The sequence below is a fragment of the Anolis carolinensis genome, chromosome 1, assembly GCF_035594765.1.
Source record: "Anolis carolinensis isolate JA03-04 chromosome 1, rAnoCar3.1.pri, whole genome shotgun sequence".
NCBI lineage: Eukaryota > Metazoa > Chordata > Lepidosauria > Squamata > Dactyloidae > Anolis > Anolis carolinensis.
In genome coordinates this window covers 6,978,202-7,122,380 of record NC_085841.1, presented here as the reverse complement: position 1 = coordinate 7,122,380, position 144,179 = coordinate 6,978,202, and the positions used below count along the sequence as shown (strand labels likewise).

Here is a 144,179-nt window from a genome sequence, read left to right as displayed (position 1 = left end):
CGATTCCGTCAGCATTGCCTCCAAAAAATCCTGGAAATCTCTTGGAAAGACAGTCGGATAAATGTCAGCATGATGGAAGAAGCAAAGACCACCAGCACTGAAGTGATGCTCCTATGCCATCAACTCCAATGGACTGGCCACCTTGTCTGATGACCGTCTCCCAAAGCAGTTACTATATTCCCAACTCAAGCATGAAAAACGGAATGTTGGTGGACAGGAAAAGAGATTTAAAGATGGGCTTAAATTTAACCTTAAAAACTGTGGCGTAGACACTGAGAACTGGGAAGCCCTGGACCTTGAGCTGGAGGCCAGCTGTGACCACCAGTGCTGTGGAATTTGAAAAGGCAAGAATGAAGAGCGAAAGGGAGAAATGTGCTAAGAGGAAGGCATGTCAAGACAACCCTGACCAGGACTGCCTTCCATCTGGAAACCGATTTCCTCACTGTGGAAGAACATGCGTGTCAAGAATAGGGCTCTACAGTCACCTACGTATCCACCACCAAGACACTGCACTTGGAAGGCCATCATACTCAGACAATGAGGGATCGCCTAAGTAAAGTAAGTAATCCATAGAATGTATTCGAACAATGTACTCTTTTCATCCCCATACAAGCATACATTTCAAATGAGTAATAGACTGGAGAAGAAGTGACATGATAGTCCTTTAAAAAATATCTGCAGGGATGTGATGCCAAAGATGAAGCAAACTTGTTTTCTGTTGGATTCAATTCACAAGAAAAGAGTATCAATGAGAAAGAGTGATGAGTAGAATTACTGCCTTTGAGAGCGGTACGTCTATTTCAGAGCTAAATCAAAACTCTGTTTAGAGACCTTCATAGGGAGAGACCCTATGAAGGTCTCTAAATACAGGTTGGATTTATATCTTCCAGGACTTCTTTGGAAAATGGAGTGGAATTGGAGGTCCGTAGTGGTCTCTTGGGGCATTCATTCACTCCAGTGACTAAACTGATATTCTGGGAGCTGAAGTCCAAAAAGTACCATTCCAACTTTGGGGTAGTTTGATGAAAGCACCATGGAAGAGATAACCCTGTCCCTCAAAGAAATTCCCCACTACACAATCCTTGGGATAAAAAGCAAACCAGAAAATCACTTTTCTAATTGTGCACCTGGCCCTAGTACTTTGAGTCTCTCTATCAGGAAAAAGGTAAGATAAAAAAAAACCCAACAATAAATAATACAATCCTTATACAAGGAAGCTCCCCATTTCGCTTTTACCTTCTGTGGCTACGATGCACAGCAGTAGTACTGCAAAAGCAAGGAAAATGGCTCTCATGGTGAAGCTCTGCTACAGGATCCAATGAAGGAGAAGACACTCACCAGATCGGATGAAGAGCAAGGTCCAGAGTCCTGGTATTTATGGAGGGTTCAATGAATGGAGGGAGTGGGCTTGGAGTTGAGTGACGCCTGGGTCTTTTGTTCCTGAATATCACCGTGCCATCTTAATGTCAGTGGAGGGACACAAGAATAAAGCTCCCTGACAATCTCATCTCACTTTCCATGAAGAGGGCATTTTGTGCCAGGTGACAGAAGATACCATTGTCTATATCGGGTTCTGCTGTTTCAATGAAATATGGTAGATCAGCCAGGGCAATCTAGCACATCAAGCACACCTGCGATAAATAGGATGAGAGGGAAAGGATTGAAATCAAGGTGAAAAATCTGGAGACAAAGGAGAGAAATGCTGAATGTGTTGAATTTCCCCCCGGCCTGGTGCCCACAAAAATCACACAATCAGCCCTGGAAAACAATTTTGCCCAAGTCTATTTCAGTTCTCAAAAAGCTGAACTGTCTAATATTTTAATATTCCTGAAAATTTAATACATTGCATTGCATACATTGTCATGTATCCCCTTTTAAACTCAGTGTACGACTTGTCAATACATTTCTGGCTCTAGGTTTTGGTTTGGACTCATAAAGTGCCATGCAAGAAGTGGACTACTAAATAGACCATTTTGGTTTGATTCAGAAAGCCTGTCAAGTTCACTTTCAGAAGCATTATGCACAAAATTTCTGCTGTAGTCGTTGATTGTGATGACCCATGGGCCTTGTAGTCCTGCTCATGACATTGTGATGCCTGATGAAGAAGAAAACTTGGGTTTTTTACCTTCCCAGTCAGAACTGGATTCTTCCCAGACAGATTCTTCCCAGCCAGATCTGGGAACCTTGCACCTGCAAGAGGATTATGTTCCAGAAGTATGTCAAACAAATACTGAGGCTACATCTCCAGTGTTTTCTCGCCATGAGTTTTGTAAACAACAGAGAGGTTTGGAAGCAGCCTCGCGCAGGAGTGCGAGAATAATTGCTAAGAATTTGCCAATTAAGCCTGCTTTCCATGAGAATCTTTAAGGAGTCAAACATCTGGTCTCAGAGATTAGCTTTCGTTTCTGGTTCCCAGAGAACTGCTCTCGGCGGGAAAGTTAGACTCTATATAGGTGTTTTACCCGCGGAGTAACTTTGCGGAGTCAATTCGTCAGCCTCCGGAGCGAGTTGTGTCTGGACAGCGCGCTCCGTTTCAAGCCTCGTTCCTGCTCAAGCCTTGTCCTTGTTTCCTGTCTTCGCTCCTGCTTCCCAGCCTTTGTTTACCTACGGACCTTGCCTTGTTTCCCAGGACTAAACCTTGCCTTGTTTCCCAGGACTAAACCTTGCCTTGTTTCACGGATTTTACCAAGTTATTCCACGGACCTTGTTCTTGTTCCTCGTTACCTTGTTCCACGATTCAAGCCTTGTTTTCAAGTATCAAGTTATCTCCTAGCCTTGCTCAAGTTCATGGACTAAAGGACCTTGTCATCTCCCCTCACTTTGCCTGGCAAAGTGAGTGTTTCGGTTATTGGATTACAACTTTGGACCTTAATATTTCATATTGGACATTGTTTCTTTGGACTAATTTTGACCTTTCCTGAAAGGTCTGCTTCTGGACTAACTTTTACATTTGCTTTTACTAACTTTATATATTTCCTTAATAAAGATATTAGATAGAATCTGGCCTCTGCGTATGGTTATTGGTGCTCTGTAGCCTGGGTCGTGACATTGATCAGGGAGATACCAATCACAAAAATCTTTATGACGGGTAATCTGGGAATTTGATCATTCTTTTCCTGGTGTTCTTTTTTCTTGCGACTGCCGGAAGATATATTTTTCTTAAGCTGGCAAACTGGAAGGTCAGGATGTTCAACTCTTTTTACTTCTAAGGCAAGTCTGGCAACATTATAATTGTAACTTTTTTAAAGCCTATTTGTCACGCTTACTTCAAACGACCCGCATGAACACAGACCAAAGGCAGCTGCTATCAAACGGAATCTTTATTGAAGAACACACGACTTGGGAAAGTCGAGAATGACATAATGTTTACATACAATCATCTTTATTACCTTCGCTACAACGTCACACCACACGTAAATATCATCACCCAAGCCCCACCCCATGTATCATTATCATCACTACAACACAAACTACTCATTAAAATTGTTTTGATTCTCTCTCCAGAATTTCCCATGCTTTGCTGCCAGGTGTCCGTAGGAGCTATAGAGGAGTGCGAATTGTTATGGCTCCGATTCAAGAGCTTGCAGACTCAGCTCTTGGAATCGGTCCCATGACATGGTGCTCCCCCTTCCACCGATCTCTTCTTCTGTACCTCGGTCGCCTTGACTCTGAAACAGAATAGACATGAACACTATGTATCCATTTTATCCAAAGTACCCATATACTTTTTTAATAAGCTACGATGGAATACAGGGTGTATTTTCCCTAGACTTTTTGGCAATCGTAATTGGAAAGTTACTTCGTTTATAATTTCCTGTATTCTGAAGGGTCCAATGAACTTAGGGCTCAGCTTTTTCGAGGGCAGACCCAGTTTTATGTTTCTTGTACTTAGCCATACTAAGTCCCCCTTTTCCAATTTATCGCCCTCCATTCTTTTCCGATCTGCAAAGGTTTTGTATTTTTTGTGCGCTTCCTTTAAAGACGCAGTCACTTGGTCCCAACATTCTTGCATCTGAGCTTTCCACTTCCCCGCCCCTGTTTCTCCATTCTCCGGCCACTTTGGCAATTGGGGCAAAGGCTGAATTTCTTGCCCATAAATTACTTCAAATGGAGATTTATTAGTTGCGGAGTGGATTGTAGAATTAAACGCTAGTTCAGCAAATGCTAGCCACCTAGACCAATCGTTTTGCCTTTTGTTCGAATATATGCGAAGGAACTGCCCAAGTGTTTGTTGGGTACGTTCCACTGCACTGTTAGTCATAGGGTGGAAAGCAGAACTCATGCTCCTTTCTGCTCCTAACATTTCTAAAAACTTCCCCCAGAATTTTGCTGTGAATTGGACACCCCTGTCGCTGACCACCCGGCTAGGACATCCGTGTAGCTTGTAAATGTGGTTGATGTATAAATTGGCTAGTTTCTCTGCTGATGGTAGCTTTGCAAGTGCTATAAAGTGAGCCTGTTTGGAAAACAAGTCTAATACAGTCCATATATAACGATGACCCTTGCTGACAGGTAATTCCCCCACAAAGTCCATGGCCACACATTCCCAGGGTCTGGTAGGTTCTGCCACTGGTTGCAATAGTCCCGTTGGTTTCCCTCCCCGCGATTTATTCATGGCACAATCGTCACATTGGGTAACATAAGTCTTTATGTCCTTTCTCATCCCTGGCCACCAACAATGTTTTGCTACAGTTTTGGTAGTTTTTGTAATCCCCATATGTCCCGCGCTCTGGTTATTATGAAAACGATGTAAAATTTTGGCCCTTAGTATTGCAGGAATGTACAACTTCCTTTTCACAAACCATAATCCCCCCTTTTGTTCCCCTTTTTCTGTGTTAGATAAAATCCATTGGTCCCCTTCATACGATTGTGCAAGTTCTTTTTCCCAAATACTGCCTTCGTTAATTTTGACCGCAGCCAAGTTCTCTTTTTCCGTTTGTGCCCTCGTCTTGACTGCTAACCCCCATTGTCTCTCAGAAAATAAAGTTCCCTCCTTGGCTGTGGTTATGTTCTCATGTTGGGGCATGCGAGAGAGGGCATCGGCCAGAATGTTTTGTTTCCCTTGGAAAAATTTCAATTGAAAATTAAATCTACTGAAGTACTGTGCCCATCTAATTTGTTTTGGAGATAATTTTCGTGGGGATTTTAAGTACTGGAGATTTTTATGATCAGACCAGACTTCGAATGGAATTTCGCTCCCTTCTAGGAAGTGCCTCCAGCATTCTAATGCCTTCAGTATTGCTAACGCTTCCTTTTCCCATATGGGCCAGCACTTTTCAGTTTCACTAAATTTCCGTGATAAATACCCACATGGTTTCAAATTCCCATTTTGGTCCTTTTGTAATAATACTGCCCCATAGGCACAGTCTGAAGCATCACAATGTATTATGAAAGGACTCTGCATGTCTGGGTGCTTTAAGATGGGTTCTTCCGTAAAGCGTCCTTTTAGAGTTTCGAAAGCTTTTTGGCATTCTGGCGTCCAAATCAGTTTAGCGCCAGGGGCTTTTACTTTTGCCATTTCCCCTTTCCCTTTCGTCTTCAAAAGTTCGGTAAGGGGCGCCGCGAGTTGAGCAAAGTCTTTTATGAACAACCTATAGAAATTTGCGAATCCCAGGAATGATTGTAATTGTCTCCTTGTTTGAGGGACTCCCCATTCCCTTACGTCCGATACTTTGGACGGGTCCATGGCTAATCCATCTGAAGATATCCGATACCCCAAAAAATCAATTTGTGTTTTGTTGAATTCACATTTGGAAAATTTTGCATATAGCTTAGCTTCCCTTAGCTTTTGTAAGACTTCCCGGACCAGTTCGATGTGTTGTTTTCTATCCTCACTCACAATAAGGATATCGTCTAAAAACACAAATACCCCCCGGTATAACAGTGGGCGTAGGATTTCGTTTATGAGCTGCATGAAGCAGGAGCCGCCATTTTTTAATCCGAAAGGCAAAACTAAATATTCAAAAAGTCCGAAAGCGCAGGAAAATGCAGTTTTCCAAGTGTCCTCGGGCTTGATTCTTAATTTATGATTAAATCAATCTTCGTAAATATGCTCCCTTTCTTCAACACGGTAATTAAGTCCTTCACTAAGGGCATAGGGTATTTGTTATCTTTTGTAATTGCATTCAAATTTCGATAGTCAATGCATAGTCTGAACGAATTGTCTTTCTTCCTCCTAAATAACACGGGGGCCCCCAAAGGGGAGTTGGAGGGCTTAATGAATCCCCGTGCCAGATTTTTATCAATATATTTCCTCAATTCCTCTTTTTCCTGAACAGACATGGGGTAAACTTTGGGTTTTGGTAAGTTTGCCCCTGGGGATATTTCGATTCCCACTTCTAGATTCCTTTTGGGAGGTAATTTGCTTGCTTCTTTCTGATTAAACACATCCACAAAGTCCCTGTATTCCGGGGGCAATAGTTCTTGGCTTATTTCTTCCGACTCATCTCCCTCGCTCTCTTCCTCTGCTATCTTGCTTATCTCCCATTCCGTTTGTTGTTCTTTAAAAGACATGCTCTTTCCCTTCCAATCTACTTCGGGGTTTGCCTGCTCTAACCACGGGATCCCCAGTATTACATTATACGTGGCGATAGGGGATATTACAAAGGATATTCTTCCCTCCCATTTGCCTATTTTACATGGGATCCCCTGTATTTCTTTCGTGGATACTTCCCCAGCAGCAACCGATCCATCCAATTGCGAGAACGCAATCGGAACTTTAAGTGCAGTCTGCTGGCATTTTAGCGCCTCTGCTAATTCTGGAGTTATAATGTTCCTAGAGCAACCGCAATCCACGAATGCTCTACAGGTGGCTCGATTCTCTAGTCCCGATAAGCAGATTGGCACTACCAACATGCGTTTGTCTTGACTCACCAGCTGCTCCGGAGGCTCTGGGGCTTGCACCTCCTCCTCTGCTCGTCTCCCGGCTGCGGGCGTGGGTTTCGTGGCTTTTGGCGGTTCTCCCTTCCGGGCCCAACATTCTGCCGCCTGATGGCCCGTCTTCCCACACACAAAGCATCCTTGCCTGGTTCTGTTATCGTCGCCTTTGGAGGGGATCCCGGGCCGCCCCCCGGGTCGCTCTTGTTTCCTCGTTTCTCCACGACCCCTCGCTGTCGGTCGCTGCTGGGCGCCGCCGCTCCGGTAGCGCTTTACTTGGGACAGGGTAGATTCGACGTGCCCTGCCAGCTGAATCCAACCCTGTAACGTCTCTGGATCATCTCTGTGCGCCGCCCAGCTAAATATCTCTGGGCGCAGTCCTTCTTTAAATATTTCCACTTTGGTCACTTCGGACCACTCTGGTACCTTTTCCGCAAGATGGAGGAATTCCTCTGCATACTCGGGTACCGTCTTGTCCCTTTGCTTTACGACTTTTAATTGGTCGCGAGCTCTTAATTGCTCCAGCGGGTCTCTAAAACGGTTCTCCAGTGCGGCTAGAAATCGGGGCACTGATCTCAAGCACGGGTCGTGCCTGGCGTGTAATCGTACATACCAGCTGGCCGCCCCCCTTTTGAGGGTATTTCCGATGGCCCGAACCTTGCTTCCTTCGGAGGGGAATGTATGCGCGTTATCCTCCATGTATCCCCTGATGCCAATGAGGAAAAAGTTCAGCTCGGATGATTCCCCTCCGTATTCCAGTTTAAGCTCCTCTCTCCTAGGCATCCATTCTGCGGTATGTTGCCTTTGAACGGGTGGCATGGGGAGGGGTTGCATCAGGTTCCCCTGAACTGACCCTTTGGCCACGCCGCGCCCCAGTCCGGCGGTTGCCCCCCGCGGTCCTCGGAATTCCGACGCTGCCGTCGGCCCTTCCATCCACCTAAACGTAGGCCCTGCTGTAGCCCCTTCGTTCCGTCTTCCGTCGTCGGATGGCGCATCCTCTCCATCTCCGTGGATTTCCGGTTCCTCTCCGCCCTCCTCCACCAACCCACTGGACCCGATCCCTGGTCCTAGCGGTATTTCGACTCCGACACCAATTCGGGGGGTTGGGATTCCTGTTGGGGTTGGCGGTCTCAGGGTTCCCAAGGCTCGCTGGCGATCCACCTCGCGCGCCATCCTTTCTCGGAACTCCAGCTCCTGCCAATACTCCTCATCTCCATCGCCGCCTGCTGCTGTTGGGCTCTGCGTTGACGCGCGCTGGCCCCTTTGGCTCCAAGCTTCGTCCTTGCACGGTCCTCTTTCGGTACCGTATTGGGTGGGCTCCCTCTGGAGATTCTCTTCCAACAACGGCACCAATCTTCCTACGGTTTCCGACAGCCGTGACAAGTTGGTCTCTAAGATGGACAACCGTAGTGCCACGGTCTCCGGCATACTCCCTCCGGACCCCCGACTGGTCTCCGCAGCCGCCGAGACTCCTCTCCCTCCTCTGGGGATCCTCTGGGTCACTCCATTCGGTCTGGGGTAGCCGGTGGAGGAAGCGATGGCTTGTAGCGTTTCCTCTCCCAGCGGCCGAACATCTGGCAAGGGGCCCTCTGCCCCCCTCGGGCTCCGGTCGCCCCCTCCACTCATTTTCACTTCACTGCGGCTCCGCAGGAGGGTGAGAATGGGATTCTCGACTTTATTTATTTAGGATTTATCCATTTGATTTGCTATCCAGATAGGACAGAGGTACTCCTGGTCAGTTAAAAGGCTAAACAGAGTATAGGGTTACACCCTGTGCTGGATGGGGTTACACTCCCTCTGAAGACACAGGTTTGCAGCTTGGGAGTTTTTCTGGACTCATGGCTGAGCCTGGAACCCCAGGTTTTGGTGGTGCCCAGGGAAGCTTTCGTACAATTAAAACTTGTGTGCCAATTGCTCCAGTACTTTGAGAAGCCAGACTTCGTCATGGTGATCAAAAGCTCTTGTTACATTTCGAATAGCTCTATGTGGGTTTGTCTTTGGAGACTGCTCAGAAGCTTCAAGTGGTTGAATGGACAGCAGCCAGATTTCTTGCCAGAGCAACGTACAGGGAGCACACAACCCCCTGTTATGTCAGCTCCACTGGCTGCCAGACTGCTACCAAGCATAATTCAAAGTGCTGGTTTTAGCCTATACAGCCCTAAATAGTTCCAGCCCAGTTTACCTGTCCAAACGTACCTCCCTCTATGAACCATCACGGAAGTTAAGATCTTCTGGGGAGGCCCTGCTCTCAGTCTCACCTCCTTCGCAAGTGCGGTTGGTGGGGATGAGAGACAGGGCCTTCTCAGTGGTGGCCCCTCAGCTCTGGAACTCTCTCCCCAGTGAGGATAGATCAGCACCCTCCTTCTTGGCCTTTCGGAAAGAAAACTAAGACATGGCTGTGGGACCAAGCCTTTGGCTACTAAAGTAATGCAGTGCGAGAAATAAATAGGGGATATGTGCAATTGACAAATGAAATGGCTTTGGTTTAGGATTTTGGATTATGTGATTTTAATGTTTATACTAGTATGTTTTAATTCTATGTCTTAATGTTTAAATGTTGCTTATGTTTCATGTTTAAATGGTCTTAATTGGTTTTAGTTTATAGCTATATGTTATTGTTTAGATATTATGATTTGGTTTTCACATGTATGTTCAGCATTGAATTTTGCCATTATTATATTGGAAACCGCTTTGAGTCCACCCAGGGGTGAGAAAAGCGGTATATAAATGTAGTAAATAAATAAATAAAGACTTGTTCCCCCCACTGTCCATTCCCCATTTTCCTTTAAAAAAAACTTCTCTCTTTGGTGAACTCTCTCTCAGGAGTTCGGACACAGCCTGAAAAATGTGGAACTGAGAACAGGAGGGAGGGGGGGAAATGAGGCTTTAGCTCTCTTATATGTCTCTCTCTGCTAACCTTTTGATAGGCAAAACAAAAGCCTGACAGCACAGCAGGAGTTTCAGAGAGGCAAGAGTTCAAAAGGACTTTTATGACCAACACAGGAAGAGGGAGGAATGTTGAAAGAGGGAGCTTGCTAAGGTTTTGGAGACTCTAGAAGAATGCTAGCTATTTTCTCCTGAATGTTTTGAATATATTTCAATGTTTTCTATACCTCCTCAGTCCCAAAGCAGTAATAGCAGAAGAAAGAAATCAATATTGTCCATCTCAGCTCTTCCCTCCATAGTGATGTCATCGTTATGTTTACAAATGGGTAAGGAGGAATTACTATCACATGTTAAAGGGCAATGTCGGTTGCAGTTTCTTAAGTGTGTAGAAACACTGATCTTATTGCATGTGATGAAGTCTCCTGTTAACAGCATCCCTTTCTAAGTGCTCACAGACTGTCTAAATAATCATCTGCTCTAGATATTTTTGTTGTAGATGTCAGGCAAACCAGTGGTATTTTTTTGGGTCTTCCCCTCCTCCTATGCCCTCGCCAGTCTGCTTGGACTTTTTCTGTTCTTCAGGAACTTTAAAAGATTATTGCTGATAGTTCTGTGATTACTTCTGTCAGTTTTTAAAATAGACTTGGATGTAGTTCATCTGAGTTTGGAAATCTGAATTCATTTGAACTAGCCAGGTATTGCTTTGCTATCTCTTTACTTATTCTGAGCTTCATTTCCTATAATCAAGTATCTGCTTCATTTCCCATAGGGTGAGCAATGTTTTTCTTTTTAGAAGACCAAGGCAAATAAGATGTTAAGTAATTTGCCTTTTCTCTGTCCTCTGTTAGCATTTCACCATCTTCTGCATTTAGTTATCCTATCATTTTCTTATTCTTCATTTTGCTATTAACATAACCAAAAAAGCTCATTCAGTTGTAAGTTCTTTAGATATCTATTTTTTTTCTTTAAATATTTCCAATCCTGATTGGAACTGTTTGAAATTGTGCCTTTACTATCTCATTTTCAAGAAACTTCCATCTATCATGAACCCCCTTCTTGTTTAGTACTTTTGAACTTTTTCAGATTTGGTTATTCAAGGGTCTGATCAATATATTCTCTTTAATTATCTCTAGGCCCTCCAGGGTGACTGTATCACCAACCTCTGCTCAAAGCTAACCAATACCATAGAGTTTCACTGAAGAGTCTAGAGCTTCACAAAGAGAACTCTACTCTAGGAATCTACAGAACCTCTAGGATGCTTCTATGGTCAGCTTCTATAGGAAGTTGATCAAATATTCACCTTGGAGGACTGAAAATGTCTCTCCATGTTTTTGTTCACAGTTTCCCCATATTTGTGGGTATTGTTGGGACCCTAAACTTCATAAAAGTGAAGAGCACACAGTACTATACCAGAGGCATGCAGTTGTTACAGAAGTCAACATTAAAGGAAAGCTGGAATCTCAAGCAGACCATCACATAGAAAAGATTTTGGCCTCTCACTCCAAGAATATTCCAGCCAGTATGACTAGTGGCCATGCTGGATAAAAATGTATAGGAACTAATGAGCAAAATCGATCATAATCACTGATGAAGCAAATATGGAAGGAGATGCCTTCAAACCAGACATTCAAGTCTTTAGGGGTTTCAGGGTCAAAATGAAAACTATAACCAGAAATGAATTGGGAGGTGGTACAGCAGGTAGAATGGATTATATAGGTCTATCTCAATTATGGAACAAATGCCAATTTCAGACCACTTTGAAAGGCACTTCTAAATGTTTTAAGGTCATTTTTAGGATCTGAGAGGGACTTCTGCATGATTTTATTCCATGTTAGATTCTGAGAACAAAGCAAAGCAGTCTGGCAGGGGCCTTCAACATGTTTAGCCCTTCTCCTCATTGTCTCGAACTAAAATGTTCCAGGTTCTTGATGATAGTCATCAACTTGATTTCACTCTTGTCTCTCTCATTATTTCCTGTTTGTTTTTATTGATCTCAATAGCTGTTAACTTTGAAACAGCAGAACCCAATCTTGGGAGTTATACTTGCTGTCACCTGGCACAATAGGGGCTCCTCATGGAAAGTGAAAAAGATACTGCTCTGACACTTTCTTTTTGTGTTCTTCAGTTGAGGTCAAGATGACACAGTGGAACTCAAAGATAAAAGACCAGAAATCACTTACCATGAAGCCCATCCCCTTCCATTCAGTGAATCCTCCATAAATACCAGTCCTCTCAACCACTCTCTTCATCCAACCTGGTGAGTGACTTCTCCTTCACTGGATCCTACAACTCAAGCTTCATCATGAAGGCCATTTTCCTTGCCTTGGCAGTACTCCTGGTGTGCATTGTGGCCACAGAAGGTAAATGGGGGGAATGGGGAACTAAGTGGTTTCCTTGTAGAAGGATAGCAAGGATGGACTTCCCTGGCTTCTCTTTTATCCAAAGATAGTTTAGTGGGTTACTTCCTTGAGGGTCAGGGTCATCTCTCCCTTTGTCATAATATTTTAAAGCTTGAAATGTTACTTTTTGTATATCAGCTCATAGAATTGCACTCAGCCTAGTCAGTGGGGTAAATTAGAGCCCCAAAAGTAGCATTTCCACATCCTGTAGAACCCTTTATGGTATCATGGTTGCTGTATAACTACAGAAATTGTGAATAGGGAAGGCTTTCTTAATTGGTTTCTGTAGTAAACACTTTAAAATAATGGGGGAGCTGTGTTTTAACTAAAACCTCCAGAATTTCTTATTACTTTCTTTGTTATCTAGACCTGATGATATTTTTAGGCAGAAAAATATTTTAATATTTTCTCTATTTTAAAATTAATGTATTGGGTTAGTGATAGAGAAAGTGACTGCTTATTTCTCTAAATCCCTGAATAAATATGAAATGTGAGGGCACCAAATTACAGATATGAAGAGGTAACCAACACATATATGAGTGCTCATGAAAGGTAGATGAAAATTTCTCCATATTGTCCTCAGAGGTTGTCAAGAGAGAATTCTCCTCGAACATGGCCATACAGCCTGAAAAACTCACAGCAACCTGGTGATTCCGGCCATGAAAGCCTTTGACAACACAGTCTTGCTAACTTTTATTGATTCCTTTAGAGTTGACATATAAAACTGTAAAATTCAGTTGTATGCTCCACCTCCCAATCAATATGGAAGCCACAAGCTGCTGCTCTTAGCTGAATCTGTCTCTGATGAATCCATGATAGCTCTCAGTTCTTCTTGAAAACCTTTTCCTAGTCTCTGCATGGCCTAATCTTGTACTTTCTCCTTTGCAGCCTATCCGTATCCAAGCAAAGGCAAATGCGGCACTCACTGTCATCCTGGATATTGTCAAAAACATTGTGCCCATGGTGTCAATGCTGCTGCAAACTGTGCCTGTGCGGCCCAAGGATATGGATATCAGTGCTGCCTCCCACCACCGCCGCCACCACCTCCACCGCCACCACCTCCTCCTCCACCTCCGCCTCCACCACCACCACCTCCTCCACCACCACCTCCTCCTCCACCACCGCCTCCTAAAAAACATCACTGGGCACCACCACCACAGCCTCACAAGAAAGGCTGAGCACCTTGGGAACCAATGCAGAGGAATGTGACAGCCATTTCTTCAGCAGTTGCAAAATAAATATTTTTCTCCTTCTATTGAAAAAATAAAAAGTTTTAAAAACTCAATATCTTTGTAGTGTATTCCATTCTTTTGAACTGAGACAACTCAACATTTTGTAAAGCAGTAGTTTTAGAAATTATTACCAGAACCTCCTCTTATCTCTATTGTAAGAGCTGTGTCCAACCGGAACTTTTCAGATGCATTTCACTAACACTGTAGTGATTAACACATAGTATGAATGATAGGTTTTAATAATAATAATACCAACAACAACAACAACTTTGTTTTATACCCCGCCACCATCTCACCAACGGGACTCGGAGCGGCTTACATACAGGACAGTAAGTCCAGCAGATATAAAAGCAAGCATACCATTAAAACAAAACTACAATAGAGTCTCACTTATCCAAGCCTCGCTTATCCAAGGTTCTGGATTATCCAAGCCATTTTTGTAGTCAATGTTTTCAATATATCATGATATTGTGGTGCTAAATTCGTAAATACAGTAATTAAAACATAACATTCCTGCGTATTGTTAGCGAGTATAGCGGAATCCAGCAGCGTCCAGTTAACACCATGTGCAAAAGACTCACACCAGGCAGAGGAATTGAAAGAACAAAAGAAACTTTACTTGTTGAGTTGAAGTTAGATAAACAGTTCAGCAATCGTACAATGTCCTTGCAGTTGCACAGGATCAATAACTAATCAATCAGCATTCAATATACCCAGCATGGCATATTCAAACTGCTACTTGACCGTAGCTAGAGAGCCTGTCCTTTCTGTGCTCTCCCTGCAAGCCCAGATTCCCAACTGACAAACCCAGCCATCTGCCAGCAAACTGATACATTGTTTGAGGCGTGGCTTGCAAGCAACTTTGCAAGGATTTCTTCACACACACACACATAGCAATTTGGCGCAATACGTATTGAACTAATTTTTCAGTAAAATTTGTTGTTTTGGTGTCTAATTTGTAAAATCATAACCTAATTTAATGTTTAATAGGCTTTTCCTTAATCCCTCCTTATTATCCAAGATATTTGCTAATCCAAGCTTCTGCTGGCCCGTTTAGCTTGGATAAGTGAGACTCTACTGTACCATTAAAATAAAATAAAATAAAATAAAATAAAATAAAACATCATAAAATATGATAATCCGTATACACACAATTAAGCATAACAGAAAACAGCAGCATTGAGTCTCCATCAGACAGCATTCAACAAAAAAAAACCAATGAACATAGATACAAAATGGACGTGACTAGGCTATAAAAGGCTGGGCATGGGATAGTGCTAGGCAATGTTCTATAGGGCCGGGGAGATGGATAAGGTGCAGAGAATAGAGTATTATCTGGTGACCTAGGGACTGGGGATTTGTGACAAGAGACTAATTGTTCTCAAATGCCTGCTGGAACAAGCAGGTTTTAAGACCCCTGTGAAAGGAGGACAATGTGGGGGTTTGCCTGATCTCCCTGGGGCCACCACTGAGAAGGCCCTCTCCCTCATCCCCATCAATCATGCCTTTGACGATGGTGGAAGCAAGAGCAGGGCCTCCCCGGCAGATCTGAGAGCCCGCATCTGTTCATGGGGAAGATGTGATCATGAAGATAGACGGGGCCCAAAGCGTTTAGAGCTTTGTAAGTCATAACCTGCACCTTGAATTGGGACCAGGCTGCACCAGTTGCCGTTTCCAGGCCATCTTCAAAGGCGGTCCCATGTAGAGTGCATTACAATAATCTAATCCGGATGTAACCAAGGCATGGACCACCATGGCCAAGATCTCTTTTTTCGATAGAGTTACGAGTTGGGTCGATACAGGGAATGCCGTGGATGTAGCCTACCTGGATTTCAGTAAGGCCTTCGACAAAGTCCCCCACGACCTTCTGGCAAACAAACCAGTAAAATGTGGGCTAGACAAAACTACGGATAGGTGGATCTGTAATTGGCTAAGCGAACGAACCCAAAGGGTGCTCACCAATGCGTCGTCTTCATCATGGAAAGAAGTGACAAGTGGAGTGCCGCAGGGCTCCGTCCTGGGCCCGGTTCTGTTCAACATCTTTATTAACGACTTAGACGAAGGGTTAGAAGGCACGATCATCAAATTTGCAGACGACACAAAACTGGGAGGGATAGCTAACACTCCAGAAGACAGGAGCAGAATTCAAAACGATCTTGACAGACTAGAGAGATGGGCCAAAACTAACAAAATGAAGTTCAACAGGGACAAATGCAAGATACTTCACTTCGGCAGAAAAAATGGAAATCAAAGATACAGAATGGGGGACGCCTGGCTTGACAGCAGTGTGTGCGAAAAAGAGCTTGGAGTCCTCGTGGACAACAAGTTAAACATGAGCCAACAATGTGATGCGGCTGCTAAAAAAGCCAATGGGATTCTGGCCTGCATCAATAGGGGAATAGTGTCTAGATCCAGGGAAGTCCTGCTCCCCTCTATTCTGCCTTGGTCAGACCACACCTGGAATACTGTGTCCAATTTTGGGCACCGCAGTTGAAGGGAGATGTTGACAAGCTGGAAAGCGTCCAGAGGAGGGCGACTAAAATGATGAAGGGTCTGGAGAACAAGCCCTATGAGGAGCGGCTTAAAGAGCTGGGCATGTTTAGCCTGCAGAAGAGAAGGCTGAGAGGAGACATGATAGCCATGTACAAATATGTGAAGGGAAGTCATAGGGAAGAGGGAGCAAGCTTGTTTTCTGCTGCCCTGCAGACTAGGACACGGAACAATGGCTTCAAACTACAGGAAAGGAGATTCCACCTGAACATCAGGAAGAACTTCCTCACTGTGAGAAGGGCTGTTCGACAGTGGAACTCTCTCCCCGGGGCCGTGGTGGAGACTCCTTCCTTGGAGGCTTTTAAGCAGAGGCTGGATGGCCATCTGTCGGGGGTGCTTTGAATGCGATTTCCTGCTTCTTAGCAGGGGGTTGGACTAGATGGCCCATGTGGTCTCTTCCAACTCTACTATTCTATGATTCTATGATTCTACAAGCATCTCGAGGTATGGTCAACAGCTGGCGCACAAGCTTTATCTGTGTGAAGACCCTCCCAGCCACCACCAACATCTGAGCATCAAGCATCAGTGCTAAATCCAGAAGGACCCCCAGACTGTGGACCTGCGTCTACAGGGTGGGCACAACCCCTTGAGCACAGGTGGCCAACCTATACCCTGATCGGCCTCACAACTGACCAGGAGAACCTCTGTCTTGTCTGGATTAAATTTCAGCTTGTTAACCCTCATCCAGTCCATCTGTTAGCAACTGTTAGAACAGTTAGCAAGTACAGGTTCCTCACAAGATGTTTTCCCAGTGTCAGCGATTTATCCTAAAATGGATGCTCAGTGTTATCATTTAATCTTAACAATATATGTGCTGTAATAGTTAAGTTGATGCCAGTGATTTGTCAGGGATGGTGTAGCTGTGAATTACCTGCATTGGTACCGTGCTTTCCCGAAAATAAGACAGTGTCTTATATTAATTTTTGCTCCCAAAGATGCTCTAGGTCTTATTTTCAGGGGATGGCTTATTTTTTCATGAAGAAGAATTCACATTTATTGTTGAACAAAAAAAAAGAGCATTTAGTCATCACAAACCAGCATAACCAGCCAAACTGTGAATCCTATCAAGAATTTCTTGTTACTACCATTATTTCCATGTACAACAATCTATGGTATGTACATTTACCGATCCTGCATGCTCTGGTGTTCTGTTTGGCGGGCATGCTTCCAAAAAAAATCCTTTGCTAGGTCTTACTTTCGGGGGAGGCCTTATATTTAGCAATTCAGCAAAACCTCTACTAGGTCTTATTTTCTGGGGATGTCTTATTTTAGGGAAAATAGGGTAGTACTCATTATGTAGTTGAAAACTGGAGCCCATAATGATCAACTCCATAGTGATGAATTAGGGAGCCCACATTGACTTCATTCACAGCTTCATGCTGTATTTCATTGAACCCTGAGAATGTTGTACATTCACTGTGCATACTTTAGACCTTAAGATGGCTACATCTTAGTTAGCATAATCCTTCACAATATCCCATGAAGACACACGGAGCACGCAATGGTCTTATGAGTAAGCCACTGGGTCTTTTGCTGTTTTCTCTGATATGATATGATTCTCTTCCTGGGAACATCTCTCATGTTACCAAATCGCCCCCCTTCCTTGGGGTCTCCATTGAAATTCCCAACACCCTGAGTACCCTTTTGTTCACCAGCTATACACACACACACCTATGTATATGTATATGTACATGTATATGTATATGTGTATATATACATACACACACATACATATCGAGCACCCGGTGGCACAGAGGATTAAACCGTAGAGCTGCTGAACTTGCTGACTGAAAGGGCGGTGGTTCATATCCGGGGAGCAGGGTGAGCTCCTGTTGTTAGCCCCAACTTCTGCCAACCTAGCAGTTCGAAAACATGCAAATGTGAGTAGATCAATGGGTACTGCTCCAGCAGGAAAGTAATGGTGCTCCATGCAGTCATGGTGGACACATGACCTTGGAGGTGTCTACAGACAATGCTGGCTCTTTGGCTTAGAAATGGAGATGAGCACCAATCCCCAGAGTCGGAACAACTAAACTTAATGTCAAGAGAAAACCTTAGAATCATAGAATCATAGAATAGTAGAGTTGGAAGAGACCTCATGGGCCATCCAGTCCAACCCCCTGCCAAGAAGCAGGAAATCGCATTCCATATATATATATTTAGAGAGAGAGAGAGAGAGAGAGGGGGGGGGGAGAGGGAGAGGGAGCATAGGGAAAGATTAACACCCTTTTGGTGTTTGTTTTGCTGTCTGTGCTCCTGTTCAGAAGATTTCATTTAACTTTCTTTACCTTCGATAATTGGATTTTGAAAAATTTGGCTTGTTTGGAAACAAGGGTTGGTGATAAAGCTTCAGTTTCCCCATGATGAGGCTTTCAGGAGTTAATTTCCCTTCCTGGAGGTAGATTTCTCTCACTTCCTTTTGTCTGAGCCCTGTTCTTAACTATGAGTCATTTCTAAGTTGGATGTTTCTAACTCGGGAACTGCCTGTACCTCAAAGGCGGTCATGGAGTCTTAATGTGCATCTATACTCCAGCATGAATGCAACTTGACACTATTTAACTGTCATGGGACAATGTTATGGAACCATGGAGGCTGAAGTTTAATGAGGTCTTCTCTGCCAAAGAGTGTTAGTGTCTTACCAAACTACAGCTCTCAATATTCCCTAGCATTGACCCATGACAGTTAAGGAGATATCAAACTCCTACACCTACAGTGTAGATGCACCCATAGACTCATAGAACCTTAGAGTTGGAAGGAACTACAAAGGCCATCTACTCTAACCTCCTTTCATACAGAATAACACAACCGAAGTAACCCCAAAGGATGTCCTCTTGTGTCAAAAAGCTCTTACTGTTAGGATGTTTGTCCTGATGTTTAAATGGAACCTCTTTACTTGTAATGTGGATCCATTGGTTTGCATTTTATACCCTGGAGCACATCATGTTTTGAAATCACTTTTAAAGACAGTTATAAACAAGACATTAGATAATTTTCAAAACTTGTAGATTTTTTTAAACTTCTGTACAAATTTTCATTCCTAGATTGATTCCAATGGACATTTGCATTGTTCCTCTGAAAAAACTGAGACCATAAACATTTGTTTGCTTCTGATGAAAAAATTGTTCCAGGTTCCAGTTTCACCATCTTCTTCAAAGGCCGCAGTATTGATATCAATCTTACTCCTCTCTTTGGAGGCGAGCCTGACGTTTTTGATCCCAGCAGCTGTTAAGGCAGGCTTTGTCCATTATATCTTTTTAAAATCTCACAGCCAAGCCAAGAGATTGGCATATGCTATCATCTGGCACAAAACAGATTCCACACGTAAAATAGAAGAAGAAACCAGTTCCAGAGCAAGACAATAAGTGCCAATTCAGCATTTTATAATGGACTTGACAGGGTTATTTTATGGGACATTTCACTACACCATTACATACTGTATTTACTCAAATATAAGCCAAGTTTTTCAACCCTTTTTAGGGCCGAAAAGCTCCCCTCGGCTTATATTCGAGAGAGTGTCCTGGTCGGCTTATATTTGGGTCGGCTTATATTTGGTATATACGGTCATCAGAGTTGGACAGTCTTATCTTAAATTACAGTTTTATGTAAATGTTCAAAAACATTTAACCTACTGATGCCTCAATTAATGTAATTTTATTGGTATCTATTTTTTTTTTAATTTACCAGTAGCTGCTGCATTTGTCACCCTCATCTTATATTTGAGTCAATAAGTTTTCCCAGTTTTTTTTGTGGTAAAATTAGGTGCCTGTTGTGGCTCAGCCAGGTTTCATTGAGAGTTGGAGTCAGAAACAGATGAGGAGGTGGAATTCGAAGACATTCCTGCTCAGAATTCAGGCCCCATGGCCTTGCAGGTGCCGGATACGCTAATTGCCAAACATTCCGAATTCTCTCCAGCGTTAACTACACCAGATGGTACAGACTTGGGGGAGAATGGAAGTTTTAATCGGAGAGATTTTGTTACCCAAGATAGAAGTAGAAAACAAGGATTGAGAAGAAGTCAAAGACTCGCTCTCAAACTAGATAATGATTAGTTTTCCCATGAGAACTTTTTGTGGGCCCTGTACTCCCTAATTCTTACAGACTTGGGATTCTGTTAAAAGTACTCTGCACTGTATTCTCATTGTGGTGTCAACATTGCTTTTCCTCAGAAAAGGTTCCAGTTTCCAACTCCTTGCCTTGTCTTCCGAATCTGTGCTGAGTTTCCAGTTCCAGGAGAGCCACACAGAGCCACAACTCCCAGGTAGACCTTGCCTTGTTACCGCGATTTCCTTGTTCCTGAATTGAGATTGACTTTGCTTTGTTTACCTTGCTTCTTTGACTTTGCTACGGGACTTTTCAAGCGGATTTGCAGTGCTTATTTTCCACTATTGTTTCATGGACAAATTGTGATACTAAGGGAAGCTATCGAGCTTCACTTGTGGATTACAAATTGGACATTGATGAACTCTTTCTGAATTGCAATAGAATATATATTATGGACTATTTCTTACTTTGACTTTCCACCTTAAATGCGCATAGACCTATATATTTACTCTGCTTCAATAAACAGCTTGTGTGTTATATTGGCTCCTGCCTGGTTTTCGAGTGCTCGCGCTGCCTTGGGGTGCAACAGTGCCTCAGCTTATATTCGGGTCAACTTATACTCGAGTATACGGTATACTATAATAGGATTAGAGCACTCACAGATTTTGTTGTTCACAGTGTGTGTCCTGGATGAAATTCTAGTGAATACCAAGAGTCCACTTTACTCAGCATGGAGTCTGCCCTGTTTTCATGCAGGAAACATATACATTTTAAGGAAGACATTTAAAATGAACTACTCACACCACAAAATTGTGAATTATGAGATGTGACTCCATCAGATCATACAGTGAGCCCACATTACCTTTTCCATTTGTTCTATAATAACCTTCCATGAATTTCCCTGGATTGTTACCCCACCACACCTCAGACTTCAGGATGTAATCCCATAATTGAAATCCCTTCACAGTGCATCTGGAAGACTCAGAAGACACACAATGGGTTTGTGCTAGAACCTCTGGGTCTTTTCCTATCTCACTCTGATATGTTCTGAGTTATTCCTGGGAATGCTTCCTCATCCCTTTCACTAAACCAGACTTCTCCATGGGGTTCCTGTTGAAAATTGCCAACACCCTAAAGCACCCTTTGTTTCTCTGGACTGTCACCTATTGTATTGACTGGAGCAAATATATCAGGACCACTATGTTGTAACCCACTTCAAGTCACAAGGAAAGAAATAGAGGGCAAAAAATAAAATTATTATTATTATTTCAGCTCATTATTGCTGCACTGCATATCTTTCCAATTGCACCCTTCTCTGAAGTGGATTAATAAATGAACACAATCTTCAAAATAATCAAATTATTTATTAAACTTTCCCGTCATGGCGGGGACCAACTACTGATAACATTAGATGGACCCCTGGAGCAATCACAGAATGGATTCTAGCCAGACACATTTTTGAGCCAGTGTGGCAGTCTTGAATCCCTGTCAAAATACTATAAATAAAATGTATGTTTGCAGTGGCTGTATGTCAGTTCTTTCAAGTGCTGTCTCCACTGACATCCTCTCTGACCACTGAGAATAAAACCTCTGATTTTGCCTTCAACCCAGCAAAGTTTTATCTGGTCCTTGGAAACTTAGCACTCCAGGCCTCAAACCCATGGTTTTAGCAGAACTGAAATCACATAACACCTTTACTCAGCTTTACACTTATTTGTGCAAAAATGGGGGAAATCATACTCGGCTTAGGTTGCTGCAAGAATAACTGAACAAAAGTAGCAAAAGTACATGCTTATCTCTCTCCATGCTTCCATCTTCCTTCTTGCCTACACATCCCTTTAAATGGCTTAATAACTTTTCTGATGCTCTGTTCTGCTTTCCATTACTACATGTTGCTATACCCCCTTTACTTGAACACTGTGGAACCCTCCCGTGGAGCACACTTTGAAAACCACTGATCTTGGCATTCCTTGAGAGATCACTACTCTAAAATCTCTATGTCCTCCAGGGTGATTCTTCCAGTAGAAGCTGATCATAAAGTCACCTCTGAGTATCTAGAGATTCATAGAGAGGCAAGAAAGAGTGTGGCTTTGTTGTAGCTGCTATTGTTTCTCCTGAATTCCCAACTACAGCAAAAGCAGTAGTATAAAGTACCAGAGGCATGATTTCTGTGGAAGTTTTGGAAGTCAACATTCAAAGGTGGAATTTCCAGTAGGTCCTCACATGGACATATTGTTTTTGGGCTCACATGGACATATTGTTTTTGGGCCGGGCTGTGGCGCAGGCAGATGAGCAGCCTGCTGCAATAAATCACTCTGACCATGAGGTCATGAGTTCGAGGCCAGTCCGTGGCGGGGTGAGCACCCATCAATTAAAAAAATAAAAAATAGCCCCTTCTTGTTGCTGACCTAGCAACCCGAAATATAGTTGCATCTATCAAGTAGGAAATAAGGTACCACTTATAAAAAAGTGGGGAGGCAAATTTAACTAATTTACAACGTTGGAATGAGGAAGTGCTGTCAGAGTGGATGATGAAGCAGCTGCTCTCCCCTGTGGCCAGAATCGAACCTCAGGAGAAGGTTAAATTGCCTCTGTGTCTGTCTGTCTCTGTCTTGGTTCTATGTGCATATGGGCATTGAATGTTTGCCCTATATGTATATAATGTGAGTCCCCTTCGGGGTGAGAAGGGCAGAATATAAATACTGTAAATAAATAAATAAATAAATAAATAATTGCAAGAATACCTTAGCCGGCATATCTAGTGGCCATGTTAGATGAAAGGTTCTGAGAGATGAAGTACAAAAAACATATCTAGCCTCTGGTAACATGTAAGTCTCCACGACTGATGGAGCAAATACAGAAGGAGATGCCTTCAAACTAAACTCTTTAGGGATTTAAGACTCAAAACTACGTAAAACTACATCTGGTAAGTAGCAGAGCTGTTAAAATAGGGGATTCAGGCAGTGCAAGCAATCCAATATATGAAGTTTTCTGTTCATTTTCAAAGGCACATCAAAATATTTGACATAGCAGTTCTTCAAGATATGAGTTGGGCTTCAGCATAATTCTATTCCAGGGCAGGTTCTGAGAACTTTTTAAAAATAAAGCAAAGGATTCTGGGAGCAGGGAGAGAGGCCTTCAATGATTCCATTGTCTCCAATTAAAATGTTGTTCCAGATTCATCATGATAGCTATCAACTTGATATCAATCTTTTATTTCTCATTCTTCTCTCTGCACTTGACGTGCTTGATTGCAGTGCCATTAAGATCAACTCTATCTCTTTGAAAAAGCAGAATCTGATATTGACAATGGCACAATCTGTCACCTGGCACCAAGTGGACTCCTCATGGAAAGTGAGAAGAGAATATCATGAAAATTTCTTCTTGTGTTTCTCATTGAGGTCAGGAAGACACCGTGATAACCAAAGACAAAAGACCAGACGTCACTCAACTCCAAGCCTTTCCGCCTTCATTCATTGAACCCTCCATAAATAGCAGGACTCTGGACCTTACTCTTCATCCAGACTGGTGATTGTCTTCTCCTTCACTGGATCTTCCAACTCGAGCTTTATCATGAGGACCGTTTTCCTTGCATTAGCAGTAGTCCTGCTGTACATCGTGGCCACAGAAGGTAAATGGGAGAATGGGAGACTCAATGGTTTCCTTGTAGAAGGTTAACAAGGTTGGGCAAGAGATTTTCTGGTTTCCTTTTTATCCCAAAGGTTGTATATTGAGGAACTTTCCTGAAGGATAGGGTCATCTCTCTTTTAATATATCAAAAAAACTTGACATGGTAATTTTTGGACTTCAGCTCCAAGAGGCACTGGAGTAACATTTCCAGGCTCTGCACAATTCATTAAGACAGGGTGGTTCCTTTAGAAATACTAAGGTCAGAAATTGTGGAAAGAAAAGGCATGCTACTCTCTTAATTTCTTTTCAGAGAAGAGGTAAGGGATCTTGAAGGTCCCATCTATACTGTAATGCATTTTGAAACTGCATTATAGTTTCAATGCAGTTATGAGTCTACAGTGATCATATAGTCAGTTTCAAACTGCATTGTGAAGTAGTGTTGATAAGACCTCAAATAAAGGTGAGATACTACCCTGTTTCCCCGAAAATAAGACATCCCCGAAAAATAAGACCTAGTAGAAGTTTTGCTGAATTGCTAAATATAAGGCCTCCCCCAAAAGTAAGACCTAGCAAAGTTTTTGTTTGGAAGCATGCCTAATGCCTGCCAAACAGAATACCAGAGCATTCAGGATTGGTAAATGTACATACCAGTTGTACATGGAAATAATGGTGGTAACAAGAAATTCTTGATAGGATTCAGTTTGTCTGGTTATGCTGGTTTGTGATGACAGCTACTGTACAGTATATAATAAATGTTCTTTTTTTTTTTGGTTCAACAATAAATGTGAAATCTTCTTCATGGAAAAATAAGACATCCCCTGAAAATAAGACCTAGCACATCTTTGGGAGCAAAAATTAATATAAGACGCTGTCTTATTTTCAGGGAAACACGGTATACTCACTGAATAATATCTTACTACTGGTTATTGGCTAGGCCTGAAGGGAATTATAAGGTGCAAATGCCACAAATGCTACCACTGCTCATCACCACTTTTAAATGATGTTACTGTTATAAGAATAGAGAATGGGGTTCATCTTTCTAAAAATTCACTAAATAAATGTGACCCAAAATTGAGGCTAAGAAGAGTTACACATGGCCTACATGAGTGCTCAGGAAGGAAGACCAAAACACATCAAACATTACCAACCTCTCTACAAATTAATTATAGAATTGCAGAATCACAGAATCGTTGAATTGGAAGGAAGGAACCACAAGCGACAATTAGTCAGACCCAGTGCCTTGCAGTAATGTGCAACTAACTTAGGTTAGGAGAGTCTACCAAACTTCAAGATAGTCCATTCTACTGTCATATAATTCTTAGGTCAAGAAGTTTCTTCCTGATTTTAGATTGAATTGCTTGTCTTGTAATTTAAATGCATTGATTCATGCTCTAGACCAGCACCACGTGAGCTTGCTCTATCTTCTACATGACATCCCTACAGATATTTTTTAAATGGCTATCGTGTGACTTCTCAGACTTCTCTTCTCCAGTCTCTTTAAAACGAGTCTCCAGTCTATTACTCTTTAGAAGAGTCTAAAAGCATGCTATGTAGAAGGAGGAGAGAAGTATATTATGGAATCCAGCCCAGAGCTTCTATTCATTGGAATCCCATAGCAGTGCAAAAAAATTGGATAGCTCTATTCGTTGGTCCCAGATGTATGTTGGGACCTTTGAAAGATGTACATACATTTAATGCGCATTTTGACAAGTCTACCAGTCTTGTTCTAATGACTATTAATCTGAAGGAGATTTGGAAACTGTGGTTGTATCAACAGAATAGCTAGGTATTTTTATCAACAATTTTGCTCATTTTCAAATTTTGACCCTTTTGACTAAACTTAGACATAACTTTTTCTGAAAAAAAATCAGTCCTTCTAACTCTTATTTATTCTTTTAAGATGGCATATAAAATTATGAAATTCAATCCCACATAAGTTTATCACACTCTTTCGCTCCCCACATCAAATTTATAATGGTATAAATTCCATATCTCTGAATGGCGGAGCTAGGAAGGGGAGGAATGGAATGAGAATCCACCTAAACATTCTGGCTTGCAGGTTGGGTAACAATATTTATCCTGTTTTGATAACACTGTCTAATACATAGGGAAGACTTGGTGGGTCAATTCAAAGATTAATGCATAGAAGCTGACATATTTTCCTGCAAAGGTAAGAGAAGGAAACTGTCACTCTGAAAGTCTTCATGGACAAACAGGGGTGTATAAATACATTCTAAATAAATAAATGTACATTAATACTCAAAGAAATAATTTATCATTATGTTTTTCCTATAAGGCATGGAGTTGGATTAGATGGCACATATGGTCTCTTGCAGCGTTATAACTCTATGATTCTAATCCTGTGCTATCTCTTTTGCAACCTATAGAAGCAAATGCAACAATCAGGGCCGGGCTGTGGCACAGCTGGCTAGTAACCAGCTGCAATAAATCACTACTGACCGAGAGGTCATGAGTTCGAAGCCCGGGTCGGGTTAAGCCCCCGACCATTAAATAGCCCGGCTTGCTGTTGACCTATGCAACCCCGAAAGACAGTTGCATCTGTCAATTAGGGAAATTTAGGTACGCTTTATGCCGGAGGCTAATTTAACTAATTTACAACACCATAAAACTGCCAGCAAAACACGAGGAAAGGAATGAGGAAGTACAGCCGCTAGTGGACAGTGAAGCAACAGCTCCCCCTGTGGCCGGAATCGTGAAGCTGGAAAAAAAATGTTAAATGTCTCTGTGTCTGTCTATATATGTTGTTTGTCCGTTGGCATTGAATGTTTGCCATATATGTGTTCATTGTAATCCGCCCTGAGTCCCCTTTGGGGTGAGAAGGGTGGAATATAAATACTGTAAATAAATAAAATAAATAATCACTAATGTGGTTTTTGCCAAAGCTTGTACCTACTATGTGGAGTACAGTCAGATGCCATGTTCCCTTCTAATGTCCTGAGATCTCTGTTTGGTAATGAGAGAATACCTTTTGACAATCTTTGAGAGTGTAATGTGCTCTACAAATATAAAATTATGTTAACAATTGAAGGCATCTATAATGGCATCCAGCATTCTGGAGAGCTCCTAAAAACCTGGAATGGCTTCCCCTCCCAACTGATATGCAAGTCCCCAGCCAGCAATTTCATGCTGTATTTACAGTACCATGCAATGCACTTTGAATCTGTATTATATGGTCAGTGTAGGCCCATATAATGCAGTCCAATGCTGTTAAACTGCATTATAGGGGTCCACACTGATCATATAATGGAGTTTCAAAATGCAGTGTATATGTCAGAGTAGATACTGCCTCAGCTGAGTCACTTCATTGATGAATCCATGACAGCTCTCAGCTCTTCTTGAAAGCCTTTTCCTAGTCTCTGCATGGCCTAACCTTGGACTTTTTTTGCAGCTTATCCAAGCAAAGGCAAATGCGGCGCTCACTGTCATCATGGATATTGTCAAAAACATTGTGCTCATGGTGTCAATGCTGCTGCAAACTGCGCCTGTGCTGCCCAAGGATATGGATATCAGTGCTGCCTACCACCACCGCCACCTCCTCCACCGCCACCTCCTCCTCCACCACCTCCTCCACCACCACCACCACCTCCTCCACCACCACCACCACCACCACCACCAAAGCACCACAAACATCACTGGGTACCACCACCACGGCCTCACAAGAAAGGCTGAGCACCTGGAGAACCAATGGAAAGAAATATGGCAGCCATCTCATCGGCAATTGATTAAGAAATCTTTCTCTCCTCCCATTAAAAAATAAAAAATTGATTAAAACTCCACATATTTCTCATGCATTTATTTTGACAAACTGAGACATGTTGGTATTCTATAAAGCAGTACGTTTTGTTCTCATTACCAGACCACCTTCTTATCTATACTAAGAGAGACTTATCATAACCTGAGCTCTTCAATTACATGGGACTTGAGCTCCAGAGTCCAACACATACTAGGTATAGTGGGTTTTAAAGCTGTTGAAGAATATAGGTCCTCCCAAGATAGCTTTCTAGTGTGAGAGAAGAGAGGTTCATCCCAAGTTGGCAGCTCAGTGTTGACCTTTAAATTTATCAGTATATATGCTATAAAAGTTAAGCAGAGGGTGTCAGGATTTGGAAATTACCTGGCATTTTCTAAGCGATAGCAGACTCCTGTTCGAACCCCTGGCCTTTGTCCTGTGAGGTTCCTCAGTAGTCTGTTCTATCCCTCACACTTTTTAACATCTACATGAAGCCACTGGGTGAGATCATCCAGAGTTTTGGAGTGCAGTGTCACCTATATACAGATGACACCCAACTCTACTACTCTTTTTCACCCAATTCCAAGGAAGTTGTCCTGATCCGGAACCAATGCTTGACAGCAGTATCAGACTACATCAGGGTAAACAAACTGAAACTCAATCCTGACAAGACAGAGGTCCTCCTGGTCAGTTGGAAGGTCCATCAGGATGTAGGGTTACAGTCTGTGTTAGTCAGGGTTACACTCCCCCTGAAGATACACTCCCCCTGAAGAGGCCCAGGTGTCAACGATGGCCGGTAGGGCCTTTGCACAGTTAAAGCTTCTGCACCAGTTGCGCCCATATCTTGAGATGTCTGATCTGGCCACAGTGGTCCATGCCCTTGTCACATCCAGGCTGGATTACTGCAATGTACTCTACATAGGGCTACCCTTGAAGACCATCCAGAAGCTCCAGCTGGTTCAAAGATCTGCAGCCAGGCTGCTCACTGGACCGCCGTACAGGGAATGATCAACCCCCCTGTTGCAGCAGCTCCAGTGACAATCAGTTTGCTCCCAGGCACAATTCAAGGTGTTGGTTTTAACCTTTAAAGACCTGAACAGTTCAGGCCCAAACCTATCTATTCGACCGCATCTCCTGATAGGAGCCTGCTTGAGCACTATGATCTTCTGGAGAGGCCCTACTCTCTGTCCCACCCCATATCTCAGGTACAGCTGGTGGGAACGAGAGAAAGGGCCTTCTCCACAGTGACCCATGGACTCTAGAATGCCTTCCCTAAGGACATGGGAATAAGAATGGCTCCCTCCCTGTTGTTCTTCAGAGAGCAAATAAAAACTTTTCTCTGGAAGGAAGCCTTTGGGGAAGACAATGACTAACTGTGTTAAATGGCAATGGATTTCGATTATGGCAATGAGATGAAGTTGGTTTTAAATATTGTTGGTGTTATTATTATTTTACCATGCACCGTCCTTATCATTTTTATATATGCGATTGCTATGTATTTTGTGACAGGGTGTAGGGTTTCTTCAAAAACTATTGATCATCAATCAGTTCCACATCACCCTGATTAATTTGTGATCTTCTGACCCTGACCAATTCTCCTCCGTCAGACTGCTCGCTCGTTTGGAGAAGCAGTACAGACTAAACGACATCTGCTGAAGTCAGCGGTTCAAAGATTTATTCAATATGTACATAGATATTTACAAACAGCAAAGTCCATCGCTAGAAGCAGACATGCTTCTCTTCAACAGTCAACAGATAAGAAACACATTCCACAGTCTGAAGGAAGAACCGTCCTCTCAGGCCAGAAAGTATGTCGTATAGGCTGCAGCAGGCTGTCAATCAAACTGGCCTGCTGTTAACTGTTTCGTTGCTGAAACACACACTTGCAAAACAGCAAAAATGCTTGATTCACATTTCATACACACACAACAATAATCCAACATTTTGAGTTGATATTGTCTTATGTTTGAATGGCATTGAATTGTTGCTGATTGTTAGCTGCTCTGAGTCCCTCTATGAGAGAGAGAGGGTGGGACATAAAACAAAGTAAATAAATAAGTTTGATACACCTGCCCTAAATCATCCCCAAGGCATTTTGTTTACACATTGGACAATCTATAGTTGTACATGGAGAACCCAAAGGCTTAGAGACTAGTGGTTTCTTCAACTCAAATTACTTAGCAACTGATATACTCAGGCATAGCTAGCCAGCATGATGTACTGTTTTCAGTGTTGGACTACAACTCTGGAGACCAGGGTTCAATTCCACACTTAGCCATGGAAATTCACTGGATGACCTTAAGCAAGTTGAACACTCTCAGCCCTCCGAAACTGAAAGGTCTCCTTAAGTGGGAAATGACTTGAAGACATGCAACATCAACAACCATTTTATTTCTTACAACAAGCAGCTACCTCTGATATTGGAAGTAATGTATACCCATCTCCATGAATCTATCCAATGCCTTTTTGAATCCATCCCATCTAAAAACCATCACTACTTCTAGTAATAAAATCCAGTGTAATTATACATTTTAGTCTGATTCAAAATGGCAGTATTCTGTTTAAGGTAGTGCAAGTAGAGTGGTAGGAGCCAGCATGTTGAAGTGGTTTGAGAATTGGACTACCGTATGGGTGCATCTAACCTGTAGAATTATTGTGCTTTGACATCACTCTGGTTGCCATTAATTGCCTCAATGCTATGGATTCATAAGAGTTGTAGTTTTGCAAACTCTTTGGCCTTCTCTGCTAAAGAGTGCTGGTGTTTCCTCAAACTTCAAACCCCAGATTCAACAGCATGGAGCCATGACAGTTAGAGATGGTGTCAAACTGCATTAATTCTATAGTGTAGATGCACCCTATGAGTAGAGAAGAGGATCCAATTCCCCATTTGACCATGGAAGCCCAATGAGTGACTATGGAAAACAAAAACAAAACCCCTCTGAACAAAACCATGTGATGGGCCCTAGGGTTGTCATATCAGAAACAACTTGAAGTAAAGTACAAGTAAACATGCAGCACACTGCACATGACAGCACCTGCCCATGGACATTCATCTGCATTGCACAGAGATGTGCATCCAAACAAGCAAGATTGAATCCAACCCACGTGCCACCATCCCATAAAAAGCACAGCAATGATCCCCCTTGACAGTTACCTTCAACCTTCAGGGATCACAGCAGCAAGCAGGTCAACCGAAAGATCAAGGAAAAGATCCTTCGTGAGGAGAGTCTGATCTAGATCTTTTGTAGTGAGACAACACATAGTCCAATTTAGAACACTGGATGAAGCATTTGGTCTGTTATTTGTGAAGAATCTGCTGAACCAATGGGAGGAGATGAAAAGTTTGGGCTGAACCTCCGTTATTGAATAATTAAGGGAAGGAGTTTTAAGGGAAGGTGGTGCATTCATGTATTGTCCTGGAACCCCTTGGTGGCATTCTGACCCAGAAGCATTCCCCTCATTCTTCCTTCCCACCCTCCCCATCCAAGAAGCAAGTGAAAAATATTCCATGGGTATCTCTACCACTCCCATCTCACATAGAATCCCCTGGATGTTCAAAGCCAGAACAGAGGTCTTTCTACATCTGTTTTCATGGTTCCAAAGAGGCAAGTTGGGTGAGCTTAATAGCCCATGAGATCAGAAATGTCGAACACTCCTCAGAGAAGAATAGGAGAGAAAAGATCAAGACGGAGATTAAGTCTTTGAAGGTACTCATAGAGGCAGAAAGACCTGGGCCAAATCCAACAAGAAAACTGTCTTTCAGGCAGGGCCGGTCCAAAGCTATACGTGGACTACGTGGCCGCAGAGGGCGCCATTGAGGCGCCCCTGGGAGCGCACGTGCGCACGCACACCCCGCCTCCTCCTTCCAGAGTTGTTGCGATCTTGGAGGGAGTGTGGGAAGGAGAGGAGAGGGAGAGGAAGCCCCAAAGCGGAAACAGTCAGTGGCTGCAACAGGTGAGCATCCCGGGAGAGGAGGAGGCGCGGGGTGTGTGTGTGTGCGAGCGCAGATGCATCCTCCGAGGGATGCATGCACACTCACTCCCCTGCCTCCTCCTCCTCCCAGTCCCAGTCCCAGTCCCAGGATCGCGCGATCCTGGCAGGAGAAGCGCAGGGGGAGTGCGCGCGCATGCATCCCTTTGCGCGCGCACCCCCCTCCCCCCCCCCCCCCGCACCTCCTCCTCTCCCTTGATGCTCACCTGTTGCAGCCACTGACTGTTTCTGTGTTGGGGCTTCCTCCCCCTCTCCTCTCCTTCCCACACGTTCGTGTGCAGTGGGCACTCAAGCAGATTGGTAAACCCTCAGCTGGAAAGGAGGGGGGGGGGGGGAGAGAGGAAGGACTGCCCCTGAGTTATTCCTGGCTAACCACTCTGAACAAAGGATTCCCCCAGGCCAGGAGGTGAGGCTGGGAAGGCAATTTAATGCTTACAAAGGTGATTAATTACATCAACCACACTGGTCTACAACAGACAAGAGTTTCCCCCCCACCCAGGAACTTCCACATAAACATTCCTTGCTTAGTTTCTTCATATACCTCACAACTTCTGAGGATGCCTGTCATACATGTGGGCGAAATGTCAGGAGGGAATGCTTTAGGAACATGCAACAACCCCATTATTATTATTATTATTATTATTATTATTAACTATATATATATATATATATATATATATATATATATATATAATGCAGTTTGACTCTAGCCTTTGAAAGACGGGGTTGGACTAGATGGCCTTTGGGGGTCCCCTTCTAACTCTGATTATGGCCCCATCAACACTGGCATATGTTATATGGTCAGTGTGGCCACTGCAGGCTCATATTATTCAGCTGGTGCAGAATCATAAAAATGCAGTTCGGCTTCTAGCCTTTGAAAGGCAGAAGGTTAGACTAGATGGTGCTTGGCGGGGACAACAATGATGAATCTTTGCAAAGACAGATTGAGATTTGGGTCTTGACTTCAGTTCTGAGCTTGTTCTGTGCTTCTTCTTCCCCAACATCTAAACCCCTTAAAAGCCCAGCTTAAATCCGCAGGATCTGGGGTTTGCAAGTAAAGGCAGGTGAAACTTAAAGCCGGCTTCTCTTTGTGGCTTTTCTTGCAGCAAAAGAAAAAACAAGGAGCCAATGAATAGGATTCCCATCACACCAAGACATGGGTAGATACATGTTGTTAGTGCCTTCCTTTATTGCAATCCGTGGTTGGACTAGATGACCTTTGGGTCCCCCCAATTATAATGGAATAGAAACTGTCTCGGAGTCTTCTTCTTTGGAGGTCTTTAAGCAGGCACTGGTTGGCCATCTGTCTGGAGGGATTGAATGGTGTGTCTCTCTATTGCAGAAGGGAGGTTGGACTAAATGGACTAGATGACCTTAAGGGTTCCCTTCCAACTCTTGTAGTTCTATGATTGTTTCATTCATTCCTGTCCCAGCCCGGCAGGAAAGGGCTGGGATAGATGACCCTTGGGGTTCCCATTAGATTCTAATGGAATTATTAAGCAGAGTCTGGTTGGCCGTCTGTCTGGAGGGATTTAATGGTGTGTCTCTCTATTGCAGAAGGGAGGTTGGACTGAATGGACTAGATGACCTTCAGGGTTTCCTTCCAACTCTTGTAATTCTATGATTGATTGATTCATGCCTGTCCCGGCCCGGCAGAAAAGGGCTGGGATAGATGACTCTTGGGGTTCCCATTCAAGTCTAATGGAATTATTAAGCAGAGGCTGGATGGTCATCTGTCTGGAGGGATTGAATGGTGCCTTCCTCTTTTGCACCACAGGGTCTGTCTGAATAGCCTTTGGGGTTCCCTTCCGTTCCAAGTCTAATTAAATTATAGACTGTATGGTGGATTTTCTTTCTCTGGAGGTCTTTAAGGGGAGGCTGGATGGTCATCTGTTGAGATGGATTGAATGGTGCCGCTTCCTTATCCTTGCCTCTTCTCCTCCCCACGCACGTGGGCACCCACAGCCTGGTGGTAATCTCCCGTCTGGGAAGGAGGGTGGGTGGGGGAGGGAGGCCTGCTCGTGCACGTGATTAGCATTGAAAAACCTTACAGCTTCAAAACCTGGCTGATTCTTGCCTGTGGGAATCCTTTTGTTGGGAGGTGTTCCTCCTTCAACAGAAAGGAGAAAACAATGAAAAAGAACAAAATCTGGCTACCAGTATTTAAAAACTCTAGAATCAGGACAGTAAATAAAAACAACACTAAAAAACAGGGGAGTTCCAGACAGGAAACAATCAGGGCCAGCTAACACCTCCCAACAGAGGATTACCCCAGGCATGAAGCAGCCAGGCTTTGAAGGTACAAGATAATGATAAATACACACAATGTCTATACTAGACAATGTCGAAGAGATAAGCAAACACTATAAAGGTTCAAAACATAAAAAGAGATGTGTATATTAGAGCATCTTGCAAAGGCCACAGAAATAGTCAGACCTCTCTGAGTATAGAGCTATCTTCTTTCTATGTCAAAAAGATAAGCAAATAAGAAAATAAAATACCTAGGTATTTCAATAACAGCGAAGAACTCACAATTACTAGAAAATAACTATGACCCTAATTGGAAAGAAATACAGAAAGACTTAGAGACCTCCCAGACCTCCAAATTTACCACGATGCGTGCAGCCTTCCTTGGGTGAAAGATTGGTCCACATTGGGAATGCCAAAATCTTAGCACTAGAAGGAATAGACTTAAGGGCAGGGTGGCATGCATACCTGTGGTATGACCAAAAATTAAAGGAAAAAAAAATTGGTAATCACTTTGTGCGATCCTCACTGCTAAAAATTTGGGACAACTACAAAAAGAAATTATATTTGAAAACCCCAAGATGGATTTCCCCCTTAGAAGCATGCCAGAGGAGAGAAACAGGAGGAGAAATTTGGCCGAGATATAAGGACATACTAACTAAAGAAAATGGGACTTATATTATGAAAAGCCAGGAAGAGATTAATCACAAATTCCACAATGTGGGATGGTACCAATACATACAACTAAAAGAGTATTATAATAAAGATAAAAAATTGGGATTCGAAGAGAAAGAAAGATTCTGGGATAAGGTGATGAAAGCAGAAAGAAAACATATATCCATAATATATAAGAAATTAATTGAATGGGAGATGGAAACGGTACCAATAAAGGACAGTATGATAAAATGGGCCAAAAATTTGGGTGAAAAAATCTATTTAGAGGAATGGGAAAGGGCCTGGAACTCCAGACTAAAAATCACATATGCAATAGAATTGAAAGAGAATTGGATTAAAATGTTTTATCGCTGGTATTTCACCCCTCAAAAAATATCAAATTATTATTAAAAAATCTCAAATAAATGTTGGAAATGTGATGACCAAGTAGGAACTTTTTATCACTGCTGGTGAACTTGCAAAAAAGCCAAAAATTATTGGAGGGTGATCCACCAGGCAATACAAAAAATGTTGCAGATTAAAATAAAACTAGATCCAAAATATTTTCTCCTGGGGCTGCTTAATATTCAAAACGATAAAAATAAAGAGATTCTTTTTAATTATCTCACTACGGCGGCAAGAATAATATATGCTAAATATTGGAAAAAGAAGGAAATTCCCAAGTTAAGTTGCTGGCTAACAAAGGTTTTGGAAATAATGAATATGGACAAATTGACATACTTACTAAAACATAACTATGGAATTCCAAGAAAGCAAACAAATTGGGATCCGGTAAAGAACTATTTGACAGAAATACGAATGAAGGTGCTAATTTAATCTATATAGAAGGTTTGTAGATACAAAGCGAAGGCAAAGAAGACGCTGTCACCTAGTAGAGAGAAGAAGTAAAAATGACTAAAAAGAAGAAAAACAAACTCTATAAAGTAATTGTGTATGAGATGGAAGTCTCTATTTTTATTATTATTATTATTATTATTATTATTATTTCTTTTTCTTTTTTCTTGTAGTCTATTCCCTTCCCTTCACCTCTTTCCTTGGAAATCATTGTTCTCACACTTTCACTGTAAGCTTTTTAGTTGAAAACCTAATAATTTTTTTTTTTTTTAAAAAGATAAGCGAATACTATAAAGTTTCAAAACATGAGTTGCACTATGTAATTTAGAGCATCATATACATACAATATTACCTATTTGAAGGTACAAGGCCATTCAGTGCTAATCAAGGTGGCCAATGGCAACATTCACACTTACCTCCAACAGATAAGAGTTCTTTCTTCCACCCTGGACATTATATAGATATTTAATGTACAGAGACACACAGCATTTGCCAAAAACCAGTTTATTCATCCCTTTGACATAGAACTCTGCTTCTTTTTTCTTTCTCTCTCTTTTTGGGGACATCTGCACTGTAGGATTAATGTGGTTTGACCCCATTTTAACTGCCATGGCTCAATGCTATGGAATCAAGGGAGCTGCAGTTTGATGAGATCCCAGCACTCTTTGGCATAAAATAATAATAATGTGTTGTCAAAGGCTTTCATGGCCAGAATCACTGGGTTGCTGTGAGTTTTCCGAGCTATATGGCCATGTTCCAGAAGCATTCTCTACTGACATTTCGCCCACATCTATGGCAGACATCCTCAGAGGTTGAGGTCTGTTGGAGACTGGGGAAGAACCTACAGTTCGAAAAACCTACAACAATCCAAACAATCCAATGCTTTCTCAGAATGTGAATTCCCCCATTGGGGGGGGGCACCAAAATTCTGTTCGCTTACACTTGAAAATTACCTTGGGCCGGCTCTGCTTTCAGGGGAGAGGGGAAACAATAGGGTCAGTGATACAAGGGAGACCAGACTGATGGTGAATGCACTCACTAGTAAGTGGGAGGAATAACAAAGAAGCAGCTAGAAGGAAGAGCAACCCATCTGAAATGTGATGCTGAAGGAAAGCTTTTAATATGGGACAAGGCAACACTAGAATCATAGAATCATAGAATCATAGCATAATAGAGTTGGAAGAGACCTCATGGGCCATCCAGTCCAACCCCCTGCCAAGAAGCAGGAAATCACATTCAAAGCACCCCCGAGAGATGGCCATCCAGCCTCTGCTTAAAAGCCTCCAAAGAAGGTGCCTCCATCACAGTCCAGGGCAGAGAGTTCCACTGCTGAACAGCTCTCCTTACAGTGAGGAAGTTCTTCCTGATGTTCAGGTGGAATCTCCTTTCCTGTAGTTTGAAGCCATTGTTCCGCGTCCTAATCTGCAGGGCAGCAGAAAACAAGCTTGCTCCCTCCTCCCTATGACTTCCTTTCACGTATTTGTACATGGCTATCATGTACAAATACTAGAAAAAAACAATGATGCTTGGTAAAAGAAGAAGGTGAGAGCCAGCTTGGTGTGGCTGAAAATTGAACTAAGATTCTGGAGACCAGGGTTCAAGTCCCTTCTTCACCATGAAATTCACTGGGGGAAATTGTGCAGGTCACACTTTCTCAGGGGAAGGCAATGGCAAACCTTCTGTGAATAAATCTTTGCCAAGAAAATCCCACAATTGGTTTGCCTTAGGATTGCCATAACAACTTGAAGGTACACAATAAAAATGACAAAAACACGAAAAGCAGTAGGAAAGGGATATGTCACTACAGGTAGATAGACTCCATCAAGGAAGTGATGGTATCAAGTCTGAAAGTCGTCTTCTTCTTCTTCTCATTCTCCTCCTTCTCCTTCTCCTCCTCCTCCGGTCCTTCCGTAATTGGTAGTGAACAGTAAATCCCTATCTATACTCGCAACACTTCATACTTCTTGGAAATCTATGGCTTCTTCACAATGAATATTTAAAATGATGTGGTGAGGTGCAGTGAAATCTTTGTTAGAGATCCGTGAAGAAATTTCCACAATACATTTTTGTTCAAGCCAACCTTTAATAAAATCCAAAAATCTAACAAGACAATCATTTTCAAAACAGAATTTTGAGTACCTCCTGTCTGAGCTATAACTACATAGATTAACAAATCGATAAAAAAACTCTACTTAAAAGAAACTATGCTTTCACAGTTATTAGTTGACCATCATTGTTTCCTTTACTTGCTCCAATATCTTAAATAAGTAGTAATCATTTGAAATCATGCATAGGTAGAACATAAGTGGTTTGATATCAGTGAAGTGGTGAATCTGTTCCAGGTCTTAGTCCAAACTTTAAAGGAACTACCCAAGATATTGACCCTTAAACCTCTAAAAATGTTTGCAATCTTTAAAGTGCCTTTAAAGTTCAAACTAAAATCCAGAGCACATTTATCAGTTCAACTACATAGATTCTGCTATACATTCCTATGCTATGAAAAGAATCTGAAAAAAATGTAAGCTCTTGCCAATTCAACACTGATGTTGCCATAGATGACTTGTTGGGGTCCCAAAATGCTCTTGTTAAGGGCAGCTCAGTTATCTTTTATTTTGGATGAGACAACTCCCACCATGAGTTGTTCTTCTTGCAGCAACCTGATGAGAGCAGGCAAGGAGTAAAGTGCTTCCAAACCTGAAAAAACAGGATGAGAAATGCTGGATTTGGGTAGTTTTTTTGGCAACTATAAGCATATATATATGCCCTATCTCTTATCTCAAACAAAAATCTAACTTTACATCTTTTTCACAACCAACTTTAAAAACAAAGTGTTTACTGGGGAAGGCAACTTGGCACATCAGTTGCTCTCTGTAGAGGGCATGTCCATCTCTCCTTGTGACACCTGAGGTTGGCACTGTGGGCACCACCAGGTGAGTCTTTTCAATCCATCTGGAGGCCCCAAAGCTTCCTTCTTCACCTCATGCCCTGCTGGGCATTTGTCTCTCATATAAATGTGCACTTGTACACTTTTTTTCTGCAGCTTGCTTTGAAGCCACTCCAAACTAAACTGAACAGCAGAGTCCAGCAGGCTTTCAAGATCGCAAGACGGCAACTGAGATCCAAGGGAGAGTGGGTGGATTCGAGCGAGATACAAAGCCTCGTTCTTAATTCTGTTACCTGGAGTAAGGGATAAAAGAAAAGGAATCAAGAGAAGTGAGATTAATCAAGTACCGTCCTGTTATCATAGAAATTAGCAAGTGCTGGAGGTCCAGAGTTTAATTTTCACTCATTGGCCTCAATCTTACATCTCAGCATACCATAAATAACTACTTGCAAACTATTTTATACTGAGCCACATATCCTCACGCCAACCTAACGATAAAGTTGCCCTTTATTATCATTCCAGGTGTGAAATGAGCATAGCTAGATCATATAGGAAAAGTCTCTGGCTGTATCCCCACAACCAGTGCAAAATAATGACAATAGTCCTGACTATTGCGTCTAGTTTCGGGGTCGTAGCCAGATGCTTTCCCTATAAGTTAGCATAGGATTTAAAAGCATATATGTTACTTGCTTGTTGTCTAGTAACAATGAAGCTAAGGAAAACATCATAATGGTTGTCCGAAATTTTTAAAAGGCCTGTGGAAAATCCACCATTTTGATCACATGATGGACATGTAGTTATCTACAATGAACTCTCAACCAATTCATGCAAACTATTGCTTTCTTCATCTTACATTCTTTAGTAACTGATACAAATACATAAAGCTTACATGTTGCGGACTACAACTTTGGTAACTAGGGTTTGGCTCCCCATGAATCATGAAAACCCACTGAGAGATTCTCACACTGTCTCAGCCCAGAACCCCCATGATAAGTTTACCTTAGGTTGGCATAAGTCAGAAAAAACTTGAAGGCACATAACATCAACAAGTTACCTCTGACACTGGAGATAATACTTAGTCATCTCTATGAATCTATCTAATGCCTTGCTGAATCCAAACTAAAAGCCATCATTATTTCTTTTGGCATTGAGGTCCACGGTTTCATTATACATTTGCCAGAAATCCATTTATTTCTTATACATTAAACTTCAGCTCTAGAAGCATGAAGTTGTAGGGCTATGCCTGGCTGTAATAGCCTTAGGGATGTCTCTGGCTCTTTGGAGGAATAATAGGATGAGATAAAAATTAGAAAACATTCCCCTTCCAATTTTTTACTCTGCACATCTTCACAATACACATCTCAAAGGGGAAACAAACTGAAGCAACACTAAACTTACCTAGCCCTGAGAAATAGGTTTGGTTCAGAAGTGTGTAGCACACAGGAGTGGGTTTGCAAAGAGCCTCCAAAGCTTTTCCGCGATCAAACTCTGGGCTCAGGATGTCAGTTGATGGCTCATTGGAAGGAGAGGAACACGGCTGAATGCGGCAGTTATAAAAGACAAGGAAACCTCCGCCCTCAAAATTCAGAATCAGCCTAAACATAAAATAAAAGCTTTCTTGATTTGAAAAGAACATAAGTAGTTTTGTTGGTTAAGAAGGAAAATAAACCAAAGTCTCCATAGGAGAGCATGGGACATGCAGGGGGATTTTTGTTCCTACAAATGATGTGACCCAGAATTCCCAATGCTGCCAATGGTAAAGAATTGTGACGATTACATGTTGAGTCACCCTTATCTATAATGCTTAGGTTCTGAAGTGTTTTTGATTTTTGAAAAAAGGAATTTGGGAAAGCCTGCCTTTCCATAGGTTAAAGGTTTTTCCCTGGCATTAAATGTAGTCGTGTCTGACTCTGGGGGTTGGTGCTCATTTCCATTTCTGAGCCAAAGAGCCAGCGTTGTCTGTAGACACCTCCAAAGTCATGTGGCCACTGGCATGACTGCATGGAGCGCTGTTACCTTCCCGCTGAAGCGGTACCTATTGATCTACTCACATTTGCATGTTTTTGAACTGCTAGGTTAGCAGAAGCTGGGGCTGACAGTGGGAGCTCACCCCTCTCCCTGGATTAGAACCATCAATCTTTTGATCAGCAAGTTCAGCAGCTCAGCAGTTTAACCTGCTGCACCAGCGGGGACTTCAATATATGCATATAATAAAATATCTTGGAGATGGAACCCAAGTCTAATAATGAAATGCATTTATTCAATCTGCTTTGAGTCTCCTTGTAGAGAGAAAAGTAGGGTATGAATAAATATAGCAATAAACAAAATAAACATAATAATGATATCTGCACACATTATTCGCCGATACATCACAGTCCTAAACACTTGGGAACTGTCTGATGTATGAGCCAATACAACAGCCAGCATAGTGATCTTGTTTGCTGAGTACTAATCTTGCTGTGTATCTAGTAATAACAACAACAACAACAACAACAACAATAACAACAAGGGAAGTGTTCAACTTGTGATTTTGTGATACGAAATCCAGCATATCTATCTTGTTTGCTGTGTCATACAACGTCGTTGTGTCAATAATAATAATAATAATAATAATAATAATAATAATAATAATAATCTATGTTTCATATATGACTTATACACTTTGCATGAACGTTGGGAGGTATGCAGCACTGCCTCAGGCATAAAATGAAAACCACTGAAGAAGCACAATCAAAGTGCCCCTGACAGATGGCCATCCATTTTTGCTAGTCTCTTCTGCCTAAGGTGGCCCAAGGCCCATCTTCCTTCTTCTGCTTTCTTTTAAAACAAATGCAAAACCCACAATTCAAACCTGGGAACCGGGTCTCTCCAGTCGCCTCGCTTGTTTGCCTTATTGGCTCTTGCGAACTCGTTGGCTCGGATGCTTCCGTACAGGCCAAACTGGAAACGCAGCCATTTCCGAGGGCCGTCAGCATTGTCTTCGGCAAGCGATGGCCAATCCACATCATGTTCCTCTTGCAGATGGTCTTTCAGATCATGGGTATCGGCCACTTTTCCTTCCTGCCTCATGAGAAAAGAACTGCTCCCGCTATCTGTCAACCCTTGACCCGCTGGCGATTCTGAATGTTCAATCCTGGAGCCCGTCGTCCCTTTCTGGGGGGGGCCAAACGCCAGAAACAACTTCTTTCCATGGACCTAGAAAACACATTATTTTTCCTGCAATTACGGTAAGTCCTCCGTGTGAGGATTTGTAAAAGAGGCACCATGAGGTGGTGAGTTAACTGGAAAGAGCACGTGTCGATAGCTGATTGGCTGAGCCAGTCAGGAGCCAGAATTTCGATTGGCTGCTGTCTCTAGCTTGGTTTTAACTGCCACTTTCATCTCAGAGAGGGAGGAGAGCAGCTGACTGGAAACTGGTCAGGAAGGAAATGGCTGTCATACTCTCCGAAGCCTAATTATTTATAAGGCAAATGAGGCATATATTAAAGGGACTGTTTATTCACTATATTCTCTGTGTGAATTCATATATATATATATATATATGGAGCCCCGGTGGCAAAGTGCGTTAAAGCACTGAGCAGCAGACCAAAAGGTCCCAGGTTCAAGCCCCGGGAGCGGCGTGAGCTGCTGCTGTTAGCTCCAGCTCCTGCAAACCTAGCAGTTTGAAAACATGCCAATGTGAGTAGATCAATAGGTACCGCTCTGGCGGGAAGGTAACGGCGCTCCATGCAGTCATGCCGGCCACATGACCTTGGAGGTGTCTGCAGACAACGCCGGCTCTTTGGCTTAGAAATGGAGATGAGCACCACACCCCAGAGTCAGACATGACTGGACTTAACGTCAGGGGAAACATTTACCTTATATATACATATATATACATACATACATACATACATATATATATATATATATATATATATATATATATCTCATTGCCCTGTTTGAACTTTTGAACTGAAGTAAAGCTACTATTACATGTTATACAAGCCTGAGTGACAACTTATTATACTGCAGGGTTTATCTTGATTCAGAAACTGTGGTGAAGCTTCTATTTATTTATTTCTACAAACCTCAACACTTCATTTCCGCGGGCGGGATATGTTCTCAGCTATACAAAACCATGGATAATACTGAATACTATTACGTTACTTGGTTTCTGGACCCAGCATGTCATAGAACTTCATTCTAAGTTTTAAAGATTCCAAGAGATACATCCTAGGAATGTGGGCCAGGCTTTAGCACAGCTGGCTAATTACCAGCAGCAATAGATCTCTACCAACCAAAAGGTTGGCAGTTTGAAGCCCGGGTTGGAGCGAGCACTCAACCTTCAGCCTGGTTCACTGTCCACCTAACCATTTGAAAACAACTGTGAGCTGTGAGTAGAGAAGTTAGGTACTGCTTAAGTGGGGAGGTATTTTACGGCACCATAAAAGGAATACCAGAAATACTGGGGCTCAAAGAACAAGAGGAAAGTTTGTGATCAAGGGCTCGTCATAGTCATAGTGGTTAGAGCGACAGCACCCCCTTGTGGCCAGAATCGAGCACAAACCCCAGGATGCCGAAGCTGGAAAAATGCCAACATAAAACCTCTATCATTTCTCTGTCCTTTATGTTTAAAATGGCATTGAATGTTTGCTATGTGTATGTTCTGTGATCCGCCCTGAGTCCCCCCTTAGGGTGAGAAAGCAGGAATATAAATGCTGTAAATAATAAATAAATACATTTGCATGGTCCTTCCATGTAACTCTATGGCAACTTCCAGGAAAAACATACCACTACACCAGGGGTTCTGAAACTATGCTTTTTCTGCATGGCCGAAAGAAGTTGAACTGGATGGCCCCTGGGATGATGATGATGATGATGATGATTATTATTATTATTATTATTATTATTATTATTATTACAAAGGCTAGGTGGCTATCTGTTGGGGATGCTTTGATTGTGTTTTTGCTGAATGGCAGAAAAGAGTTGGCTAGGATGGCCCCTGAGTTTGCTCCTATTATTATTTTTATTATTATTACTATTATTATTGAGCCCCTGGTAGCACAGTGGGTTTAAAGCCTTGTGACTTGAAGGTTGGGTTGCTGTCCTGAAGGCTGCCAGGTTCGAATCCAACCTGGGGAGAGTGCGGATGAGCTCCCTCTATCAGCCCTAGCTCCATGCGGGGACATGAGAGAAGCCTCCCACAAGGATGGTAAAAAAAACATCAAAACATCCAGGCATCCCCTGGGAAACGTCCTAACAGATGGCCAATTTTCTCACACCAGAAGCGACTGGCAGTTTCTCAAGTTGCTCCTGACACGAAAAAATATTATTATTATTATTATTATTATTATCATCATCATCACTACTACTACTACTACAGATGCTGTATTGTCATCTGCATGGCCTAAGGGGGTTGACTGGATGCACCAGGATTATGGCAACCCTACTCTGGACAGGTTCATACTAGAAGAGTTAACCAGACTCACCTGAGCATCGGACAGCACCAGAGTTTTGACATCATTGGGTGTCATCTGCTTTGTGCTCCCTCCCACCTTAATCACTGTCTGCCCCACAAAGGGAGAGCAAAGCAGTTGGAACTTCTTGACGGATGGGCCTTCGGGCATTGCAGAAAAAATCAAAACAGCCAAGGGGCCCGCTGATGTCCGGAGACTCTGGCAGTCAAACTAAAAACTGTAAAGTATATCAAAGAGAGAAACAAGTCTTAGAAGAAAGTAAGATTTACAATTCAACATTTAAATAAATGACCACAGATGGTTTACATAACTTTAGACAGTGAATGACATTGAGCTAGTTTAAAGTTTTCCCATCAGAATGAAGACTGCAGTCAAGAAATCGGAAATGTCAGGAAAGAATGCTACTGGATCATGACCATACAGCCTGAAAAACTCACAGCAACCCAACTGTATAGAAATGCTTTTATGTCAAGCTGCTTTGAGTCCTCTTTGGGAAGATAAGACAGGTTATAAATAAATATTAATATTAATATTAATAATAATAATAATAAACCTTTGCAGCATATTGTCTAGGTCTTCACAAATGCCCTTCCAATTGCTTTCCCTGGATAAAGAGGCAACAAAACTTTTCCAAAAACTCTTCCCGGGTCAGCTCTTCAAGGCAGACCACATCAATCGAGCGCCGAGCAGCAGCATCTTTGCAGAACAATCGATCTGCTGGAATCACTGGAGTTGTAGTTTTCCAAAGTTTTTAGCCTTCTCTGCCAAAGAGTGGTGGTGCCTCACCAAATTGCTTTAGTAGGATGCTTTAATATTAGCTAGCAGAGCAGGTGCTTATCCCAATTCCCAAGGCTTAATTAATTTGTTACAGAAACTTGTCAGAACTTAGTGGGTTGGAGAGACCGGAGCAAACTTCTCAAGCCTCCTCTATTTGATGTTTGTCTGTTTCATAACGTGTCGGTTTATTTCAAACCGCTGAGCTGCTGAACTTGCTGACCGAAAGTTCAGCAGTTCGAATCCAGGGAGCCGGGTGAGCTTCTGCTGTTAGCCCCAGCTTCTGCCAACCTAGCAGTTCAAAAACATGCAAATGGGAGTAGATCAATAGGTACGCTCCGGCGGGAAGGTAACAGCGCTCCTTGCAGTCATGCCAGCCACATGACCTTGGAGGTGTCTACGGACAACGCCGGCTCTTCGGCATAGAAATGGAGATGAGCACCATCCCCCATCAGACACAACTAGACTTAATGTCAGGGAAAAACCTTTACTTTTATGTCTTCTGTGGTTTGCAGTTTCTTTATCTCTATGTACTTAAAGCAGTGAGAGGGGCTGCAAACCATGTGACTGGTTCAGTGACGGTTTAGAACAATGGTTCCCAATCTGTGGTCCATGGACCACCAGTGGTCTGCAAGAATTAAAATATGGTCCGCGGCCTCACTGTTACTACACTGTTGTAACGAGAGCACCTGGTCTCACGAAACTTATAGTGCCAAGGCAACGTGTATGTTGGGAGGAGAGAGGCTGATGGCCCACAAAAGGTGCGACAACAAGCCTCCTGACTGCTGCTTCTCTCCTCCTCCCTCCTCCAAGTGGAACCATTCCATGTGGTGCCTGGAAGCGGGGTCGCCTTGGTGTCTTCGTTTTTAGGCCTGTTCCTGGGGTTATTTGGGGTGCTGATTCAGAAAATTGCATTGGATAGAGCACATCAGTTCTAGATGATTAAATATGGTTTGCTGTGGGCAAGCAGATGGTGACTACTGGGTGGCATATGTTCTGTATCAGAAACTAGAGCTGATGTGGTCTATCCAATGCAGTTTTCTGAATCAGCACCCCAAATAACCAAACGAAATCTAAAATTGACCAAAAACTGATTCATAACCCCTTTGGTACTAATGTTGGAGAGTGGTCCAGTGGTCAAAATGGTCCCTGGTCACTGTGGTCCCCGCTCAACGTGGTCCTTGGTCAGAAAAAGGTTGGGAACCACTGGTTTAGAACGCTCCGTTTTAAAAAGATAACAGCTAGTAATGTCAGTTGAGCCTTTAGTACAGAAGTCTGTTAAGAGTGCAGAAGCCAGTGTTAGGAGTTAGAACATAGTGTTGAGGCTTGTGTTTCTTTGGAAGTAGACTGTTATTGAAGAGAGCTGTACAATGCAATACAGTTTTTGAAGAGACTCTTAAAGATTATAAGTTAAAGATATAAACTGAAACGTTCTGAAGTTTAACCTGACAAGAAATGCACCTGTATGTTTTCTGTTGGTCATGGGAATTTTGTGTGCCAAGTTTGGTTCAATTCCATCGTTTGTGGAGTTCATAATGTTCTTTGATTGTAGGTAAACTATAAATCTCAACAACTACAACTCCCAAATAACAAAATCACACACATACACACCCCGCAACACCACCAGTTTTCCAAGTTGGGTGCATAGGCTATTTGTGCCAAATTTGGTCCAGTGAATAAAAATAGAAATATCTGCATATCAGATATTACATTAAGATTCATAACAGTAGCAGAATGACAGTTATGAAGTAGCAATGAAAATAATGTTATGGTTGGGGGTCACCACAACATGAGGAACTGTATTAAGTGTCAATGTGGGATTTGTGTATTGGTAGTGTTTAAATGAAATTTGTGTCTGGCATGTATTGCATACAGGTTGCATCATCCAGAGTATGCTATAGTCTGTAAAGAGTTAATGACTGAGAAGCTGTGTTGACCTTGATGTGTCTGGGGAGTATCCAGACTCAAGTGTGTTTGTACATTACTGATTGCGTCAGTTGAGATCTTGCTCTGTTCTAGTTTGTGTCTGCCTAGAGTGAAAGCCAAGCCTGTGTTCGTCTGCAATTCTGTTTGTCTTGTAAAGTAAAGCTTTGTATATATTTTTAAACATAGTTTCTGACGTCTCTTCGTTCTGCGCTCCATTTGACAACATACAACTGCTGCTACACTGCGAATTACTCTGACATTAAGGGGTCGTGGCATGAGGAAGGTTGAGAACCACGGCTCTAGACCGAAACTAGTACATAGAGTAGCAATGGATTCACACTGCATAATAAAGGATTCCATGTCAACATTAGGAAGAAGACCTTAACAGTATTTTGACAGCGGAATATGCTACTGCCTGGAAATGTGATTGAGTCTCCTTTCCAAGATTTTTAAGCAGGGGCTGGATGGCCATCTGTCAGGAGTGTTTTGATTGTGTATTCCTGCATGGCAGAAGGGGATGGACCTGATGGTCTTGGGGGCCTCTTCCACTTCTATGACTCTATGCTATGAAAGATTAAATTGCATCCAGATTGCAGTCCTGGGCAAAACAGTTAGACACCATGCTTAATTGTAGATGTAGAAGTTCAAGCATCAAACACACCCACTTTTTTAAGGATTCCACTTTATTGTGCCATTTTACAATTCCACTTGATCTGAGATAGGTAAAGACATAATTTATTTCGGCTGAAACCTGCCCACGGACATCACAATATCTTTAAATGTGTAGGAGTGACCACAGCTGCCTCATACAGAGGCCAGTCATTTCTAGGAATGGAGATGTAAACAATCAGCAAAAGATTCCACTTCATAATTCCCATTATTTTTAAGGAGGAAGGGGGAGAAAAATGTCATGAGAACAGTATGGTGAAAAACAATTTGATGTAGAGCCTCCTGGCCTTGGAAATAATAAGCTGCTCAAGGAATCTCAGCCAACCTCATCCACCGTTTGGGCTCTCAAGGAAAAATTCTTTTATCAGAGCAAAGGCTGAAACTCCCAGAAAACATCCTCTCCACAGCCAAAGAAAAGAGTAAAATGTCTAGTTGGGCTTTCCACTTTAGTTTTTAAAAGGTTTTTGACTGCTTTTGGCAGACAATCCCCACAATCCATTGTCAGCATTGCTGCTTATCTTCCCAGCTAGAGATACCGGCAAAAATAGTCCAAAAACAATTAACTTTCCTGCTCAATAATGTGCAATACATCTGAGTGCATATCTTCACTGTAGAATTAATGATGTTTGATGCCACTTTGTCATGATTCAATGCTGTGGATTTCTGAGATTTATAGTTTTGGCAAAGAAGGCTAAGGACCTTGTAAAACTACATCCTCCAAAGCATTGAACCATGCCAATTAAAATGATGTCAAACTGCAGGAGTTCTATGATGCAGATGCACTCTAAGGCTCCTTCCATACAGCCAAATCAAATCCCATACTATCTGCTTTGAACAGTGTGGACTCAGATAACCCAATCCAAAGCAGATATTGTGGGTTATTTCGCCTTGATATTCTAGGTTATACCCTGTTTCCCCGAAAATAAGACATCCCCGAAAAATAAGACCTAGTAGAGGTTTTGCTGAATTGCTAAATACAAGGCCTCCCCCAAAAGTAAGACCTAGCATAGTTTTTGTTTGGAAGCATGCCCAGCATCTGCCAAACAGAACACCAGAGCATACAGGATTGGTAAATGTACGTACCAGTTGTACATGGAAATAATGGTAGTAACAAGAAATTCTTGATAGGATTCACAGTTTGTCTGGTTATGCTGGTTTGTGATGACAACTACTGTACAGTATATAATAAATGTTCATTTTTTAATTCAACAATAAATGTGAATTCTTCTCCATGTAAAAATAAGACATCCCTTGAAAATAAGACCTAGCACATCTTTGGGAGCAAAAATTAATATAAGACACTGTCTTATTTTCGGGGAAACACGGTATGTCTGTGCAAAATGGCCCTAAGCCCTCGCCCATTGCCTGGTCTTTCTCCTGTCTTTTCTTGTTCTTTTCTTTCAAAAAAGACAGGAATTTAACCCAAGATGTGGAATGCATAATCCTATCATTTAGACAGGAATTGCCCAATAACATAGGATGAGGTGGGTTTGCCAACTAACCAGAGCTAAAAATGAGCCTGTGCAGTTCTTGTGCCTTTCGTGCCTCATGCTATCTAAACACCAAGAGCCTTTTTTTTTCACCCATAAATGTAGACAGACAATGAAGACAATGGCAACCCAACTGCTGAGTTGTGTGCACCCATCTCCTTTTAACTCCCATGTAAAAAGCATGGGAAAGGTGGCTGAGTTTGGGCTTTAAAAATGGCTTTGCTTGCCGTGTGGAAAATGTTTCAGCTTATCCAGTTTACCATATTTGCAATTTTCCATATTCTCTTTCAAACTCCGCTTGAATTGAGGAAGAACAAAAGAATTCAATAGATGTAGAAATTAAATCCTCCCTTCAGTCTGATGCCAGGTAAGGGATTCTGTTAGGGCAACTTCAAAAATAAGGAAAATTTTATTCATCATTAGGAACAGAAAGGCGGGGGGAAATAATCAAAGTAACAGAAATGCAGTGAATTTAACATTTTGGCACACGCTGCCGGGAGCTGCCAGATCTCTAGATCCATAGGATCCTCAAGGCATTTGTGGAACCCGCAAGTTGCAATCACAATTATGCCTGGAGCTGGAAACCAGTGTCCAAAGGTTTGCAGACCTTTTCTCTTTTTAAAAGTCCTCAGTTTTCCATTTATTATGAGGCTTTATTGTAGCTTATTAAGAAAACCCGGTCCTTGATTTGCAAAAGGGGAAGCCAAGGGTGAACACTAAGGAAAGCAAGTCTGTTGAGTTTTCCAGAAATGTTTCCATCAGAAGAAGCAACAAAAGAATCCAGGTGGGCAGCCAGTCTGGATGCATCGTCCATTGAAAGTGGATTTGTTGCCAATATCCATCTTTTGCCTCCAGCATTGGCAAATGGGCAGGCAAACATCACACATACACTCTAAGAAGGCAGGTTGAGACATTGTTGGATCATACGCAACTACAATTAGCTCTCCGCTTATATGGGTTCAACTTTTTCCAGATTTGATTTTTCAAGGATGTGATTAAAATCTTCTCTTGAGGGATCTCTAGGTCCTCTAGAGAAAGCACCAATAAGGATTTTTAGGTCCTTCAATCTGATTCTAGTTTCTGGCAGAAGTTGTGCTGGAGGACCTTGAGATTCCTAATGATGTGTGTTCTCGGGTTTTAAAAAGTGTTTTATATTTGCAGTTTTTCCAATTTCGTGAGAGTCCTGCACCACTAACCCCAGTGAATGTAGAAGGCTGACTGTCCCGTTTTCTCTATTTTACTTTCACCACAAGGAGATGTCATTCAGAGGGCATGGGTTTGCAACTCTCAACATCTCCAACACACTGGCTATTCTGGCCAAAGCAGTTGGGAGTTAAGAGTCCGACCACATCTGGAGATGCACAGTTCACAAAGCCCAATTTCATGGTGCTTGTGCCCACTCACCCTATACAATTTTAGCCTTACAATTCCATTCATCTAACCCAGTGGTGTCAGCTTTGTGGCCTTCCAGATGCTTTGGACTTCAGCTTCCAGGATTCTTGGCCATTGGACAAGCAGGCTAGGGCTTCTGGGAGTTAGTCTGAAACATCTGGAGGGCCACAAGTTTGACAACTCTGATTTAACCCTTTGTTTATATCCCATCTTCCTTACAAAAGTGGGGAAAACCTACCCTGGCAACTGCACATAGTAGCTTCTTATGGGATGCTGGGATTTATAGTTTAGTGAGATCCTAGAGCTCTCTGTCTTGAGAATTGTAATGCCTCCATCCATAAATTTCAGGCCCCAAGATTCATTGTGGTAAGTGGCATCCTACTGCTATTATGTATGGTATGAAGTTATGGGCTGCTCAAATGGTTTGTGTTTTTGCAACCTGTGGTGACTCAAGGCTCCCTGGCTAAAAAGCCTTACTTTGTGCCCATCATACTTTGCAAAGCGAGAGGAGGAGTTTTAGATCAGCGAATGATGCCTTCATGCACATTTCACTTCATATCAGGGTTCTCCAGCTTGCTCTTACACATCAGAACCTCCTTATCTTATATTCTGCATTAGGACGGGCAAATCCTCAGACTAAACCCACATATCCTTGTTTCTCTCTGCAGGGCATCTCAAAATGGTAGGACCAAGAGTGACATTGCATCACTTTTGGTCATCCTTTTGAGAAGGATTGCAAAAGGAAAAGGAGTTGTCTGGAAGATGTAGTAGGGTGTTTTTGGGAATGGAGTGAGAAATGTTCATGTCCTTTCATGCATTTCTGTGTGATTTTTATGACAAAAATCACACTGAATGTTTTTAAAAAGGAGCTGATCTTGGAGTGAGCCGCTTCCAAGTTAGACCAGTCCAAGGAGATTGTTGTCCAAAACGTGCCAACTGATGCAGAAATCTTGAACAAACAATGAATGTCAGGAAAAGGAGCAGAATGAATTAGTAGTATCTCTCCATTGTACTGAAGGTAGTTCTGATTTCACAGTTAGCCAAAACATGTCCATTGCTTTCAGTTGTTCTGAGGTTTGGTGGCCAACCAAAGATGGACACTTTGGCCTGCAAAAGAAAGCCATCTCTGAAGGTCATGGGTTGGAATGGTTCTTCTACTAAGACCAGGATACCTTTCAAGATGATGGGCAGAGACATTTTTTTTACAAGGAGAAAAGCAACATGGTGTGGTTCTGTCCTTGTAGCTTGTCTCTACGTCATGAGCCCCATGGAGGGCAGAATGCGGTTATGCTGTGATGATGTTACCGTGGTTTTCATCTAGAACCAGGCCGTTCCATGAGTCTTGCTTGGCACTGGCCTGGCTGACGACCGGCTGGTAAGCTTGTGGGGAAAGCTTGAGGGACGACATGGCGGAGTGAAGAGCAGAGCTGTGTCCGGACATTGTAGAGAGTGAGAATGCCTGGGAAGGAGAAAGAAGGACATAACTGGTCAATAGAAGAAGGGAGGATATAGGATACCCTTCAACATTTCACAGGCTCAGTATGTTTAATGTGCAAAAGAGAAGGTTGAGAGGAGACATAATTGCCATTTATAAATAAGTGAAAGGATGTCATAAAGAAGAAAAAGAAGGCTTGTTTTCTGTTGCCTCGGAGACTAGGGATTCCTCTTCTTCAGAAGAGGAAGGGGAACAGGAAAGTGTTCATGAGTCAGAGGGGCAGTTGGAATCTGAGGAGGAGAGTTTGCAAGTTCCCACAATTCAGGAGAGACGAAAGGAAACAGAGCAGAGACCTCGTTCAGCTAGAATAGCTGCCAGAAATGCAGCTAATTGGGAACTGCCCTAGCAGCTGTGAGGGAACTCGGGGCTATAAAGCAGAAGCAGGTGCAGTCAGCTTTTTCTGGTAACAAACTGACTCTTAATGCCTAAGCCTTCGCTCACCTTGTGCCTGCTTTGAGTCTGCATCTGGGAAACTGCTCCTAAAGATTTATTGCTGTTTCTTTGTCTGAAGTAAGACTGCTACTTGATTTGGGAATTTATCAGAGACTTAAGAACTGTGTTGCCCTAAGACTTCCTTGCTTTCTTTCGCATTATACCACTGTGTGTGCTGTTATTTATATTTTGCTGAAGTAAAGCCATTTTCATTTACTTACCACATTGTTTTAAGGCTGTTCTTGAAAGACAAAACAGGACAACTAGGGACTTCATCACACTAGAGCATTTATCCACTTTAAATCTGGTTTATGTGTCCTGCAGAATTCTGCAGTTTGTAAGTTAGGGAGCAATTTAAACTGCTTAGCCAGTGTTCCTAGGCCTCACTAAACTGCAAACCCCAAAACTCTGCAGGAGGCAACAACCAGATTTAAGTGGATACATGCTGTAGTGTGATGAAGTCCTAGGACTCAATGGAGCCATGGGTTCAAATTACAGGACAGGAGATTCCACTTGAACATTAGGAAGAACTTCCTGACTGTCAGAGCTATTCAGCAGTGAAACTCTCTGCCTCAGAGTGTGGTGGAAGCTCCTTCCTTGGAGGCTTTTAATTGTGCTTTTCCTGCTTCTTGGCAGAAAGGAGTTGAACTAGATGGCCTGTGTGATCTCTTCCATGTCTATGATTCTAAGTCCCCTCAGGGAGATTTATTTGTTTGTTTATTTACAGTATTTATATTCTGCCCTTCTTTCTCACCCCGAAGGAGACTCAGGGCGGATCACAATGCACATATACATGGCAAACATTCAATGCCATTATTAGACATACAACACACAAACAGACAGTAGAGGTGATTTAATATTTTTCCAAATTCCTGATTTAGGAGTTTATGCTCGATTCTGTCCACAGGGGAGCTGTCGCTTCATCCACTATGACGCCGAGTCCTTTGATCGTAGTATTTCCTCCTCGCTCTTCACTCACCGGCAGTTTTATGGTGTCGTAAATTAAATTGAATTAACTTCCCCACATTAAGTGGTCCCTAATTTCTCTACTTGCAGCTGCTTAGGTGGACAGCAAGCTACGTATTAAACAATTGGGAGCTCAATCCGTCCACGGGCTTCCATCTCATGACCTTTCAGTCAGTGATATATTGCTGCTGGCTATTAACCAGCTGCACCACAGCCCGGCCCAAGATAAGACAGGTTACAAATAAAGTATTATTATTATTACTATTATTATTAGAGAATTTATGTTTTGATCTGGAGAACTTATAGTGTTTGCTGTTTAAGGTGCCTGACCTGAAATCCCACCAATACTTTTATGAAACAATAAACAATAAACAGGATCCACCTGGGGAATAGGGCTGAGGTGCCCATAATGAGATGAAATCCCCGGTTCCGTCTTGATGGGTCGCATTTCTTCGGTGGCAGTCGTGGTTGTGGTACTGGTGCAGGCTGCTGAGCTGTTGGCTGGAGTAAGGTTTTCGGCATTACTGGATGATCCTAAGTATGAATTAGGACAAGAAAGGGAAAGAGGTACTCTTGTTAAACCTTAAGAGTGTTATGGAGTCTCCTTCTCTGGAGGTTTTAAGCAGAAGCTGGATGGCCATCTGTCAGGAGGGCTTTGATTGTGTGTTCCTGCACAGCACAGGGTTGGACTGGATGGCCTTTGGGGTCTCTTCCAACTCAAGGGTTTTATGATTCTGTGATTCAACTCTATGATTCCATAAACCAGATTCTATCTGAGAAATGACGTGGTTGGAGCTGCTCCACATTCACGGAGCAAAGAATCCACTCTCCATGCTATTGTTGCCTTATAAGTAGCTATACTTTTATATACAATATTTTAAATAATTTTGTACATGAAACCAAGTTGATGTACACTGAAGCATCGGAAAGCCGAGGTATCACCATCTCAGCCACCCGTGAGTCCGGATTATTTTGGATTACAGAATTCTTGTCTTTTGTGCAAAGTCTTGAGGTCAATATGGGGTTGGAGAAGTGATATGTAGATGCCTTAGAAAAAAAAATAATAGAAGAAATACACCATAATTTAAAAAACAAAATACATTCCACTCACCTGCACTTGTCTTAGACTTGTTGACATTCTTGGGTTTACGTTTCCTGGTTTGGATCCCTTCTTTTCTCATCGCTAAAGGCCTAGGGACCTACAAAGGGAGATTCCAAACTGGTTAAGGGCAATGGTGGGGAAAGTGAAGTCACCCCAACCAACAAATGCCTCTATACCAGCCTAAAACTGACCAGAAAAGACTGGAAATATAAACTGGAATTAGACATCTGGTTACCTCTGGGAATACAAGGTCTTTAGAGTGTATCGACAATGCAGTTGGGCACCACTTTAAGTGTCATTACGCAATATTGTGGAATCCTAGGATTTATAGTTTGGCAAGACACTAGGACTCTTCGACAGAAAAGGCTAAAGACCTTGTTATATCATGACTCCCATTATTCAAAACAGCCATGGGCAAACCAGCTGTTAGGAATTGTGGGAACTGAAGTCCAAAACACCTGGAGGGCCAAAGTTTGCCTGTCTATAGCATGGTGCTATGGCAGTTCAAGTGGTTTCAAACTACATTCATTCTACCATGCAGATGCAACCCAAGTGTACTGTTCCCTAAAGGTGCCAGGAAGGCATGTTCCGAAATGGTTTGTAAAGACACCATGATGCAATGGGTTAACTGGAAAAGTACGTGTAAGAAGCTGATTGGCTGAGCCTGCAAACAGCTGAGAATCTGTTGTCGAAGGCTTTCATGGCCGGGATCACAGGGTTGTTGTATGTCTTTCGGGCTGTGTGGCCATGTTCCAGAAGCATTCTCTCCTGACGTTTCGCCCACATCTATGGCAGGCATCCTCAGAGGTTGTGAGGTATGGAGAAAACTAAGCAAAGAGGTTAATATATATCTGTGGAAAGTCTAGGGTGAGAGAGGTCAGTGTGAATGTGTAGTTAATCACTTAAATTAGCATTGAAAAGCTTATCTGCTGTCTTCTTCCTGCCTCTGGGGCATCCTTTGTTTAGAGTCGTTAACTGCCCTTGGTTGATTCATGTCTGGAAACCCTCTGTTTTCAGAGTATTGCTTTTTATTTACTGTTCTGATTTTTGAGTTTTGTAATACTGGTAGCCAGATTTTGTTCATTTTCATGGTTTCTTCCTTTCTGTTGAAGTTGTCCACATGCTTGTGGATTTCAATGGCTTCTCTGTGTAGTCTGACATGATAGTTGTTAGAATGGTCCAGCATTTTTGTGTTCTCAAATAGTATTCTGTGTCCAGGCTGGTTCATCAAATGCTCTGCTATGGCTGATTTCTCTGGTTGAATTAGTCTGCAGTGCCTTTCATGTTCTTTGACTCTTGTTTGGGCGCTGCGTTTGGTGGTCCCTATGTAGACTTGTCCACAGCTGCATGGTATCCGGTAGACTCCTGCAGAAGAGAGAGGATCCCTCTTGTCCTTCGCTGACCGTAGCATTTGTTGGATTTTCTTCGTGGGTTTGTAGATAGTTTGTAGGTTGTGCTTCTTCATCAGCTTCCCTATGCGGTCAGTAGTTCCCTTGATGTATGGTAAGTACACCTTTCCTCTGGGTGGATCTTTGTCTTGACTCTCATGGCTTGTTCTTGGCCTTGCAGCTCTTCTGATGTCTGTGGTGGAGTATCCATTGGCCTGTAGAGCCCAGTTTAGGTGGTTGAGTTCACCTTGGAGGAGGTGAGGTTCGCAGATTCTTTGTGCACGGTCTGTCAGGGCTTTGATTGTGCTCCTTTTTTGACTTGGGTGATGGTTGGAGTTTTTATGAAGGTATCTATCTGTGTGTGTAGGTTTTCTGTAAACTGTGTGGCCCAATTGTTGATTGGGTTTGCGGATGACCAGAACATCTAGAAATGGCAGTTTTCCTTCCTTTTCTTTTTCCATGGTGAATTGGATGTTTGGGTGGATGCTGTTAAGATGGTCCAGGAACTTGCTGAGTTCTTCCTCTCCATGGCTCCAAATCGTGAAGGTGTCATCTACGTATCTGAACCAAACAGTTGGCTTTTTTGGTGCTGTTTCTAGGGCCTGTTTTTCAAAGTATTCCATATAGAAATTTGCTACTACTGGGCTGAGAGGGCTCCCCATGGCCACTCCATCCTTCTGTTCATAGAATCCAGTGTCCCACTGAAAGTAGCTAGTGGTGAGGCAATGGTGAAACAGGGCTGTGATGTCTTCTGGGAAGTTTTGTTTGATTAGTGTGAGGGTGTCAGCTACTGGGACTTTGGTAAAAACAGGCCCTAGAAACAGCACCAAAAAAGCCAACTGTTTGGTTCAGATACGTAGATGACACCTTCACGATTTGGAGCCATGGAGAGGAAGAACTCAGCAAGTTCCTGGACCATCTTAACAGCATCCACCCAAACATCCAATTCACCATGGAAAAAGAAAAGGAAGGAAAACTGCCATTTCTAGATGTTCTGGTCATCCGCAAACCCAATCAACAATTGGGCCACACAGTTTACAGAAAACCTACACACACAGATAGATACCTTCATAAAAACTCCAACCATCACCCAAGTCAAAAAAGGAGCACAATCAAAGCCCTGACAGACCGTGCACAAAGAATCTGCGAACCTCACCTCCTCCAAGGTGAACTCAACCACCTAAACTGGGCTCTACAGGCCAATGGATACTCCACCACAGACATCAGAAGAGCTGCAAGGCCAAGAACAAGCCATGAGAGTCAAGACAAAGATCCACCCAGAGGAAAGGTGTACTTACCATACATCAAGGGAACTACTGACCGCATAGGGAAGCTGATGAAGAAGCACAACCTACAAACTATCTACAAACCCACGAAGAAAATCCAACAAATGCTACGGTCAGCGAAGGACAAGAGGGATCCTCTCTCTTCTGCAGGAGTCTACCGGATACCATGCAGCTGTGGACAAGTCTACATAGGGACCACCAAACGCAGCGCCCAAACAAGAGTCAAAGAACATGAAAGGCACTGCAGACTAATTCAACCAGAGAAATCAGCCATAGCAGAGCATTTGATGAACCAGCCTGGACACAGAATACTATTTGAGAACACAAAAATGCTGGACCATTCTAACAACTATCATGTCAGACTACACAGAGAAGCCATTGAAATCCACAAGCATGTGGACAACTTCAACAGAAAGGAAGAAACCATGAAAATGAACAAAATCTGGCTACCAGTATTACAAAACTCAAAAATCAGAACAGTAAATAAAAAGCAATACTCTGAAAACAGAGGGTTTCCAGACATGAATCAACCAAGGGCAGTTAACGACTCTAAACAAAGGATGCCCTAGAGGCAGGAAGAAGACAGCAGATAAGCTTTTCAATGCTAATTTAAGTGATTAACTACACATTCACACTGACCTCTCTCACCCTAGACTTTCCACAGATATATATTAACCTCTTTGCTTAGTTTTCTCCATACCTCACAACCTCTGAGGATGCCTGCCATAGATGTGGGCGAAACGTCAGGAGAGAATGCTTCTGGAACATGGCCACACAGCCCGAAAGACATACAACAACCCAGCTGAGAATCTGATTGGTTATTTTCTCTGCCATGCTACTGGGCAACTGGTTTGACCAGGTTTACCTCAGAGTGAGTGTGTGTATGCTGACTGGAAACAGCCAGGAGAGAAGATGGCTGCCGGCTCTCAGAGGCCGTTATTTCGAAGGCACTGAGGCAATTTTATGGACTTTAAAAGGACTATTTATCTCTTCTGTTCTCCGTAAGCAATCAATCGGAGAGACTACTGTAAATATTATTGCTCTGTTTGATCATTTTGAAGTCAACAAAGTTCCTGTTAATTGTTCTACAAAGCTGAGGGGCACATCATTACCCTGAAGGGTGGATGTAAGAGCTTTTATTTAACATCATCTACAATCCTTAACATAAAACACTCTCCATTCAGGTCTTCAGTCCATTCCCCTCATCTGCTGCACCAACTAAATAGCTAATTGCAGAAGGTTCCCTCTGACTACACATTCGATGTTCCAGGGAAGTCTGCAAGGGACATATATTATATAATGTTTCACTTTAGCTGCTCTTACCCCATGGAGCTTCATGTATAAACCGCAGGCATTACAGACCGGCTCGCCTTCCGCGTTCCTGCGCCACAAGGTGGTCGTAGTTGTCTGGCAGTTGGCGCACATGAGCCCAATCCGACGGGAGGCCGACTGTGGGAACAAGAGTCCAAAAGCAAGAACAACTGCCAGTTAATTCAACAGTAAGATAAAGGTAAAGGTTTCCCCTTGACATTAAGTCTACATGAGTCCGACTCTGAAGCATGGTGCTCATCTCATTTCTAAGACGAAGAGCCGGCATTGTCCATAGATGCCTCCAAAGTCATGTGGCTGGCATGACTGCACGGAGCACCACTACCTTCCCACCAAAGCAGTACCTATTAATCTACTCACACTTGCATGTTTTCGAACTGCTAGGTTGGCAGAAACTGGGGCTAAGAATGGGAACTCACCCTGTCCCACAGATTGGAACTGTTGATTAGTGGAGATAAAGGGCAGCCTTGTCTTGTATCTTTGTTTTTTACCTTAATGCTTCTGACCTCATGCCCATAAATCGTAATTTTTGCTTCCTGTTGATCATAGATTGCTTGGATTGCATCCAAAAAATGGTAACCCATGTCCACATTTCTCTCATTAACATTTGAAAAAAATCCCAATTAAAGTTGTCAAAAGCCTTTTCTGCATCTAAGGCTATCAATACCAATTTGTTTTGTTTTATTGATTTCATAATACAGTAGAGTCTCACTTATCCAAGCCTCGCTTAGCCAAGCTTCTGGATTATCCAAGCCATTTTTGTAGTCAATGTTTGCAATATATCGTGATATTTTGGTGCTAAATTCGTAAACACAGTAATTACAACATAACATTACTGCGTATTGAACTACTTTTTCTGACAAATTTGTTGTATAACATGATGTTTTGGTGCTTAATTTGTAAAATCCTTACCTAATTTGATGTTTAATAGGCTTTTCCTTAATCCCTCCTTATTATCCAAGATATTCGCTTATCCAAGCTTCTGCCGGCCCCGTTTAGCTTGGATAAGTGAGACTCTACTGTACTCAGAAATATCTAAGATGTTTCTTACACTATCTTTTACATTTCTATTTGGAAGGAAACCTGTTTGTTCTGCAGCTTAGTGGTTTAACCCACTTCACCACCACAGCCCCTAATCCAATCGTAACCTTGAGCAATCATCGTCAACCTCTCTTGGAAATTATCCATAAGAAACACAGATTTGGAAGATACCACAATGGCCATCCAGCTGAACCCACTGCTGCCATACAGAAAGACATGATCAAAGCACTCCCGACAGATGACCATCAGCCTGTTTAAAAATCTCCTGATAAGCACTCTGAGACAACATCATCCATTGCCAAGCAGCTCTTACTGTCAGGAAAATCTTCCCAATGTTTAAGTGGAATCTCTCTTCTTGTAATTCGAGTAATATAGAGCCACCAGATATCTGCACATGCCTTTTTTATTCACTATAGAAGTTGATATTCTCTTCCACCTTCCAGAATAACCAGAATGGTTGGCTGTGCCTGTTCGGCTTGCGGCAGAAAAGGTCATCATATTCCTTGTTGTGTCAAGTATTGGGTATGGTGTTGGATGGACAACGAAGAGATATTAAACGTCACCAAAGATCTATCTCTAAACACTGCTAGGACTACTTCTTGTAGTTCTTGGAAGAATATGGTTTTGGGTCTGCGTCTACCTATGGCAGTGATGGCCAACCTATGACACGCGTGTCAGCACTGACACGCCTAGCCATTTTTGCTGACAAGCTGCCGCATGCAGATTGATTGGATGACTAATGTCTTTTGTGGCCAAATTTGATGTGATTTGGTCCAGTGGTTTTGTTGTTTACTCCATGGGAATTATGCACATTTTACACACACACACACACACACACATATATATAATCTCATTCTATTATTATTCTATTATTATTGTAGTATATTATCATATTATTACTATTATATTATTATTATATTATTCATTTTTCATGACTACATTGAAACTAGAATAGAGAGAAATCAGCATGGAAACTGCAAGAGGTAGCATAGATTGTTGTACATGGAAATAGTGATAATAAATATTTTTTGATTTATTAAATAGTTATATATTACAATTATACATTTTTGTTATTTAAACTATACATATTGTGAAATTATGGGTTTTTTCCCCGAAGTGACACACTACCCAAGTCATGCTAGGTTTTATGGTGAATTTTGACACACCAAGTGCAAAAGGTTGCCCATCATTGACCTATGGGATGCAGCCAGATGCCCATCTAATACATTATATTCTCTGCCCACTATTCAGAGTTAGATGTCCCAGCAAAACCATGGGTTTGGGAGGATCAAGTGAGTGGTGAGCTGTAATGAAGCTTCATCTATAAAACTGGGCAATGTGGGAGTTTTAGTTTGGTGAGGTAATAGTGCTATTGCAGGAAATGAGATTGCAGCCAGAGAATTATCGTCATCATTATCATTATTTAATGTTATTATTATAATCAAATGCATTTAATATTTTGCAAGGCTCTAGACCTTGCAAAACTACACCTCCCAGGATTCCACAGCTTTGAGCCAAAGTGGTGTCAAGCTATATGCATCCCACAGATCTGTCCCTAAGTGATTTTCATGTGGCTGCAAACACTGAATTTATACAATCTGATGAGAAATCAGAGTATTAACACTGGATTTAGTAGCCCAGGGGTCCTCAAACTTTTCATGTGGAGGGCCGATTCATGGTCCCTCAGATGGTTGAGGGGCCGAATTGTCATTTGGAAAAAAACAAAAACAAACTAATTCCTATGCACATGTCTTATTGTAGTGCAAAAAAAAACCCAACAACAATCATTTACTTATTTATTTATTTGCTATATTTATACCCCACCCTCTCTTACCCCGAGGGGGACTCAGAGTGGCTTACAAGTTGTATGTACATACAATATAATATATTAATAGCATAGCACAATATTAGCATTATATATTACTATATTTTACTATACCATTATACCGTAATATTATTAGTAATATTACATTTAATATATAATATATAATTAATATTATTATATTATACAATATTATTATTTTGTATTATTATTATTATTATTATTATTATTATTATTAGCCGCCCTGAGTCCCCTATTGGGTGAGAAGGGCAGGTTGAAATATTGTAATAAATAAATAAATATTATATTGTACTACATTATAATATTTATTATAAATATTATATGTATACACAATATATTATATTATTACCATATCATTCATTTACAATATTTCATTTACAATATTGGTAAATGAAAAAAAACAATATAATATTTTAAAATAATTTTAACCAACATACTGTAAACTTATCAGGATTTCAGTGGGAAGTGTGGGCCTGCTTCTGGCCAATGAGATCATCAAGTAGGATTGTTGTTGTTGTGCCTTCAAGTCATTTCAGACTTTGGGCGGGCCTAAGTCTAAAACTGAGGGTGGGGGCCAGGTCAATGGCCTTGGAGGGCCGCATCCGGCCCCCGGGCCTTAGTTTGGGGACCCCTGTAGTAGCCTAAAGATCTTAGCTGCAGATAATTGGGGGCCAGTTCCTCCCAGATCCACCCCATGGGCTACACCAGGCATGGGCAAACTTGGGCCCTCCAGGTGTTTTGGATTTCAACTCCCACAATTCCTAACCGCCGGTAGGCGGTTAGGAATTGTGGGAGTTGAAGTCCAAAACACCTGGAGGGCCCAAGTTTGCCCATGCCTGGGCTACACTGTCATTCTTAAATTGAACACAAGGTGTCACTTCTAGATGCAGAGATAGCTAGCTGATCTTGAGCATCTGGAGACGAGTGTGATTGTTTGAATGTCTCCTGATAATTTGGGGTTGAATTTTTAAAATATGGGTGATCTGGAGGCTCCAAAATCTATGAGTGGGCTGCAAAATAGGTTCCTAGGGCCCACACATAACTACAGGCTGCACCGTGGCTATCCACGGCATAGATTTATTTCTTCTGCCCATCGTAGGTCGGGATTCTGCCTGAACACATGCGATGACAGCAGTCCATAGCTGTAGACACAGCTGTAGACATGGGCCATGTTCTTGGGCCAGCCTAAGCCAAGCCTTACCAGCCTCCTCTGGGGCTTGATCAGCGGCCGGTTGATACCGTTCATCTTGTGGTAGAGTCCGCAGGCGTTGCACAGGTAGTGGCCAGTGCCGTCTCTCCGCCACAGTGGGGTGGACATGGCTCCACAGTTGACGCATTCCCGGCCTTCGCTGTAATCGTCAAAATACTCTGTAGGCACTGGAGTGGGGAGAAAAGTAAACGGAGACGGGATCACTCAACTCGAACAAATTATCTTCTCTTTCTCCCTGCTCGTTGCTGACCTAGCAATCCGAAAGATAGTTGCATCTATCAAGAAGGAAATTAAGGTACCACTTATAAAGTGGGGAGGATGATTTAACTTTTATGACTCCATAAAGAAATCATCCAGCCGCCGTTGGAATGAGGAAGTGCCGCCGCAGTGGATGATGAAGCAACTGCTCCCTCTGTGGCTGGAATCAAGCATACCCTCAGGAAGCTGGAAGCTGGAGAAGGTTTAAATTGCCTCTGTGTCTGTCTCTGTCTCTGTTCTATGTTATATGGCATTGAATGTTTGCCTTATATGTGTACAATGTGATCCGCCCTGAGTCCCCTTCGGGGTGAGAAGGACGTAATATAAATCTGTAAATAAATAAATAAATAAATAGATAGATAAATAAATAATTCTATTTCTCCTCTCTCTAATCTTACTCTGTATGTTCATTTTTCAGATAACGCCAGCAATCACCCATATACTGTTTGTTCAATTTTATATCGACAGTTTCTCTGATTCCTCCTTTACTTTGACTACCTTTATCATTGCAGTGCATATCAGAAACACTATAAGACCTTTGTTTGGTAGATTCTAATTTCTGGATTTGAAAACGTATTTGGGCACATGGAAAGTCTACTGTGAAGTGTGAACATGAATTTGAAAACATATTTGGGCACATGGAAAGCCTACTGTGAAATCTGAACATGAATGAATGCATCAGAGATGCATTTTGCTAGGTCCTCCCTCACAACATTATGGTAGCCACTGTTCTAAAGTGAGTATACAACTAGATCAATGGTTCAGAAACTGGGTAAGAATAATAAAAATGGAAGCTTAATCAATTTGAACAAACAGATAGGAGAAATTAAAATAGCTCAGTTTAAAACGGAGGCAGTTCGTTTTAAGTGTCATCCCAAGTTAAAGAAGTAATGTTTGCCATTTTTATTTATATTCACGATTTTCACATTTTTGCAGAGGCCCTGTGCCCCTGAATTCCACAAATGTGGACAGACCAATGTCCACTTTAATATGGATTTGAGGGCTCACTGTTAATTCATGTAACTGACCACGAGAGGGAGCCTCGCCCCGTACAATGTTAGTGCAAACAAGCCTATTCTCCCATTTAGTTGAATGAGAGCACCAAACTGAGTTTGAGAAAGTCATGCGCAGACTCTTTAAAGATCCTTCCAGCCCAAATCCCACTACAAAGGGTTTCAAGACAGACATTCTAGGCCTCTTCCACACAGTGAATACAATCCCACATTTCCTGCTTTGAACTGGATTATATGGCAGTGTGCTCAGATAACCCAATTCAAAGCAGATATTGTGGGATTTTCTGCCTTGATATTCTGGGTTATATGGCTGTGTGGAAGGGCCCCTAGTTACATCTGAGCTAAAAGTTACTACCTAACTTCTGCTGGAAAGGGATTCCCATGAACACACTATTGAAAATTCCTTAACCTATTGCAACATAACTGCACCCAATTTCTCGGCTCATATCCTTTTGACAAATGTGAATTTCCATGAATATGTGGAGACCATCTTTTGAAAACCACTAGTCAAGAAAAACATGACCTTGTTACAACTCTTAGAACAAGTGATATATATTCACATGCATTCATGTAATGGCACACAGGTAACTCAGCTGTTAAACTGAAGAACCATGTCTTTAAACTGCCAAGGATAAAGACATGCCACTACAAAAATATATTTGGGGGTTGTTGTATGTTTTCCAGGCTGTATGGCCATGTTCCAGAAGTATTCTCTCCTGACGTTTCGCCCACATCTATGGCCGGCATCCTCAGAGGGTGTGAGGGTGTAATACCTCGCAACCTCTGAGGATACCTGCCATAGCTGTGGGCGAAACGTCAGGAGAGAATACTTCTGGAACATGGCCATACAGCCCAGAAAACATACAACAACCCTGTGATCCCGGCCATGAAAGCCTTCAACAACAAAAATATATTTGGTTAGCAGAGTTTTAAAGATGTTTCTTTGCAGTTGTAGTTGCCCAAAAGATGTACACTCCCTTTAAACCTCTGAGTTAAAATATGCACTCAGAGATTTTTTTAAAAAACCAAAGTCTTCTTTGAAAAATAAAATATCTTGTTCACTCATAAACATCTTGTATTAATTCACCATACAGGCACATTTTTTATTGAATTTCAGTTACAGATAGGATGTAATTCTTCTCTGTGTTGAGAACACAGGGTATCAGTCTTAATTAATAGTCCATAGTCTTTAAGTAATAAGTACAGTAGAGTCTCACTTATCCAACACTCGCTTATCCAACATTCTGGATTATCCAAAGCATTTTTGTGGTCAATGTTTTCAATACATTGTGATATTTTGGTGCTAAATTCGTAAATACAGTAATTACAACATAACATTACTGCGTATTGAACTACTTTTTCTGTCAAATTTGTTGTATAACATGATGTTTTGGTGCTTAATTTGTAAAATCATAACCTAATTTGATGTTTGATAGGCTTTTCCTTAATGCCTCCTTATTATCCAACATATTCACTTATCCAACATTCTGCTGGCCCGTTTATGTTGGATAAGTGAGACTCTACTGTACATGCATCCACTTCCACTGAGGTCTCATGCAAGATTGAATACAAAATGGAGTCCTGAATCTAAACATGCTCAGTACAATCACATGTCTATAACCCCTCCCACACCAAAGAGGCAAGTCAACCTGGCCAATCAACATACACATAGAATACAGCTTAGCAAATATAAACATTAACAAATAAATAATGAGAGGCTTGCGAGGTTGCTATTTTCAACATACACTGCATCCATTTGCGAGAATCATAGAATCATAGAATAGTAGAGTTGGAAGAGACCCCATGGGCCATCTAGTCCAACCCCCTGCCAAGAAGCAGGAAATTGCATTCAAAGCACCCCCGACAGATGGCCATCCAGCCTCTGTTTAAAAGCCTCCAAAGAAGGAGCGAGATGCAGGAGAAGAACACAGTAAAGTGACCTTTGGGGTTGCAACTCCCACCATCCCTGGACATCATGCCTTATGGCAATGGGATCTGGGGAGCTTTGTTCAAAAAACACAACAGCCCCAAGTTCTACATCTGAGAGGCTCTACATTGTAGAATTAATGCTGTTTGATGCCACTTTAACTGTTCTGGCTCAATGCTGTGGAATCCTAGGATTTTGTTTGTTGAGACACTAGCGTTCTTAGAAACAAGTCTGTAAAACTACAAATTCATTGATTCCAGGGCACTGAGCCATGGCAGTTAAAGTGGTATCAAACTGCATTAATTCTACAGTGTAGATCAGGTATGGGCAAACTTGGGCCCTCCAGGTGTTTTGGACTTCAACTCCCACAATTCCTAACAGCCTACCGGCTGTTAGGAATTGTGGGAGTTGAAGTCCAAAACACCTGGAGGGCCCAAGTTTGCCCATACCTGGTGCAGATGAACCTTTTGCTAGGATTTGAACAATCTGTTAAAAGTATGAAGCAATGGAACAGAAGCAGTTCAAGAGAAGGAAAAGTGCCTGTCCTTGCTCTGTCCTAGATTTAAATGTGACACATGCAAAGGCCGCCTGAGACTGATCCATCACGTGCAAACAGAGGCCTTGCTTGTGCTGTGTGCCGGAATACTGAGACAGAATATACGTAATGTCCAGGGCCGGGGTTGATAAGCTGTGCAAGGTTTTTGGAAGAAGTTCAGAGTTGTGCCTGTGCCAGACAGAAGCTGGAAGGGCTTGGAAAGCAGATGCTGGGGAGGGAAAGGAACCGGGAAAGGAGAAAGAAGCAAAGGGAAGGGATGGGTGGATCATTTCATGGTTCCTAAGAGTTCCTAAGTTCCTAAGTGTTAAAGAGCTGAGCTGCTGAACTTGTAGACCGAAAGGTCGCATGTTCATATTTGTGGAGTGGAGTGAGCTCCTGCTGTTAGCCCCAGCTTCTGCCAACCTAGCAGTTCACAAACATGCAAATGTGAGTAGATCAATAGGTACTGCTCTGGCGGGAAAGTAACAGCACTCCATGCAGTTATGCCAGCCACATGACCTTGGAGGTGTCTACGGTGTCGGTGGCTCAGTGTGTTAAAGCGCCGAGCTGCTGAACTTGCAGACCGAAAGGTCGTAGGTTCGAATCTGGGGAGGTGGAGTGAGCTCCTGCTGTTAGCCCCAGCTTCTGCCAACGTAGCAGTTGGAAAACATGCAAGTGTGAGTAGATCAATATGTACTGCTCTGGTGGGAAAGTAACAGCGCTCCATGCAGTCATGCCGGCCACATGACCTTGGAGGCGTCTACGGACAACGATGGCTCTTCGGCTTAGAAATGGAGATGAGCACCAACCCCCAGAGTCAGACACAACTGGACTTGATGTCAGGAGAAAACCTTTACCTTTACTAAGAGAACCATTAAATGATCAGCAGCATATCTAGCATGGCATTGGAAGAAGAGAGAGAGAGAGGTATAAAATATATAGGTTCTGTTCTTGGAGTACAAGTAGTTAGATGTGAGCAATCATTTGAGACAGGTAGTAAAAGGTTTTTCCTGGATGTCCTTTGCACATTTGAAGAGATTCAAGTGTTTTGTACCCTGCACAAATCAATTTTGTGGGAAGAGGATAGTGCACCTACAATAGCCCTTATTACAATCAACAGAGCCTAGGCAACACATAAAATCCCTATTTTTTAAAAAAAGCAGCACCGTAAAGATCATTAAAAAATAATCACGACCATACTATTAGAAATGCAAATTGCCATTTGCGAGACCTATTCCTCATTAGTAAAGGTAAAAGTTTTCCTCTGACAATAAGTCTAGTTGAGTCCGACTCTGGGGGTTGGTGCTCATCTCCATTTCCAATCTGAAGAGCCAGCGTTGTCCGTAGACACCTCCAAGGTCATGTGGCTGGCATGGCTGCATGGAGCGCCGTTACCTATTGATCTACTCACATTTGCATGTTTTCGAACTGCTAGGTTGGCAGAAGCTGGGGCTAACAGCAGGAGCTCACTCTGCTCTCTAGATTCGAACCTCCAACAGGCCGTTACCTTCCTGCCGGAGCGGTACCTATTGATCTACTCACATTTGCATGTTTTCAAACTGCTAGGTTGGCAGAAGTTGGGGCTAACAGCGGGAGCTCACTCCGCTCTCTAGATTCGAACCTCTGACCGCAACCCACAATGCCACTGGGGCTTCCTATTCCTATTCCTCATTACCACATAATAGGAACAGAATTAAAAATAAATACATGTTGAGTTGCCTTCTCCCCCCAAAAAGGGGGATACTTTTTGGAGATGTGCAAAATTGCAGATAATAGTGAACCATATTGAAATGAAGGGTTTATTGCCAAAAATACCACAGTAGCAAAGGAGGACCTTAAAAATGCTTAGAGAGGACATATTTCATTGAACATGAATAAAATTATAGGGTGCTCATGCTATATTGGGAAAAGATGTCCTATAAATGATGCATTATTATTATTACTATTATTATTATTATCATGGCATTTTGTGTGCTCTTTCCATATTCTGAGGACTTTGGACTAGCCGCAGTAGCCTCGCACTAGCCATGGAGGCCTATGGAAAAGTTGGCATCCCTTTTGTAACTAAGAGAGCAGCTATAGAAAACAATTTATGGCTCTCCGTCCTCCACTGACAGCTCCAAATCCGGCCATTACGGGGCCTCTTGACACCAATCCTTTCCCCTGTGGGTGTCCTAGAAACTTGGAGAGGAAACTCTTATTCAGCCAACAACAGGCTCTGAAAGCTGGGAACAATAGCTTACATCCAGCAAGCGTATCCCCATTCGGGAAAGATTTATGCCTTTTTGATAGGGCTTCCAAACGTTTCCCTTTCTGCTATTTCGAGGGACATTTATTTACTTGAAATGGGTCTCAGCCAGTAAGCAGTGCAAGGGGGAAAATCCTGCCACATTTGAAGTTCACTTCTATTCAAATGTTACATACAAGTCACATGTAATTGTTGCTATTGTTGTTGTTGTTGGGTTTTCTATTTCCAGTCATTTTTATTAATTACTAGGCTTGATCGATCCACGAAAAATTTGATTCTAAACTCGTTTCAAAACTAGAGGGGGGCAGCTTTTCATTTCTGATGGTATTTCCGAATTTGGCCCCCCAAAAAATTCGAAATTAACGAAAATTCGTTATTTTCTAAATTAATTCGTTAATGGCGGACGCGCATGCGCAATTCCCAAAAACAGCACAGAGGGAGAGGACTTTACAGGACTCTCCCACCCTCATTTTTTGAGTGATCTTCTTCCAACTTGGTACAGTGGTAGAACACATTTAACACTGATAGCTCACCAAAATTTAGAACGTTTCCCTTATCCTCTGATTTTTAGCGAATTTTCATAGCTTTTATAATAAACCATTTTTTAATAATTGCAGAAATCTGTTCCTGGTTTGAAAGTCTTATTTCCTGTTAAATTGGGTTGTCTTTACTGTGAAAGTCATTGTTCTACTTCAGAAACTTTGTTTTTGTGGCTGAAACTTTGTTAAATTGGTGTGTGTGTGATATATACTGTGTATATATAATATATATATAGTCCCTGCATAATGTGTGTGTGTATATATAGGTAAAGGTAAAGGTATCCCTTGACATTAAGTTCAGTCATGTCTGACTCTGGGGGTTGGTGCTCATCTCCATTTCTAAGCCCAAGAGCCAGTGTTGTCCATAGACACCTCCAAGGTCATGTGGCCGGCATGACTACATGGAGTGCCATTACCTTCCCGCCACAGCGGTACCTATTGATCTACTCACATTGGCATGTTTTCAAGCTGCTAGGTTGGCAGAAGCTGGAGCTAACAGCGGGCACTCACTCTGCTCCCGGGATTTGAACCTGGGACCTTTCGGTCTGCAAGTTCAGCAGCTCAGTGCTTTAACACACTTCGCCATCAGGGCTCATGTATATATAATATACATACACATACACACAATGTGGAGAATATGTGGAAAGGTAGATAGATAAGTTGGGAGCCACAGCGAAGGCACCTTCCTGGGAGCAAGGTCTAATAATAATAATAATAATAATAATAATAATAATAATAATAATAATAATAATAAAAATCCCTTACAATATCCAAGATGGCTCACTGCTACAGAATCTTGGGAGGTTTAGTTTGATATGGTACCATTATTGGCAGAGAAAGCTAAGCTGTAGGAGTTGAAATCCAATCATTTATCCTCCCTATAGAATCAATTTTATATGCATTTTTAGCTACAGAAAAGCTAAAATCAGGACAGTAAAAGAACAACACCCAGAAAATGGGAATTCCAGACAGGAAACAATCAGGGCCAGCTAATACCTCCCAACAAAGGATTCCCCCAGGTAGGAAGCAGCCAGGCTTTGAAGCTGCAAGGCTATTCAATGCTAATCAAGGTGACCAATTGCAACATTCACACTTGCCTCCCACAGACAAGAGTTCTTTCTCCCACCCTGGACCTTCCACAGATATATAAACCCCACTTGCCTAGCTTCGCACAGACGTCAAAACCTCACCGCCGGGCCCCTCTCTGTCTCTCTCGGTCTCTCCATTCCCGGCTCCATCCGCCACCTTCCCGCCTCACAGAGAGACACCAGGCCTGAGCTGAGGCGAGGCGGCGGCGGCCATTTTCCCCCTCCGTCTTCCTCCTCCTCCTCCTCGGCCTCCTTCCCCCTCGCCCCCTCCCATTGGCTGAGCCCGTGACGCCCCTTTTGCTGAGGGGCAAAAGGAAAGGGCCTGAATGGTGGGAGTTTGGGTGATTTGCAAAAGCTTTTTTTTCCTAACGAAAAAAAACGACGACATAACGAAAAACGGCCTCTCGCGATTCGAAACCGCGATATCCAGACGTGTGGACAACCAATGCCGTATATTGCTTCAAAACAAACGAAAATAACGAATTAATAATGGTTAACGGGGAAAACGAATTATTTGAGCAAGCCTATTAATTACACAATAACAAATCTATGAATAAACACAGTAAGCAATCCATACACTATCAACATAAACACATCCTATACAGTAAATCAGTACAGATATTTTTCCCACACCACTTGCTTAGTTTCCAACAGACCTCACAACCTCTGAGGATGCCCACATAGATGTGGGTGAAACGTCAGGAGAGAATGCTTCTGGAACATGGTCATACAGCCCGGAAAATTCACATCAACCCAGTGATTCTGGCCGTGAAAGCCTCCGACAACACTTTCAACTTTGCCTTCTCAGTTCTCATTATCTTCATTGTCTACTCATATTATTCTTAGATACCTGAGCACAAATTCTATATGTATCTAATAGTTATATATTCTGTGATATTACCTTCTTATTTGTAACTACTGTACATTTATTTGACTGATTCCAGACTCTACCCCAGGTTAATCTATACAAAGTTGCAGTTCCAGCAAATTTCCCAATTCATATTTCATTTAAAAAAATCCCATATCCACCACATAGTTTTATTCAATGTCAGGGTTTTCTGAGGCTGAGAGTATGTGACTAAGGTTATTCAATAGGCTTCCACGTTCCAGCTAGAAATTGAAACCTGGTTCCAGGGTCATAATTCAATGCTATGCCCTCCTGACAAGACACATAGGGTGCATGTACACTGTTGAATTAACTGTCATGCCTCAATGCTAAAATCCACAACCTACAAATATTAAAAGAGAATTAAACATACAAGAGTGTGAGATAGTGCATCCAGCCACATTCACATATTGCCTATAGTTTTTCCTGCCACTGTGTGAACCGATAGATAGGATCACAATAGCACTTTAAAAATCTGACACAATTTGAAAGATGATCCAAAGATATGCCACAGTTCCCTAGACTTTGGAACAGAATTCAAATCACTTATAGTTCAAAAGTCTGGGTAGTAAGTAAGTAAGTAAGTAAGTAAGTAAGTAACTTTATTTTTCTATCCTACCACCATCTGCCGGCAGCGACTCGGGGTGGCTAATATTATCATATTATTATATTATGGAACCTTGGTGGCTCAGTGTGTTAAAGTGCTGAGCTGCTGAATTTGCAGACCGAAAGGTCCCAGGTTCAAATCAGGGGAGCGGAGTGAACGCTCGCTGTTAGCTCCAGTTTCTGCCAACCTAGCAGTTTGAAAACATGCAAATGTGAGTAGATAAATAGGTACCGCTCCGGTGGGAAGGTAACAGCGTTCCATGCAGTCATGACCTTGGAGGTGTCTACGGACAATGCCAGCTCTTCGGCTTAGAAATGGAGATGAACACCAACCCCCAGAGCCAGACATGACTGGACTGAATGTCAGGGGAAAACCCTTACCTTTTATATTATAGAATTAATGTTATTTGACACCACTTTAATGGTTGTGCCTACAACTGAGAGTTGTAGTTTGGTGAGACACCAGAACTCTTTGACAGAGAAGGTTGAAGACCTTGATATTGATATTACCTTTCCCTCTGACTATAAATGGTGCATGGAGCTGATCTGGTTATATAGCAAAACTACAACTCACACTGGAGGACCTAAAGATTCCTAGAGATATTGTGTTTTGGTACGCAATTCTCAATTTTAGTGATGTAATTAGCCAAAAAAAGGTGCGTGTTAAGACTCCAGATTGATTTTGTCATTTGGGACTTGTAGTTCCTGGGATTTATAGTTTACCTAAAATCAAAGAGCATTCTGAACTCCACCAACTGAACAGATGGAACTGAACCAAACTTGGCACACAGAACTCCCATGACCAACAGAAAATAATGGAAAGGTTTGGTAGCCGTTGACCTTGAGTTTTGGAGTTGTAGTTCACCTATATCCAGCCTTCTCTGCCAAAGAAGTTCCTAAGACTATCAGAAATACATGTTTTCTGGTAGTCTTTGGCAACCCCGCTGACACCCCAGTGGTTCCAGGGTTGAAAAACTCTGGTCTAGAGCAAAGAAAGTCATAGTTCCATTCTATTCTGCTTTGATCAGACCTCACCTGATAGTATACTGTATTCAGTTCTGAGCACAATTTAAGAAGGATATGGACAAGCTGGGACCTGTCCAAGAAGCGTGACCAAACATTAATCTGAATCAGCTCCATGCACCATTTCGCCAAAACGATCAGTGGAAAAGTGCCTCCATCCCTTTTGCTCTCCCCATTTTGCCCTCACCTTACTTCAATCTGAGTACAAAGATGTTTTGTCAGAAAAGGAAAAGTGCCATCTTGCCCTTCCCAGCAAGCCTTTCCGAACTTGTGAGTTCTTCCTCCTATATAAAGACCTCTACCTTGACAACATTTTGATATGACTTGGCCACACATGTCCTGGTTTTTTAGCTGTGAAGTCCTGGAAGGTATGGAATGGCAAGCCAGAACAACCACTCTTCCATTGATTCTCCATCTCCTTAGTGGTCATTGCCACTGGCTGCTGCCCTTTTATCATCATCATCCCTGCAGGGCCTTTCATCTCCAGATAGCAAAGGGTTTTCAGTCATCCCGTCCAAACCTTCTGTTTATAGACAGAGGGAAAGGTAATATCAACATCGCTAAGGCTTGAAAAGCACCTTGTCAGATTGGCAAAGCACTTCCACAATGGAGGAGCGATATGGGCTCTTACTGACTGTAAACAGAGAGGATCTCTTTTGCTCCCTGAGTTTCCTAAAACAATTCCTTACGATAAAGGATGGCCTTGGTCAACCGGACACCGAAAGCAATCCTGTGAATTTCTGCAAGGATGAGCCAAGTCAAATGGAAGGAAGGCAGGAAGGAAAGAAGGGGAAAGAAAACAGATTTCAAAATTCTGACTACAGCTCCCAAAACTCTCCCAGCAAATATGCTGACTTGGTCATTCTGGGAGTTATAGTCAAAACATGTCTTCCCATCCAGGCTGCAGAGTTATAGCAGTTTGACACTGCAGTAATTGCCATGGCCTAAAGCTATGAAATTCTGGGATTTACAGTTTGCTGTGGCACCAGAGCTTTCTAACAGAGACAAGTAAATATCTCCCAAAACTACACATCCCAGAGTTCCACAACACTGATCCATGGCAATTAATGTGGTGCCCAAACGGCTACAATTCTGCAGGATAGATTGGATACAGCCTGGTCTCAATCCCTCAATCAGACTTTCAGGAAATGCGTCTATATGTTCTTACTCTCTGGGTGGGACCAAAGGTTTAGTCACCAACTCATACATATATATATACTGGAAATAAAAATGATTTCGCCATCACTCTTCGGCAGAACAGAATGCAAACACCTGCTATGGAAAATTCAGCGTGTGACTTTTCTTTCTTTCTTCGTGTTTGGAAACCTGTCAAAAAGCAGTCGCTTTAGTGATTAATTCAATCTGTTTCAGAAACAGAGAAAGGAGCCTTGAGGTTTTCCTTTTCAAACGGGGCAGGGCTGTGATCTGGTTTTGACATTAAAAATCTCACAAGATCTCTAATCAACCCTGAAGGCACAGCAGTACAGGCATTTAATCAACCGTACAGGAGTGGAGCCACACACTTTCCAACATTTTACTAAAGGTGAAATGCTTTTAATCCAGATCAAATGTATACATTTGAGAAAATATCACCAACAGGTAACAAAGTCTGGTACCATTTTTGGCATGGTACAGATGGGCACTTGATGAGCCTCTGTCCCAACATAGGTTCAATTGCCTAGACTTTATCCAACACTAGTCTGCTTTGGTCAGACCTCATTTAGAATACTGTGTCCTATCCCAGGCACCACATTTTGGAGGCTGTTAAGTTGTACAAAATACCATGTGTAGAGAAATTATGTGTTAAACAGAGATTATTGATATGATTTTATTTATTTGTTTGTTAAAGAAAAAAGAGTTATATATTAGCAAGGAAAAGCCTAACATGAAAACTAGCTGGAAGCAGCATTTGGTAGGTTGCCATGGTAACACAGCTTCCCTTGGGAGAAAAAGGGGGCGTGGCTAAGTTGACAGTTAGAGTATATTCCCTCTTTTTTAAAAAGGAGTTGCTGTGAGGGTTTAAAAAGGACAGTGGCTGTTAGGTTTTGGAAAGATTAGGAGCTGTGGAAATCAGCTAAGGACGGCAGCTTATTGTTCACGCAGGGGAAAGGCTGGTGATATAAGTTGACCAGGTGTTTTATTTACTGTTCGAAGAGAAGTTATTTAAGATATATCCATTCAAGAAAGACTACATTGTAACTTAAGATCCTGAAACGTTTATGTATTGGAACCATACGCTTATGTACAAATAAAGAGTGAATTTTGTTATTGTTCACAAAGATCAATCTCCTTGCCTCTCTGTAAGCCTGTTACCTCACGTTGGTGGCAGTTACCGTACCTATCTATATAAGTTACCATACTTTCCTATATAAGTTACCATCTCTACTCATTTAAACCCATCAGTTCTGTTATCCTTCTTTATCCCTAAATCCTCCCTGTCATACACTCACACATCCTCCATCCCTCCCTCTCACACGCGCACACATCTCCTCAATTGGAGGCAGCAGTGGGATTTAGAAAAAGTTGAGTACCACAAATTGGGCTCTCTTCACCATGTAATAAGATATTTAAATTTCCAGCAGACTAGTATAATATAGTGGGGCATATTGTACATTTCGGCCTGCCTCAGGAGAACGTACTTGCTCCATCAATGTTTGACATTTACACAAATGACCAGCCACTGCCAGAAGGGACAGAGAGTTTCATCTATGCTGACGATCGTGCCGTCACTGCCCAAGCAGGGAGCTTTGAAATGGTTGAACAGAAGCTCTCCAAAGCTTTAGGTGCTCTTACTGCCTGTTACAGGGAAAAACAGTTGATTCCTAATCCATCTAAAACACAGACGTGTGCTTTTCACATTAAGAACAGACAAGCATCTCTAGCCCTGGGGGTTACCTGGGAAGGAATCCCACTGGAGAACTGCAGCACACCAAAATACTTGGGAGTTACCCTGGACCATGCTCTGACCTACAAGAAGCACTGTTTGAATATCAAGCAAAAAATTAGTGCTAAAAAAAATCATAGGAAAGCTGACTGGCACAACCTGGAGATCACAACCAGATACAGTGAAGTCATCTGCCCTTGCACTTTGCTACGACTACTGCTGAGTACGCATGCCCGGTGTGGAACACATTTCAACACATTAAAACAGTGGATGTAGCTCTTAATGAGACATGCCGCATTATCACAGGATGTCTACACCCTGCAATGGAGAAATTATCCTGTTTAGCTGGCATTGCACCACCTGACATCCTCCAGGAAGTAGCCGCCCAGAATGAAAGGACCAAGTGACATCTCCAGCCCATCCCCTGTTCAGATATCAGCCAGCATGCCAATGCCTTAAATCAAGAAATAGTTTTCTAAGATCTACAGAGATACTCACAGGAACACCTCAGCAAGCGGGAGTCCAAAAGTGGTAGGCTAAAACCCGGAACCTCAAGCCACTTATATGGAGTGATACTTAAGAAATGTACCTTGGGGACTGCCTGTACTGGATTTCAGCCCTCATCTGATAAAATAACTATTACACCAACACATTCTCCACTTCCCCACATTTTTAATAAATATTGATATGGGCTGGAATTCTGTTGGTGTTGAAGGGTGCTGTTCTGTCACACGCTGGGTCTGTAGCTATTGCCTTTGTATAGGACGTATATTTTATGCCCAGCGGGAAGCTAGGGCACCTCAAAGAGAGGTTCTTGAGGATTTTCCTGAAAAGGATAGTCCTTTGAGTCTTTAATGAGATAACAAAGTCTTTATTATTGAACAAATAATAAATCTTCAAGGAGTCAAATAACACTTCAAGGTTCCCTTAATAAACTGTTGGCCTTTTCAGTCTCGTCCTCAGGGGACAGACAATTGGCTTTGGATAACTGTGCTTTCTCTATAAGAAGAAAACCCCCTTATAACCTCTCCCAGGCTGTCTATTATATGGGCCTAGCTGACGTGGGACCCACTACCGATACCAAATGGGTCTGGGTATCGAGTGGACCTACCAACCAAGGCTTGCAGATGTTTCAGCTGGGGTTCCGTGGATCTGTGATGCTGTTCCCTCTCCGAGATTTCTTTGGAAACTTTAGGGCTGTTTCCCTCAGGAGCTGTGAGGCTGAGGGGCTGTGAGCTCTTTGCCAGAACCATTGGGACCTTTCCCCTGGAATTTCTGTTTCTGATTCCTCAGATGTTCTATATCCCCAGATGTTCTTGAGATGTAAAGCTTTTCTACGGGACGAGCTGGTCTACGTCTTATAGCTTAACTTCCTTAAGTGAGACTGACTTAAAAATGGCTCCTTCCCTCCCAGAGCCCTGAACAAGGGGCGGAACCAAACTTAATGATGATGGACAGGCAGCCTGCCCTATGACTGCAAACATTAGAAGAAAGAAAATAAAGTTGGAGCTTCTGGTACAGCCGTACCAGCACAGGTGCGTCAACACTGTAGAATTAATGCAATATCACACCACTTTACCTGCCATGTCTCCATGGTATGGAATCCTAGGAGCTGTACTTTGGTGAGGTACCAGCACTCTTTGATGGACAAATCTTGTAAAACTACAACTTCTGTGGTTCCATAAGATTGAGCTATGGGAATTACAGTGGTGTCAAACTGCATTCATTCCGCTATGTATAAAACTCTTATAAAAGGTAAAGGTAAAGGTTTCCTCTGACATTAAGTCCAGTCATGTCCGACTCTGAGGGTTGGTGCTCATCTCCATTTCTAAGCCGAAGAGCTGGCGTTGTCTGTAGACACCTCCAAGGTCATGTGGCCAGCATGACTGCATAGAGCGCCGTTACCTTCCCGCCGGAGTGGTACCTATTGATCTACTCACATTGGCATGTTTTCGAACTGCACTCTTATACATGAGTAAAATTGACTATGGAAGCAACCGGACATCGCTTTTGTCTGATATAGAACATCTACACTCACTTGGAGGTTGCGCTTTAAGAGAAAGAGGGATCTAAGTTCAAAAAATAAGTAAAAGCTACAAATCTTGAAGCAAACAAAAAGATGCATACATAACTATTATGTCCACATTTTTACACAGTCTTTTCTAGCTTTTTAGTCTACTGCTAAAATCTATTTTTTTTTAAAAGAAAAGTAGTTGTGGCATCTTTATTAATATCCTTGAGCCAATGTTTGAATCTCGTTTCCTAAATGCTTTGATGTTACATGATGGAGAAATCAAAGCCGAAAAGAAATTGTACAAACAGAAGTGCATTTTTGAAATTGTCTAAATTATGCAGTTTCTTTCCAAGCATTTTCCATTCTCAACTTGTAATCTCCTTCCACTATAAACTCCATTGAAAGCTTCTGACTTTCCATGTTTTTTTTTTTTTTGTTTCCATTCTGGGAGCACATCTTCATTATAAAATAAATGCAGTTTGACACCACTGCTATGGCTCAACGCGATGGATTCATGGGAGTTGTAGTTTTAAAAAGTCTTTAGCCTTCTCTTTCAAAGAGTGCTGGTGCACCACCAAACAACAAATCTCAATATTCAATAGCATTGAGTCATGGCAGCAAAAGTGACATCAAACTGCATCAATTCTACAGTGTAGATGACCCTGAGAATTTCATTCTTAGTGCAGTTCCTGAGTTAAGCTCATAAGGGGAAAAAGTATCTGCAAATATTCCACTCTTGTAGCAACATCCTTACTTGTGCATTGGAAAATCCATGAGCCTGGCTTTCAAACCAGGGGATTTGCTGGTTTGATTGTCTGCTTGTAGGTCATTTAAAGAATGCTTTTAACTTTTTAAATCAATAGGTTTCCCTTAAGCCATCCTTTTAAAACCTTTTTCTTCGAGGCACCTAGGCCCAAAGAATATAAACAGATGAAAGCTGAGCTTCAGTCATGTATTCCATGGTGTCTCCAAAATCTTTTGAATATGGACTGGTGACCAAAGTCATACCACAAGGAGGGACAGTTGATCCGAATCAGTGATTGCTGAGCTTCTGCAAAGGGTGTTGGCTAGATCCTTGCAAACCTAGAAAAAGGTGGGCCAATACTAACAAAATGACTTTCAGTGGGGAGACTGTATGGTGCAGAAAAAATGAAACACACCGAGACAGGATGGGTAACATCTGGTTTGAAAGCAGTCCATGAGAAAGAGAGCTGGTGGCCTTAGTAGACCACAAGAAGAACATAAGTCAACAGTGTGCTGTGACCGCTAAAAAGACCAACGTGATTCTAGGCTGCATCAATTGGAGGATAATGTCTAGATCAGGGTTCCCCAAACTAAGGCCCGGGGGCCAGATGCGGCCCTCCGAGGTCATTTACCTGGCCCCCGCCCTCAGTTTTATAATATAATATATTGTATATACATATAATATTGATAATAATATTATAATGTAATACAGTATAACACTAATAATAATACCATATAATAATATTAATTATATATTCTATATTACATATAATATTACTAATAATATTACAGTATAGTGGTATAGTTCAATAAAGTAATATATAATGCTAATATTGTGCTATGTACATATAATTTGTAAGCCACTCTGAGTCCCCTTTGGGGTGAGAAGGGTGTGATACAAATGTAGTAAATAAATGCAGTAAATAAATAAATAATAAATAAATACATTTTAGACTTAGGCTCGCCCAAAGTCTGAAATGACTTGAAGGCACACAACAACAACAACAACAACAACCCTAATTAACTTGACTATCTCATTGGCCAGAAGCAGGAGCACACTTCCCATTGAAATCTTGATAAATGTATGTTGGTTAACATTATTTTTATTTTTAAATATTGTATTATTCTTTCATTGTTGTTGTTGTTGTTGTTTTTGCACTACAAATAAGACATGTGCACTGTGCATCAGAATTTGTTTGTATTTTTTTTTTCAAATGATAATCCGGCCCCTCAACAGTCTGAAGGATACATTTTAGACTTAAGCTCGCCCAAAGTCTGAAATGACTTGAAGGCACACAACAACAACAACAACAACAACAACAACAACAACAGCAGCAGCAGCAACAACCCTAATTAACTTGACTATCTCATTGGCCAGAAGCAGGAGCACACTTCCCATTGAAATCTTGATAAATGTATGTTGGTTAACATTATTTTTATTTTTAAATATTGTATTATTCTTTCATTGTTGTTGTTGTTGTTTTTGCACTACAAATAAGACATGTGCAGTGTGCATCAGAATTTGTTTGTATTTTTTTTTTCAAATGATAATCCGGCCCCTCAACAGTCTGAAGGATTGTGGACCGGCCCTTGGCTTAAAAAGTTTGAGGACTCCTGGTCTAGATCAAGAGAAGCCATGGTCTCACTCTGTTCTGCTTTGTTCACACCTCACCTGAAATAATACTGTATTCAGTTCTGGGCACCACCACTAAAGAAGGATATTGGCAAGTTGGAAGGTGACCAGAGAAGGGTGACCAAAGTGGTTAAAGTTCTGGAAACTATAAATCCCTATGAGGAGCAGGTTAGGGAGCTAGGTCTGTTTAGCTAGGAGAAATGAAGGTGAAGAAAGGACTTGGGGGGCCTTTTAAAATTTTTGAAAGGATGTTGCATTGAGGAGGAAAGGATGTCACATTGTCTTCTGCTGCTCTAGTGACTAAGACACAAAGGAGCAGTAGATACAAATTGCAGGAAAGAAAATTTTCCACTAAATATTAGGAAGAATTTCCTAATGGTAAGAGCTGTTTGACAGTAGAATATGCTGCCTGGAAATGTAGTGGAGTTTTCTTCTCTAGAAGTTTTTAAGCAGAAGCTGGATGGCCATCTGTCTGGGAAACTTTGATTGTGTTTTCTGTTGCATTATGGTTGTATGTGTATGAAATGTAAATCAAGTGTTTCTGCTGTTTTGCAAGAGTGTGTGTTTCAGCAATGAAACAGTTAACAGCAGGCTAGTTTTGACTGACAGCCTGTTGTGATTGCTATGACCTATCAGGCATGGTTTCTGGCTTTGGAGGTCGGGAACTTCCTTTGGACTGAGGAATGTGCTTTCTTATCTCTGTGTGTGTTGAGCTGGTGCTTGCCGAGCGAAGAGGCAATAGAAGAATGCCAGCTCAGAGCAATGGCTTTTGCTATGCTTTGTTAATATGTTTGTAGATATTGAAATAAATGTTTGGACTTTAGACTAGAGATGTCTTTGAGTCTGACATTGAACAGGAATTGGTGAGGCAGACGATTGCAACCAATTCATCAGGGTGCTGTAGCAGATGATTGATGGAGTTTGAAGAAACCCACCCGGCGCACACCCTGCACCCCACGCTAACATTTTCCTGCATAGCAGATAGAGACTGAACTGGATTGCCTTTGAAGTTTCTTTCAACTCTACAATTCTATGATTCTAAGAGAAATAATTGAAACTCCAGTGGTTGAAATCTAGCCAAGAGCTCCCTCATGGGATGCCCCAAACATGGTCTGTTCCTCTCACCCCACACTCCAGGACCGCAAGTGAAAAAGTGGCCAAACCAGAACTCTGATAGCAATCCTTCTTGAAGGCTCTCCAGCTTTGTATGTAAAACAAACAGAATTACATTCAGCCAGGATCTGTCTTTGATGGTCTTAACAGAAATAGATGACACATCCAGACCTGTCTTATTGCATTCTCTAGGAGTCCCAGATCCAGGGATGTTGGCGGTTCAGAACTGTAAGCTTTTGGGGCTGGGAGGGGACCTTAGAAGTCATTGAGTCTATGTTTTATTCAGTGTAGGATATTGCAAGTGCAACAGGGGGTGGGGGCACATGGGCAATAGATGGTCATTGGAGCCTTTTTTGTGGCCTCCCACTATGTTCTAAAACAAAAAAGGAGAATTGCATGGACTGACCAGATCTCAGGATCTGGCTCTCAGTCCATAGTTTTTGTAGATCACCTTGAGGTGGGAGTGCAAATTCTCTAGTTCTGGAGGTTCACTTCAGACCTATGGCAACCCAAAGGCTAAGAGAGCATGACAACCAAGTGGAGATTCGAACCTTGATCTCCAGATTTGTATCTTAACACTCAAACTACTGTGCCACACAGGATCTCTCTTTACTGCTATGTCTTTTCAAGTTGACTATCCTACAGTCTTCTTGACAAATGATATAGAAGAGGTTTTCCATTGTCTTCCTCTGAGGTTGAGGGAATGCAACCTGACCAATGTCACTCAAGGGGGTTTCCTTGCCTGAGAAGAGATTCATAGCCTGGCATACCCAACTTCTAATCCAACACTCAAACTACTACATCCCACTGACTCAAATACTGATAGCTATCAAACTGTTGGAAGTCAGTATTGAAGGCACCAGATCCCATCAGATCTTGAAATCTAAGCAGGGTCAAATACTGTATATACTCGAGTATAAGCCGTGTTTTTCAGCCCTTTTTTTAAGACTGAAAAAGCCCCCCTCGGATTATACTCGGGTGAGGGTCCTGGTTGGCTTATATTTGGGTCAGCTTATACTCGAGAATATATGGTACATTTATTATTTTCTCTATTATTATTGGTATTATTACATTTATTATTTTTCTCCATTATTGTTGCTACTATTTAATTTACTCTATTATTATTAATAATACATTTATGATTTCACTCTGATCTTATTATTACATTTATTATTTTACTCTATTTATTATTATATGTATTATTTTCCTGTAGTGATTATTATTATTATATGTATTATTTTACTCTATTATTATTAAAAGGATACATAAGCACATTTACATTGAAGAAGATGAGAATGATTTAATCAGAGTTGGACAGTCTTATATTAAATTAGAGCTCAATGTAAATATTCAAAAACATTTAACCTACCGATGCCTCAATTAATGTAATTTTATTGGTATCTATTGTTATTTCTGAAATTTACCATCCTCGGCTTACACTGGAGTCAATGTTTTCCCAGGTTTTTTTGTGGTAAAATTAGGCTTATATTCGGGTCGACTTATACTCAAGTATATACGGCACTTAGTACTTGTACTTAGACCACCAACAAAAATCAGATGCTGTGGGCAATTTTTTACATCAAGGAACTGGCAAAACCACCTCTGATTATTCCATGCATTTAAAAAGTATGAAATTCAAGAAGCTGTCATAAGTTGACTTGAAGGCACATCTACACTCACCACCAAATTGTCATCTGTGCCTTGAGTTTGACTTTAATATAGGTTGCACCTCTCATATAGAGTTATTTAGTGGTTTGCCACTAAATAATTGAGGATGAGAGTATGTAGCTTGTCTAAGTTCACCCAGTGAGTTTCCATGTTTGTGCTGGGATCCAAACCCTAGTCACCCCAACATTTAGTCCAACATTTACTCAATTTATTACACCTTAGTAGCTCAAACGCAGAGAGAAATACTTATGGGAAGACTTATTCAGAGGAGCATTATCACAGTTTTCCTCTAAGGCTAAGAGACCAGTCAAGCAGATGTCAAATGCTCAAACTACTATAACCTCGCCAGCTCTTTTCCAACAGCTTGCATGTGGAGTTCTCCTTACGTCGTCGTATTTTAGGATCAATGCAAAAGTTCACATCCTGTTGATTTCCTGGGATAGGAGGAGAACATTTCCAAGAACTCCTTTGCTTACGTGCTCTTGAACTTTTACTCAAGGTATGTTTTGCAAGAATCTTGGAAATGTTAGCGTTTAAGTTTTTTTTCCCTTCAAGGTGAGAACGTAAGAGGCGAGGATGGAGATATAGAACGTTTATTTTTGTGTGTGAAATATGGCAACCAAGGGTTTTCCTTTGCAAGAAACACCCAGTGATAGTTTTATTAGTTCTTTCCTCTGAAATACAGCCTAAAGTACCTAGTCTTTTTGGTGGTCTCCCATCCAAATAACAATCAGGGCTGATCCTGCTTAGCTTTCAGTCTCAGATTGGAACTGATGCCTTTAGGGATAGGATGTGGTGTGTTTATCCTATTTTCTGGCCAAAAACAGAGGGAAGCAAATATTATATGGTGAAAAAAATTCCAGCAATGGGAATGTGTTATCGAAGGCTTTCATGGCAGAGATTACAGGGTTGTTGTATATTTTCTGGGCTGTATGGCCATGTTCTAGAAGTATTCTCTTCTGACGTTTCGCCCACATCTATGGCAGGTATCCTCAGAGGTTGTGAGGCAATTTTGCATGACTATTATGTGGTGGCGACTATTATGTGAGGAAATATGGTATATCCTCGTGAGGCATTTTCTAGATCCTCCAATATGACTATATGGTTTTTTTGGGCTAAGAGGTTCCATCTAAACATTATACAGATTTTTTTACTTCAACAAATTGGTTACTCTGCTAAACATTTTTAAATGGGATTTTAAACATAGAATTACAAAGGAAATATAACATGAAAGAGAAAAGATGAAGAGAAGAATGTGGAGAAAAGTGTATAAGATATAAACACCAGGTAAATACGTATATATAGAGCCACTGGTGGCACAGTGTGTTAACACGCTGAGCTGCTGAACTTGCAGACTGAAAGGTTGCAGGTTCGAATCCGGAGAGCAGAGTGAGCGCCTGCTGTTAGCTCCAGCTTCTGCCAACCTAGCAGTTCGAAAACATGCAAATGTGAGTAGATCAATAGGTACTGCTCTGGCGGGAAGGTAACAGCGCTCCATGCAGTCATGCCAGCCACATGACCTTAGAGGTGTCTATGGACAACGCCAGCACTTCAGCTTAGAAATGGAGATGAGCACCAACTCCCAGAGTTGGATACGACTGGACTTAACATCAGAGGAAACCTTTACCTTTACCTAAATACGTATATATAGTTTGAGCCCTGTGTTTACAGAACAAGTGTATGCTGTTTCATTTAGAAAAAATATGTCATCTCTAGGCATTTTCTAGGTCCGATCTCTCTTCTTTTTTGCTCTATTTTCGCTCCGTATTCTTGAACCTTTGCTTTATGGTCTTATCGTTCTTTATCTCTTCCTGTGTCTCTAATCTTTGCAATTTTTAATATGTTTCCAAACTCTCAATAAAACTATTATTTCAAGAAAAACAAACCCAACAAGCTGGCTCCTCACCCGAACCATGGAGCTATCTGATAAAACCCTACGGCCTGCCGAGAGAGTTTTCTGACTCAATTGATTGGGCTTTTTTATCTACAATAGCAGACATTATAAGATAGGCCGAGAGCTTCAGATAAGGAAGGGAATCAAAGCCGGCTTGAATCCCCATCAGATTGGCTTGGGGAGGGGAAAAGGGGTCCAAATTCCTCTATCGGACCACGGGACGATCGATGGATGGCTCTTGGGATTGCCCTGCGCTAGACTTCTTGCCGCGGACGGACGGGTAGGACGGCGGAGCTGGCAAGATGAAACACCGCTAAAGCTGGGCGACCTTTGAAACTTCAGTTTATTTTGAGATTATGATTAACTTGGTAAACGGGTGCCCCATGGATCCCCAGCCTCAGATTGGCAGTGATGAGGAGAAGAAATAAATGGTTTTGAGGGAAGGCTGCAGAGCAAGGAGGAAGAAAGATGGCATCGGATGGGATGAGTGACATAAACATGGCAGCGATTGGCAATTTCACTCTTCTATTTGCACTTAAATAACAGGATTCAGCTTATTGGTTGTTGCTGACTTTATGCTTTTATGAATTTTATAAGTTTTTATGTCTTGATTCATTATACAGTAGAGTCTCACTTATCCAAGCTAACTGGGCCAGCAGAAGCTTGGATAAGCAAATATCTTGGATAATAAGGAAGGATTAAGGAAAAGCCTATTAACCATCAAATTAGGTTATGATTTTACAAATTAAGCACCAAAACATCATGTTATACAACAAAATTGACAGAAAAAGTAGTTCAATACGCAGTAATCTTATGTTGTAATTATAGTAGAGTCTTACTCATCCAACATAAACGGGCCAGCAGAATGTTGGATAAGTGAATATGTTGGATAATAAGGAGGGATTAAGGAAAAGCCTATGAAATATCAAATTACATTATGATTTTACAAATTAAGCACCAAAACATCATGTTTTACAACAAATTTGACAGAAAAAGCCATTCAGTATACAGCAAAAGCATCACGATATATTGAAAACATTGACTACAAAACTGGCTTGGATAATACAGAAACTTGGATAAGCAGGGCTTGGATAAGTGAGACTCTACTGTAATTGAATGTATCTTATGTGGTTGTATTTTATTGTTGCATTACTGTGCTTGGTCCCCATGTAAGTCACCCCAAGTCCCTTCGGAGAGATGGGGCGGGATACAAGAATATAGTTATTTTATTATATTATATTCCGTTGTATGAGCCCTCGGTGGTGCAGCATGTAAAAGCGCTGAGATGCTGAACTTGTAGACTGAAAGGTCGCAAGTTTGAATGCGGGGAGTGGAGTGAGCACCCAGTGTCAACCCCAGCTTCTGCCAACCTAGCAGTTCAAAAACATGCAAATGTGAGTAGATCAATAGGTACCGCTCCGGCGGGAAGGTAATGCCGCCCCATGCAGTCATGCTGGCCACATGACCTTGGAGATGTCTACGGACAATGCCAGCTCTTCGGCTTAGAAATGGAGATGAGCACCAACCCCCAGAGTCGGACACGAAAAAGGAAAACCTTTATCTTTAACTATTCCCTTGTGTGCATCTGAAAGCATTAATTTTTTTGTAAATGAAATATTTTTACATATTATTTATTTGTTTATTTATTTGTGACATTTATATCCCGCCCGTCTCTTCCCAAAGGGGACTCAGGGCGGTTTACAAGTATATATACATACAATATATTATATTATACGACTGTATTGCAATATTATTAGTAATATTGCATGTAATATAAATATACCATTATAATAGTATACATAGGATATTTTAATCAATTGGATTCCTTGGGTTACTGTGAGTGTTCCAGGCTGAATGGCCATGTTCCAATAGCATTCTCTCCTGACGTTTTGCCCACATCCTCAGAGGTGGGGGGAGTCTGTTGGAAACTTGGCAAGTGGGGTTTATATATCCATGTAATGTCTAATGGTGAGAGAAAGAACTCTTTGTTTGTTTGATATAAGTATGAATGTTGCAATTGACCACCTTGATTAATCAAGCAGGAAGCAGCCAGAATTTGAAGCTGCATGGCCATTCAATGCTAATTAGGGTGGCCAATTACAGCATTCACACTGGCCTCCAACAGACAAGAGTTCTTTCTCCCACCCTGGACATTATTCAACAGATGTATAAACCCCACTTGCCTAGTTTCCAACAGACTTCACAATCTCTAAGGATGTGGGTGAAACGTCAGGAGAGAATGCTTCTGGAACACGGCTATACAGCCTGGAAAACTCACAGCAACCCAGTGTTTCCGGCCATGAAAGCCTTTGACAACACAGCAAATTTGTTTGATTCCAGCCGAATTGCTAATTGCTATGGCTTTACTCTATGGAATCCTGGAATTTACCATTTAGGGAAGTTGTTCCTACTTCTTTGTATTTGGGGAACACAAAGCAGAAGCTGTGAATTAGCATTTCTGATTAAATCAGCATCCAAATAAGGGCTACTTGACTGATAAGAGGAGTCAAGGATGAGGTAGCCACACGTGTAAACGACCAGCCCATGACTCAGGGTCATGTAATCCACACTGGAGGAGTGCCAAACCTCAGGGGGAAAAGTGGGATTTTAATTGAATTTAATAAACAAAATAAAATCTGGGTTGCTGTGAGTTTTCCAGGTTGTATGGCTATGTTCCAGAAGCATTCTCTCCTGACGTTTCACCCACATCTATGGCAGGCATCCTAAGAGGTTGTGAGGTCTGTTGGAAACTAGGCAAGTGGGGTTTATATATTTGTGGAATAATGTCCACAGAATTCACATCCATTAGAGGCAAGTGTGAATGTTGCAATTGGCAACCTTGATTAGCATTGAAGCCTGGCTGCCTCCTGCCTGGGGGAATCCTTTGTAGGGAGGTGTTAGCTTGCCCTGATTGCTTTGTGCCTGGAATTCCCCTGTTTTTTGAGTGTTGTTCTTTATTTACTGTCCTGATTTTAGAGGGGTTTTTTTTAACACTGATAACCAGATTTTGTTGATTTTCATTTGTTGAAATTGTCCACCTGCTTCTTGTGGATTTCAATGGCTTCTCTGTGTAGTCTGACCTCGTGGTTATTAGCGTGGTCCAGCATTTCTGTGTTCTCGAATAATATGCTGTGTCCAGGTTGGTTCCTCAAGTGCTCTGCTATGGCTGACTTCTCTAAACTTTGAACAGATATATAAACCCCACTTGCCTAGTTTCCAACAGACCTCACAACCTCTGAGGATGCCTGCCATAGACACAGGTGAAATGTCAGTAGAGGATGCTTCTGGAACATGGCCATACAGCCCGGAAAACTCACAGCAATCCAGTAATTCCAGTCATGAAAGCCTTCAACAACACAAAAATAGAATCAACATGGGAGGTGTAGTGCCACACCAAGCCAGAAACCTCAAAATTTCATGTGGTCATCGAAGTTAAAGGCGGAATATCATCTACTTTGCTGGATTTCCCACATTGTCTGGTTTTCAGATCACCTTCTCCAAAAGCAATTACTTTATACCCAACTTAAGAATGGAAAAAATGACCCATGAAAGTTGAAGACTTAGGGCAATGATTCTCAACCTTCCTAATGTCGCGACTGCTTAATACAGTTCCTCATGTGGTGGTGACCCCCAACCCATAAAATTATTTTCATTGCTACTTGATAATTATAATTTTGCTACTGTTATGAATCATAAGGTAAATATCTACCGTATATACTCGAGTATAAGCCGACCCAAATATAAGCTGAGGCACCTAATTTTACCACAAAAAAACCTGGGAAAACATTGACTCTAGTATAAGCCGAGGGTGGTAAATTTCAGAAATAAAAATAGATACCAATAAAATTACATTAATTGAGGCATCAGTATGTTAAATGTTTTTGAATATTTACATCAAGCTTAAATTTAAGATAAGACTGTCCAACTCTAATCAAATCATTATTCTCATCTTCTTCAATGTAAATGTGCTTATGTATCCTTTTAATAATAATAGAGTAAAATAATACATGTAATAATAATAATAAATACGGGAAAATAATACAAGTAATAATAAATAGAGTAAAGTAATAAATGCAACAATAATAATAAGATCAGAGTGAAATAATAAATGTATTATTATTAATAATAAAAATAGAATAAAATAAATGTAATAGTAGCAACAATAATAGAGAAAATAATAAATGTAATAATACCAATAATAATATAGAAAAATAATAAATGTACCATATATTCTCGAGTATAAGCTGACCCAAATATAAGCCAACCAGGACCCTCACCCGAGTATAAGCCAAGGGGGGCTTTTTCCGTCTCAAAAAAAGGGCTGAAAAAAAAGCTTATACTCGAGTATACACAGTACATTTCTCCAAAAAGCAGAGTAACCAAGTGGTTTGAGCCCTGGGCAATGACTGTGGAAACCAGGGTTTGGATCTCTGCTTGGCTGTGAAAAACCTGGGTGACTTTGGGCAAATCACACACCCTGGGACTCATAGGAAGGCACTCTCTAAATCAGTGGGTCTCAACCTGTGGGTCCCCAGGTGTTTTGGCCTACAATTCCCAGCCAGTTTACCAACTGTTAGGATTTCTGGGAGCTGTAGACCAAAACATCTGGGGACCCACAGGTTGAGAACCACTGCTCTAAATAGATCTTGCCAAGAAAATATTAGGAGAGTTTTGCCATGAGTCACAAATCTAAAAGCGATGGTATAGTGGTTCAAATGTGCATTTTCAGCTACTATTTTTTTCGAGCCTGAAACTATTTCGCATGACCTACTGCCTCCCGTTTTATCTTTTCCACTGAGTCACATCTTCTCACAATATATCCAAAGAAAAACAGCTTCAGTGCAATTCGTACTTGCTCTTCATGGAAGCTCTGGCTCAATTTGCTGTGAGGCTGCATCTACACTGTCAACACCACTTTTTATTGCCACAAGTCAATGCTATGGACTTATGGGAGTTGTAGTTTTACAAGGTCTTTAGCCTTCTTTGCCAAAGAGTGCTAATGCCTCACTAAACTACAGATCCCAGGATTCCATTGCATTTCATACTTCTCATACACTGCTCTCCAAGGGCTGCATAGATCCTACTTAGACTTTGGATCACAGTTTTGGACAATAGCTTGCTGAATCCTGTAGCAGCATGGGATGCATGTACACTGTGGATCTAATACAGTTTGATATCACTTTAACTGCCATTGTTCAGTGCTTTAGAATAGCCCCAGTGGTGCAGCGGGTTAAACCCTTGTGCTGGCAGGACTGATGACATGAAGACTGAGTTGCTGGCCTGAAGGTTGCTGGTTCGAATCCAATCCAGGGGGAGTGTGGATGAGCTCCCTCTATCAGCTCCAGCTCCGTGTGGGGACATGAGAGAAGCCTCCCACAAAGATGGTTAAAACATCAAAACATCTGGGCATGCCCTGGGCAATGTCCTTGCAGATGGCCAATTCTCTCACACCAGAAGTGACATGCAGTTTCTCAAGTTGCTCCTGACACAAAAAAGTGCTTCAGAATCATGAGAGTTATAGTTTTATAAGGTTTTTAGGTTTTTCTACCAATGAGTTCTGGTGCCTCACCAATTTATAAAACCCACAATTCCATTGCAGTTAAAGTGATGTCAACTTCCATTAATTCCATTATCTTTATTTATTTAAGCAATGGACACTGATTAAGGGATCTGGGGAGTTGCAGTTCAAATCAGGTAACATTTCCAAGCTGTGATCCTCCTTGATCTGCTATGGTAGGCCTTTTCTTTCAATATATATTTGGAGGATGGGTTGGTAACTAATATTTTGTGCCTGGCATCGAATGAGTTGCTAAAGGAATGAACCATCCCTGGTTCCTCTGGAGGTTTGTTTTAATTAGCTTTTCCTATAAAGACACTTTTGATGCATACAATAGGAGACAACCCTTACTTTTGCACACACCTCCTCCCCATTCCATTTTCTTTCTTCTTTAAATGCTAAGAATCATTATCTTACAAGGAAAGGGAGAGATAGCTGGGGGCTTGTGGGTGAACTGTCTTTCGAAACCACTCAAAAATATACTGTGATTGTCCTGATTAGAGTAGATCTGCGGAATCGGTGGAACTTCCCTAAATGTTGACTCATCAAAGGGCTATTTATTCACAGAGCCAAACCTTAGTTGCCTATAACAATGGGATTAGGACCTCAGGAGGGACACAAAGCAGAGACAGCAGAAGTAAGTTAGCATTTCTGATTAAATCAGGTTTCAGATCAGGGTCGTTTGATTGATGTGGGAGTCAAGGATGAGGTAGCCTCATTTGGCCCATGACTCAAAATTGTGTAATTTGCAGAAGAGGCTCTACAGAGGAATCCAATTTAGGAATGCTAGTTGTTTTGGCCTGGCCCTAAGTCAGTGTTTCTCAACCTGGGGGTCGGGACCCCTGGGTGGGTCGTGAGGGGGGTTTCAGAGGGATCGACAAAGACCATCAGAAAACACCTATTTCGGATGGTCTTAGGAACCCAATTCCCTCCAGTATTTTCTGTTGGTCATGGTGGTTCTGTGTGGGAAGTTTGGCCCAATTCTATTGTTGGTGCGGTTCAAGGGGCTCTTCGATTGCAGGTGAACTATAAATCCCAGCAACTCCAACTCCTGAATGTCATGGCCGATTTTTCTCAAACTCCACCAGTGTTGAAATTTGGGCATTTTGAGTATTCGTACCAAGTTTGGTCCAGATCCTTTGTTGGAGTCCACAGTGCTCTCTGGATGTAGGTGAACTACAGCTCCCAAGCTCAAGGTCAATGCCCACCAAACCCTTCCAGTATTTCCTTTTGGTCATGGGAGTTCTGTGTGCCAGGTTTGGTTTAACTCCATCACTGGTGGAGTTCAGAATGCTCTTTGATTGTAGGTGAGCTATAAATCCCAGCAACTCCAATTCCCAAATGACAAAATCAATCCCCTCCCCAACCCCACCAATATTCAAATTTGGGTGTATCGGGTAGTTGTGCCAAATTTGGTCCAGTGAATGAAAGTGCACCGTGTGAATTATTGTCACCCTGTGTACCCTGTTTCCCCTAAAATAAGACATCCCCAGAAAATAAGACCTAGTAGAGATTTTGCTGAATTGCTAAATATAAGGCTTCCCCCGAAAGTAAGACCTAGCAAAGTTTTGTTTGGAAGCATGCCCGCCGAACAGAACACCAGAGCATGCAGGATTGGTAAATGTACGTACCATAAAGTGTTGTACATTGAAACATTGGTAGTAACAAGAAATTCTTGATAGGATTCATAGTTTGTCTGGTTATGCTGGTTTATGATGACAACTACTGTACAGTGTATAATAAATGTTCATTTTTTTGTTCAACAATAAATGTGAATTCTTCTTCATGGAAAAACAAGACATCCTCTGAAAATAAGGCCTAGAGTATCTTTGGGAGCAAAAAAATAATATAAGACACTGTCTTATTTTTGGGGAAACACGGTACTTAGTAGCAAAGGAACAAAAGATCAGGAACCAGCACAGTATAGTAGTTTGAAGTACAATAGAGTCTCACTTATCAAAGCTAAACGGGCTGGCAGAACCTTGGATAAGCAAATCGCTTGGATAATGAAGAGGGATTAAGGAAAAGCCTATTAAACATCAAATTAGGTTATGATTTTACAAATTAAGCACCAAAACATGTTAAACAAATTTGACAGAAAAAGTAGTTTAATACACAGTAATGCTATGTTGTAATTACTGTATTTACAAATTTAGTACCAAAATATCATGATATATTAAAACATTGACTGCAAAAATGCATTGGATAATCCAGAACCTTGGATAAGCAAGTCTTGGATAATGACTCTGGAGATCAGGGTTCGCATCATTGTTCTTCCATGAAGTTCACTGGGTGACCTTAGGCAAGTCCCACTTCCTTAAAGGAAGGCAATGACAAGCCTATAACAAACAAATTTTGCACCAAAAAAGCAAGAGTACAGTGGTTTGAGTATTGGGTAATGACTCTAGAGATCAGGGTTCGTATCATTGTTCTTCCATGAAGTCCAATGGGTGACTTTAGCTAAGTCACACTCACTCAACCTTAAAGGAATAGCAATGGCAAGCCTATTCCAAACAAATCTTGCATCAAAAAAACCCCAACCCTATGATAAGGTCACCATAGGACTGAAATGATTTAAAGGCAGACAACAACAATAAGACATGAAAGGGGCTTCCAAATGGAAACCTACTGTGCCCTCATTAGCAGTTTACTTTTGGGAATCTCACTTGAAGCAATGCTAATGAAACAAAACTGAGAACACTTTGCAGGAGAGAGCGACTGGGATCTTGATCCCAAAGGTCCACACTGGTTCAGCAAACCTGAAGTTTGACTTGGTCATTAACACCTGGGGGTTTGCCCAGCAGGAGCAAAAGTCCGAGGCAAAAGGACAGGCCAATTTGAAAGACCTCAACACCAAGAAAATACAAGGCAGAATCACAGCCATGAAACTTATAGCAATAACAACATAGAAAACAGGCATACTAAAACAAGAATAAAGACTCATTGATTACCAGCCATGGGAAACACAAACATATGGAAATCCTAGCATAAATAACGAAGAGGTCACGAAGAGTCGGAAACTACTATGCAACTGAGCATAAATAACATGGATTTCACAACATGCCCTCCACCTTTCTACCCTCCTTGTTGACATGGACTTTCAAAACCCTCTCTTATAGTTCTCTTGGCAAGATTTGTTCAGAGTGGATTTGCTGTGCCTTCCTCTGAGAGAAAGTGACTTGTCCAAGAATGCATCTAACACAGCAGAAATAATTCAGTCTGATGCCACTTTTAACTTTTGCCATGGTTTGGTGCTATGCCATCACAGGAGTTGTAGTTTTACAAGGTATTTTAGTCTTCCCTACCAAGGAAGACTAAGCACTATGCCCACAATTCCATAGCTTTAAGATGTCGGCAGGTTTTTCAGTAATTACATTAGAATACCGCCGATTTCTGGACCTGAATATATTGCACAAGATTTCTCTAACTTAAAATGATACATTTTAATATATTGGGTTTATGGTTCCCGTCCCCTTGATCAGGTCATGTAAGTGTTATTTATTTCTATAATTGTATTTTTACTTTGCTTAATAATGTGTTATGTTTGTTATGTAATGTTTGTGTTGTTTTTATGATTGGAAACTGCCCTGAGTCCCATCCGGGAGATAGGGCGGTATATAAATAAAGTATTATTATTATTATTATTATTATTATTATTATTATTATTATTATTTTATTATGACACAGCAAACAAGATAGATATGCTGGATTTCATATCACAAAATCACAAGTCGAACACTTCCCAAGTGTCTAATACTGTGTGATGTATTTTCGGATGATGCGTGCAGATCCCAGTAGGGTGGCCTTTTGCAGTTGGCAGATCGTGATTTTGTCAATGTCTATTGTTTCCAAATGTCGGCTGAGATCTTTTAGCATGGCACCCAATATGCCGATCACCACCAGGACCACCTGCACTGGTTTCTGCCAGAGTCTTTGAAGTTCAATCTTGAGGTCCTGATAGCGGCTGAGTTTTTCCTGTTGTTTTTCGTCAATACGACTGTCACATTATTAATTATTATTATTATTATTATTATTATTATTATTATTATTATTATTATTATTATATTAAGCCACTAGCTTTGTCCAGCCACGCGTTGCTGTGGCTTATGGGAATCCTTTGTTGGCCAGGTGGAATAGCAGTGAATAACCTTGCAGCCTCCTAGCCTGGCTGTTTTCTGGAGTATCTGGAGCTGTTTGTTGTATGAACATAGAGGCATGGATGAGGGGTTGTGCTGCCAAGTTTAGTGTTTCTGGGATGTGTAGTTTTGTAGTTTTGTCCTAGGCCAAAATTTCATTACCCTTTTATATATATAGATGACAGTTCAAGTAGTATAAAACTGCATTAAATTACAGTGTAAATACACCTCAAGAGGAGAAGATGAAGCAGAAATTGAGGGGGTCCATCTACTCTGCTGAAAAGCCAATTTTATTTTTAAGAAGGATTCCAAACAAAGAAGAACCAGTGTTTCCGTCTAGATGTTGCCTATCCTCTGGTTTTCTGAAATCTCTTGGGGATGTTTCCTTGCGCCCTTCATTCCTAACAGCTGTTCCCTTGTCTTGCCTCCAGCCTGAAAGTCCCTTCCTCTTGTGTTTTGGTACAATATGTTCCACCCCAACACCTTGCAAGATCCCCTCTAGGTGAAAAAGTGCAGCCAGGCTTGTAACCAATTCAAGAATACCAAATGGTCAGACCTCAGGGCAGCATCCTGGCCCACATCTGTTGCCTCTGCTTTCCTGTTCCTGAAGTCACAATGTCCACGGGAGGTTCAAATGGCCCATTCAATCCACCCTTATTTACAGCAACAGGTGTGAATCATGCAGACTTCCAGATGTTCTTAGATTGCAACACACCACATTCCTCACTACCACCTGTGACATCCTTTAAAATACAGGCAGTCCTCAAGTTAATAATAGTAATAATAATAATAATGCCATCATAGCCAAAATTGAAAGAGTCGACGACAGATCCCAAATGTAGACTCTGCAAGGAAGCAGATGAAACAATAGATGACATCCTCAGCTGCTGCAAGAAAATCGCACAGACAGACTACAAGCAGAGGCATAACACCGTTGCTCAGAGGATTCATTGGAACTTATGCCACAAATACCATCTGCCTGTGACCAAGAACTGGTGGAATCACAAGCCGGAAAAAGTTACAGAGAATGAACATGTCAAGCTACTCTGGGACTTCCGAATTCAGACAGACAGAGTTTTGGAACACAATACTCCTGACCTCACAATCGTGTTAAAAAACAAAGTATGGATTGTCACTGTTGCAATCCCAGGTGATAGCAGGATTGAGGAAAAACAGCTGGAAAAGCTGACATGATACGAGGATTTAAAGATCGAATTACACAGACTCTGGCACAAGCTAGTCAAGGTGGTCCCAGTGGTGATCGGTACACTGGGTGCAGTGCCTAAAGACCTTGGCCTGCAGTTGAACACAATCAGCGCTGACAAAATCCCCACCTGTCAGCTGCAGAAGGTCACCTTACTGGGATCTGCTCGCATTATTCGCCGATATATCACACAGTCCTAGACACTTGGGAAGTGTCTGGCGTGTGATCCAGTACAACAGCCATCAGAGTGTCTGCTGTGGACTCATCTTGTTGTGTTTCAAATAATAAATAAACTTTATTTATATTCTGCTCTATCTCCCCAGATGGACTCAGAATGGATTACAGAGCACATATGAGGCAAAGATTCAATGCCTTTTACACAACAACAAACAATATGCAGACAGAGGTAAAGGTCTTCCCCCTTTTTCATCTCCGGCATCTGGAGGCGATGCTCAACTTCTGGCCATGGGGAGGTGCTCTCTTTTCATTTTCCAGTGCCTAGCAGGCTGTTATCCATAGATATCTCTGATTTGTTGCCTGCATATTTTGCATATCTGTACGGGTGCCCTTCTACCTTCCCGACAAGGTGGTACCTATTCATCTATTGCATTGCATGCTTTCAAACTGCTAGGTTGACAGAAGCTAGAGCTGACAGCGGGGAGCTTAGCCTGACTTGCGGCTTTGAACTGCCAACCCTCCAGTAGACAGATTTCCTGCAGCTACCGGTTTACCCTGCTGCCCTTCCACAGCCTCTACAAACAAGTAGGCTCTGTAGGTTTTTTCTTAAGTTGAATTTGTTTGTGTGTGCGTGCGCGTGCGTGCGTGCATGCGTGCGTGCGTGTGTGTGTGTGTGTGTGTGTGTGTGTGTGTATGTGTGTGTGTATATATATATATATATATATATATATATATATATATATATATATATATGGTAAAGCTTTTCCCCTGACGTTAAGTCCAGTCATGTCTGACTCTGGGGGTTGGTGCTCATCTCCATTTCTAAGCCGGCGTTGTCCGTAGACACCTCCAAGGTCATGTGGCCGGCATGACTGCATGGAGCGCCGTTACCTTCCGACCTATTGATCTACTCACATTGGCATGTTTTCGAACTGCTAGGTTGGCAATATATATATATATATATATATATATATATATATATATATATAGAAAGAGCCTCCAGTGGTGCAGTGTATTAAAGCGCTGAGCTGCTGAACTTGCAGACTGAAAGGTCCCAGGTTCAAATCCAGGGAGCGGAGTGAGCGCCCGCTGTTAGCTCCAGCTTCTGCCAACCTAGCAGTTCAAAAACATGCCAATGTGGGTAGATCAATGGGTACCGCTCCGGCGGGAAGGTAATGGTGCTCCATGCAGTCATGCCGGCCAAATGACCTTGGAGGTATCTACGGACAACGCCGGCTCTTCGGCTTAGAAATGGAGATGAGCACCAACCCCCAGAGTCAGACACGACTTGACTTAATGTGAGGGGAAACCTTTACCTTTACCTATACACACACACACACACACATATATATATGTATATATATAAAGCTCTAGAAAGCATAGGGAAGGGTTAACACCACTGCGGTGTTCGTTTTGTTCAGAAGATTTAATCCCATTTTCTGTCCCTGTGATTGGATTTTGAAAAATATGGCTTGTTGTGGAAACAAGGATTAGTGATGAAGCTTAGATGGAAACGCCTTCTCCCCTTGATACCTCTTTTGGGCGTAAATTTCCCTTCCTGGGGGTAGATTTCTCCCACTTCCTGTAGTCTCATCCCTGTTCTTAACTATGAGTTATTTGCAAGTCGGGACTGCCTGTATTTGAACATGCCTATCATTGTTCTCTCTTAGCCTTCCCCTCCAAGTTAAACATACTCTACAAGCCTGAAGCACAATGTTGATTTACTTTTTGACCTGTCTAATGCACATATGGAGCGCACCAGGTTAAACCGCTGAGCTGTTCACCTTGCTGATTGAAAGCTCAGAGCTTCAAATCCGGGGAGTGGGTTGAGCTCCTGCTGTTAGCCCCAGCTTCTGCCAACCTAGCAGTTCGAAAACATGCAAATGTGAGTAAATCAATACTGCTCTGGCAGGAAGGTAACAGTGCTCAATGCAGTCATGCGGCTACTTGACCTTGGAGGTGTCTACGGACAACACCAGCTCTTTGGATTAGAAATTGAGATGAGCACCAACCCCCAGAGCCGGACACAACTAGAATTAATGTCAGGGGGAAACCTTTACCTTTACCTAACACACAAAAATCTGAATCCTACAAGTTGCAACTCTGTACCACTTTCCCCTGTCCATCTCACGGTCAATTCAAAATCTGCAGCAGAGTTTGAGGCAGCACATGCACTGTGTGATCTTCCTCCTCCATCATTGAGTGAGGCCATGCCCACCACTGAGTTAAATTGTTTCAAATCATTACAGTTTTAGACTGTTTACAAAGTATCATCATGGATCTGCTGGTGTTCAGTGAAGTATAAATATTTTAACTTGTTGGTGCTTTCAAAGAAACAACCTATAAACTCAGAAGATACAGTTGCAACGTAAAGAGGATAAAGGTATAAATTGTGTTGTTATAGTTGTAAGAGATTAATTATATTTTGTCACTGGGGAAATGAACTAATTGCAAGTACAGTAGAATCTCACTTATCCAACGTTTTGGATTATCCAACGCATTTTTGTAGTCAATGTTTTCAATACATTGTGATATTTTGGTGCTATTGAACTACTTTTTCTGTCAAATTTGTTGTATAACATGATGTTTTGGTGCTTAATTTGTAAAATTGTAACCTAATTTGATGTTTAATAGGCTTCTCCTTAATCTCTCCTTATTATCCAACATATTCGCTTATCCAACGTTCTGCCAGCCCATTTATGTTGGATAAGTGAGACTCTACAGTAATTACTACATAGCATTACTGCGTATTGAACTACATTTTCTGTCAAATTTGTTGTATAACATGATGTTTTGGTGCTTAATTTGTAAAATCATAACCTAATTTGATGTTTAACAGGCTTTTCCTTAATCCCTCCTTATTATCCAACATATTCACTTATCCAACGTTCTGCCGACCCGTTTATGTTGGATAAGTGAGACTCTACTGTAATGTGTTGTTTGTAAACAGTTACTTCCAAGTTCTGTTTCAAACAACTGTGCATATTAGCAAACTGCTCCCTCTCTTTTCCAAGAAATGAACAAAGCTGGATTAGAAAGCAGAGATATGAAAAATATATTTTATTTGAGCCAGAACTAGACTTATTGTTGAACTAGTGGGTTCCTCGCTATTTTCCATGAAAAGTTCATTTTCCACTAATGGAAAACAATTATCAGATGATAGCTGGAGATCCTAAGTATAAAATTACATAATGCAGTTCTTCCCTGACCACATAGAATGACCAGAAATTTGTTTCCCAAGATATTTAAAATTATTTGTTGCTCTTGATTCTGTTTTGCTTTCAATCTGCAAACACAGTATGCCCTTTTTCCCTTTCTCTTTCTTTCTTTCAGAAGCAAAAATGGCACGTTGTACCAGGAATCAAACTTCATTGTCATTATCTCACAGGATTAAATGCTTCCAAAAGGAAAAAGTTCCAGCTACTGGGAAATGAATAAACAAAGTGGAGCTGACCCTGAAATATTGAAAATTAAATGCTATGGAACTGGCACAGAAATAGGAGGACAAGGAATGTGCAAAAGCAAAACATGCCTGCATTTTTCCAACCAACGTGCAAATAACATGTCCTGTTGGAGGTTCATGTCAGGCCCTGCACTCCAGGGAAGATATTACAAATTTCTACATTCAAATTCAAATAAAACCCTGTATTATTGGATTGGTGCGTTGATAATTTACTATATAGACGTTGGAGGACACCCGCAGGGCCATCTAGCCAAACTCCTTCCCTAACTCTATCCAAACGCAGGAAGACACAATCCAAGCCCTCCCGACAGATGGCCATCCAGCTTCTGTTTAAAAATATCCAGAAAAGGAGACTCTACCAGACTCTTAGGCAGCAGATTCCAGTGTCAAACAGCTCTTACTGCCAGGAAGCTCTTCCTAATGTTTAGGTGGAATATATTTTCCTGTAAATTGAATCCACTGCTATGTATCCTAGTTTCTATAGCAGCAGCAAACAAGCCTGTTCCATCTTCACTGTGACATCCTTTCAAATCTTTAAACATAGCTATCATGTCCGCTTTTAACCTTTTCTTCTCCAAGCTAAACATACCCAGCTCCCTAAGCTGCTTTTCATAGGGAGGGCCAAAGTTTGCCCACGCCTAATTTAGATAGGTAAAGGTAAAGGTAAAGGTTTCCCCTGACGTTAAGTCCAGTCATGTCTGACTTCTGGGGATTGGTGCTCATCTCCATTTCTAAGCCGAAGAGCCGGCGTTGTCCATAGACACCTCCAAGGTCATGTGGCCAGCATGACTGCATGGAGCACCATTACTTTCCCGCCGGAGCAGTACCTATTGATCTACTCACATTGGCATGTTTTCGAACTGCTAGGTTGGCAGAAGCTGGAGCCGACAGCAGGCGCTCACTCCGCTCCCGGGATTTGAACCTGGGACCTTTCGGTCTGCAAGTTCAGCAGCTCAGTGCTTTAACACCCCTCGCCTGAAATTGCATTGGCCTTTTTAGCTGCCGCATCACACTGTTAACTCATGTTCTGCTTATGATCTACTCAGCTACTATCTTGTTGCCAGGTCCCATACTTTATGGAAGAAATTGCAAACATGAATCCAAAATAAACCCTATCTTATTGGATTGGTTCACTGAAAATGTGAGTGCTTTATTATGTGGTTGTATGTGTATACTATTAAGTCTCGTAAGTAAATAGTTTTGCACTAAAAAAGCAGCTCAAGGGAACATTTAGGTTTGAAAAAGTACCAGCTGGTTGGGAAATTAGGTGGGAAACCACTACCAAATCAAAATGCACCATGGAAACTTATTCAGCTGTTAGTTTAGTTATTGGGTTGTGTGGAATGGCAGCTCTTGTGGAATGTATGGAATGGTTACATCTGGTGATGACTGAATAGTAAGTATATTTTGGAAAAGTTTCTCTCTGTCAGGAATGCAGAATAGAAGCTGGAAAATTCTGTGGCCATCTAAGGCTTTCATGGCCAGAATCACTGAGTTGCTGTGAGTTTTCCAGGCTGTCTGGCCATGTTCCAGAAGCATTCTCTCCTGATGTTTCGCCCACATCTATGGCAGACATCCTCAACGGTTGTGAGGTCTGTTGGTAACTAAGCAAGTGAGGTTAATATATCTGTGGAATGTTCAGGGTGAGAGAAAGAACTCTTGTTTGTTGGAAACAAGTGTCAAAGTAGCAATTGGCCACCTTTATTAGCATTGATTAGCCTGGCTGCTTCCTGTCTGGGGGGAATCACATTGTAACATTCACCCTGGACGTCATTCCACAGATATATAAACCCCACTTGCCTAGTTTCCAACAGACCTCACAACCTCTGAGGATGCCTGCCACATATGTGGGAGAAACATCAGGAGAGAATGCATCTGGAATATGACCTTACAGCCCAGAAAATGACCTTACAGCCCAGAAAACTGACAGCAACCCAATTCAGTGGTCGGTTCCTATTTTGGTTTTGTTCTGATCCTATGGAATATGAGAACACCATTCATACATCCAAAAGTGAGTTCAGAACATTTTTACCTAACTCAATGTCAAAAATGCTGGTGGTTATGCAAAATTCCACATGAACTCTACAAAATTCCCCCAACTATTTGAGGCAAGTGTGAATGTTGCAATTGGCCACCTTGATTAGCATTGAATAGCCTTGTAGCTTCAAAGCCTGGCTGCTCCCTGCCTAAGGGAATCCTTTGTTGGGAGGTGTTAGCTTGCCCTGATTCCTGTCTGGAATTCCAAAGTTATACAGCCAGGAAATCTCATGTCCTTCCAGGACCTTCCTCTGAAACATAGTTTACAGCACCTGGTATTCATAACACTATGTAACACAATTTTTGTTCCTGGGCTGTATCATAGAAACATGGAAAAGGTTTATTAAGCTGCAAAAACTTGGTTTTTGGCAGGACATCCTGCAGCACATTTTGCTCTAGTTTTTCAATGAATATCTCATCGAGTCTCGAAACAATTCAACCTAGTTTGTGGCAGCCACAAAAATGAAGTTTCTACTTTCAAAAGAAGTACCACACAGGAAGTAACATTTTCAAACCAGGTACAGAAAATCTTCCACATTTTGTTAGATAGCGTTGGTGGTCTCCCATCCAAGTGCTAACCATGGTTGACCCTGCTTAGCTTCAAAAATCAGACAGGATCTGGCACCTTTACAGTACTTAGACTGCTAATGTGAATTTAGAAAACACAGTAGATAGCCATGCCTCCTATTTGCAAGTGCTTCCTAGTTATTCTTCTTTTGATTTGCCCCAACATTATGTTGTTCCACAAACCAATGAAAGAAATTCTAGCTTCAAAAACCACACCAACACCACACTAGTCATAAAACTGAAAACCATAAAAACAAACTGAAACCTAATTTCCTAAAGCAGGGAGGAAGAGAAGTTTATAAGCATAAACTCCATAGGACTGCATGGTTTTTGAAAGTTAAATACGGGCTAATTGCAAAGAAGGAAGTACACACAGCATGGAAGGAGACCTATTTTTCCACTCCGATGGCAAAAACAAACACATGGCAGGGTTCCACCTAATTTGCAAACATCCCCTTCCAACCCAAAAGGCCAACAGTGCTGGAGGCACACCAATAAAGGACAATGCACAGGTTCGTGCGCATAGCAAAGGTAGCAAATGGAAAATCTGAGGTGTCGGGTCATATGGCAAAGTACAAAGTCATGGCTTTACTGGCTGTACGAAGGCCAAAGCTACCTAGAGACTCTATCAGAACCAAACTCTATCAGAGCCAAAAGAAAATCAGCAACTCAAACCAGGCCTACACCAGGGGTCCCCAAACTAAGGCCCATGGGCCAGATGCGGCCCTCCAAGGTCATTTACTTGGTCCCTATCCTAAACTTTGGACTTAGGGTTGACCTAAGTCTGAAATGAATTGAAGATACACTATTACAACAATCCTAATTTTGGACTATTTCATCATAGTCTGGCCCTCCAACACTCAGGGACTGTGAACTGGCCCTCCACTTAAAAAGTCTGAGGATTCCTGTTCTAGATGGCCTTTGGAGGTCACTTTCCTTATCTATGGTCTCTGACACCACCTAGATGACCTTTGGGGGGGGGCTTTCCTTACCTATGGTCTTATGAAACCATCTAAATGGTCTTTGAGGATCTCTTTCCTTATCTATGGTCTTCTGATGGCCTTATGAGATCATCTAGATGGCCTTTGAGGGTCCCTTTCATTACCTATGGTCTTATGAGAGTGTCTAGATGACCTTTGGGGGGGGCTTTCCTTACCTATGGTCTTATGAAACCATCTAGGTGGTCTTTGAGGATCCCTTTCCTTATCTATGGTCTTCTGGTGGAATTATGAGATCATCTAGATGGCCTTTGAGGGTCCCTTTCATTACCTATGGTCTTATGAGAGTGTCTAGATGGCCTTTGGAGGTCCCTTTCCTTACCTATGGTCCTATGAGAGTGTCTAGATGGCCTTTGGGGGGCCCTTTTCTTTCTTATGGCCTTACAAAACCATCTAGGTTGTCTTTGAAGGTCCCTTTCCTTATGTATGGTCTTCTGATGGCCTTATGAGATCATCTAGATGGACTTTGAGGGTCCCTTTCATTACCTATGGTCTTATGAGAGTGTCTAGATGACCTTTGGGGGGGGGCTTTCCTTACCTATGGTCTTATGAAACCATCTAGGTGGTCTTTGAGGCTCCCTTTCCTTATCTATGGTCTTCTGATGGACTTATGAGATCATCTAGATGGCCTTTGAGGGTCCCTTTCATTACCTATGGTCTTATGAGAGTGTCTAGATGGCCTTTGGAGGTCCCTTTCCTTACCTATGGTCCTATGAGAGTGTCTAGATGGCCTTTGGGGGCCCCTTTTCTTTCTTATGGCCTTACGAAACCATCTAGGTTGTCTTTGAAGGTCCCTTTCCTTATGTATGGTCTTCTGATGGCCTTATGAGATCATCTAGATGGACTTTGAGGGTCTCTTTCCTTACCTATGGTCTTATGGGACCATCTAGATGGTCTTTGGAGGTCTCTTTGCTTACCTATGGTCTTATGAGAGTGTCTAGATAAGGGGTCCCCAAACTAAGGCCCATGGGCCGGATGCAGCCCTCCAAGATCATTTACCTGGCCCCTGTCCTAAACATAGGGTTGACCTAAGTCTAAAATGACTTTTGAAGACACACAACAACAATCCTAATTTTGGACTATTTCATCATAGCCTGGTCCCCCAACAGTCTGAGGGACCATGAACTGGCCCTCCACATAAAAAGTTTGAGGATCCCTGGCCTACACCATGGGTGCTTCTACAATGTAGAACAAGCATGAGAAAACTTGGATAATGTGGATTATCTGCCTTGATATTCTGCGTATAGAGTTTATTATACAATTGTGTGGAAGGGACCTACATGTCAAAATATCACAGTGAATTAGTGAACTGCTTTGGTTCCTATATAGCTCACAAAATGTGGTGGTGTACATGCTGGGTTCATACAACAAGATTAAAGTGGGACAACAATTAAGTAAACAAATAAAAACATAAATTTATAGAGCCGGCATGGCGTAGTGGTTTGAGCCTTGGACTATGGCCCCTTCTACACTGCCATATAAAATCCAGATTATCTGATTTGATAATATAGATGATATGGCAGTATTGAAGGGATCTAAGACTGTGTTGTTGAAGGCTTTCATGGCCAGGATCACAGGGTTGTTGTGTGTTTTCCAGGCTGTATGGGGGTGTTCCAGAAGCATTCTCTCCTGATGTTTCGCCCACATCTATGGCAGGCATCCTCAGAGGTTGTGAGGATGCCTGCCGTAGATGTGGACAAAACGTCAGGAGAGAATACTTCTGGAACATGGCCATACAGCCCAGAAAACATACAACAACCCTGGATCTAAACCTAGAGATCAGAGCCTGAATCACTATTCAGCCATGGAAACCAATTAAGGGGCCTTGGCCAAGTCTCACTCTCTCAGCTTCAGAGGAAGGCCAAGAAACCCAATGATAGCTTCACCTTAGGGTTGCTATAAATTGGAAATGACTTGAAGGCACCCAACTGCAAGAAGACATGTTGACCATAGGATATGTGAAAAAATTATCCCAACTTACTGTATATACTCGAGTATAAAAAAAGGGCTGAAAAACTAGGCTTAAAGACTGAAAAAGCCTCCCTCGGCTTATACTCGGGTGAGGGTCCTGGTTGGCTTATATTTGGGTCAGCTTATACTCGAAAATATATGGTACATTTATTATTTTTCTCTATTATTATTGGTATTATTACATTTAATATTTTTCTCTATTATTGTTGCTACTATTACATTTATTTTACTCTATTTTTTATTAATACATTTATTATTTCACTCTGATCTTATTATTGCATTTATTATTTTACTCTATTTATTGTTACATGTATTATTTTCCTGTAATAATAATAATAATAATAATTATTATTATTATTATTACAGTAGAGTCTCACTTATCCAAGCCTCGCTTATCCAAGCCTCTGGATTATCCAAGCCATTTTTGTAGTCAATGTTTTCAATATATCGTGATATTTTGGTGCTAAATTCGTAAATACAGTAATTACAAGACAACATTACTAAATATTGATCTACTTTTTCTGTCAAATTTGTTGTATAACATGATGTTTTGGTGCTTAATTTCTAAAATCATAACCTAATTTTAATAGGCTTTTCCTTAATACCTCCTTATTATCCAACATATTCGCTTATCCAATATTCTGCCGGCCGTTTATGTTGGATAAGTGAGACTCTACTATATTATTTCACTCTGATACTATTATTATTGCATTTATTATTTTACTCTATTGATTATTACATGTATTATTTTCCTGTATTATATTATTATTATTATTATTACATGTATTATTTGACTCTATTATTATTAAAAGGATACATAAGCACATTTACATTGAAGAAGATGAGAATAATGATTTGATCAGAGTTGGACAGTCTTATCTTAAATTTGAGCTTGATGTAAATATTCAAAAACATTTAACCTACTGATGCCTCAATTAATGTAATTTATTTGTTATCCATTTTTATTTCTGAAATTTACCACCCTCGGCTTATACTGGAGTCAATGTTTTCCCAGTTTTTTTGTGATAAAATTAGATGCCTCAGCTTATATTCGGGTCGGCTTATACTCACGTATATACAGTACGTATTACGCATTATTAAGAATGCAAGGTAAGCAGTCATTTGGATGCTGGAGATCCATACATGGCACAGAGATTTGTGGAATAATTCCTTCCTCCTGACACAGAAGATGATGCCTTACTCCATTACACATAGTGACTGGAAGAAGTTACTCCATCTTAATTTAATACTGGGAACAGTCATCCGACTTACAAATGACTCATAGTTAAGAACAGGGATGGGGGGGGGGGACAATAGGAAGTGAGAAAAATCCATCCCTCAGAAGGAAAAACGACTCCTGAAAAAGTTATTATCATGGGGGGAAAAGTGTCTCCACGGAAGCTTTATCACTAATCCGTATTTCTACAACAAGTCAATTTTTCAAATTCCAGTTATCACAGGGACAGAAATCTTCTGAACAGGAGCATAGACAGCAAATAAAATTCCCACAGAGGTATATTAACCCTTCCCTATACTATCCAGTGGCTCAGTGTATTAAAGTGCTGAGCTGCTGAACTTGAAGACCGAAATGTCGCAGGTTCGAATCCGGAGAGCGGAGTGAGCACCCACTGTTAGCTTCAGCTTCTGCCAACCTAGCAGTTCGAAAACATGCAAATGTGAGTAGATCAATAGGTATTGCTCTGACGGGAAGTTAATGGCACTCCATGCAGTCATGCTGGCCACATTACCTTAGAGGTGTCTATGGACAACGCTGGCTCTTCAGCTTAGAAATGGAGATGAGCACCAACCCCCAGAGTCAGACACGACTGGACTTAACGTCAGGGGAAACCTTTACCTTTTACTATACAATCCAAAACTACAAAATATATTTATATTGTACCTGTTTCCATTTACATTCAAATTCAGCTTAAGAACAAACTTACAGAACTTATCTTATTCATAACTTGGGGATTGCCTGTAAATGCAATAGCATAGTAAAAGGTTACCCTTATATAAAATGGTACAATCAAGATTTGCTTGGGAACATTTTCAAACCATGGATGGTTAAGCCTATGGATTCACAATGCATGGCAACAGAAGGCCAACTGGGCATCTCTTTCAAGGCAGTGTTCTCACCCTGAGTTTCTTCCCTGTCACTTGGAGCAATGGAGAAGAAGAGCCAAACTGGAGATCTGAGAAAAGTTATTCAAAGAATGTGAAAGTACAGTCCTATATTTACGGCTTCTTTCTACTCTGGGGAAGCTGTTCCAAACCCAGGCGGAAGTTTGCTCCTCGCATTTGAAGGTGTCCAAGGGACAGAGGTTGCCTTTGAGTGGATCCCTGTCACGTGTCCTTTCCAAACAGAGGTCATGCCCGTTTCATGCCTATGGCACATGTGAAGCTGAGAAAATATTTTGGATGAGTAGTGCAAATATTCACAGTTCAAGCATGGTCAACTAGAATGCTCAGCTGAATATTGTGGCAAAAAGGGCTGTATGGCCATGTTCCAGAAGTATACTCTCCTTACGTTTCGCCCACATCTATGGCAGGCATCCTCACAACCTCTGGGCAGAACATCAGGAGAGAATGCTTCTGGAACATGGTCATACAGCCCGGAAAACATACAACAACCCTATGATCCCGGCCATGAAAGCCGTCGACAACACATTGTGGCAAAAAGATTAAAAATGGATCAACGGCTTCCAATTCTTCCTTTTTGTGTCAAACTGTGTGACCTAGACTCATTTCTGACTCAAGGGAAAACTATCACAGGGCTTTTTTGGCATGTTTTATTCAGTAGAGATTTGCTATTGCCTGGACTATGATTGTTGGATTGTGTGGTTTTAATGTATATACTGACATGCTTTTAATTCTATGTTTAAATGTTAAATGAAGTCGTTATTTTATGATTTAACTAGCTTTGCCCGGCCACGCGTTGCTGTGGCTTATGGGAATCCTTTGTTGGCCAGGTGGAATAGCAGTGAATAGCCTTGCAGTCTCAAAGCCTGGCCATTTTCTGGAGTAGCTGGAGCTGTTTGTTGTATGAACGTAGAGGCATGGATGAGGGGTTGTGTTGCCAAGTTTAGTGTTTCTGGGATGTGTAGTTTTGTTGTTTTGTCCTAGGCCGAAATCTCATTACCCTTTTATATATGTAGATTGATAATTGTATGTTATTATCATTAAGTTAGGTTTCTGTACGTGAGGTATTAAATTTTGCGATAATTATGTTGGAAACCGCTCTGAGTTCCCCACTGGGGTGAAAAAAGTGGTATACTTTTTGTGAAGTAAGTAAATAAATAAATTCCCCTGAGGCTGAGAGAGTGTGACTCATTCATGGTCACTCAGATGGCTAAGTTGGGATTCAAACTTTGGTCATACAGACAAAACATTACCCAAAACAAAAGCTCTATTATACTGGTTATATTCTATAATCTATACATTATTATTTTTCTTCCAACGTGGAACTACAGGCGGCCAAGATTAGTAACAAAACAAGGCTTGAGCGTAATGTATATTGAGCATCCCTTATCCGGAAATCCAAAATACTCCAAAAATTCAAAGTTGCCCACAGAAGTGGCTGAGAAAGTCCATCCTTGGCTTTCTGATAGTTTACATATTGAGTACAGTTTTGTTTCATGCGCAGAATTTTTTAAATAGTATGTATAAAATTGTTTTCATGCTAGATGTATATGAAACAATGTAATATTTAGACTCGGGTCCCATCTCATCGCGGGATGGGACTCGGGTCCCATCCCAAGATATCTCATCGCGTACGTCTATATATAAATGGGTTTCCGAATTCCAAAAGGCTTCTAGTCCCAACCATTTCAGATAAGAGATAACTCCATTGTAAAAGGACTTGCTGAAATAAGATACGGATAAACGGTAAATCTAGGAGCAACGGACTCTCATTTAGTGGTTCAATGTCCCCAAGAGCCCCTAAAATCACTTTTTTCTAATGGTGAGCACTGTATAAAACCAAAAGTGGCACACCTAAATCATAGTTTTGAAACTACCATAAGTTTAAATCTCATCTGACGTAGGACAAGCATGTCACGAAACTGTAATATTTGTCACGGTGCTCTTACATTTAAAAAAAAGGAAATAACCAAACATGATGTCTCTCGTTTCATACTACAGTAGAGTCTCACTAATCCAAGCTAAACGGGCCGGCAGAAGCTTGGATAAGCGAATAACTTGGATTATAAGGACTGATCAAGGAAAAGCCTATTAAACATCAAATTAGATTATGATTTTACAAATTAAGCACCAAAACTTCATGTTACACAACAAATTTGACAGAAAAAGCAGTTCAATACACAGTAATGTTATGTTGTAATTACTGTATTTACGAATTTAGCACCAAAATATCACGATATATTGGAAACATTGACTACAAAAATGGCTTGGATTATCCAGAGGCTTGGACAAGCGAGGCTTGGATTAGTGAGACTCTACTGTATATCCAAAGCAATATCCAGTACAGATGCAAGATGTTGTTCCCCTCCTGGAGTAAAATGCTTTCAAATTCCAAAATGCAGTGGAACAAAAAATATATCATTTTCTCTCCTTTTAAAAAAAATTAAATGCACTAGAGGCATAAGACGAAACTTTTTACACTGTTATATGTTTTGAAATTGTTTATTACTTATGGAAACCCCAAGTAGAACCTTTTGGCTACTTCAGAGGCTGAGAAATTGTGACTTGCCAATCAGGGATTTGTACCCAGGTCTCCAGAATCACAATCCAATGTTGTCCATGCTGTTTCTCTTATATAATGAATGGTAGATACAACATTATATTGTACTTTCAATTTCGAGCATGAATAAGTGCATCTACGCTATAGAATTATCGCCTCTCGAACGCTATTGAGCTTTTGAAAAAAATTAAGACCACCTAAGCAAACTATGCCCTAGTTTAAGAACAAAAAACTATGAAAGAAGCAAGAACTTCCTACAAACACTACTATTTTAGTAGTGGAATGTGTGGAAATCAAGACAATTAGTAGCGAAGTCCGGCTTCTTTAAACTGATCTGGAGGAGCCTATGGCTAATCCTCAAACTTAATTATTATTTTCTTTTGTTTTCCAAAGTACTATGTACTGCAATATGTGTATTTTATGTGTTTGTACATATGTATGCTATGGTAATGTGTTTTAATTGTGTTGCCGCAGTGGCGCAATGGGTTAAACCCTTGTGCCGGTTGGACTGCTGACCTGAAGGTTGGGTGGCTGACCTGAAGGTTGAAAAATCGAAACTGCAAGATGAGGTGAGCTCCTGTCTGTCAGCTCTAGCTTGCAGGAATATAAAGTAAGCCTCCCAGCAGGATGATAACACATCCAGGCATCCCCTGGACAACGTCCCTGTAGATGGCCAATTCTCTCACACCAGAAGCGACTTGCTGTATGTTCTCAAGTTGCTTCTGATACAATAAAGAAATTGTTGTATTCCAACTCATGAGGAGAAGCAGGTAAGAAATGTATTATTATTATTATTATTATTGCTACCATCACTACCTGAGAGCCATAATAATAATAATAGTTACACATTTATTTCACAACCTCTGAAGATGCCTGCCATAAATGTTAGTGAAACGTCAGGAGGGAATGCTTCTGGAACATGGCCATACAGCCTGGAAAACTCACAACAACCTAGTTACACACTATTATTATATACCAGTTGTGGTAGTAGTTGTTGTTGCTGATACTAAAAATAATATCAGCAGAACCCTAGGGATCCAAATCAGATGGTAAATTGAAATAATAGAAAATGGCTTGTGTGTTGCGGTGAAAACGTGTTTTTAAGTTGCATTAATTCACACTCAAAGGGAGAGAAAAACACTCTAGTTTCGTCTTCCTTTTCAAAGGATTTTTCAAAAGATCACTTTCCTAAAGCTAGACATCTACAACAGATACTTTTCTTGAAACATAAATCGTTGAAGGTTAATAGATGTTGAATAAACGTATGGATTGAAATGAAATCAGTAAAAACCAGACTCATTCCAAATACTTTGGCGAAACTTTGCCGAAACTTGCAAATATGACACTTTTGGTTATGATGGACTACAATTCCCATAAACCCAGGAAAAAAGACAATTCTCATAAACTCAAGAAAAAATAATAATCTTCTCACTACAAATCTCAGAATGCAGGGTAGGGAGTTATTTTGGATAACAGCTCCCATTAAAACCGAAAACAGATACTTTTTTGATTCCTTGAACCACAGAAAAATAAAACAGGGTCAAGTACTTTTTGCAGTACAACTCCCAGACCACAGAAAAAGGTTATTTTGGTTTATGATTTCCAATAATCCAGAAATAAGCATACAAGAAACCCCAGAAAAATCACAACTTCCACAAACCACAAAAATAATTTTCAAATTACAACTCTTAGGGCCACGGGGAAAAAAAGTTATTTTGAATTACAACTTCAATTAATATAGAAGGGAAAGCACCATCCTTGAACCCCAGAAAAAGCCACAACTGCCATAAACGCAGGGGAAAATCTTTGAAAAGGTAACATTCTAAGCAGTAATTGAACATCACTAATTCCAAGACTTATTTACTATTATTAATGTCTTTATTTTCGCCCTACTTTTCTCCCAATATCGGGAGTCAAGGTGGCTAACCACAAACTTTTTTAGTGTGTCAGAAGCGACTTGAGAACATGCAAGTCACTTCTAGTGTGAGAGAAATGGCCCTCTGCAAGGACGTTGCCCAGGGGATGCCCGGATGTATTACTATCCTGCTGAGAGGCTTCTCTCATGTCCCCGTATGGGAAGCTAGGGCTGACAGATGAGAGCTCACCCCATCTTGCAGATTAGAACTGCCTATCTTCAGGTCAGCAGTCCAGCCGGCACAAGTGTTTAACCCATTGTGCCACCGCGGCTCCACCACAAACATGACATGATGCAATTAAAAACAAAGCAAATGTATTAAAATATGAATATAAAATTTTTATAACAAAATATTAGTGCCATGGACAAAAAAATTAAATATATATTTAATGGTTTTAACTATTTATTATAATAGTCCTATGTTTAATTGTATTTTAGTGTTTATATGTTTTAGGCTTTAAATTGTACGTGATATTGTTTTTAGCATGGCTAACCACTTCGTGTCCCCACGGGGAGAAGGGCGGAATATAAATAAAGTGTATTATTAAGAGAGGAAAAACAGCATTATACACACACACACACACACACACACACATACATACAGTAGAGTCTCACTTATCCAACATTCGCCTATCCAACATTCTGGATTATCCAATGCAGTCTGCCTTTTAGTAGCCACATAACATTACCGTATATTAAACTGCTTTTTCTGTCACTTTGTTGTAAAACATGATGTTTTGGTGCTTAATTGTAAAATCATAATGTAATTTGACATTTAATAGGTTTTTCCTTAATCCCTCCTTATTATCCAACATTTTCATTTATCCAACATTCTGCTGGCCCGTTTATGTTGCATAAGTGAGACTCTACTGTATATATACACACACACACACACAGAGACACACACACTAGTTGGATTATTATTATTATTCTTATGACACAGCAAACAAGATAGATATGCTGGATTTCGTATCAAAAAATCACAAGTTGGATTATTATTATTATTATTATTATTATTAAAAACTACTCTAAAAAAACGACACCATCCCACAAAGTCCCATTTGCCCATTCCCAGTAGCCTGGCCTTTTCTTAGAAGAGCATAAATGCAAGAGCTATTCAGTGGTGGAATATGCTGCCATGAATCGTGGTGGAATCTCCTTTTCTAGAGGGTGTTAAGCAGAGGCTGGGTGGCCATCTGTTGGAAGGGCTTAGATTGTGTCTTCCTGCATGGCAGGGGGCTGGACGGGATGGCCATTGTGGCCAACTCTAGGATTATGCCCACTTGGGACATTTCTTACCTAGGTTGCCGTGTCTGGCCGCTCCGGGGCTCCCCCGATTGGGCAGGTTGTGCAGCATGGGGTTCTCAAAGTGAGACGCAGTCCAGGTGGAGCCCAACTCTGGGCTCATGTAGGTGGCCGGGTAGTGGCTGGAGTAAGACCCCCCGAAATTTCGAGCATACTGTTCCCTACTGTTGGCGGTGATGCTGAGCGAGCTGCTGTAGGCGGCCACCTCTCTGGAGGTGGTGGCTGCAATGGGGCTGCTGGTGGCAAAGGAGAAGCGGGGTGACACCGACGGGTGGGAGGACCCCGGGTTGTAGGCCACGCTCTCGGCCCCCGGTTGCGGAGTCCAAATGGAGTGGCTGGAGACTGGGCTGCCCTGCTGGGAAGAAGCGCTCCCTTGGAGGTAAGGCAAGCTGGAGATCATGGAGGTGACTCTGGTGGTGGGGATGTAGACCGGAGAGGCCGCTGCCGCACTGTGCATGAAACCACTGGCCCCTTCGTAGGATGGTGGGCCGTGGTTGGCTGCCATGGCCAGACTCTGGTACATCTCAGGAGGTCTCAAAAGGGTGCTGGTCTACAGAGCCAACCCAAGGAGAAGGACCTCCAGGACTGGACAGTGTGGTGGGAGATCACTCAGATGTCTATGCTCAAAGAAGAAGTATAAAATGAGTCTTGGTCTAACAGAGAATCCAAGGAGGACCACCTCCAGGACTGGATGTTGTGGTGGTAGATCACTCAGATCACTCAAAGATGAGTCCTGATGTTCAAAGCCAACCCAAGGAAAATGACCTCCAGGACTAGACAGTGTGGTGGGATACCACTCAGATGTCTATGCTCAGAGAAGAAGTACAAGATGAACCCTGATCTACAGAGTCAATCCAAGGAGAAGGACCTCCAGGACTGGATGGTATGGTGATAGGTCACTTTGATGTCTCTCTGCTCAAAAAGGAAGTATAAAATGAGTCTTGGTCTACAGAGAATCCAAGGAGAAGGACCTCCAGGACTGGATGGTATGGTGATAGATCACTTTGATGTCTCTCTGCTGAAATATGAGCCCTGATCTACAGAGTCAATCCAAGGAGAAGGACTTCCAGGATTGGATGGTATGGTGATAGGTCACTTTGAGGTCTCTCTGCTCAAAGTACAAAATGAGTCTTGGTCCACAGAGAATCCAAGGACCTCCAGGATTGGATGGTGTAGTGGGAGATCACTCAGATGTCCCTCTGCTCCAAGAAGGCCTGAAGGGCCATGCACTTCCCAATCAGGTCCAGACACAATGGTTCAAAGTTAGAGTCCTCAACACTTCTGAGCAGGGTCCTTGTGATGGTCTTCTCCTGTAGAGCTCCAGGCATTATAGGTGAGAGGTACCTTCAGCCACGCATGGTCCACTCCACTTGGCTTCAACTCCCTAGGAAAGAAGGTAGAGCAAAGTCAGACACTGCATTACATGGGAGGAGAAACAGAAGCGTGCGGTGAGTCCTTGGAGGTTAGGAAAGGCCAGGCATAGAAGTGGGAAGGCCAAAAGGTGTGAGACAAACCTCTCCAAAGGTAAACCCAGCTTCCTTCGGAGACTCCATTAACCAAACCTTTGTCCTTCAGGTAGGTACAAGTTAACCGGCTCCCTTTGTGTTGCTAATGGAGCGCCAGGCTTCTTGTTTGATCTGAAACCACATCGTCCCAGACGGCAGGGGACGTGGCGTCTACACATGGGCAAAGGGAGAGAAAACCCAATTAGGAGGATCCTGTTGGGAGGCAGACGGCAGGGATGGGGCTTTATCACACCCTGGTCACACTTCCCTGTTACAATAACTGCAGAGCATTGGGGGGAAAATTCCATTTTTAGAGATTCTGGGGTCACGCAGTTCAAAATGAGGACAGTTTCTGGACTCTGCATATATCTCCACACATGGTTAGCCATTCATGTCGGTAAACAGAAACAGGGTGGATTTCTGGGGATAATGATTATTATTTTTATTTCTCCCACTTTTATCTCAATTGAGATGGATATAGGCAATAGAGCCTTGAATCTCCCATTTAGTGGGAAGGACAGGTATAAATAATGTTAACAACATCCAAGTTGCACACACATACAAAGACACAGATGATAATTACTGGCTCTGCATTGTAAAATGAATGCAGTTTGACACCACTTTATCTTCCATGGCTTAATGATATAAGATAGTGAGAGTTGGAGTTTGGCAAGGCACTTGCACTCTTTGACAAGGACTTCCAAAGACCTTGCAAAACTGCAACTCCCATAGTTCCATGGCATTGCCCCATGGCAGTTCAAGTGGTATCAAACCATATTAACTCTACAGTGGAGACATGTCAAATGAGACATGTCAAACACGGATAGTATGTATAGAGTAAAGCTTCCTATTCTAAAATACTTGGAACAAGAAGTGTTTTGGATTTTGGATTTTCTGCATTTCCATATACAGTAGAGTCTCACTTATCCAACATAAATGGGCCAGCAGAATATTGGATAAGCGAAAATGTTGGATAATAAGGAGGGATTAAGGAAAAGCCTATTAAACATCAACTTATGCTATGATTTTACAAATTAAGCACCAAAACATCATGCTTTACAACAAATGGATAGAAAAAGCAGTTCAGTACACGATAATGTTATGTAATAATTACTGTATTTATGAATTTATCATCAAAATTTCGCAATTTATTGAAAAATTGACTACAAAAACATTGACTGCTAAAAGGCAAACTGCCTTGGATAATACAGAATCTTGGATAAGCGGAGCATGGATAAGCGAAACTCTACTGTATGTACATTGTACGATATTTTGGAGATGGGACCCAAGTCTAACTACAATTCATTTGTATCATACATATACATATTATGCACAGAGTGTTATGGTAATTTCATAATTTTGAAATAATTTTGTGCATGAAACAATTTCTGGACACATCTAAGCATTGGAAAGCAACGGTGTCCCTTGGAATATTTTGGATTTCAGAAAAAGGGAAGCTCAACCTGTACTTCTTGTGGCAACTTGTTTGAAAGCATATACACAAAATGTCTATTGCAAGGTTGATTTGACATAAGCCCTTGTGAACTCATAGGTCTACTTTATCGAATGTATAGTGTTGCCTTACAATATACTGAAATATATACACATGAGAGTGTAGGATTTAATATAAACTAGGTTGGAATCCATGGAACTTTATTCCAAATGCAACGTGTTTATTTTTAAGGAACCAAAAGGTTTAAAACTCCCTTTTAGGAATTTGCACAATGTGTATGAGTCTATAAAACTGGCATAAATCACATTTTAAGTGCTGGGTGTACTTGGCACTGAATTATTTATACATACACTATGCAATCTCATCCATAAAGATTTGCATGGTGAATATACTTGGAAAGATATAGGTTCTAGCTCTTTCCCCAATGCACTTAATTGTAAAAGGAGTGTGCACTCAGACTGCCATAGAGATTCCAGATTTTTGTGCCTGTTCTTTCTGAATCCGAGTGTGTCTACATTGTGGAATTAATGCAGTTTGACCACACTTGAACAACCATAGCTTAATGTTTGGAATCAAGGGAGCTGGAGTTCAGTGAAACACTGTAAATCCTTGGCAGAGAAAGCTAAAGATTCTGAGAGCAGTGCGTTGTTGTGCATTTTCTGTATGGCCATGTTCCAGAAGCATTCTCTCCTGACGTTTCGCCCACATCTATGGCAGGCATCCTCAGAGGTTGTGAGGTATATTGGAAAAATAGGAACATGGCCATACAGCCCAGAAAATGCACAACAACCCAGTGATTTCGGCCACGAAAGCCTTTGACTACACTCTTAGAGCAATTCAGAATGTACTTACAAAGCATCATTGTAATATAATGGTTTCAGTGTTGGATTAAAGCACTGGAAGACCCAGATTCACATCTCAGTTCAGCCATTTAAACCTACTAGAAAAGAACGGTAAGGCCAAACCTTCTTTCAATAACACTTTCCAAGAAAAAAAAATCCTATAACAATTTCTCCATAGTATCACTACAATTCAGTAATGAATTGGAGACTTACAACAAGGATTTTAATCATATGTTTTATATTTTTCTATTGTTTTAATTGTTTTATTGGATTTTCATTGCTGTTTTAATTATGTGCAGGCATTGAATTGTTGCCCATTTGTACGCCGCCCTGAGTCCCTTCGGGTGAGAAGGGCGGGATATAAATGTTGTAAATAAAATAATAAATAAATAAAATCCCAATAGCACAATTGCACTAAACCGGCACCTATGGAGATTGGTAGATGCAGCATAAATAGAGTTTCTGGTTGCTTGAGCATTACTATTAAAAGAGTCCTAACGCTATACTCCATACTGTACCATACCATAAACACTTGATAATAATATTAAAATACAATTAAGAGCCAAAAAAGCCAAACTTTAATGTAATACAATTTTACTATATTATAAAAATAAAGGGGTGAAGTGGGGTGTTTTATGTATTTGAAACAGGGTTGTAATGATTTCTAACTGCTTTGGTTTGATTCTATCTTAATGTTTATAATTTGTGGATTTTATATTGTTTTTAGCCACTGTTTACCGTTAAGAGAAAAAGCAGCATACAAATAAATATGTAGCAATATTAAGTTGATAGGGTTACTGTGAGTTTTCCAGGCTGTCTGGCCATGTTCCAGAAGCATTCTCTCCTGATGTTTTGCCCACAACTATGGCAAACATCCTCAGAGGTTGTGAGGTCTGTTGTGTCATGGTTTGCAACAGCACTGTGCTGTGTGTGTTAACTGGAAAATGAAGTGCATGAAGCTGATTGGCTGAGCCTGCAAAGACCTGAGGATTGATTTAATACTGTTTCTGTTCTGCAGCTGTAGAACCAGTTTGGGCATGTTTTTTAGTGCTGGCTGAATGAGTACTGTTGTAAATTAAGTGGGGTTTATATATCTCTGGAATAATGTCCAGGGTGGGAAAAAGAACTCTTGTCTGTGAATATTGCAATTGGCCACCTTGATTAGCCCTGAATAGCCTTGCAGCTTCAAAGCCTGGCTGGCATTTGATATTATACATTGATATTATTTTAATTTTTATTTAAATATTTCTTTGATTTTTTTTTTACAGTTTTGGTTGAGTTCTGCTTAACCGAGGCCCCTTCTACGATGCCATATAAAATCCAGATTATTTTCTTTGAACTGAATTACTGTATATACTTGAGTATAAGCCCTCTCTTTAAGACTGAAAAAGCCTCCCTTGGCTTATACTCAGGTGAGGGTCCTGGTTGGCTTATATTTGGGTCAGCTTATACTCGAGAATATATGGTACATTTATTATTTTTCTCTATTATTATTGGTATTATTACATTTATTATTTTTCTCTATTATTGTTGCTACTCTTACATTTATTTTACTCTATTTTATTATTATTGTTGTTGCACTTATTATTTTACTCTTTATTTTACACCCGGAGGGCCAAAGTTTGCCCATGTCTGATTTTCACTGTAGAACGAATGCAATTTGACCCCACTATAATTAATAGCTAATGTTCTGGAATCATGAGATTCCCTCAGGCAGGAAGCAGCCAGGTTTTGAACCTGCAAGTCCATTAAATGCTAATCAAGACTGCAATTTTCTCCCACCCTGGACATTATTTCCACAGATATATAAACCACGCTTGCCTAGTTTCCAACAGACCCCACAACCCCTGAGGATGCCTGCCATAGATGTGGGCGAAACGTCAGGAGAGAATGCTTCTGGAACATACAGCCTGGCAAACTCACAGCAACCCAGTGATTCCAGCCATGAAAGCCTTCGACAACACATGGATGTTGTAGTTTATGGAAGTATCAGCACTGGGTTGTTGAGCATTATTTAGCCATGTTCCAGAAGCATTCTCTCCTGACGTTTCACCCACACGTATGGCAGGCATCTCCAAAAAGCAATAGGTTTCTGATTGATACAGAATTCTTTGGCAAAGATATATTGTTTGTAAGAGCGTAGATCCACTCCTGCTTTTCCCAAAAATGCGCATTAAAAGTCACCTCTTCTCAAACCAATATATTTTTCCGATGCTTTTGAATCCGAATCACCGCTTCTTCCCTTCCGGAGAGGTTTGCTTTAAACCGGGAAAAGAGAAGTGAAGACAACGCTCTTGTTTGGGATTACATGAGCGAAAGTGTTTGTGTTTCCCTTCTCCGACTATCGAAACCGGGCAGAAGCGAATTGATTCCAAAAGAAGAGGATGCGTCTACACTGGAGAATGAATGCAGTTTAATACCGCTTTAACAGCCAGGACTGAAGGCTAAGGAATCGTCGGATTTGTAGTTTGGTGAGGTAACAGCAGAGAATAGAGACTTTGTACAATTTATTATTATTATTATTATTATTATTATTATTATTATGACAAATCCCTTGATTCCTTAGCCTTGAGCCATGGTAGTTAAAGCGGTGCCAAACTGCGTTCATTCCAAAGTGTAGCTGCCCCCAGATACACTTATCCTCTAGTATGAAATGAGCTTTATATTATATAGAACATAAACCATGAACTCATAATCTTATACATAATATAAACTTATATATACATTATATGCTAAGCATTATATACAGTCCATTGCTTTCCGACCAAGGGCGGATTTGGCAAGATTAGTTCAGAAGAGATTTGAAATTGCGTTCCCTCTGAAGCTGAGAGAGTGTGACTTGCAAGGAACAGGAAAGCACAATAAATTGCCCAAGAAATTGTTTGGGAACGTGTGCAATGTAACGCTAAGTAACGCCCGTTACTTCATAAGAAACGCAAGAAAGGCGATTTATCCCAGATTCATTTCCACGCGAAAACAAATCACTAGAAACCAGGGCTCCTTCCCCACAGGACATTACATACTGTTTCAGCAAACTACTACTAGTAGTAGTAGCAATAAATAATAATAATAATAATCCAGCATATCTATCTTGTTTACTGTGTCATACAATAATAATAATAATAATAATAATAATAATAATAATAATAATAATAATAATAATAATAATAATATATTGATTTAAACTATTTCTAGGCAATAGATTCAAAACATTCTAATAAAACTACAGTAGTAGTAGTAAGAACACTGTTATTTTGATACAGAATGCATGGGTTTTGTTAGTTTCTAATTATTATTAGTAGTAATAGTAATGTTATAGAAGCCTTTTTTGGCCGGAATCACTGGGCTGCTGTGAGTTTTCCGGGCTGTATGGCCATGTCCCAGAAGCATTCTCTCCTGACATTTCACCCACATCTATGGCAGGCATTCTCAGGGGTTGTGAGGTATATAAACATATATATACACCTCCCTTGCTTAGTTTACAATATACCTCACAACATCTGGGTTGCTGTGAGTTTTCCGAGCTGTATAGCCATGTCCCAGAAGCATTCTCTCCTGACATTTCACCCACATCTATGGCAGGCATTCTCAGAGGTTGTGAGGTATATAAACAGATATATAAACCTCCCTTGCTTAGTTTCCAATATACCTCACAACATGTGGGTTGCTGTGAGTTTTCCGGGCTGTATAGCCATGTCCCAGAAGCATTCTCTCCTGACATTTCACCCACATCTATGACAGGCATTCTCAGAGGTTGTGAGGTATATAAACATATATATACACCTCCCTTGCTTAGTTTCCAATATACCTCACAACATCTGGGTTGCTGTGAGTTTTCCGAGCTGTATAGCCATGTCCCAGAAGCATTCTCTCCTGACATTTCACCCACATCTATGGCAGGCATTCTCAGAGGTTGTGAGGTATATAAACATATATATACACCTCCCTTGCTTAGTTTCCAATATACCTCACAACATCTGGGTTGCTGTGAGTTTTCCGGGCTGTATAGCCATGTCCCAGAAGCATTCTCTCCTGACATTTCACCCACATCTATGGCAGGCATTCTCAGAGGTTGTGAGGTATATAAACATATATATACACCTCCCTTGCTTAGTTTCCAATATACCTCACAACATCTGGGTTGCTGTGAGTTTTCCGAGCTGTATAGCCATGTCCCAGAAGCATTCTCTCCTGACATTTCACCCACATCTATGGCAGGCATTCTCAGAGGTTGTGAGGTATATAAACATATATATACACCTCCCTTGCTTAGTTTCCAACATACCTCACAACCTTTGAGGATGCCTGCCATAGATGTGGGCGAAATGTCAGGAGAGAATGCTTCTGGAACATGGCTATACAGCCCGGAAAACTCACAGCAATCCAGTATCACATTGACTTAGAACATTTTCATACAACTATGCTATTGATATTATTGTTGTTATTTTGTTGGGACAGAATGTGTGAATTTTGGTTTCTAATGATACACAACAGTAGTAGTAGTATCACATTGACTTAAAACATTTTAACCCTATGCACAAATAATAAATGTATTATTTTTATAATATTGTAACACAACAATTTTATATCATAATATTAAGTTAAAATGTTATAATATACTGACTTTATTTTACCCTCATGCACATATAATAAATGGATGTTATAGGTGTGTTTGTTTACTAGGGATCATACTTTTTCCACCTCATTATTATTATTTTATTACATTTTTTCAAATATTTTGCATCATTTCAACTTAAAATATGGCAATATACCAACTTATATGAACCACACCTGCAAATAATGTGATAAACAGCTTATTCTTAAACTATTGTAATGTATAAACTTATTTTACGGAATATTAAGAGGGTTAATTAAGGCCAATAATTAAGGCCAAGAAGCGACTTGCAGTTTCTCAAGTCTCTCCTGACATGAACAAAAAGCCGTATTTTAATATACCAAATTATAATATTGGTGGGGTATTCTTATATTAACCTAAAATATTGTAATATATTGACTTCTATGAACCTCAGGTGCAGATAATAAATTGATTTTATAGATGTATCTTTGTGTATTCCTCATCCCGATAGTTTTACCAACTTATTACACTTTAATAGCATGTTAAGATGTTGCAAGATACCAACTAATTTTATATCATATTAACAGACTGTTCTTAGATATTAATCTAAAATATTGTAAAATACCCATTTATTTTAACTTCTTGCACACATAGTAAATGGATGATTCTACAAATAATGTAATATACCAACTTATTTTCTATCACATTATTGGGACATTCTTATTTAAATGTAAAACATTGTAATATTGATTCACTTCAACCTCAAATAATATAATTGTATTAATTAATTTTCTATCATATTAGTGGCACATTCTTATTTCAACTTCAAATATAGTAATATACCAAATTACTTTAACCTCACATAGATACAGATTTATGTACTGGAGGGACATGAATTAATAACTCCATTAATTGTATTTATTTTATTTCAATACTTAAATAGTTTGAGGTGGGATTTTTAAAAAGTAGGCAAAGTTTGTTTCCAAAGTTTACAAATGTATATAAAAGTTAGGTTGCTTTCGCATTGCTCAATGTGATCTGTCTTGCTGTAATTTGCTTGAATGGCTTTTTTTCTTCCATTTTTTGGCATTTAATTTTTGCCACACATGTTGGAAACCACCCTGGGTCCCTTCGGGGAAATAATAATAATAATAATAATAATAAATTATTACTACTAATAATAATATATATCTATATCAAAAACATCTATTATAAATAACAATAATAAATTATTACTACTACTAATATTTATATCTGCAATATCTATTATAAATAATAATAATAATAAATTATTACTACTAATATTTATATCTGCAATAATTATAAATAATAATAATAATATAAAATACAGATTTTATCCCAAACCGTTTGCTTCCACTTTCTTTCCCTCCAATAATAATAATAATAAAGTTGGAGAGTTTATTTCTTCTATTTTCGAGGTTAATTTTGAAAGAATGGGAAACGATTACGCAAAGCATTTTCATCTCAATCTATTGTTGAAGGCTTTCATGGCCTGAATCCCTGGGTTGCTGGGAGTTTCCCGGGCTGTATGGTTATGCTCCAGAAGCATTCTCTCCTGACATTTTGCCCACATGTATGGCAGGCATTCTCAGAGGTTGTGAGGTATAGAAACAGATATATAAACCTCCCTTGCTTAGTTTCCAATATACCTCACAACCTCTGAGGATGCCTGCCATAGAAGTGGGCGAAACGTCAGGAGAGAATGCTTCTGGAGCATAACCATACAGCCCGGAAAACTCACAGCAACCCAGATTTTATTCTCTCTGAATATTTTATGTGGAAGCCTTGCAGCGAGAAATATATTCAGGTTGGATCTCCACTGCCATATAACCCAGTTTCTGAAAACTTTATGTAGAAGCCTTGCAGAGAGAAATATACTCAAGATGGATCGACACTGCCATATAACCCAGATTAAATCCCGTTTTGAGTCTGCACTGCCAGAGAATCCAGTTCAATGCAATTAATCTGCATTCTGAAACCGGTTTCTATGGCAGTGTAGATCCAACCTGAGTATAGAGAAGTTATCTTTCTGCAGAGAGAAGAATATGCAGAGATTGAAAATCCCTTGTTTTAATAGTTAATAGTTTCCAGTTCTTTGCAAAATCTATTTCGAAAGTAGGATTGGAAAAAATTTGATTTTTTTTTCCCTTTAATCACTCCGGATTCTTTGAAATATACATTTTTTTTCCTTTCTATCTAGAGGGAGAAAAATGAAAATCTAAGGATACAACATACAAACAAAAACTAAACTTGTCGAAAAAATAGACTAAACTCCAGTCTCTTTGGAAATCTCACTAATTTTAAAACCTCACTAATTTTAGTATGTTTCTGATTCCCCTCCATTGCTTTTGAATCCGCCTCGGTTGAGAACGAAGAGAGGAAAAATATCTAAAACTTACCCGAAACGATTTATTCACGAGGAAATTCCATTAGAGCCGAAGGAAAACAGCAAACGGGTGCGTCTACAGTGTAGACTGAATGCAGTTTGGCCTCACTTTAACTACCTTGGCTCAGTCCTATGGGATCATGGGATTTGTGGGTTGTTGAGGCCCAGCCCCCTTTTGCAAAACTACAACTCCCAGGATTTCATAATATTGCGCCCTGGCCGTTCAAGTGGGATCAAGCTGCATTAATTACACCATGTAGAGGAAAAAATCTCGGTTGTCGGATTCCCATTGGAGAAGCGACTCAGATTCAGGGGCTATTCGTTGTTCGCTGTGTATCATTAGTTTGCTAAATACAGTAAATAAGACACTTTTTAAATTATTTCTTTACACCGAGACTCTCTTGGAAAGATTTAATGGTTTGGATCCAAAACTGGATCCAGATCAACAGGCATCGGGTGGAAATTTTAGTTGGGGAGCCAAAGAAAGAAGGAGAAACCCTTTGGAGAAGAGAAATAGATAGATAATTAGATAGATATTTAGACAGATATTTAGACATATATTTAGATAAATAATTAGATAGATAGATAGATAGATAGATAGATAGATAGATAGATAGATAGATAGATATTTAGAAAGATATCTAGAGAGATAGATCATTAGAAACGTAGATATTTAGATGGATAGATTATTAGATAGATATTTAGATATTTAGATATTTAGATAGATAGATAGATAGATAGATAGATAGATAGATAGATAGATAGATAGATAGATAGACAGTTATTTAGACGGATAATTAGATAGATATTTAGAAAGATAGATAATTAGATACATAGACATTTAGATAGATATTTAAATGGATATATATAAGTTAGATATATATTTAGAGAGATATATAATTAGATAGATATTTAGATGAATAGATATTTAGATGGATAGATAATTAGACAGATACATATTTAGATAAATGTTTAAAGAGATAGATAATTAGATAGATATTTAGAGAGATAGATAATTAGATACATAGATATTTAGATGGATTGATTATTAGATAGATATTTAGATAGATAGATAGATAGATAGATAGATATTTAGATAGACAGTTATTTAGACGGATAATTAGATAGATAGATAGATAATTAGATAATTAGATATTTAGAAAGATAGATAATTAGATACATAGACATTTAGATAGATATTTAGATGGATAGATAATTAGATACATATTTAGATATATATTTAGAGATATATATAATTAGATGAATAGATATTTAGATGGACAGATAATTAGACAGATACATATGTAGACATTTAAAGAGATAGATAATTAGATACATATTTAGATATTTAGAGAGATAGATAATTAGATATTTAAATAGATAATTAGATAGATAATTAGAGAGATAGATAATTAGATAGAACGTCCAAGGAAGATAGATAGATATGGAAAACGTTGACAAAAATTAACAAGGGTCTCACAATGGTCTCCAGGAATTAACTACTGTCCAACTTCTACACTGCCATATAATACAAATTATCAAAGCAGATAATCTACATCTGCTTTGAACTGGATTATATGAGTCCACATTGCCATATAATCCAGTTCAAAGCAGATAATCTGGATTTTATACGGCAGTGCAGAAGGGGCCTCAATGAAACTCAGCTGATTTTCCTTCCCTCCAGGAAAAGTTAAGATTTGCTTTCCTTTCAGAAAAGTTAGACCTAATTGATTTTCCTTCCACCCAAAAAAAGACCTCCCTGAGTCCCCTCGGGGAGATAAGGCGAATTATAAATAAATTATTATAATTATAATTATTATAATTATTATTATTCGATCAAAAAGTCAAACTCAGCTGACTTTCCTTCTTTCCAAGAAAAATTAAACCTTCTGTCCAAGCTGAAAGTCGGCTGATTTTCCTTCCTTGCCAGAAAAAGTTAGCGCCTTTCCTTTCAGAAAAGTTAGAGCCAACTGGTTTTCCTTTCCTCGGTGGTATTTTGGACTTCAGCTCCCACAGTTCCTAACAACTGGTAAACTGGTAAACTGGCTGGGATTTCTGGGAGTTGAAGTCCAAAAAACCTGGAGGCCCAAAGGTTGGGAACCACTGCAAGTAAAACCCAGGATCTTCCTTTAAGAAAAATCAAACCCACCTTGTTTTCGTTTTCTTTCTGTCCAAGAAGTGAAATTCAATTAATTTCCCTTCCCTCCAAGAGCAGCCAAACCTACCTGATTTTGCTTTCCTTGGGGCTCTTCCACACAGCCATATAAAACAGAATATCAAGGCAGATAATCCACAAGATCTACTTTATAGTAGCCATATAATCTGCCATATAATCCAGTTCAATGTGGATTTTATACAGCTGTGCGGAAGAGGATTTAGAAAGGCGAAACACAACGGATTTTCTTTCTCTTTAACCCTAGTCAAGAAAACATAGTCCCTCTCTGACCCCTTCCACACATCTGAATATAATCCCACATTATTTCCTTTGAACTGGAATATATGGTAGTGTGGACTAAGGCCCTTCAGCACTATATACCAAAATATTAAGGCAGAAAATCCTACAATATCTGCTTGAATTTGGTTATCTGGGGCCCCTTCTACACAGCTGAATAAAATCTCACATTACCTGCTTTGACCTGGAATATATGGCACTGTGGACTCAGATAACCCAGTCTAAAGCAGATATTGTGGGATTTTCTACCTTGGGATACAGGGCTGTGTGGAAGGGTTCCCTGAGTCCACACTGCCATATTTATTTACCCTATTTCTACCTCATCTTTCTCTACCCCGAAGAGGATTCAAGCCCTTCCAGACAGGACCTATATCCCAGGATCTGATCCCAAGTTTTCTGCTTAAAACTGGGTTATATGAGTCCACACTGCCAGATAATCTGGGATAAACAGAAAACCTGAGATCAGATCCTGGGATATAGGGCCATTACTCAATGCCTTAAACACTTAAGCTTAGGATAAATTGAATTAAAATCAATACATACTGAACATTTAAAAACATTACATTCAATATTTAAAAAACCACACCATCCAGAAATGATAGTTTAAGGCCGTTCTGTAATAATAATAATAACAATAATAATAGCACATATTCCAAATCTATTATTGCACATATATTCCAGTTCAAAGCAGAATACGTGGGATTTTATTCAGCTAGTGGAAGGGCCTTAATGATAATAATAATAATAATAATAATAATAATAATAATAATAATAATAATAATAATATAATTGTACATATTCCAGATCTATTATTGCACATATATTCCAGTTCATCAGCAGAAAATGTGGGATTTTATTTACATATATTCCAGTTCAAAGCAGAATATGTGGGATTTTATTCAGCTGTGTGGAAGGGGCCTTAGATGATGATGATGATGATGATAATAATAATAATAATAACAATGCACATATTCCAAATCTATTGCACATATATTCCAGTTCAAAGCAGAAAATGTGGGATTTTATTCAGCTGTGTGGAAGGGGCCTTAGATGATGATGATGATAATAATAATAATAATAATAGCACATATTCCAAATCTATTATTGCACATATATTCCACTTCAAAGCAGAATATGTGGGATTTTATTCAGCTGTGTGGAAGGGGCCTTAGATGATGATGATGATGATGATGATAATATAATTGCACATATTCCAAATCTATTATTGCACATATATTCCAGTTCAAAGCAGAAAATGTGGGATTTTATTCAGGTGTGTAGAAGGGGCCTTAGATGATGATGATAATAATAATAATAATAATAATAATAATAATAATAATAATAATAATAATAATAGCACATATTCCAAATCTATTATTGCACATATATTCCAGTTCAAAGCAGAATATGTGGGATTTTATTCAGGTGTGTAGAAGGGGCCTTAGATGATGATGATGATGATGATGATGATGATGATGATGATCCAGCATATCTATCTTGTTTGCTGTGTCATACAATAATAATAATAATAATAATAATAATAATAATAATAATAATATAATTGCACATATTCCAAATCTATTATGCACATATATTCCAGTTCAAAGCAGAAAATGTGGGATTTTATTCAGCTGTCTGGAAGAGGCCTTAGATAATGCAGACCCACTTTACCTTCAGAAAAGAAGAGAAACTCAACTGGTTTCCTTTAAGAAAGTTGAACCACTTTGATCTCTTTTTTCCCCCCCGTCAATAGAACAGTTTCAGACCCGCCTGATGTTCTATTGTCCTTCTAAGCGAGGAAAATGAAACCTTCCTGGAAAAAGTCGTGGAGCCCACCTGGTTTTCCTTCCTCCCCTTCCCAGAGAAGCGAACCATCCACAGTCTCTTCCGCGGGGGGCTTTCTTTGGGTGTTTAATTCGGTGCCACTCCGGAGCCGGGCGTCGCGCGTGTCAACAACAGTGGAAAGTAAAAGAGATTGAGAGCGAGGGGAAGGGCAGCAGGGCAGCTCCCAGCGCCTCCCAGTCCTTGGGGAGGGACAGGGCCCCCGCCCACACAAGAGGAGGGGAGAGGGAGGGAAGAAGAGCCTTTGACAGCCCTTCAAAGCAGACTCCCCTCTTTTGTTGGCACCAAAAAGGGGGGAGAAAGGGTCTCTCTTGCGCCACCCACCGGGGGAAATGGGGGAAGGGGTCTATACCCCCCCCCCCACGCACCCATAGTCCCAGACAGGGAGAGGACCCATGCAGCCATACATGTAGGTATGGCCATATATAGGCATGTCAGCACAGAGCAGTGGTATAGACAGACACAGAGGCAATTTAACATTCCAGCTTCTGGCTTTATGAGGATAGGCATGTTGGCATAGAGCAGTGGTTCCCAACCATCCTAATGCTGAGACCCCTTAATACAGTTCCTCCTGTTGTGGTGACCCCCAACCATAAAATTACTGAATTGAAAGAGACCTCAAGGGCCATCCAGTCTAACCCCCTGCCAAGAAGCAGGAAAATCACACTCAAAGCACCCCGAGAGATGGCCACCCAGCCGCTGTTTCAAAGCCTCCAAAGAAGAAGCCTCCACCACATCCATGTTTTTGTATGCATGCACTTGTATTTCCATGCATGTATGTTCATGGATCTATTGGTACTTTCCTTATCTGTGCCTATAGGTACAAGGTATATAGACAGGCACACACACACACCATTTACTTCCATAGGAACCATGCTTGGTGCCAGTAAATGATGCGAGAGGTATTTTCCCTTTCCCACTTTTACCTATTTTTGTCACTATATATTTCCATACACACATGTATGTATATATTTATCAATGCACATGTATGACCACTTTGAGTCTCCATGGTGGGAGAAAGGTGTAATATATATATATATATATATATATATATATAGAGAGAGAGAGAGAGAGAGAGAGAGAGAGAGAGAGAGAGAGAGAAATAGAGAGAGAGAGAGAGAGAGATAGGAATGTATATGTGTCTGTTTGTACCACAAAGGCTGTTGCTAGGTGAAGTGGCCCTCTGTGATGTCACTGTGTAAGAAAGGTGATGTGTATGGAGAGAAGGAAGGAAGGAAAGAAAGAAAAAAGAACGGAAAGAAAGGAGAGAGAAAGGGAGAGAAGGAAGGAAGGAAGGAAGAGAAAGGAAAGGGGAAAGGGTGGTGTAGAAAGCATGAAAGCACCCACACAATGCCAGGTTATGTACACTAATGTGACTATAATAAACAAAGCATATACACGATTAGACAGATGCCTACAGATTGTTTCCATTGCAAACTTTGTTGAGAAAAGCTTTGACCTGGCTTTCATTTGTGGCTGAGAGAATGTGACCTGCCCAAGGTCACTCAATGAGTTTCATGGCTGAACAGGGCTTCAAAGTCTGATGTGTACAAATACATATATATATACACACATAAACATGCACTTATACACATTACTGATATGCATATTACATAGTATCAGTAAACATGCACACAGAAGAACATACACTCTTATACATGTTCATGTGCCTCTCTTCACATGCACACATACATATGCATGGACATAAACATATACTTACATACAAGTACATATACATTGCATAAGTGTTAATAGGCCTCTCTTCACATGCACACATACATATGCATGGACATTAACATATACTCACATGCAAGTAGACATAAGTCACATACTTGTTCATGTGCCTCTCTTCACATGCACACATACATATGCATGGACATAAACATATACTTACATGCAAGTAGACATAAGTCACATACTTGTTCATGTGCCTCTCTTCACATGCACACATACATATGCATGGACATTAACATATACTTACATGCAAGTACACATAAGCCGTATACTTGTTCATGTGCCTCTCTTCACATGCACACATACATATGCATGGACATAAACATATACTCACATGCAAGTACACATAAGCCGTATACTTGTTCATGTGCCTCTCTTCACATGCACACATACATATGCATGGACATAAACATATACTCACATGCAAGTACACATAAGCCGTATACTTGTTCATGTGCCTCTCTTCACATGCACACATACATATGCATGGACATTAACATATACTCACATGCAAGTACACATAAGCCGTATACTTGTTCATGTGCCTCTCTTCACATGCACACATACATATGCATGGACATTAACATATACTCACATGCAAGTACACATAAGCCGTATACTTGTTCATGTGCCTCTCTTCACATGCACACATACATATGCATGGACATTAACATATACTTACATGCAAGTACACATAAGCCGTATACTTGTTCATGTGCTTCTCTTCACATGCAGACATACATATACATGGACATAAACATATACTTGCATGCAAGTACACATAAGTATGTGGCAAGCCACCTGCATTTCTTTTCATGAGCCTGTGAACAACACCCATCATCTCCATCTGGACTGGAATTGTAGGAACTATAGTCATTTTCTTTCATGTCAGGAGCGACTTGAGAAACTGCAAGTCACTTCTGGTGTGAGAGAATTGGCTGTCTACAAGGACGTTGCCCAGGGGTTGTCCAGATATTTTGATGTTTTCACCATCCTTGTGGGAGGCTTTTCTCATGTCCCCGCACTACATTCAAATGAATCTGGAGCATGGCTCCAACCAGTCTGTAGAAACAAGAACGTTTGCATTGAAGGATAGAGTTGGAAGGAGCTACAAAGGCATTAGTCCAAAGTCAAGATGTTCCTCCTGCTAATAAGATGGAACCTCTTTCCATGAATATATTGATTTGTGTCCCAATCTCTGGAGCAGCGAGAAACAAAATGAATACATCTCCAGATTTGTTTGTCTTCTCCAAACAAAACATAAAACAGAGGATCTAACATGTTCAACTCCATATAAAACCTTTTTTTGTTCCTGTTAACATTTCAGAATAATCCCCAATATGATCCTCACAGGACCTAGAACATGTCTGCTAGACATGAATGAATGAAACACTGGATACTGGTCCTGTGGATACGGGTGCCATATTGTATTAAGGGTACATTTTTCCACATCTTTTAAATTTGCAGACACAAACCATATAGGTCTGGAGTTTCCTTCTGCCCCATTAAGGCCTGTCATTATGCAGAGCGCAAACTGGAATTTTACTGATAATCAATAAGGTTGGATCATTGGGAGCTTCTAAAAGGCTCATACTTCAACATTGGAAAGATAAACATTCCATTGTTCAATGGTTAGAAAATCTGGAGGCTTTAGTCCCACTGGAAACCTGTATGTCATACTTCCAAAAACTTCAAAAAATATAATTTTGAAAACATGGTCAGCTTATATTACCATGCATTACGACCCGCATATCTATAGACATCAGGTTGGTATGCAAAACCATGGATAATAAAAAATGCCACAAAAAATTGTTGGAGAGGTTGCCAGGATGTGGATACATATATACATATATTGTGGCAATGTAAATATGTAAATGTATTTTGGGGGGAAGGTATTTAGAGAAATAGAAGCTATAATGGATAAGAAGATAGGAAAAAGTGCAAATATTGCATTGCTGTCATTATATAATGTCAAGAAATTGAAAAGGATGCAATAAATAATGTGTTAACTGCAGCAAGGTTGTTGATAGCAAGGAACTAGAAAGGTAAAATAAACATACAAATCGAAGAATGGTATAAAGAACTATGGAAATTAGCAATAAACAATAAGTTGACATGTAGGTTAAAAGTTAGCAAAGGAGTATGGAAGGAAAATGACTTTGATGAGGTTTGGGGAAAATTTATTGAGAAAGGTTTAAAAGAAGTAGATGGGAAATTACCTCCACAAGAAGAAATGGTATTTTGGAAGGAGAATGTAAATTGAAATGGCGGGGGGGGGGGGGGGGGTAGATAGATAGAGAGATAGATAGATAGTTGGTGCAATGAATTAAGTGTGAAATATAAGAGCATTGAAGGTATTGATGTATGGATGTATTTTAAGAAAACTAATAAAATTATTATTATTATTATTATTTTAAAAGCAAAACCATGGATAATAGCAATCCCTATTGGAATACAGGACATCTCTCCCATGAATACCATATAATAGCATTGGATGACCTAGAACAGGGGTCCCCAAACTAAGGCCCTGGGGCCAGATGCCGCCCTCCAAGGTCATTTACTGGCCCCTGTCCTAAGCTTTAGACTAAATGTCTACCTGGTCTTTGGAGGTCTCTTTGCTTACTTATAGCTTTATGAAATCGTCTAGATGGTCTTTGGAGGTCTCTTTGCTTAGCTACGGCTGTATGAGACCATCTAGATGGCTTTTGGATATCACTTTCATTCCCTTTGGTCATATGAGACAGTCTAGATGGGCTTTGAGGGTGCCTTTACTTACCTATGGTTTTATGAGATCATCTTGATGGCCTTTGGAGGGCCCTTTCCTTACCTATGATCCTATGAGACCATCTAGATGGTCTTTGAGGATCCCTTTCCTTATCTATCGTCTTATGAGACCATCTAGATGGCTTTTAGAGGTCACTTTCCTTACCTATGGTCCTATGAGACCATCTAGATGGTCTTTGAGGATCCCTTTCTTTATCTATGGTCTTATGAAACCATCTAAATGGCTTTTAGAGGTCACTTTCCTTATCTATGGTCCTATGAGACCATCTAGATGGTCTTTGAGGATCCCTTTCCTTATCTATGGTCTTATGATACCATCTAGATGGTCTTTGGAGGTCTCTTTGCTCACCTATGGTCTTATGAGGTCGTCTAGATCAGGGGTCCCCAAACTAAGGCCCTCCAAGATCATTGACCTGGCCTCTGTCCTAAACTTTAGACTTAGGGTTGACCTAAGTCTGAAATGACTTGAAGGCACACAACAACAACAATCCTAATTTTGGAATATTTCATCATAGTCACGCCCCCCAACAGTCTGAGGGACTGTGAATTGGCCCTCCACTTAAAAAGTTTGAGGACCCCTGACCTAGAAAATGCCCAGAGAGGATGCTTTTTTTTTGGATGTGGATGCAGTCAGCTTATATTGGTGTGCAGTATTTGCTCCATATCCTTACAGGATACACTCCAGGACTTCTATTGGGTACGCAAAAACATAGATAACCAAAAACCCTATAGAGATTAAAGCATTGTGGCTCAAAAATATCTCAGAGTCACACTGGAGAACCTAGGAAATGCCCTGGGAGGATTATTTTGTTAGATATGGTCATTTTATAATAATGTTACTGTATGACCCACATAACCAAGAAGGATACTTTCATGTATATTAATGTACAGTGTCACCCCCATATCTGCATGGGATATACTTCCAGATTTCTAATGGAGATACAAACGCACAGGTAATAGAAAACCCTGAAGAAACGAAGGACTATTGACTCAAAAATACCATAGAACTGTACTGGCAAAAATTGAAGAGCATCAACCACTATGTAAAAAAAAAAAACGTTGGCTTCTGTATCCACAGATTCTTCAGCAATGGATTTTGATGGCTCTTTGAAAGCAATCATAAAGTTAAGTGGGCCCTAGATCAGGTATGGGCAAGCCTAGGCCATCCAGGTGTTTTGGACTTCAACTCCCACAATTCCTAACAGCTGGTAAATCCAAAATACCCAGAAGGTTGAAATTACAACTCCAAGGATTGCATAGCATTGAACCATGGCAGTTCAAGTGGTGCCAAACTGTATTAATTCTGCTGTGTAGATGCAGGAGAAGAGGGATTCCAGCATTGGTGCAAAACAAAGGTGAGGCACAAAAGACAGGCATTTTGCAATTGCAAGGAAGTGGAGTCATGCACCCACTGCCCACCTGATGCCTTGCACCCAGGCCTTTTGATTAAAAACTAGGCACGCGACTGTGCATCAGCCTGGCAAGAGGGTTTAAAGGTTAGGAGAGCAACAAACGAACAACACTGCTGAGTCAAAATGGAATTGACAAAATCTGGTATTAAAAAACTCAAAAATCAGAACGGTAGATAAGAAACAACACTCTGAAAACAGAGGAGTTCCAGGCATGAATCAATCAGGGGCAGTTAACAACTCTGAACAAAGGATGCCCCCAGGCAGGAAGAAGCCAGGAGATGAAGCTATTCAATGCTAATTGAGGTGATTAACTACAACATTCACACTGGCCTCCAATTGACAAGAGTTCTTCTCTCACCCTGGACCTTCCACAGATATATATAAACCTTCCTTGCTTAGTTTCTCCATACCTCACAACCTCTGAGGATGCCTGCCATAGATGTGGGCGAAACGTCAGGAGAGAATGCTTCTGGAACATGGCCATACAACCCGGAAAACATACAAACAGCTTTGAGCTAAGTACTAGCTAACATTTAGGAAAGTGGTTCCCAACCTTTTTTTGACAAGAGACCACTTTGACCAGGGATCACTCTCCAACATTAGTACCAAAAGGGTTACGAATCAGTTTTTGGTCAACTTTAGATTCAGTTTGGTTATTTGGGTTGTTGATTCCGAAAATTGTATTGGACAGACCACATCAGCTCTAGTTTCTGATACAGAACATATGCCATCCAGTAGTCACCATCTGCTCACCCACAGAAAATCATATTTAATAATCTAGAGCTGATGTGGTCTGTCCAATGCAATTTTCTGAATCAACACCCCTAATAACCCCAGGAACAGGCCTAAAAACAAAGACACTAAAGAAATTTTTTTTTGGTTGGGCTCTGTTATTATCCGTAGTAGTAACTGTGAGGCCGGGGACCATATTTTAGTTCTTGTGGACCACTGGTGGTCCATGGACCACAGGTAGGAACCACTGGTTTAGGATGAATCTCTTTTCTTAAACTTCAAGTCCTTTGTTCCATGTCTTATACAACATCTATACTATAGAATTAATTTTCACTGTCATGTCTCCATGCTACACAATAGCAGGAGTTGTAGTTTTACAAGCTCCTACCAAAGAGTCCTGGTGTTTCACCAAACCACAGCTCTCACGATTCCATAGGATTGGGCCATAGCAGTGAAAACAGTATCAAAGGGTTTAATGGCCGGAATCAAGAGGTTGCTGTGAGTTCTCAGGGCTGTATGAAGCATTCTCTCCTGATGTTTCACCTGCATCTATGGCAGGCATCTTCAGAAGTTATGAGGTCTGTTGAAAACTAGGCAAGAGGGGTTTATATATTTGCAGAAAGTCCAGGGTGGGAGAAAGAACTCTTGGGGACATCAGGAAACAATCAGGGCCAGCTAACACCTCCTAACAAAGGATCCCCCCAGGCAGTAATAATAATAATAATCATCATCATCATCATCATCATCATCATCATCATCCCAGGTGACAGTCGCATTGACGAAAAACAACAGGAAAAACTCAGCTGCTATTAGGACCTCAAGATTGAACTTCAAAGACTCTGGCAGAAACCAGTGCAGGTGGTCCCGGTGGTGATCGGCACATTGGGTGCTGTGCCAAAAGATCTAAGTCGGCATTTAGAAACAATAGACATTGACAAAATTACGATCTGCCAACTACAAAAGGCCACCCTACTGGGATCATCCGAAAATACATCACACAGTCCTAAACGCTTGAGAAGTGTTCGACTTGTGATTTTGTGATACGAAATCCAGCATATCTATCTTGTTTGCTGTGTCATACAATAATAATAATAATAAATAAAACTTTATTTATATACCATTCTATCTCCTTAAGGGAATCAGGGAAGTTTCCAACATAGCAAGGAATCCATACAACAAATTAAAACCGTACAACAGGGGTCCTCAAACTTTTAAAGCAGAGGGCCGGTCCACAATCCTTCAGACTGTTGAGGGGCCAAATTATCATTTGGAAAAAAAAAGAACAAATTCCTATGCACATTGCACATATGTTATTTGTAGTGCAAAACAACAACAATGACAATGAAAGATTATTATTTATTATAATTATTTAAAAATGAAAATAATTTTAACCAACATAAACCTATCAGGATTTCAGTAGTAAGCGTGGGCCTGCTTCTGGCCAATGAGATAGTCAGGTTGTTGTTGTGTGTCTTCAAGTCATTTCAGACTTTGGGCAAGCCTAAGTCCAAAATTATTTATTTTATTCACTTACTACATTTATTTACTACATTTATATCCCATCCTTCTCACCCCAAAGGGAACTCAGAGCAGCTGTATGTACATACAATATATTATATTATTAGCATAGCACAATATTAGCATTATATATTACTATATTCAACTATACCACTATACTGTATATTATATGTAATATATAACATATAATTAATATTATTATATGGTATTATTATTAGTATTATATTGTATAAAATGATAATATTATTATCAATATCATATGTATATAGTAAAAGGTAAAGGTTTTCCTCTGACGTTAAGTCCAGTCATGTCTGACTCTGGGGGTTGGTGCTCATCTCCATTTCTAAGCCGAAGATCCGGCGTTGTCCGTAGACACCTCCAAGGTCATGTGGCCACTGGCATGACTGCATGGAGCGCCATTACCTTCCCGCCGGAGTGGTACCTATTGATCTACTCACATTGGCATGTTTTCGAACTGCTAGGTTGGCAGGAGCTGGGGCTAACAGCGGGCGCTCATTCTGCTCCCGGGATTTGAACCTGCGACCTTTCAGTCTGCAAGTTCAGCAGCTCAGTGCTTTAACACACTTCGCCACCGGGGCTCCCCATATGTATATACAATATTTTATATTATTAAAACTGATATAAAATATTATATTATAAATGAGGGCGGGGGCCAGGTAAATGACCTTGGAGGGCCGCATCCGGCCCCCGGGCCTTAGTTTGGGGACCCCTGCCGTACAACAACAGAACATAATACAATAATTAACATGACATACAAATCAACCAATTAACAACATATTTAAGAACTAATATCAGGATACTCCATCAGCAGGCCGAAATACAGTGACCAGGGGTTCAAAGTTGGGATGGCCAACTAAAGGTGTTAGGCAGGTCAAATGCAGCCAGCCTTTGAAGCTGCAAGGCTATTCAATGCTAATCAAGGCAGCCAATTGCCACATTAACATTTGCCTCAAACGGACAAGAGTTCTTTCTCCCACCCTGGACAGATATATAAACCCCACTTGCCTAGTTTTCAACTGATCTCACAACCTCTGAGGATGGCTGCCATAGATGCTGGCGAAAGGTCAGGGGAGAATGCTTCTGGAACATGGCCACATAAGCCTGGGAAACTCACAACAATGCAGTATCAAACTGCATTGAGTCTTTAAATGGGATTTGTAGTTTGATTGAGCACAACTACTCTTCGGCAGAGAAGGCTGCAGACCTTGTAAAACTACAATCCATCCCAGTGAAATATTCAAAAGCTATATTCACTTCAATGGGTTTTTTTTTTTTGGAAGAGGGAGCAAATAATGGGGCTGGGCATTTTCTTAATTCCTTTGAAGCTGATGTCTTTTCAAAAAGCACTTAACTGGGGGCTGGATGGTGGCCTTTGTGTTTAGACAAGAGCTAATCCCAATGCTACATGAGGAAGACCACAAACCTCCCAGACTATCCCCCAAAAGCTAAATCCCTCTTCAATGTCCTGGATTACTTACAAGTAAATTATTTATAATGGGGGTCTCAAGGTTCATCAATCCTGATGTAAAATGGGAACTCTGTGTACACACAATTGTATGCACTGCACACCCTCAATTCGGTTAGTTAGTCATGCTCTTGCTTTTTTCCTTTGATTTATTCTTCATCTTTAAACAATACAAAATTATCCTGCTGTTTAGTTTAAGATTTGTCCGACCCTAGGGTTTGTATTTTAATTTAATTTGCTTCTGGTGGATGAACATCTCACGTGATTTCCCCCCAAAAGCTGGAAAAGAGTTTTTGAAAATCCAATAATAGAAGATTAAATTTTCATGACAAAGTGTTGGGAAAAGGGAAAGGAGCTCTCCTTAATCAAGGCTGGATCTACACTGCCCTATGATCCAGTTTCTGAATCCAGATTATCTTCTTTGGTCTACACTGCCCAGTTCAAAGCAGATAATCTGGAATGAGAAAATGGACTCTAGGGCAGTGTAGATGGGCCCCTATTAACAGCATATTAAGATCATTCCAGTGTAGCTCAGCTAAGCCTTGGAGGGTGTCTACATTGTGGAATTAATCCAGTTTTCCAGCATTTGAACTGCATTGGCTCAATGATACAGGGCCATGGGAGGTGTAGTTTTGCAAGGCCTATGTTTTGCATAGCATTGATCCTAGGGTTAGAACTGGTCTCCAGTTTTGAGGAGCAGTGGGTAATAATAATAAATACTGTAGTGGGAAAATAATGATGATGATGATGATGATGTGTTGTCAAAGGCTTTCATGTCCAGAATCATTGCATGGCATTGATCCTAGGGTTAGAACTGGTCTCCAGTTTTGAGGAGGAGTGGGTAATAATAATAAATACTGTAGTGGGAAAATAATAATACTGATGATGATGATGATGATGATGATGATGTGTTGTCAAAGGCTTTCATGGCCAGAATCATTGCATAGCATTGATCCTAGGGTTAGAACTGGTCTCCAGCTTTGAGGAGCAGTGGGTAATAATAATAAATAGTGGGAAAATAATAATAATGATTATGATAATGATGATGATGATGATGTGTTGTCAAAGGCTTACAATGACAAGAATCATTGGGTTGCTGCAAGTTTTCGGGCTGTAGGGCCATGTTCCAGAAGCATTCTCTTCTGACATTTCACCCACATCTATGGCAGGCATCCTCAGAGGTTGTGAGGTCTGTTGGAAACTAGGCAAGTGGGGTTTATTTATATCTGTGGAATAATGTCCGGGGTGGGAGAAAGAACTTTTGTCTGTTTGAGGAAAGTGTGAATGTTGCCATTGGCCAGATTGATTAGCATTGGAAACAATAGACATTGACAAAATTACGATCTGCCAACTGCAAAAGGCCACCCTACTGGGATCTGCCGGCATCATCCGAAAATACATCACACAGGCCTAGACACTTGGGAAGTGTTCGGCTTGTGATTTTGTGATATGAAATCCAGCATATCTATCTTGTTTGCTGTGCCATAATAAAATAATAATAATAATAATAATAATAATAATAATAATAATAATAATAATAATAATAATAATAATAATAATAATAGGGAGAAATCATTAGGAGGATGACTTTCCCTTACTACTTCTTCCAGGCAGTTCAAGGCAATCTCAAAAGGCTTTCTTGCCACGTTTGCCTTGAAAATGTCCAAGAAAAGGCAATCTTCTAGGCTTGTAATACACTTTATTGGTAAGTTTTCTGGCCGGAGAAGAAGCTGGCATGGCAGCGATAACAGTGTTATTTATGAAGCTGAGTCTCTGTGTGAAAGGACTGCAATCTGTTGGAGATAAATGCAAAGAGTGGGAACTCAGGAGAGGCAGCAGAGAAGGAGGAGAGAGGAATTCTTCCAAGCAGACAGAAACAGGGAAGAAAGAAGAAGAAATGATATCTAAGACTTTGCAAAGGTGGAAGCGGTTATTACAAACGTGTGTATTTGTAAATTATACATAAATGTGTGTGTGTGTCTGTATCTGTGTGCGCCTCTATATCACAATTGCCTGCGTCAACCTTCTCATGCCTCAATTCTCCTCAATCGTTTCCGCAAATAAATGTATAGAAAGTAATTGATTACTCTTGGCAGAACGAGGTGTTAAATAACAACAACGATCCAATCTCGTTGAAACGTTAACTCCAGTAACTAACCAGTCAAATGCGACATCTGGAAAATAGGTGAAATGGGTAAGAAAAGGATATTTATTAATATGTGTATAATATGCATATATTTCCTTTTTATCTATATACCGTGTCTGTGTGTGGGTATATATGCATATTATACATATGCACATGAGTGATACTTATGAATATATATATATATATATATACACATACATATGCACGTGAATGATTCTTATTAGTATATATACATTCGTATGCTCATGAAGTATATATATGTGAATGATACTTATTAATATACATACATATGCACATGAATTATATATGTATGAATCATATTTATTAATATATACATATGCACATGAATGATGCTTATTCGTATAAATGTACATGGATTATATATATGAACACAGTAGAGTCTCACTTATCCAACACTCGCTTATCCAACGTTCTGGATTATCCAATGCATTTTTGTAGTCAATGTTTTCAATATATCGTGATATTTTGGTGCTAAATTCGTAAAGACAGTAATTACTAGTACTACATACCATTACTGTGTATTAAACTACTTTTTCTGTCAAATTTGTTGTATAACATGATGTTTTGGTGCTTAATTTGTAAAATCATAACTTAATTTGATGTTTAATAAGCTTTTCCTTAATCTCTCCTTATTATCCAACATATTCGCTTATCCAACGTTCTGCCGGCCCGTTTACGTTGGATAAGCGAGACTCTACTGTAATACTTATTAATATATACATACATACATATACACATGAATTATATATATGTAAATGATACTTGTGTTGTGGAAGGCTTTCATGGCCGGGATCACAGGGTGGTTGTATGTCTTTCGGGCTGTGTGGCCATGTTCCAGAAGTATTCTCTCCTGACGTTTCGCCCACATCTGAGGATGCCTGCCATAGATGTGGGCGAAACGTCAGGAGAGAATACTTCTGGAACATGGCCACACAACCCGAAAGACATACAACAACCCACTAAATGATACTTATTTACCTATGCACTTAAATATTATTTATAGATATATATTAATATATAATATATCTATTAATATATATCTACTAGCTGTGCCCGGCCACGCGTTGCTGTGGCAAAGTGGTGGTGGTATTGGTTAAAAATTGTTGTGTAATTTTTATTTGACGTTATTTGTATTTTTTAATTAATTTTATTGTAAATTATCTTTTTATTTATTACATTTTATTATTTTCTTGTATTATTTTTAGTTATTTTCTGTTATAGTATTTTATTGTATTAATTTTTAGTGTTTTTAATTATTTTTAGTGTTTTTTTATTATTTTTATTGGGTTGCTAGGAGACCAAGTTGGAGGAGCTTAGCTTTCTAACTGGCAGCAATTGGATAAAAACAATTATTCCTCTCCCTCTAATTAGGACTTTATTTTTCTTTTCTTTTTGTTGTATCAACCTAGAGCCGTGAATGATGGGTTGTGTTGTCAAATTTCGAGGTTGGGGGGCCTGTAGTTTTGTTGTTTTGTCCGCTGCCCTGATGCCATCACTCTTTTATATATATAGATATGCATATATATGCACATGCATGATATGTATATATCTGTATATTTACTTATATATGCCAATATGTATATATAAGGAAATGCGTGCATATATTAAAGGAAATATATGTATGTGTATGTGTGTGTATGTTTCCAAATTAATGGGGGATTTCTGCCACCAAAACCGTTTTCACCCCCCAACAAATAATAGAACTGTACACCGACATTGTCTCCCTGCAATCGGGTTCTGTATTGATTTAGCCATAAGTCGGATGGATTCTTCTTATTTGAATTGGTTCTTCGATTGTAATTGCAGAGGTCTTGAATGTGTCGGTTTGGAAGCCGCTTTGGGTTCTCCTTTAGGCGGCATATAAAAGAAACAGATCGGAAAAAATACATTTTCCAAAATAGAGACCCCAATTTGATTGATTTGACCATTGAAACCAAAGGCGCCTGACTTCGGCGTCTGCGTCCAAAGAATCAGGCTAAAAAAAAAAAAAAAACCTTCCAAAATGTGTTCCTTCCGTGCTTTGAAAAGACAATTTTTCCTATAATTTGTGTGTGTGTGTGTGTGTGTTTAAATACTTTGAGTTCTTTTACATAGGAACACAGATCCTCAAAGGTTTGCCTCCTCGACCGTCCTTTTCTATTTCCAGAGCAACAGCCTTCTAAATTGCTCTATTGCAGCCAAAACGATAAAGAGTCTCCTGCGACTTTATAAACTTTAGCAAATTATTAGGGCATCCATATTCTTGGTTTTGAATTGGTATTATTTCCTAGGAAAAAAAACTCCACCTCGCCCTTGATTTGTTCCTCCCTCCTTCCTCCTTGTTCTTGCTGCGGTTTGTGATTGAAATAAAACTCTTCCTTGTGGTTTTTTTTTTTTTTTTTTGGGTTTTGTTTCACAGCCTGGTTTATCATGCTGGGGATTCTGCTCTCCTTCTGGCTCGAAGGAAAACGGATTGGGAATTTTAGTTAGTGGGGAAAAGGGGGGAAGAAAATGGAACAGCCAAGGGAAGGAGATACCGCGTATCTCTCTCTCTGGGATGGGAGTTAAATTGTGATAAGAAAGAATGGAATGGGATCCAGAGGAAAGAGGAATGTCAAGGTGAAGAAGACACCATTGGTAGGAAAGGAAAGGAAAGGAAAGGAAAGGAAGAAGGAAAGGAAGGAAGAAGAAAAGGAAGGAAGAAGGAAAGGAAGGAAGAAAGAAGGGAAGGAAGAAAGAAAGGAATGAAGAAAGAAAGAAAGAAAGAAAGAAAGGAAGGAAGGAAGGAAGGAAGGAAGGAAGGAAGGAAGGAAGGAAGGAAGGAAGGAAGGAAGGAAGGAAGGAAGGAAGAGGCAGAGAGTCTCCTTTGGGAGATATAAAGCGGGGTATAAACATAATAATAATAATAATAATAATAATAATAATAATAAGAAGAAGAAGAAGAAGAAGAAGAAGAAGAAGAAGAAGAAGAAGAAGAAGAAGAAGAAGAAGGCCTGATCCTTGCAGCCCAGGAGCAAGCCATTAGAACAAATGCAATTAAGGCCAAGATCGAAAAAATCAGCTGATGACCCAAAATGCAGACTGTGCAAGAAAACCCACGAAACCATTGATCATCTCCTCAGCTGCTGTAAGAAAATCGCACAGACAGACTACAAACAGAGGCACAACTATGTGGCCCAAATGATTCTGGCATTTGGAAACAATAGACATTGACAAAATTACGATCTACCAACTGCAAAAGGCCACCCTACTGGGATCTGCATGCATCATCCGAAAATACATCACACAGTCCTAGACGCTTGGGAAGTGTTTGGCTTGTGATTTTGTGATACGAAATCCAGCATATCTATCTTGTTTGCTGTGTAATAATAATAATAATAATAATAATAATAATAATAATAATAATAATAATAATAATAACAACAACAACAACAACAACAACAACAACAATAATAAATCTCACAGTCCTAAACACTTGGGAAGCATTTGACTTATGATTTCGTGATACGAAATCCAGCATATAGATGACACATAGCTGTGTCATGCTATGTCTTTGTGTCAATAATAATAATAATATAATTGCTCAAATGATCCATTTTAACTTGTGCCACAAATACCATCTGCCTGTGACAAAGAACTGGTGAGATCACAAGCCTGAAAAGGTTACAGAAAATGAACACATCAAAGTACTCTAGGACTTCTGAATTCAGACTGACAGAGTTTTGGAGCACAAGACTCCTGACCTCATAAAGTATGGCCATACAGCCCAGAAAACTCACAGCAACCCAGAGATTCCAGCCATATTGACGACATAATAATAATAACAACAACAACAACAACAACAACAAGGAGAGAGGGAAGGAAGAAAGGAAGCACAGGAGAAGTGTGGTGGAGGCTCCTTCTTTGGAGGCTTTTAAGCAGAGGCTGATGGCCATCTGTCAGGGGTGCTTTGAAGGCTTCTTGATTTCCTGCTTCTTGGCGGAATGGGGTTGGACTGGATGGCCCATGAGGTCTCTTCCAACTCTAGGAGTCTATGATTCTATAAGGAAGAGAGGGATGAAAGGAAGGAGGGAGAGAAGGAGGGAAGGAAGGAAGAAAAGAAAAAAGAAGGAAAGGAAGAGAGAATAGAAGAAAGGAGGAAGAAAAGGAGGAAATAAAAGTAAAGGACAGAGGGAAGGAGGGATGAAAGATTTCAAGCCAATCTTGTGCTCACCAAGATAAATCCAATGGCAATTTCGAGCAAACAACCTGTGTGTTGGAGCTGGATCCCTTTTATTTCAAGGGAAAGTAACTTGACTTTTCTTCCCTCTGAAATAAATGTTTCAAATGCTTTCTTTAATTATGCATTTTTTTAAAAAGAAGACAATATTTTCCCAGCAAATATTTTCCACTTTGGGCGGTTGTGAGTTTTTTGGGCTGTCTGGCCATGTTCCAGAAGCATTCCCTCCTGACCTTTCACCTGCATCTATGGCAGGCATCCTCAGAAGTTGTGGGATATGTTGGAAACTGGGAAAGTGGGGTTTACATATCTGTGGAATAATGTCCAGGATGGGAAAAAGAACTCTTGTGGGTTGGAGGCAAGTGTGAATGTTGCAATTAGCCACCTTGAGTAGCACTGAATAGGCTTTCAGCTTCAAGGTCAACAGAGGAATTTCAGACATGAATCAATCAGGGCTGCCTAACACCTCCCAACAAAGGATTCCCCCAGGCAGTAAACAGCCAGACCCTGAAGCTGAAAGGTTATTCAATGCTAATCAAGGTGGTCAATTGCAACATTCACACTTGCCTCAAACAGAGGAGAATTCTTTCTCCCACCCTGGACATTATTCCACGGATATGCAAACCCCACTTGCCTAGTTTCCAACATACCTCACAACTTCTGAGGATGCCTGTCATAGATGTGGGCGAAACGTCAGGAGAGAATGCTTCTGGAATATGGCCAGACAGCCCTTCGACAACACATTTTCCATTTTATGTGTCTGGATTCCTTCTGTGGAGACCAGGAATCATAACCCAATGGGCTATGACAACGCACTGGGTGACCCTGAGCAAAGCCATACTCACTCAGGGTGCATCTACACTGTGGATTTAATGCAGTTTGACACCACTTTAACTCCCATGGCTCAATACTATGGGAAGATGTAGTTTCACAAGACCTTTGGACTTCTCTGGTGCTTCCTCACACTCCATCTCCTCTGCTCCCAGCAAAATGATCAAACCCCATTATTTGAAAGTGGCCTTCCTTCCAAACTCAAATATTTAGCATCAGGGCGTAAGAAATGTTTTATCTCTGGTCATACTTAAACACAAAATACAACAAACCCTACATGAGGTCTTATCGGGCTTAATTACGCAAGTTCCTCTTTTATAATCTACCTTTGCTTTAAAAAC

General features: G+C 40.8%; 3 protein-coding genes across 6 annotated transcripts; 1 reads left to right on the top strand and 2 right to left on the bottom strand.

The window, feature by feature from the left end:
• Window positions 1-11,271: 11,271 nt before the first annotated feature.
• On the top strand, window positions 11,272-13,446 carry LOC134295517 (uncharacterized). Its single transcript, XM_062968320.1, has 2 exons — window positions 11,272-12,122; window positions 13,050-13,446. The coding sequence occupies exons 1-2, from the start codon at window positions 12,065-12,067 to the stop codon at window positions 13,337-13,339; spliced, it is 348 nt and encodes a 115-aa protein (XP_062824390.1). The 5' UTR covers window positions 11,272-12,064; the 3' UTR covers window positions 13,340-13,446.
• Window positions 13,447-37,174: 23,728 nt separating this feature from the next.
• On the bottom strand, window positions 37,175-44,722 carry neil2 (nei like DNA glycosylase 2). Of its 3 annotated transcripts, XM_016998133.2 has the most exons (6): window positions 44,008-44,722; window positions 43,467-43,671; window positions 40,838-41,190; window positions 39,394-39,590; window positions 37,948-38,288; window positions 37,175-37,805 (listed from the first exon to the last, which is right to left on the bottom strand). In XM_016998133.2, the coding sequence occupies exons 2-5, from the start codon at window positions 43,602-43,604 to the stop codon at window positions 37,969-37,971; spliced, it is 1,008 nt and encodes a 335-aa protein (XP_016853622.1). In that variant the 5' UTR covers window positions 43,605-43,671; window positions 44,008-44,722; the 3' UTR covers window positions 37,175-37,805; window positions 37,948-37,968. The 3 variants fall into 3 exon arrangements, with proteins under 3 accessions (XP_016853622.1, XP_062825629.1, XP_008120693.1); XM_062969559.1 differs by having other exon boundaries at window positions 37,175-38,288; window positions 44,008-44,720; XM_008122486.3 differs by having other exon boundaries at window positions 37,175-38,288; window positions 40,847-41,190; window positions 44,008-44,705.
• Window positions 44,723-48,703: 3,981 nt separating this feature from the next.
• gata4 (GATA binding protein 4) lies at window positions 48,704-127,137 on the bottom strand. Of its 2 annotated transcripts, none has more exons than XM_008122488.3 (7): window positions 126,971-127,137; window positions 111,894-113,283; window positions 61,789-61,964; window positions 57,698-57,823; window positions 53,710-53,797; window positions 52,981-53,132; window positions 48,704-51,164 (listed from the first exon to the last, which is right to left on the bottom strand). In XM_008122488.3, exons 2-7 carry the CDS (start codon window positions 112,420-112,422, stop codon window positions 50,991-50,993), a joined length of 1,245 nt encoding a protein of 414 aa, XP_008120695.1. In that variant the 5' UTR covers window positions 112,423-113,283; window positions 126,971-127,137; the 3' UTR covers window positions 48,704-50,990. The 2 variants fall into 2 exon arrangements, with proteins under 2 accessions (XP_008120695.1, XP_062825614.1); XM_062969544.1 differs by lacking the exon at window positions 126,971-127,137 and adding an exon at window positions 122,696-122,804.
• Between the last annotated feature and the right edge of the window lie 17,042 nt (window positions 127,138-144,179).

Coding starts and splice junctions, on each gene's coding strand:
- LOC134295517 (XM_062968320.1), top strand. CDS start 12,065: ATGAAGGCCATTTTCCTTGCCTTGGCAGTACTCCTGGTGTGCATTGTG. Junction 12,123..13,049: donor GTGCATTGTGGCCACAGAAG/GTAAATGGGGGG, acceptor TCTCCTTTGCAG/CCTATCCGTATCCAAGCAAA.
- neil2 (XM_016998133.2), bottom strand. CDS start 43,604: ATGCCCGAAGGCCCATCCGTCAAGAAGTTCCAACTGCTTTGCTCTCCC. Junction 41,191..43,466: donor TGGTGCTGTCCGATGCTCAG/GTGAGTCTGGTT, acceptor TGTGTTTTCTAG/GTCCATGGAAAGAAGTTGTT. Junction 39,591..40,837: donor CCGGTTCCCAGGTTTGAATT/GTGGGTTTTGCA, acceptor TTTTATGTTTAG/GCTGATTCTGAATTTTGAGG.
- gata4 (XM_008122488.3), bottom strand. CDS start 112,422: ATGTACCAGAGTCTGGCCATGGCAGCCAACCACGGCCCACCATCCTAC. Junction 53,133..53,709: donor CAAGTCTAAGACAAGTGCAG/GTGAGTGGAATG, acceptor ATTCATACTTAG/GATCATCCAGTAATGCCGAA. Junction 51,165..52,980: donor ACCTCAGCCCTATTCCCCAG/GTGGATCCTGTT, acceptor TCTCCTTCCCAG/GCATTCTCACTCTCTACAAT.